The following is a 137,649-nucleotide window of genomic DNA, read 5'->3' as shown; positions in this document are numbered from 1 at the left end:
AGCACGAGTAAAACATATACAGACTACTATATCTTACTTCACTGCAGTCTCAATGAAATGAGCTGTTTTGCACAGACAGCATTTCACCAGCTGCCACTTAGTTGTGCTGATTCCCATATCACAGCAAAAGCCACCTTAATCTACTTGTATCTGTTATGAGTCTCTGCCATTCTTAACTCCACTCTGACTTCCTTAATTATGACAATCCCTTAAGGAAATGGGATTGTTATCTTGGAAGCCAACATGCTTCCCAGGTTGCGTGAGCTGCCAGCACTGTCTGAGACCTGTTTAGATCAGTAGTGATGAAGGTCCTAGTAACGATATTTCAGTTAAAATTGGTCAGTTACAGAATAGATCGCTTTTAAAGCATAAAGTGTGTGGTCTGAAAGGAATGCACACAACCGCTACATGAATTTAAAAAGAACAGTCTTACTCACACCACAGAAACAGTGTGAAAGCTCTGCTTCCCTCTATAATGACGTCTTCTTTCTCTAACAAACATCTTATTTAGTACTGTAATGCAAAATTCTATTCAAAAGCTTTACTTGATCATCCTGAGCTTTCATCACTGCAAGTAAAGCAGTGATTTGTGTACAGTACCAGCAATGCAAAGTTCTACAGACCGAGTGCATATAATACTGCATCGATTGCTTGTTCCTTGCACGCTGTGCAGAGCAGTATATGGGAAGTTAAAATCACAGTGGATTCTGAGGGTTTTTCTTCTTTTTTTTGCCTATCTATCTAAATATCCTTTTAACGGTAGGATGTAGAACACATCTCTGCACCTTCTCTAGTGGAAGAGAAACTACCTGAATAACTCTAAGATACTTATTGTTTCTAGTCCAAATCTATTGTGATTTGCAGGTATAAACAAAGCATCATTCTTTTCTGTTATCCATCCCAACTAGAAGAAGCAAATCTACTCTAGAAGGGAGTCACACCATCTTTGGTTGTGAGTGGCAAAAAACCTCTAAAATAGCTTTCTTTTTTTGGTGCAAGAGATCACAGCAGAGGTTTCAGACTGGACAAGATATTTATTGGCCTATTTCTGCTTTCCTTCCTAATAGAATAGTAGTTACTCAAGGTGATAAAAAACAAGCAGTTCTAAATCTAATACCAGTAGTATTTTTTCCTCTGCTTGCAGGTTCAGGCAGTTAGCCTGCAACCTTCTCAAATGCTTTTTATACCCAGAAAGAAGAGCAGACATCAGATCTCTCCTATCACAGACTAGCTGGAAAAGGACAAAAAGGATCGACGACAGAACACATCACAGAAGCCACAGGCTTTGTAAATAGTGTCTGACTAAAGAACTATCTATCAATACTGGAACATAGTTTAATTTACCTTGGAAATCCAAGTGTTTATTCCATATATAAAATAGCCAATATCCTCATAGACCTTCAGAGAATACCAAGTAAATTGCTATTCATTTGTTCTGTTTCACACACAGTGCAAGGCTAGATGACAGCTGCCTTGCAGCAGTCAGCATGGCAGTTTGCTCAAAAGAGCCCTGCTTTTTCAATTTCTTAGCTTTCTGTTCACATCTATACAAAGGATGACAGAAGCTGCTCTCTCACAGGCTTTGGTCAGGCTATACTAAAACTGTTCTCTTCTGCCTCTGTGCAGGTGTTTCTTGAGTCAAGGTGAGTAGTGACTGCAAACAAGAAATTGTCAGTCATTAGCCTTTGCCTGTTTCGGACTTGCCCTACAGCTTTGGTTAGCAACTGCCCAGAAGCACAGACTGATTACTGGCATTTGCATGTGAAAAAGTGCAACATCCGCAACTGCTCTTTTGCTTCTCTGTTTACAGTGAAGAGGGTCCACAGCATTAGAAATTATCATCTAATAGTTGCAGCTTGCGAGGGACACTGATGGGAAAGCAGCGCTTGTGTATGCAGGGAAGTGCTGATAAAAATGGAAATTGCAGCAATTGCTAAAGAGTATTTTGGACATCGTTATTGACAGTGACCCTGTCAAATTTAATTTAACAAGCCCAGTTGTATAGCACAAGGGATTTGTCACTAAATCGTATACAGGCATCTGAATAGGTAGCCTGAGTTTCAGAGGCAGGATGAAATTTGGTTATAATGTAACATCATTGAAGTTCTTGGTAAGGTCTTCATGAGTTTCAACAAGTTCATAAACCCACTCCTCTGTCACCTCTGTACTTTTTCTGCTGGAGACAGATCTGAACAAACTTCTAGGTGTGACAGCTGTGCAGTGAAAATTGTGGATAACAGGACAAATTCCTCTGTTATGAGGCTCTTGCCACACAATTTACACCAGCCTGGGGATGCCAAGGGTGCAGTACCTAAGCACAGGGTAATGGCCTAACAGTGCTGCAAGACCAAGGAGATTAATGACAACACTTTGAAATACATCAGGTAGCAATCATGGGTGGTGTAAGCACTGAACGGCTTCTGACTGTGTATATAAAACATCACTGCATTTCGGCAGTGGAATGACAGAAGTGAAAATAACAGACTCAACAGAAGCAAAGGCAGCATTTTGTTCTAAGACATCATTTGCACTAAAGACTGATTAAAGTGGGAGGAAAATGGCATTCTGGGAGCACCCTCAGATTGAACATTTTTGAGAAAGAAAGATTATGAAAATAGTTAAGTCTTCGAAGTATGCACCACAGGCTATTGAAATATGTTAGTTTCAGTTTTAATTAGCTGCCAAGTGTGTTAAATCTTGGAAATCCTTTTGATTCCAAGTGGATGCTGATCAAATAAAACACAGATAACCACAAATTCAAGTATTCTGTATTTTTATCTCATTTTCTTAAATACAATCAATGCGTAGTCTTCTGTTTGGATAGCTGTACACATTTTTCACAGAACATATTTAAAGTTGTTCTAAAGTAGATTCATTTTTTTTCCCTCTCTCCCAGGAAAGTCAGAGAGGGTAAGCAATAATATAGAAAGTCCCCAAGGAGCAAGCTTTTTGAAGATTTTCAGATCTTAAATTGCATGAGAACTAATTGCATGCAAATGTACGATGCAGCTCCAAGGTTTGACTCAACTCTTTACATCCAGAGCTGCAGTTGATTTTTGCCCCCTTCCAGGTAATCAGGAAATTAGTCCAAAGCCTGCTGCTACTACCCCAGTTTGCATCTTAGGATCTGAAGTTAGCAAGTGTGTTTGAGGCTTGATATGATGTTACACAGGGGGCTCAAGTCACTGAAGTGATTAACTGTGTCTATCAAAGTAGCCCTAAGCCTCCACACTGAGCTTTTAAATTTGTGGAATGGAGAATCAAAATAGGATGAAACACTTAATGTGCAGAAATTAATGGTGACATACTGATAGCACAAAATTGAGTCAAGACATCTCCTCATCATTCACGACAGAGGTCTCCAGATTTATTAACTGGGTTAGCAAAGTCAAGTCCTGAGGGTGAAGACTTAAAGAAATCAAGCTGAACATGCTGGTACCTGCAAACAGGTATGCTAGAAAAGCTAGGCAGAGTCTCGTAATGGTGTTGGTTTAGCTGAGAGGCCTGCACATTAGCCACCATACTGCTGCTTAGCTGCTCTGAGCTTCTAAGAGGAAACTCCAAGGGGAAAGGGTAGCAAAGAGGATAAGGAGGATTAATTTGAAACACGCATTTTTATCTTTTTACTTAGAAAACCAGTGCTCAAATAATGTCTATGCTCAAAAGATAAAGGTAAAGCAGTAGAGGAGAGCCAAAATCCATTAGTACAATGAGTACTTCCAATTTTAGTAGTAACAAGCAGAGCCCGTTCACACAGAGGTTAGCTAAACAGTTATTTTAAGGACTCACTGTCCTTAGTGGAAAATTAATAGAGCAAGTGTCAAAAGCCTTTCATGATTTTAAAAATTAGAACAGTGTCTCCACTGGGTATCTGTCCTGCATAGAGAGATTTTACCTGCTGAAACGTGAAGTGTGAAGTTTATTCAGCTCACAGAACTTAGCAAAGCTCTCCTGAAATCATACTATCTACTTGTTTCAATCAAACACAGTATTTGGTAAGTATAGTGGATACTTGGAGCAACGCAGTTGCTTCGCCTAAGTCATCTATGTCAATCACAGCAGTGGAAAATTTAGAATATGGTCACTTAGAAACAGGATCACAGCATACTTCAAAAATGTATCTTTCTGGAGGGAAGGACAGGGGGTAGAAGAAGGTATTAAAGTCGCAGGAGAAAACACCAAGGAGAAAGAACAAACTGCGAACATTTGCTAGGGCTGAACTTAAAAGGCAAAAAGACAAACCTGAAATTCTGCACTAGATCACACGCCAAGTTTTGGGAATCATAGGTATATTTGAAGATAGAACTGAGTTCACAGAATCCATGGTTCAGATAATCACTCGATGCTTGCTTCTGCATGTGTCATTTAACTTTCACAAGAAGCTAAACATACCAACATCCTTGTCAATCAATCCCCTGAACAGCAGTGGCAGTTTTCACTCGCTATTCAGCTCAGCACGCAGATTTATTTTTGGACTGCAACTACCATCAACTCCCACTAGAGCTGTAAACTAACAGTGCCACCTATTGCACGTATGCTCTGCTGCAGACATAGGATTTGACTCTGTGTAGGGCCTGCTTGGGTTCAGTGTTAAAAGAGGTACAGTGCTGTACAGACCAAGTACTTTGCTTCCAAAGCTGGCATAGGCTTTGACGTGGCCCTGAAGTGGATCTAGAAAAGATGTTTGCTCGCTCCAGTTTTAATCAATTCCAGTAGTCTTGCATAGCTTCTGGAAGAAACCATTCAATCCCTTCACACTGCTCTCTCCAGCATGTTCTCTCCATCATTGCCTCTTCTGAGCACAACTTTAATTATTCCAGTCCATTGCAGAAAGCCACAGCCTCATATCCAGGCACTTGTTCCTTTCAGGTCTGGGCTCTTATGCATATGCATATGATAAAGGTAATGGAAAGGAGAAGAAAGGCTATTCACTTATGACATTAATGACATTGAAAGTGCATCCACTATCTTACATAAAGAAATCAATTTTCAGTCAAATGTACTGGAATTGTATTTCACATCTTAAGCTCCTCTAGCAGAATTAAAGTTATATTGAATCTTTCTCTTGCCCATTCTTACCTCTCAGCCATGACAGTAGTCAAGATTAACTGGAGAGTGACCTGAAATTATTTATTAAAAGTTTAGTCTAATATCTTATTTTTACAAGTCAATACTTGCCAAAATTATTTACAACAGGTTCCACATTGTTTCCCAAACTCATACAGGCTTTGAGTAAAGCTGAACATAAAGAGAACAAGTAATGTTACAACAGTATACAACTTTGCCCTGATGACTGTGTCTTTACAGGTAGTCAGCTGATCTCTATAACCAAATGCAAGCAGATGGATATGCTAATGATGAGTCTGTCTCTTCTTCCAGTGCTGTGGAAAAAGCCCCTTTCTCTTTTCCTCTACTTGAATCCATACATATTCATCACTCAGTTTCTGATCATCAACTGTGTTTCATTTTAAGCCCTGATCAGATGTAAGGACAAGACTTCAGGTTTGTCCACTACTGAACATTCAAATTTTATTCTTTTGCATTAGTTTAGCAATAACCTAAACATAGTTTAGATACTCTAATAGCAATCTAATTCAGCTTTAATGTTGTTGGTAGAAGTCTGTTTTACAACAAAGGGACTTTTCAGGTATCACAGGTATTTGGATATTCATGTTCAAATGCCAGTGCTTTCCACAGCTGCACTTCAAACCAACTTAGATTGGACTACTCAATATAATTCAAAGACAGCACAAACAGTAAGGATTTTTTAAAGCAAGTCTCAAGACCTCTGGCTGACAATTAGCCTTGAACATTAGTTTGAATTAATTATAAAATTGTTTGTATTTAGCAGCTAAAATAATTTGCCATAAATGATATTACAGAAAATTTCATTTTGATTGCCTTTGCAGTGGCAGATAATTCCTGACTAACATAAGTGAGAGAACCAAGGGCTGTAGTGCACTGCAAAGGGGATCTGGAGAGAACAGTAGCTACTGAGAAACAGGAAATGAGAATACCTTTTCTGTTTTCCTCTTTCCTTGGAGAAGAGCAGTAACTGTACATCAGTGACCCTGCACTTGTTAGTACTGAATTTAAGAAACAACAAAACAGGCTGGATGGGTACATGGTGAAACTGTACAGTGCTACAGAGCATCGCCTACATTCCTTGGGATCTTAAAATAATCTCCTAGGGGAACAGTGCAGTTCTTCTTTGAAACTGGAGACTGCGTGAATGCCAAATAAAGTTTTCGTGTACTGACTATTCCACTACTCTGCCGGCTTGCTTCCACTTTGTCTTTTCCTTGGCCTGACTGAGCCAGTCATTGTCCTTTGGAGTTGCTACATACAGAACAATTGCAATAGCTTTTACTTGTGGAGTTTCCCCCTCTAGAAGACATTGTGCAGAGGCCCTTCTGCTTTTAACGTGCACAAAACAACCTTGTCCCCACTATCTTCAGTATGAGCTTTCTATGCATTTAGATCTAATTCTGTACTGTATTTTTCCTTGTGTATCTGAATAAAATAACCTTCGTGAGGCATAGGAGACATTGGAAGGAGTACTTCCTATCTGTTAATCGCATACATTGAATCAAACCTCTCCTATTCCTGGGTAAGGCATTCCTGCACTAGAACTGCAGCTGTAGTGGCTTAAGGAGTTAAAAAAATCCACATTGTATCATAAAAACATACAGCATCAAATAGTCTTACTGTTCAGAAGGAATAGATCTGCTATGACTCATGAGCTGGCAGAAAATTTATCAGAAGGTTAATTTTTCAAGGGAAAGCCAGACCTTTAAAATCTTTCATAGACTTTTTTTTTGACAGAAATGTCAGTTTCTGAATAAACACCGGATGCCTGAAACATGGTAAATAGTAGAGCAAATGGATACACAAGAGGAAATAACACCACTCAGATTCAAATATATGAAAGATCAGAGAGAAATGATTTAGAAGCACTTTGATGACAATTTGCAGTTGAAGTATATCGTTTAGGGATTAAAAGCTTCTATCAAACCTCAAGCTCACTTGTGAAGATAGTCCTAGTTTGCTTACCATCCAAGCACTGATTTAAATCACTATATTGCCTTTCACATTTTCTATGGAGTTATTTTTTAAACTTAAAAAAAAAAAAATTAATCATCTCTACACCAACAAAAAACATTAAGAAACTCGCTCAGACAAGCTTCACACAGTTTCATATTAACCAGAATCCTTTTCTTTTTTCTCTTTCTTTCTTTCTTTCTTTGTTCATAGAAACAGAAACAGGAATAAAAGATAGAATATCTTTCATTCATAAAAAAATAATGTTCTGAACTTTGAATGTCATCTTGCCCACAGTATTCATCCAAAGTTGAGGAGTCTGATGGAAATTTGTTGTTTCCATTGGTTTCAATCAGCTCTGAACTGGATCTTAAGTACACTTCAAAGCAAAGAAAACTGAAAATAGAGGCAGAAGGCAGTAAGCAAAATGCTAAGTGTGCTAATCTATTTCTACTTTGATTATCTATATTTGGAGCTTGTGGCAAAGTGCATGAAACAGTTTCATGGTTCATATACTTGTTTTAGACTTAAAAAATCCAATTGTCAGAGCCCAGGGTTACATTCCCCATCTAAGGCTGTTATCTGGGTGGGACTGAGTAGTTTAGCTGGCTGAGTCCAAGGTCAGTTCTTTAAGTGATAAGACCTCCTGTAAAGAAAGCACCTCATTTCCTTGGTAAATGATTTTAAGCTGAGGTTTTGCTGCCAGCTCCTGCCTCTGTGCTAATACAACTGCACATCTGCATCCAGGCTCACATCTCTGTGAATCAGACACTGCCTGGGCTTCTGGGCTCGGACTCAGATTTTTCTCATCCCTGCTGATGATCACTGATCTCTGACCCTAATTCCTCATGGTCACCCCTCCTGCCTGCATTACTTTCTTGCTCCACTCCTGGCTTCTTTTCTTGCAGAGCAGCCAGCCCATGCTGTTGAGCCTTGCCAGAGTATTTATTCACTTCAGTCTGACAATGGTTAATACCTTGATATTCCCATTTGTATGGGAAAATAATGCTTTGAGCAAATAAATTAATAAAAGTTAGAAGAGTAACTCCAAAGAACATGTGATTTATTAAACTACTATTGTTTCTGCAGGAAGACCTATGACAGGACAGATTTTCATTGCTGACTTTTATTTCTCTTCAAATGTTCAAAGGCAATACCCCTCCCCTTTCCGCCCCTTATTCATTTCTAAGTATCTCTCAAATGTGTCATACAGGAACTTGTGTACATCAGCAAAATGAGTAGAACTGATAACAGTAAATCTTCAAGGAAACAGATCAAAAGGAAAAGATTCGCATTTTCAGCATGCCTCTCATTTCAACATCTGCATACAGCGTTTTAGGAGAGCAAATAATTTCGGTCAATTTGCTTTGACTATCAGCCCCACATTGCTCATGTGAGAATGTGAACTAAGAAACTTGTGATTATTTGTCTTCACTTAATAGCAAAGGAAATCAGATAGGATGGGATGAATATATAGGTATCTTAGGATGTAAATGTAGTTACTCCGTACTGAGGCTTTTTCAGCAAGTTTCTCATGAAGGTATTTTGAGATTAATCAGAGTTAAACTAGGATGCTGCCCACAGATGATCACACTACTTGCTTAAAGAATATATTGTCCACCTACTTAAAACTCTTAGTGACTTCATCATTGCTAGTTAACTAATCTAACTCTTAAATGAATATTTTATTTAAATACAAAGGCAGTGAAACCTTCTGGAGTGCATCATTTTTCTACTATGCATTTTTACAAAGAGCTTGTAATCTGTGATCCTCAGACCATTTGCAGCCAGGGAAACAAATGCATCTAGAGGTGGGGTAAATTGCACTGAGTGGCAGAGAAGAGTCCTGAACCCATCCTTCTCATACCAACAGGGGCTTGATCCCCTGCTCCACACTTGAGGAGATGCAGGCTCAAAGTGAGAGTCTGTTCAACACATCTCACAAGTGGAAATGGGGTAAATTTATCAGTTCTCTTTTTTTTAGTGTATATACTATTGTTTTAAAATAGGTTCTATTGTGTGATCTGTCACTCAAAGCTGACTAAATTATATAGTGATGTTCAGATATTTTTAGTAACATTTATTTTACACCTGGAACATGCCTCACAAGTAGTCTGCAGATGTTTCTCAGCTCAGATTCTACTGCGTGAGCATCCAACCTTTTGGCTTGCCTGGGCCACGCTGGGTAAGGAGGAGCTGTCTAGGGCTGCAGCTACAAAGGTTGCTCTGAGAGTAATGCTCCCATTATTTCCATGGAGACTACAATCAATACAAAGAGCACAATAACACATCTAATAGAGCAAATTCCCAGCTACAAAACACTTTTTTTCAGCAGTCACCACCATTAGATATGTATTTTCACCAGCAATGAACAAGAGCCTGCATGCTGTGCTCCTAACAAACTGCACTAGCGGAGGTAACTGCCATCACTGTTGCCACTGTTGAAATACATAACCCACTGCGTCACTGTGCTCACATCCACTGTTTGGTGTTCACAAGCTCTCAGCAAGCTTTGATGAATGCCTGTGAGTGTCATTTTTTCCACACAGAGGAATTTAATTCCAACCCTTTGCTCCATATGCTCTTCCATGCCAGATGCCATTGTGTCTGACAGGAACAAAATGGAACAGAGTATTGGTGGGAATGTCCACCCTCTACTGCCACCCCTCAGACATCTGCCTCTAATGTTGTGGGCCAATACAATAAAATAGGAGGCATTACCTTTGGAGCAGCCCTCATAAAATATACAATATAGTTAATGTATTTGAGTAATAAAACTTTTTTTTTTTTTTTTAATATTGTTTACTAAAACAAATCTAAAAAGAGCAAGAAAAACATAAAACCAATGGGATATTTAACTATTTTTGCAACACTAATGCATCATTCAGGTTCAGTGTCAGTGGTTGCAATTCTTGATGAGGTCTCAGGTGTTCTGCAGAGACTTCTGATGAGATTTTGCTATTCCTGTGCTTTCTCATTGCAAACAGTTGTTCCTAAATGTATGCTCTGCCAGGAAGCAATGACGTGAATATGGTGCAACTGCAGAGTGAGAGATATTTCTCTCTGGTTAGACAGGGCTTATAAAGATCTGGTGAAAAGACATGGTCAAATTTTTGATTGCAACACTATACATTCCACCTGAAATTTCACAAGTAATGTATTTATGTTGACTGTAAATTTTTTTGTTTTTCTTGTGATCTTGAAGAAATCAGTTCTCAAATTTCTTATCAAAATGGAAAGCACAGCAGCATATTTTTTGCTGTTCACCAGATTGTGTTCAGGCAGTATAACAAACTGCGCAGAATTATTTGCCATGACCTGAGTTAGCACTTCAAAGTGCCCTCCCAGTGCCCTGGTTTCAGCTCAGATAGGGTTAATGGTGCTTGGTTACCAGGCTGGGCTACTCTGAGAGTTAGAGCCACTGTATGAAGTTGGTAGTGGGCAGGGGGCTGCCACAGTGCAAGCTGTGCCAGGCTGCATATGGCCCTTGGGCTATGGGTTGAGCATGCCTGCTCTACTGCATTCCTCAGTAGTTTTTTGGCTCTTCTTGCCCTTTTTGTCCTTGAGTAGCATTAAAGAGTCAAATGTGATTTCCAAAGACATGGCAAAAAGAAGTTCTCGCATGAAAACATTTCTAATGCTCAGCCTCTTTAGACCTGGCAAAGAGCCTAATTTCCATTGCCTTTTAATAAGATACAGGATGCAGAGTGCTCAGTATTCAGTGAGCTTTTAAGAAACTGCTCACCCATAAGAGCTTCCTGGTTGTTCACCCACTCTTAGGACAGAGAATGGGAGTGGAAGTTGAAGGTCTGCCTATTACTGCTACCTTTCTGCTTCTGTCAAGGGAAAAGAAATAGATTTACTTCATACAATACTTCCATGCATATTGTGCAAGAAGCTGGTGGCGGAGAGTGAAGGTGCATTTTCAGTCTTTATAAGAATGCACAACAATCCAAGTTTCAATCTTTCACAATGGCTTGCATAATTTTAAAATTGCTTTTATTTGCTTTTTTTTTTCTTTTCCTTCAATTTCTTGTAATGAAGTAATGCACTAAGAAGCAGTGTTTTGACAAGAAAATCAAAGATAACACTATGAAACTGTTCTTTATAAACTTATCAGCAAAATCTAAATTCATTTCACTAGGAAACATGAGCTTTTGCCTGGTAATTAACTGAGATGATTCCAGAAAGAAAACTCATTTTTCATGTGGCATAATGGCATGCTTTGTTTCCCATTAAAATGTTGAGAAAGCACGTGAGTGTTCTGCTAGATCTCAGCCAATGTGGACTTCTAATACCAAGGCCTCCAAGAAGTAATTTTATTTCTTATCTTTATGTGCAGCTGTATTTTCCCCAGGGCAGAGAAAATAGGGTGGCAGAAGCTGAGAATCGTGAAATCTAGACATAGTCCATTGTGCCATATTCAATTTATCTTCCTTGTTTTAAAAAAAATAAGAGAAAATGTTGTTAAAGATACAAGCAGATAGTTTGTTTAGTGTGTTATTAGCTTTATTTTTAATTGGGAGAGTCATTCATAATGCGTACAAAGTCACAAGGTGAAACAATTTCATTTCTTCTGTAGAGGCAGCAGACTTTACTAAACATACAGTGGAGTGGCAGCCATTATGAGTCCAGTAATGTGATCACATGTCCCAAGAACATAGTGAGTTATTTTTACACTATTTAATTTTAACCAGGATTTCTTACATTCATGTTTATAGTTGAAGTTAATCAAGTCTAACTGCATTGTAAGACTCACAAGGAACTTCCCCCTACAGCCTTGCAGAGTTGTATGTGCAGAGGTAGAACAATGGGCGTGAAGAGGCATTCTGGGCAACTTATTCTTGGAAGCCTTCTGAACTCTGAAACCACCCTACGGGTTGCAGTGCTGCTCAGAACTGACACAGTTCAGCATGCTGCCTTCACCTTATGACACTTAACAACACACTGAAATACTCTGGGGTGCAGGGGGGTCTTCACAAGCAGCCTTCCAGTCCTACAGTAAGCACAAAAATTGAACTTTCAGGAGTTTGTGATTGTTTATCCTCAAAGTGCTTTATACCTTCATATGTCTCTTATAAGCTCAGGAAATACATAATTAATTGTCTAGTACCTATTCCTTGGAAACAATTGATTTTGTAACTATACACTCTAAAGTGCTACAAATAAATGAAAGATGCCAAAACAGCTTGGGCACATCAGAATATAAAATAGCAAAAGATACATGTGTGCAAAACAGAAGATAAAGGAAAATTAAAGGGTCTTTAGTAATATGGATATTTTGAAACAGATTCATGACTGAGCAAGAAAAAGCCAGTCATTCTTCTTGCTGATATAGACATGTCTCAAGTGCATCTTGAAAGATAGCAGAGCCATGGTGGAGATGACATCCAGAGGAAGTAGAAGTACTCAAAACTACAGTTGTGCTAAAGAGAAGGCAGGTACACCACTATGTATAAACCCACACCACACAAGAAAGTTTAAGTCAAGATCAAAATAGCCATTTCACCTTTTGTGAAACAAAATATTTTTCCACCCTGTCTTACAGCAACAGAAGGGTTGACTTGCTGCTAGGAAATTTCAGGGGCAGTTACTTCCCTGACATCATGAAAAAAACTGATAAAACCTCAGAAAGTACAACAAAACTGCTCTAAACATTGCAGCTCAATGCAGCAAGAGAGGGCAGCAGAACTGGCAAGGAAACTAAGCTCAGCCTGGTAACTGAACATTATTACCAAGGTGCCGATATCTTAAGAGAAGCAAAATCTACTTAGCAGGAGGTGCTATCTTAATTTTTATGTCGTATAATCCACTGCTGACAAACCGTTAATTGACTGAGCACAGCAACCACCAACACAGCAAGTGCTGAAGAAGACATGGGTTGTCTAGCTAGAATCATTCCCGATCTGTCATCACATTTTCACAGGATAAGTACACAACTGGTTTATCACAGAAATGGAAATCACACCTGCCCCAAGCTGTCATTAGCATGCTACAGTGCCAAGTAGCTAGGAGAGAGGTAGATGTGAGCAGAATTTGCATCAACAGTAGGCATTTGCTTTCCCTTCATAAATCAACAGCCCACATTCCGCTGCTGCCAGTGGACTAACAGTGTAAGGAATTGTAAAAAGGACAGGGAAGCAAACTATTGCTCTCTGCTTCTTACTAAGAGGCAACCCATTGGTTTTGAAGCCACAGATCTTAAAGAAAGAAACAATTTTTGCAAAATGAAACATGACCAAACTTCTCTGCTACAGGATCTAGGAGCTATGAACAGGTTCAAAGAGGAGATAAAGAAATACACAGAAGTCCATTACTGATGATTAAATTAAATAAAAAACAAGACAAAAAGCTTCTCTTCCAGAAATGTTTTGAAGTATTAAGTAGCAGGCATTTCCAAGATTGAGAAGATTGCATACACAGTCTGAGCTCATACTCTTGCACTCCTTCCCTAAGAATTTGTTGCTGTTCAGTATTGCGCAAAAGCTTTGGTTTGGTAGAAATACATCTAATCAAGCCCTGCAATTTTTATTTTCAGGATGACTTTAGTCCCTGAGGCTTAGTTAGTTGAGAGAGAGGAGCCAAGTTTCAGAAACAGCAAACAGGGAGCTAAGGGAAATTCCATAAATTCACTTAATCTGGGCATTTTTTCCCTTTCAACTCCACAGCTTCAGTACGATTTTGCACTCCATTTCCCATGACATACAATTTTTAGGGAAGCAGAGCATTTCTCACTGGGGTATTCTCATATGGATTTTTAAAGGTGTTCCACCTGTGCAGATCTGTAGTGATGCAATAACAGTAGGAGTGAAGGGGAGATATTGAAAAGAAAATCCTAGTATGCTTTTAATATCATGCAGTTTGTCAAATAAATCTGAACACAGAAGTAGAATTGCTTGCCCAAAATGCCAGTGAGGTTAAAACCTGACTCCTACACAAGTCAGAAGAATCTTTCATGAAAACAAAAAATGTCTGCAAAAATCTTATTATCATATAACAGTAAAAACAATTGTGTGTAAAATGGGTATCTGGGAGATCAGACTATGTCCTGAGATGACATACAGAAATGGTGACTGAGTTGGTAAAGCGATTCAATGAAGGAAGCACATCTCACTTGGCTCAACTGAGCTTAGTGGCCTTGGGCTATGTGAGTTATTCCTTGTCTGTATCAGCTTCACTAACCTTACTGAAATATTATGGATTAAAAACAAAACAAAACATGTGTAGGTTGTACACAAAGCATTATGGATAAGAGTGCTTACACAGACCTCTTTGCAAGCCTCTTAAAACAAGAAGAGACTGGTTTGACGCCTTTATCTCCATTAATACCCAGCTCCTCACAATGTACTCTCACCTTGATGTCCTGGGAAACGGACAACTGAGCAGAGACTACAGAGCAACTCAAAAATATCAAGAATTACTGCAAACTGCTACAAAACAGCTCAAGACGTGCTGTAAAATGTGCTGGCAAAGGCGTAAGTGTTTCTTCTAAGTCAGAGAGGAGGGAAACTTTGATCCAAAACGACATTTTGCTGGGCAGTCATCCTTATGAAGTAGGATACATACTCCACTGTTTCCTCATGCCCCGGGAAAGCTCAGAAGTCCAACACTTCTAACTTCCAATAGATTTAATTTTAACAAACAGCCATTGCATTTCTTCAGAATGAAAGTAAGTTGAGAGTTAAAGCTGTGAAATCAGCATGGAAACATTATCAAGCATGCCAGATTTGCTATGCTACCCTGCAGAAAAATACAGTGATTCTAATTAAAATCCAGCCATAAGAAGCCGGGTTAATCCAATTCAGTGAGTGCTGAAACTGAAACTTTCAAAAGCTTTAACTTAATCTGGCCAAGGTATAGCAGTACATATACATCCCTTATCTGATTTCTCCAAGGTTCTGCTTGCCATTCATAAAAACTCAGTACTTTGTAAACAAGTATTAAATCAAAACATTATACACTCTGGTCAAGCATACAAGATATACAAAAAGCTCTGGCTATAGATTGGTCTCTCAACAAACGGACAGCAGTTTCCATTCATCTTCAGGTTGAAATTAAGAAGGTTCTTCCAGAAGATTAGCTTAGCAGCCAGTAATCTGTTTCTCTAAACAGCCTGTTCTGAAGTACAGAAGCAAATCCTACTTCTGTAATCCTGTTGGTTCCATCGGCAGACAGGAGTTTGTGACAAGCATATATCCTATTATAACAAAACTTGATACAGCATGTACCATCTGAGAAGTACTATTCTCTTTCCTCGCTTAGGCCAATTAAAGATTAAATTTTTTAATGAGGAAAATACTGAATTGCCCATTTCTAGAATTTTTCAGAGAAAGAATACATATTTCTCACTGTTAGTAAAATCCCAGAATATAACCTTAACTTTTAAGAATAGTACTGATGTTTGCCCTCAGCAATTTCTTTCCAGCCCTAGTCTACATGTTTTCCCTCTTCATATATCAGGGAGATGCAAAAGCAGGGCTGGCCCATAAGTAAAAAGCCAAGCCAAGATTGCAGGGTGATTCCAGTGTGGACCAGTCCCACTAACCCGGACACTTTTCTACAGAATCTGAACAGGGAAGGCAGTACAAGGTGCAGATAACATAATCCATCAACAGCCCCAGGCACAGCAAGGTAATGAACCAGGTACCATCGCCATCCAGACAGAAAATGGTGTTGTTATATATGCATCAAGCACGTCTGTGAGACATAGCTGAAAACAAAAAATCCTGCAATAAAGATCAAACCAGAGCACACTGCCCTGCTCATTACATAAATGGGATCCACTCTCCAGTGGGGAGAAATATAATGATATTATAGCATAGATTGGCTCAGACTGGAAGGGACCATAAACAACAGCCAGTTCAACTTCCCTGCCATAGGCAGTGTTGCCACCTAGTGAATCAGGCTGCCCAGAACTCCATCCAACCTGGCCTTGAATGCCTCCAGGATGGGGCATCCACAACTGCTCTGGGCAACCTGTTCCAGTGCCTCACCACTCTCTGAGTGAAAAATTTCCAAATAACATCTAACTTCTTCTCATCATTCCCTCTTGTCCTATAACTATCTGCCCATGTAAAAAGGTGGTCTCCATCCTGATTATTAGCTCCCCTCAAATACTGGAAGGCCACAATGAGGTCTCCTCAGAGACTTCTCCAGGCTGAGCAACCCCAGCTCCAGCTCCTTTAGCCTTTCTTTGTAGGATATGTGCTCCAGCCCTCTGATCTCTTTGTGGCCCTCCACTGAACCTGCTCTAATGGCTCCACACCTTCCTCATGCTGGGGACCCCAGACCTGGACACAGTACTCCAGACAGGGCTTCATCAAGCACACAGTAGAAGAGGATAATCCCTCTCCTCTCCCTACTGGCCACTCTTCTTTTGATGCAGCCCAGAATACAGCTGGTCTTCTGGGTTGCAAGCACTTGCTGCTGGCTCATGTCTTTTTTGTCTTCCAGAACCTCTGAGTCCTTTTCAGCAGGGCTGCTGTCAGTGAGTTCTTGTCCTAATCTGTACATGTATGCAAGTATGAAGTGGAGGTCCTATTAGCAGCTGATCAGGGCCACTAAAGCACAATTGTAATTGCTCACTGAGAACAGCCCTGTTGAGAATCATAAAGCCAAATAAGAAAGTAATTTTCTCATTATTATGGTCATGTCTCTGTCAGGGTTACTGGTATAAATGTTTTCTCAGCCATTTAATATAACTGTTTTGAGATACCTTTGGTTTTGGCTTCAGTTATCCTCAGGTTTACAGTCCTAGTTATTTTCTTACATCTATATATCTCTGACTGAGAGTGTAGCAAAATGCCTCTCTGTCAGCTTTAAGCTATAAATCAAGATGTTGTATTAGGAGGCCATCATTATCTTACACTTTCTCTCTTCAGCTTTTCATTTCATCGTGGAGAAGTTCACAGAAAATAATAGAACAGAATGTAAAACATCAGCTTACAAAATTTCCATCATTTGTGCTACAGAAGCACTTGAATCAAGAACTGTTCTGCTGGGTGAGGCACAGAAATACAAATTCTACCCTTTCTCTGTGTTTTGAGCAGTGAGACAGTTGCATTCCCACTGGGTAAGAGACTTGTGACATAAGCTGTTTAGGGTCAAGCATGCCAAATGGTATATTTGTTTCAGGAGTGACCAGCATTACCGGACTGGAATGAAGTACTTTGATATACAGTCCTGTTGGTGAGAGAGGGTCTGAAGCCAAAGAGGGCTTGCTTGGGCAGCCACTGCTTTGCAGTTGTTTACTTTGAAAACTGCCTTATTTATCTGTTCTTAAGTGTATGCCAAAAGTAGTTCATTATAGGGTCAGGTCAGGATCCCTGAAAATTAGTCTTCAGTAACACTGATATAATATATACTATGTGCCACTCACAGGGCAAGATAGTTTTTCTTAATCAGCTGGTATAGATGAAAAAAGAAAAGATATTTGGAGATATGTAAACCTTTGCAAGTGCACAGAAAGAATTCAGGAAGTCTGGTTTAAAAGCATATGGATGAAGATGAAAGAACAAAATGCTTTCCAGGAAACCACTGCTTCACAGAAAGATGGAAAGTAGGAATATTTTGGAAATCAATAGCGAAGATGGAATGAGTCGTTTAAGACAATGTACCTATACCTTTAAACGTGCTTTGGATTCTACTTTTGTAACACACTTCTTGTCTACTTGTGGAGCTGAGCAGCTCTTAATTGGCAAATAAGGCTCTGAGCACTTACCAACTTTAACTTCCATATTCCTTACAAAGCGTGCTATTTCCAGATATCTGCTAATGCAGCCTTTGGCAAGAGTGGCTCTGCAAGAAAGATTAAAATAATCCCTGTCATTAGCCCACACTTCAGACAAGTGCACACCTCCTCTACTTATTCTTCTTTCTGTCAAAAGCAAAATATTAACCTGGCTTTGTCTGCTTGATACCCTTGTATTCTAGGACTAGATCTCACAGATGTTCTGCACAGGATACCCTCACAGAAAAATCAATTTCCTTTATATTGGTCACCTTCACTGTCAAATGACATGTCTGAAAGTTGCAATAGGCTCAAATATTTATGGGCACTTTGGATGTTGCTTTTAATCACGGTATGATAATTAGTCACTGATCGTATATTTGAAGATTTTTGTGTCCTTGGCAAATAAAAGACTAGGACTTCAGCTTCCTGGAAGCTTGATTATAGTCTTTCTCTCTCCAAAAATTTGCATATAAATAGACTTCTGCTTTCATAAGTCCCAGCAACAAAATATGATTTCTCAATCTAAGAATTCATAGTCTAATCCAATAGCAACTCTTCAAGCAGAACTTCTACTAACAGTCTCTATTCTATATAGGGACTATACAGCAGACAGATCACTGTCTCAGGTAAACGAGAGGTAGTTGTAACGTCCAGATGACAAATTGACTAGCAGAGACTTTCACCAGCGGCAGCATATAGGTCTCCGGCAAGTGTCACATTCAAGCAGCTTCAGTGTGTGCTCTGGAGTTGCTTTGTGCTGAATGGAAACTTACCCTGGAAGCAGTTATCTGGGTGGACCACATTCTCTGGCACCCAGAAGAGCATTTAGTCACCACCAGTAAAGTCACATTCATAAATACATCCTTGCAGAGGCCTACTGATCTATAATCTACCTCTGAGCAGCAGAGAGAAATATTTTTATGGCCACATAAATTATAATGAAACATAAGCAACCTTCTCATTCCACTTTGCAGCAATTCTGAAGAGGTGATCCAGCCCATCTATTACAATAAAATCCCCTTGCCTTGGTAGGCTCTTCATTCATCTGTGCTTTGTTTATTAGAAAGACAGTGTCGGAACCAGTAATTTTGAACTCAGCCTGTTTTACATTTCAATACAGAAAACTTTTTTTATCAAATCCAGATTTCACACAAGAAACCTCTCCAGAATCAGTGGAGTCATTTTATGACTATGACTGAAAGCGTCTGATCTTGTTCCCAATACTCCAGGAACAATCTGAGGTCATTTTCTAAAAGATAAATGGCTCAAAATGCCTTTTGGACACTAGTGATACAAGATGAATGGTGAGATAAACTCAGATAATATTGCAATGTAATTCTTCTTTCAAGTGACTTATTTTAACTTAGAAAGAAGGTAGAATTACCAGGAGAATAACACTGGCAAAGCTATGGCAGAATATTGAGGGTTACGCAGATACATTTCTCACATTCTTTTTGCACTTCAGTAAGTTTCTCTGTATGGGCAGTTTTTCTAGCGTCTCACATTGTCTTTGCTGTCATTTACATTCTCTAAAGGTTTACTGGGGAGTGCAGTGGGGGACTGACAGCATTACTTGTCTGTTTTCCTTCATCTATATAGCGCACAAGTCAATGGGACGGAGAGGAGGGAAATATGCCCAGAGATGCCAGCTAAATAAGAGGTCCAGGATAAGTGTTTGATACTTGTTTTTGTCATATTGAAGAATAGATGAATATTACTTTCCTAAAATTTGGAAATGATTAGAGAACATCTGGAATAAAATATTATAAAATATTGGCACACATATAAGCCTACCTACCAAATAATCATGCAGCTGGGGGGCAGATTATTTTTCATTGCATTTCAATGAAGACATATTTTCTTACTGTGAGAGACTGATTACGTTCTCTGAAAAGGTAGTGTGGATATAGCAGTACTTTGTATTTATCAGTTTTCTCCTGTTACCTCTGTTTTTTTCCTGTTTCCATTAGAAATTACTTATCCCTAGCTCTGAATTCACATTAATATTTACAGATTGTCACAAAAGTTGAAATTGGTGGCCATTTGCCTTTAGAACTGTGTGCATGAATATCTGCATTTTTGCTCTGCTGCAACTCTCATCCTCATCCAAAAACTGACTGCAAGCAAGAACTCAGCTTTTCATTTCCCAAACACACCACCTTGTCAGGTGAGTTTTATTCTTATTGCTCAGAGTTTTGAAGGTATTGTGACCTTTAAAAAAGCATCATAAATGTTTATGGCACGTGGAAGATATGCCGATGTGGAATATCTGTCAGCTTAGCCTAAGCCTACGTCTGTGCCTTTGGGCAGCCTGCTTCAATACTTCATTTCTGCAGCATTCAGGGCAGGTTTGAAATGAGTATGATGTACTGCAAAGAGGGCTGCCTACTATTAGCAAGACCATCACTGGAACAGAATAAGTACTTCTAGTGCTTGGAGTACCCAGTGTCGCTTTTGAATATGCAATTCTTGTGTGGTCCCTGCTTGAGTCAACGGATGATCTCCATATCTATCTGACTTCAACACAGTTTGATTCATACTTTTAACACAACACTTAGCCACCATAAGGGAGCAGAAGAAGGAATACATTTGAAATAAGAAGTCACTGATGGTAAAAAGATATATCCAACAAATGTTGCCAGATGAAGGCCTGAATTTTGGATTCCTGTATTGTGCAAAGAAGAACAGCTTCTTTGCCTCTCATATAATTATTTCTGATTTAATTCAGTGGTACAATCAGAATAATTCCACATCAGTAACTGTTTATGGGGGCTGCTTTGAAAGCACTGGCTCCTATTTTATTGCACTGGGCCATGATGTCAGAGGTGGATGTTGGTGGTATGGCAGCAGGGGTCGAACCTCTCTGACAGTATTCAATTAAACTGTGTTGTTGAGTGACAGATGGCAGCAAAGGGGCAGTTTGACACAATAGTGTCTGACATGGAAATGCTTATAGAGCAAAGGGATATCACTGAATTCCTCTATGAAGAAAAATTTGCTCCCAATAACACTTGCTGAGCATTTGAGGAGGCCAAGCAGTGAATGTTAGCACAGTGAGATGGTAGTTGGTGTGTTTCAGCAGATGTGACAGTGACATAAAAGACAAAACACGCTCCCAATAGCCATGCAGACTGAGCACAGTATGCAGGCTCTTGTTCAATGCTGATGAAAATGCATAGCTAATGGTGGTGACTGTATTGAAAACTAGCTACGTAGCTGAGAATTTGCTCTATCAAATAGTGTTATTGTGCTCTTTGTATTGGTTGTAGTTCCCATATAAATAAATAGGAGGCATTACTTTTGGAGCAAAAGGTGTACAATTTAAATATGTTTCAACTCTTGTTCTAAGTAGACCTGTGCCATTCTGACAACTGTTAGAAGGGAATACTGACTGTGGACAAACAGCAACATGTATGAGAACGGACATAGATGTTTGCACTAGCTGTACTGTGCGATGAGCCTTGCTAGCTTGAGCTTGCATCACAGTCTAATAAAAGCCTAATCATTCCTTTTCATCTTGCTCACTCAGCCACATATATCAGCCTTTGGAGGTGTCAGATCTAAAAGGAGAACTGTTCTTCTGCCTTGGAGATTTTTGATTGCTGGAGAACAACATATTGCAAGAAACGATTCCTTATTCAGCAGAATTCAGTTTTAGAAAAATATAAAAGAAAGAAAAAGAAGCCAGGCAATAAAAAAACACATTTCTTATCAGATCTGCCTTGATCTGATGCACACAAACTTGAAAGCTTGCTCTCCTATCTCTGGCAACTTCTTTTAAATTCTGAACGTCCTTGACAGGCAGATAAAGAACAGATGCATATTAGAGGTGGGTGATGATCTTGTAGGAGGTCTGAGCTTGAATTATGCAAAGATAAGGATGTGGAGGCATAAATGCATGGTGGAGTGCTATGTGGGTAGAGCAATCCCCCAGCATGTAACTCTTTGTAGGACTGGATATTACATAAGGCTTGTAAATTACTTCCTGTCTATCTATTTTGTAGCTTGGTGGATAGATGAAGATAGGAAGAGACATTTCACCAGAAACAGGCTGCCCTTCAGTTCTAGATCTCATTCTGTCTGTCCAGTTCCCCCCCTCTGGGCAGCTGTCTTTTCTAAGCCAGCAAGACAGCAGTTTCTCTAGTTCCCACATAGGCATCATATGCTTGTTAAATCACTTTCTCTCTGGCATCTCTGCTTGCTGGGGGTTATGAATGTCTCTAGCTAGGGAAAGTGTACTGAACACTACAGTACGCTGGCACAGTTTCAGTCAAAGACTGAAACAACAAATAAACATAAACAACAAATGAGTGGTCAGGTTTCTTTGTTCATTTGTGTATATATATATATACATATATTTATTTCTATTTTTTTGTAATAAGAAAACATTTTCATTGCTGAGTACTTTCAATAACCTGTCTTTGAACCAGAGTGCTTAAAAGAACAATTCTTCACACTTATGCAGGACAGCGAGCCTCAAAGTCAGTCAGAAATGTTCTTGGAATCTACATTTAACTGGAAGCATTATGGTTTCACTATCTTCCCTGGCTTTCTGTAAGAAGGTGTAAAATATGATTTCATGCTCTCATTGTGTACTTACCTTCTGGTGGGAGGCATTAGATAAGGTTCTGTCAGACTTGACTCACAAAATGAAGAAAATTCTTTATATATTTTTTAATATTTCAGGGAATTTTGTAGTGTGGTTTATGAAGGACAGATGTGGACGTTTCTGGTCAAAAAGTCAAATAGATATAAAAGCTTTGAATCACTTTAAATAGATAACAGAAGCAGAGCCCCTGTGAGTTTCCAAGAGTTAGTTAATTGTGGCAACGTGCTGTATTTGCTGATCTACGTATTTCAAACTAAAACTTTCTCTATCAACACAGTATGCCTTAGGGTTAAGAAATCCCTCTTAAAACATGTATGGAATGTTTATTTCTGGCTGTGTATTTTTTATTATCTGTTAAGTTAGTTGCCTTAAATTGGGAAAAACATTTCAAACTCTTTTACTGTTCAGATAGTGAAAAATTTACTGCAACTATTATTTCATTATGCACAGGGACTGATTATGATAAAATTGGAAGTACCAATTCCTGTTGCTTGTATGATAATAACTTCATATTTAATTGTTTAACAAACATCTTTCAAAAGCAAATCCTAAGAGTTCAGAAATATAGTCCTGGAACTTTAATATGGAACAGAAAAAAATTATGTGGATATTAAAATGGAACATATTTTGGGAAAGATGAATATAATAATAATTTATTGTGCTTTAGGCAGTGTCATGAGTCTATTGTGGCACACAGTAGAAGAAAGCACATCAACAATTCTAGAATACATTCATTTGAAAAGATGCCCACCTGAATTAATAATTGTACAGTATTCAATAAAGTAGAACATAAAGCTAACAGAAACAAATGTACAAGGAAAAGTCTTCTACAAGGAAAGTCTGTTATACTGCACACCTAAGACCAAAGAGTTTTAAATTCCCTTCTTCTTCTAGAGGAAAGCCCCACAACCAGAAGATTCTAAATCACAGTTCAGTGAACATAAGTAAAAATTATACAGAAGCAAAATATTTGAGAAGTGCAAAGCACAAACTTTCTAGTGACCATCAAAAGAAACTCAGAAATTACTGTTGGGGAGGACTGGGGAACTGCTGGTGTTTCTCCTGGTTAGATTATGGACTGACTGGTCACGAAAGTACCTCCTCATATACCTCCTCATATATTTGGAGCCACTTCATGGAGACTTGTTTTGCCATCTTTTTCATTCTCTTTGAGGGCTGACATTCAAAAGCTGATCCAATACAATACAACATTCCTTAGCCCTTCCTTCCAAACATCAGTTATTTGTCACATAAATTTACCTAATTTGGTTCCAGCATGTGAATCCTTTCACCAAGTATAAAAATCCTTTTGGTTTTGGCCAATCATTTCCTCCTTTCTTTCCTTCTTACCTTCACTTTCCTTTTTCCTTTTCCTGTCCTTTCCTTTCTCTCAGAGGATCTCTATAAAAACTAGTGTATTTCCCTCAGGCTTCCCTGGTTCTCACAGAGCAGCAATGTAAAGCCCCTTCTTACTACCTCCTCACAAAAGAGATGTAACTAAGTATATGTCTTCTCAAACAGTTTCTACTGCTGTATTTTTTTCTTTTTCTCTTCACTGCACAATTCGGGTCTAAATATTTCTAGGTCTAAATATTGCTAAAATGCCACACTCAATATTCAGTCTACTTATTCGAGTAGAAAGGGGACTGATGAATTACGATGAATGTTTTCTTTTACAAACCACAAAAATAGCCAAATGATTAGGGGGGAGAACCAATAAAAGGAAGATAGAGCCTGAGTTCAGTCTCTGTGTATTGCATACGAAAGAGCAGAAAGTATGTGCCGCATGAGACTCTTACTTCATTCTCAGCTGGCGTTAATCCCAGTGGCAGGAAGCTCAAAGCTCAGATAGGCAAGGATCTCAGCAATTCTGGGAAGCGATCGACAAAAAATCTTCTTTGGTAATAGCAGGTGCTTTCTGAAAACCTAGCAAATAGAGAATGTAAGTCACCAGTGAGTCAGTGGGAGATGTGGCCTATCCTTGTGCAGCAGCAGATGAGGAAAACTGCTATTGTTTTACTTCTGCATAGTGTGTGTAGTGCTACGGGTGGGTCTGTCTCCCTACACAGATAGTTTTGTGGGGACTGTGAAAGCCCAGTGCTGCTTCTTCTCCTGATTATGGGCTGTCTTATGCTTCTGTGTCTGAAAGCTAATGCTGAATTCACTAGAGCTTCAACAAATACTAGCCAGACCTATACTGGGGCACTAAGGAGTGGTTTGATCAAGGAGAAGGTTTGATTCCCAGGGAGAAGAATAATGTGTAAGAGCCTCATTAGACGAACAGCTAGAGGTATTAAGTCCTAGTGTTTCCCCAAGCAGGGAAAAACTAAACACACTGACTGACATATGTAAATGTTTTCTCAACACAGCTAGTTAACTTCTGGAGAACCTCTTAGGGAGTTCCTCACAAGCCAAAACAGTCAGACTTCAGCCAAGATTTTAGGAAGTTCTGCAATCCGTATCTGGCAGGAGGGAGACCAAACCTTAAGAATGATCTCCTCAGCTTTATTCTGGTCAGTTTAGCAGGCTGAGGAAGCTGGCAGTTGGGAGCACTGGGGCTGCAGCTGTTATGTGTTAGGGGAGGGCAGCCACCCGGGGTGAGCTAAAGGAACGGGGCTGACAAGAACCTCAGTTTAGTCCGTAAAGAAATGTGAATACCTGGCACGTATTGAAGTAGGGCCGGGATCGGCCGGCTGGGAGCAGCCAACGGCCCCGGGCCCCCGACCGAGAGCGGTCAGTCAGCGCTGGCGGCCAACAGCATCCCAAGCCGCGCTAACACCAAGCGGTTATTGCCCTCAGTGCTCGTAATGCGGCATCTTGAAGACGACATCCCATTTCGGGTAACCTGGACACAGGAAACACTCGCGAACCCGCTCGAGTACAGCAGAGCATCTCGCGGGCAGGGCTGGACGCCTCACGATGAGGCAGTTTTCCTACAGGAACGGAGGGAATCGCAGCCCGCGCTGCCGCCTCGGGACGGCCGACAGCCGCGCCGCGCGCCCTTCGCGCTCCCTCTACGGCCCCGCCCCCGCGGCGGCTGTTGGGCGGGGGCCGCCCTCACTTCCTGGTCCGGGCGGGGGCAACATGGCGGCTAGCGGCGGTGTGGTCTTGCTTTTGGTGTTCGTGTTCGGCCCTCTCGCCGCTTCGGTTTTCTCCTCGTCGCCCGTGGGCAGCCCCGGCGAGCCGCGGAGCCGCGTGCAGGTGCTGAGCGGCTCCAACTGGAGCCTGGTGCTGCAGGGCCAGTGGATGGTGGAGTTGTGAGTAACGGCCGCTCTCCTGCCTGGGGATGGGGTGGTGTGAGGAGGTTCAATACTTGAGGGACGGCCGCAGGATCCGGCCTCATCTCGGCCCTGTGCTGCCCGGCGCGGAGTGGAGCCGGGGAGGCCTCTGCCCGTCTGCAGGCAGCCGCGGCCTGGGGCCTGGGTTCCGGGGGTTCCCCCTGCCCCTCATCTGCCGTGCTCTCTACTAAGTCCACTTGGTGGCCTCGAACTGATGGGCGCGTTGTGTCCGGGTGTTGGGGTCTGCTGAGGGTGTTTTTCCTCCAGGTTTTCGTTCTACACGGATGCAACGTTAGGCAGTACACGTTGTGCTGCTTGTTTGGGGCGGGCTTTCACTGAGATTTATGTGAGCTAGGAAGGCTGAATTGGGCAGGCAGTGCTTAGCAGGAGTGGTGTTATGTAAATAATGCGGTGTGCTATGGCTCTCGCGTTCTGCTCTTTAAGGGTTGTGCATTATGCTTCATTAATTTTTCAACGCTGAAGATGCTTTATCCTGTTGGCAGCCGGAGAGGTTTGCTGGTTGTGGCTGGAGCTTTAAGTGCTGCTGGATAACTTCAGTGATGTCCTGACTTTGCTAGTGGTGTAAAACTTGCTGAAGAGCAAATGACGTTTTGTGCTTGGAGGGAAGCTCACCTTTTTGTATTTAGAAGGGAAAAAAAAAAGGGGGAGGAATAGTTTAAGCTGTGGATGTGCATCATGGCTGCGTGCTGTGCAAATATGAAGTGGGGCTTTATTATGGCACGTATGCTATTTATTTTTCTGTGGAGGTTCTTTAACAGTTTTGAACAGACTAAGTAGCCTTTGAAAGAGGATATGACCCACCAACAACTGAACTTGTGCTCCTTCATAAATGCTTCCACAGCTGCTTAAAGTTTTATTCTTCTTCAGTATTGAATTTGAGTTATCCCGATCTTTTTAGAGGGCAGGAATGTCACTTCCCCATGAGCTTTGGTGCTCTGGATCTCACTGGAGACCTCAGGTTATTAATGAATGGATGGAGGTGATCCTGAAATGGCTGATCAGAGGCCTAGGGATACTCACTGTGGCAGCAGGGGACAGGGGTTGGCTGGATTAATTTTGAGTCATCTTATTTTAATTTTTTGGTCCAGTAGTATTTATTTATTTCTCTGGTCTAATGTTCTGGTCCTAGGTGGAGGTTCTATGAACTTGCTGTTAATACATAGCTCATTGAGTCTTAGGGAGGAAATAGACTACTTAAGGTGACTCAACCTTTCTTGTATTTCTGAGAAAGCATTTAAGTAACTACTGGTGCGTGCCCCTGGGGAAGGAAGAAGACAGGAACTGACTGAAATCAGAAGTGGTTGGGATGATGAACGGTTCAAATTGCTTTGTATGTATTTACTCCACTTGAAATGCTGATCCATTGGCTAAATTACCTTTAGGTTAGTTGTTTTTTTTATGTATTGTGCTTCATGTGGGAAAGAAACTCGGTCCTTCATGCTGCTTTCTGCTACACACTTCTAATACTTCCTCCTTCTGAGAAGGAATCTTTGCATGTCACGAGGGTGCTAACTTAACGCTGCTGTTTCTGAACGAAGTTTGAGATTCTTGGTTGAGTCTAAACAGTAGTTTGAGATTCAGAATTAGTTTCTTATGATTCTTACAGGTGTTCTTATATCAGCAATTTTGCCTTCTGCTGATTTTTATGTGGCTTAGATCTGGTGGTGTAGACAGGAGTTCTGCGCTTCACTGATTCATTTCTGTACTTTGTGGGGCTGGCAAGGTTGCAGCGCTGTTCATCAGACTTCATTTGATCAGAGAACCTGCTCTTTCTTTATAAGACTTCTTTAATGCAAAAGCTGTCAGGAAAGAAAAGTTGTTTGTTTTTTTCCATTTGTGGATGTAGCGTAGGCTAACTACCATGTGTTGCCACTATTTTTATTATTTGTTCCTGGGTGTACAAATGGAGAGACTTAAGCCAGAAATAACTTGTATGCAGGATTCGTGGGAGTAATAGGATTTTTCTTCCTTCATCCCTCCTAGCTGAAGTGTATGTACTTGACTGACTACTTAAAAATAATCAGTTATTTGTAGCTGGCAAAACTGCAGGTCCTGGAAGCACTGCTGCATTTTGATGATAATGTTCTGGATAACTTTGTGTCTGTAATAGACATCACAACAGTTCTTGCTTGCTGTTACTATCACAGCATGCAGACCTTTGCTGAAGTGCTGAAAGTATGATGCTGGAATAAACCGTTGCAAAAAGCTTCGTTATTTCTAGTTTGCAGCTGCATGATAATGTTTTGCAACCATGAGGAGCTTTTTGTCTTTGTGTCTGTTGGGGATATAGCATACTAATTCCTGGTCTCTATCCTTGAGTGTGTTTCAGCCTTGTGCATTTTGCATTTGTAAACTTAGCTCATTCCACACTTGATTGATCTCAATTTAACTTCCTCTTCTTCTTGAAGTAGGTAAATGTTAGTAGTCTTTATGCCTCTGACTACAGTTTAACTCCTGTTGATCCTACAGCACTCCAGGTTTTTGCCACTGGGAAAATCTCTCCTTCAGTTCCCATGCAGGGCATAAAGCATTTTGGTTCCCTTCAGTGAAACTTTCAGTGAAGTATTGGTGCTACATGTATCCTACACATGTGTGCTACATGGTCCTGAAAATGGGTGTTACGGATTCTTAATTCTTGTTAAGGCTTTGGGGTGTGGAGGGGGGGAAGTAAGGATACCCATAGTAGTAAAAAGTACGCAATAATCATGTTTTCAAATCTACCTTATCATGTAGCATACAGCATAGGCCTGTTACTTATTTCCTTATAGTTCATAGTTAAAGTGAGTATGCTGTAAGTCTAGATGAATATGTTGCCGTTTGCATGGTTTAATGCTTTTAAACTGCTCAAAAGACTGTAAAAACTTTAGAATTCAATGAATTATTGAACAATTAACTTAGATTCAGAGCTCAGTAAGACTGGGGAACTTTCTGTCACTTGTGAGAGTGTAGTCTTGTATTTGTCTTGCTAGACTTCTCTTTGTCCTAATAATTAGAAAGAAAAACCTAAACAGCCCACACCAAATACTAGAGCTTCTGTTTGGTTGTGAAGCTTCTTCTGCAGACCACCTGACTGAGTTGAGAGGAAGCAACCAAACGATCTGTGAATTCTTGTTTAATAACTGAACATTGGTTTGCCCTTTGCCAGACAGTGGCTGAACAGAAACTGATAAAATGTGAATCTGAAATATCCTTGGTAGCAGATGCTTTACTATTGCCAGAAGGACAAAACCATACTGAATGATGGAACTTAGCTTGCTGAAATACTTGAAGATTTTGCATCCTTTTTTGGGGGGATTGTTTGGCATTCTGTTTCCAAAATGAATGCTCTGTCCCTTTGAAAAATAAAATAAAACCTTCTGAATGGAACGTTTGTTTAGTCTTTTGTTTGCGGATGGCATTCTTACAGTTTTCTTGTTCTTGAATCTAGAAAGCTAAATAATCACAATATATATGGCCTTGCTCCCATCTTGTTCTTGAAAGGTTAAAGTATGCTTCATTAGTCTGTAGATTGAGCGGTGGGTGGCACTTCAGATGTTATCTTAGAGAACCCAGTTTCATCGGCTTTGTGGTCAGCAGTTGCTTTTCCCCTTGATTAGGATATTCCTGGAAAAGATCTGCATGTCAGGCTGCTGAGGGAAATATTGCAAAATGGGAGCTTGTAAGGTTGAGCTCTAGCTCTCAAACAAAGTTCCCAGAACAACACCTTAGTGCATTGCCATTCTGGTCAGTCAGCTGTAGTGTCTGGCTTCAGCTTAGCCCTTGGCTTGGGCTGCATGAAATAGTCCAGATACCCTGCTTGTGGCTCTGAAATAATCTCTTAAGCTTTTGTGAGCTCTTATTCAAGTTCAAACGTAGCACAGCTATACCTTTAGAAATGCTGCTGGTCCTCAGAAATTGGGTTATAGAAAGAATCTGAGATATTTGTTTCCTCTCAAATGCTGTAATGAATGCTGCAAGCATGTTTGCTAGGGTTTTAGCAGTTTGCAGAGACTGGCTTAACTGTTGTGAAGCATCTGTTTTGGGACTCTGAGGACAGGAAATTCACTGCACTGCATAGCACTTAGTAGCCCTTCCTGAAGATGAGAAGAGGAACACTGCTATGATTTCAATTAGAGTTGTCAATAATAAAAGCAGAATACCACATATTAACACAGTTAGTTGGAAATAATGGAGATGAGGAGAGTGCACAGAATGTAGAGGAATTAAAGATGTGAAGGAGGAATAGCTAGCCTAAATGTGTTGTTTCTTTACTCATTAAACTTTTGGCACGTTTCTGTGTTTAATTTGAAGGGAAAAAAAATGTGTGTCATCGAGAAGAACAGTAGTTCTGCTGCTTTCCCTTATCTTGGCAGTCTGCAATATCTATAGGAGCTCTTTCCTCTTGCTCACTTGCAGGTAGTGTACTCCCTTTAGTTTCTTGAGGAAATACTGATTGATTGACTTATGGCATAGTTGACTACCTTCCTTCCTCACTTCCTTCTTTGTTTTTCTTTTTTTTTAATGTTAGATCCTAGTAAGAAAGATGTCTTAGGCTGCAGCATTTCATGATAGGATTTTCATGTGTGAAGGCTGTAGAAACCCAGTTCAAAGGAGAAAGCAATCCTCAAGTACTGCAGTTTTACTTTATAGTACTCATTATCTTAAAAACAGATGCAAATTTTCACCCTTTTTTGGTGAGTACTTCAATGAAAAAAGTCTAAGAGCTACTGTTCTACATGCTTCCAGGGTGCTTGCACTTAAATTAGTTTAAACGAAGCCTTACCATGGGACTAATTGGCTGTCTGCTTTACTCACCTGTTTAAGGTTTGAGAGAAGCTTGGACTTCCACTTTCAGTTGTTTTATTGCTTTATAGTATTTTCTTACTGGACATCTGAATTGTCAGTCAGCTGCATCAGCTGTGGATGGCTGAGCACTTATTAAGTTCTTGTGTTTCAATGTTACACAATCTCTACTTTTTCTAAATATTGGTTTGTTTTAGTGCTCAGAATTTTTGTTAGACAAGTGAGAAAACTACTTGACAAAATAAAAACAATATCTTTTTTGTTGTCGTTAGTACCATTCTATGAGGGGCTGTCTCAACAATTGTGCCTCTAGTTCTTATAGTACTTCTGATCTGAAATCAGGCTAATTGCTTAGTTTGTTTTAAATGATGCCTTTCATGGAAGAAACAGATAAGTTGTGTTTTGAGAGGAGATAAGCTTGACTGAACAGGAGATCTCCATCTTTGCTGTTTTGCTGTTTTTCTCTCTGCCCATTGCTGTAAGCTGTTTTATCTTTGTTTGTAGATTCTTGCAACTTCCTGAAAGCATCACAGCAAGGTGAAGAACAGCATGCAGGGTTGCATCTGTTCAGTGTCCATAGTCGCTAATAATGATACTAAACAGGCAGATAGTGAATCGTTTACTTACGTCTGAAGATGGGTGAGTTGGTCAATTCCCTAGCCAAGCAGTTAAGAGTGGAAATGATTAGTGGTGTGGTCTATCACATTGTGTGTCAGAAAATCTAGGTCAAATCCTTCTGTGTTTACTAATTGCCTCTAGTGATACAACTGAATGGCATGCTTATTCAAACAGATTTTACCTCAAGTTTTTTGTTGTTGTTGTTGCAGCCATCAATGCAGTTGCTGATATTTGAAAGCCAAGACTTGTTCATATCTGCCCGTGTAATGCGCAAATTGCTGCAAGCGTGAGCTAATCCAGTTGTAGATCAGATGGAAATGGGCTTTGCTTTTCTTGACTTAAAGAGCTTAATATTTTGCTTCCAGATTTTCTTATGCTCTCTGTAGAAAAATTCTAGTGCTGTAAGGGATTGGGCTGGGAAGACACCTGGCTTCTTTGAAACAATGATTTTAATCAACTTACATCTATTGCTGTTGCAATGGCCCAGAGCATTAGATAGTCATTTGCCTTATTTACAGCAGTGAGGTGATGGGTGAGGATGTTTAAACTGTAAAGCTCTATGCTGTGTAAGAAGCCTGGTAAGGCCACAGGTGAGGTATCATGGATATGTATGTGCGTATGATAACGAACTTGGCAATGTGTAATTGATAGACGTGGAGTGTTTTCAGTCAGATTTATTTTAAACTTCTTTGTAATATGCAGCAACCTACAGGCAACTTTCTTTTGTCAACCAAGAGTCCAGGTCTTGGCTTTAATTCCAGTAGACTTTGATTTAAGCTGAGAAGACCTGAGTACTGTTTTCTTGGAACACCATTATGGCCACAGAACACGGTGCAAACATGTTAAGAGTTAAATGTACCCACTAGTGCAGAAGGGAGAGCTTGAGGAGCAACAGCCCAAACACTGGTTGTACTGAAGTGCTAATGGTCCTTGTCTGTTTGTGGAGTATAACTGGAGAAGTTCAGGTTGAATCTGCTTTTGTAAATGACCTGTGCTTGGGTCATATGAATGGATAGACTATAATAAAGACTACTTAGCACATGCATGGATCTGCTTTTCTACTGCTATATATATATATATATATATATTTATTTATTTTTTTTGTGTGTGTGTGTGTGTGTATATATGCATATACAAAAGTATGTATTTCAAGTATACCTTAAGCAGGCTGAGGATCAATATATCTTGAAAATCTCATGGCATGAATTTGATTCATCCAGAGAATCTGTATTCAGAAAACGTTCCAACTTCTGTCTTTAATTTTAGAGCAGCATCGGTAGCATTATCTGACACGTGGTTTCTTACCTGTCACTCAAACTATTGTAATAAAATGTAGCCTGTTTTTAAAGTATGGTATCTGTCAAACTATTAGTAAGAGCTCTCCACAGGGCAGCAGCTCCATGTGTTGAGATTTTTTCCAGCATCCCTTTAAACAATAGTGACAAGCTGTTTCTTGGCACAATTAGATATGTGAACTTTTTTCAGATGTACTCATAAAAAATGCTGTTTCATGAACGCTACAATACTAGCTTTAATACTTAAAAATGCACATTGTATTTTAATGTAATAGAAACTTCTGGTTTTAACTAGTGTTCTTTTAACATCAAAATTACAAGATTTCCTTCCCCCCAAAATATATATATATATTTTGTAGTGGTTTTGAAACCTAATAATTGCTCAGGAAGCTTGATTCTATCTCATCCATGAGAAATCATTTCAGGGTTATTTATTCATGTGAAACATTTTGGCTTCAGAGTGTAAGCGTTCCTGGTTAGAAGACCTTGAGGCAATAGGAGGTGTATCTGTTTGAGCTGGACAGCAGTTCGGGCAGTCAGACCAAAGGGGTGAGGCAGTCCCTGGTAGAGGTCCCCGGTCAGAGTACAGTTGGGTATGTGGGCTATTACAGATATTGGGCTCAGTCCATGAAGAAATTTCCTCTTTATTTTAAGAGTGAATGAGAAATGTGGTTGTGTTGTAGGAGATGGAGAGGTCAGCTTGGTCTCATTGAATGTTGACTTGCTGATGATAATGAGGCTCTGGAAAGGGGACAGAGGGTCTGAATAAAAAGGGGTGTCTTGTACCTAGTCATAAGATGAGTTCTCTGTTAGGGAATTTGCTTGCTTTCTGGCCAGTGTGTTGTTGGTGGGAATGTACTGAACTTGTATGTTAGAATATAAAAAGGCTTGCTTAGAAGAATAAGTAGAGATACATAGCATTATGATCATGATCATCACAGTGATCAAGAAATCTTCCTGACATGAGAACCCTGTGTCGTGTTGCTAATTCGCAACAATGTGTATTGAGTACTGTGACAAATAGTGTCTCTAGGCGAACTGATTTTGCTTCCTTACCTTCTAAAATATTAGAAACATATACATTCTGGCCACTAGTCAATTGAAGTGAGCTGTGGCTCACAGAAAAACTAAGTTTAGCACATATATATATATATATATGCTTAATATGCCTATATAACTAAACATTGCAAACTGCAGAAGCTTGACACAGGCTTTATCAATCTTGTTAAGGCAAAGTACACGAAGATGGCAAATGGGTTTCTATCAAAACAGAAATGTTTTCTGACTTAGACTTTCAAATCAGCTGTTCTATCTCTGTATTGATAATATCAGTCAGTGTCAAACTTGATTTTAATGGTTAAAGCATAGAAAACTCAACTCTTCAAACGTGTTCTTATCTTACATTAAATTAATCCTGAGGAAAGGCAAAACAGTGCAAACAGTAGGCATTTAGTGTGAACTTTCTTTAAATCTCTAAAGAGCACTATTGAAAAGGGCATGCTCTGATGTATTGACTAGCAGGCTGTGAGGCAAATGCAATTTCTAGAGGTACAGAGGTGTGGGTAATCAATACAGCATGCTAAATTGAATGATACCATTTCAGAGGGCAGCCTGGTTTTAATAATTCAGAGGGCTGCCATGAAAATAGATTTATTTTTCTATGCAAATAGAATAAATAATGTCTGATATACATTTCCCTGAGTATGAGAAAAATTGTTTGCTCTAGTAACATTAAGAAGTGCATTGTTTGATGCAAAACTACTTGATTATCTTATTCAATAGACTTCATTATGAAAAACTGTATTATTTTTTTTCCTGTGATTGATTTGTTTGTATTTTCTTTGCATGGTAAATCAATTTGAATGTATACATATGAAAATATTTTAATATTGCAACTGTTTCCCTGCCCTCTTCAGCTATGCTCCTTGGTGTCCAGCTTGTCAACAGATGGAATTGATATGGGAGAGCTTTGCCAAAGAAAGTGAGCAGTTGGATGTCACTGTGGGAAAGGTGGATGTTACTCAAGAGCCAGGTATGGTATATAAACATTTTTTTAATAAGAAGATTAAGTATCAGTATCTGAATGCACATTTTATTTTAATAGAGTACCTGGGTTAGCAGACCAGTAAGGAATAGGGGCTTCTAAACCAAAATAACATTATTCACATTTTGCATCTCCCCATAGCTCACGTAAGTGTTTATATGGCTGATTTGAAGAAATTAAAACTAGGGCAGTCAGTGATCGGGCTTTATATTGTACTAACATAGGCTTATACCCTATTTTAATCTTCTTCATTGGAAGCTGTTGCCTGTGTCATTCCTCTCCAAACTCTGCAGAGGAATCCAATTCTGTAGCTTCCAATTTCTGTGTTCCAGAGCACAGTACCACTACCACAGTGCAAGCTGGCTTGAATAAACTTGTAATGATTTGCATTATGATGCTGTTTGTTTGTTTTGTTTAATTGTATTAATGATTTTAAAGTGCAGCGTTTTTCCTGTTTTGATGCACGTATGCAAATGTTGATAAAAACAGTTTCCTACCAGTCCACTGAAGCATAAATACGATCTTGTTCCTGCTTTAGTGATTCCTTTCAAAGTTTTGAATGTTTTTGTGTAAACTGTGTACTGACACACTGACCTCTTGGTGTTGGGCTTGCCTGTAGTGTGTATAAAAATTAATAATGGGTCAATAAAGGTGAGTTTGGATATGAACAGTTTTTACGTACGTAACATTTATAGCCTATTTCTGCTTCTTCACATTAACAAAGCAGTGCTTACTCTGGAGTTAAGACTGTGAGTGAGGTTACATTATAATCCCAAATCCCATCTTCTAATTGTCTCCCAATTAGAGGTTCTTTGCTTAGGTGTTATTCATGTTTGGGATTTCAGTCTTGGTTATGACATTTCACTGTGATCAGCTTAGAAATGCAGTGCCAAAATGAGGCTTTGACAATAAAAGATTTGTGATTTGAAGACATTATTCTTCCCAGTAAAGAACTGGAATGGTTATGTTGTGAACTGGAGGGCCTGTGTATTTGAAGTTTGCTTTGGGTCTGAATTTATCTGACTTTTGAGTGATGTGAAATACTGAAGGTCTTAGGTGTGACTTCTAATTAAAAGTTCCTCAAATATTTGAATTTTTAATAGTGCTCAGAGTCTTGTCCTCTGAAGGTGTTTGATTTTTGTGAGTCAAAGAACTGGCCAAAATGATGCATTCATGCCAGCACGTGCATAATATACCTGCAATATCCTGTTCAGCACAGAGTAGGAAGGCTGTAGATACTTAAATTGAAAAACAAAGACTTATTACAGATTTAACCTTTTTGTGTTGATGTATTTTTGGAGGTGTGCAAGTTCCTTTGGAATCTCTCTGAAGTAACTGAGGCATTTTTACTATAGCCTTGTGCTTTGGTCTAATTTCAGTTCTTGTGCTTAAGTGCCCAGCTCCTATTTTTCACTTGCCGGAAGAAAGTAGTTGGAAATACGCAAAATAAGGGAAAAAACACTACCTGTACGTAGGTTTGCTTTAAGTAACACTTCAGAACTCTGTAGGGTAAAGTAACCATTCATGGTGCTTAATTACAGTTGCTACACAAAGAAGCAATGGATTTACAACATGTTTCAGTCACTTGACACACCGATCTCAAAGTACTTAAGTCCTTTGCTTCTATTCAAACATTCATTATTTTAAGAGCAAGTAATGGAGATGCTCCTGGATTTCAGAGCTCTCTGTATTTGTAGTGCCTTTGAGTTCTCAGTCTGAGTGTTTACCACCAGTTTCTAAAACAAGATTTCTTGGATCTCCGGTACCTAATCTTCTTGGAATACTTGCTTGTTGAAAGCATTGGTATTTTCAGATGGCTTCTCCATACTCTTTGTATTTTTTGGGGGTGGTGAATACCAAAGCTGTTAGTTTTTTTTCTCCTGTTCTTACTTTTCTGCTGACAATGTAATGGCATATGCTGGTTTTAGATTTGTAAATACATGCTTAACTTCCAGTTAAAACTATTAGCCAGTTAAAGTTTGCATTAGGCATGTGCCAAAACAATTTGCAGTGTCATTTGTAGCTCACTGAAGCGACTCGCATCTGATTTTGCTAATTTGAGGCAGTGTATTAAATATGCAAAAAAAACTTCCGAGTGTAGTTTTAGGATGCTTCAGTACATTTTGGCAACAGACTGTGGTTTATATACTTAATTGTTCTTTGTAAGACCATTGATGCTTGCTCAGGGATAGGTTACAGATAAAAGGGGGATTTAAGCTAGCTATTTCATTTGCCTGACTATTCCTCATGAGAATATTGGAGTTTTTCAGTATTTCCTTAACTTTCTTTGCTCTTAAGCTTGTTATGGTCTTCATGGCTTTTTTGTTTTTTCTTGCGCTGCTTTGCTTTCTGCTTGACTAATTCTACTGTTATGCTTGCATTTTTTGTTTACTTTATCTTTCTTTTTGCTGCCACGGCTTAAACTGTTTTATAAGATTTCCCACCATCCTGCTCCCCACAGCAATAAAAGATGGATGTAGAAAAATTGAGATGAAGATAACTTCTTGGAATGCTAAAGAAGTTTGTGCTTGGTTTGATTTTAAAAAGTTAGGTTTTTTTTTTTTTTTTTTTTTGTTGTTGTTCTATAGAGGGGTTTACAGTAGAAGAGTAATTAGTACTGAAATTTAATAATACCTGACTTAGTTCAGTCTGGTTCCCCTTTGTTTCTATAGGCAGAAATTCTTGCTGAAATACCTTGCCATTACCAACTTCCTGGTGCAGAAAACTAACTAATGACTCAGTTTCTCAGAAAATAGTTCAGAGCTTTACAAAAGGGAAAGTTAAATAAGTGATTTGTCCTGTCTTCCTTACATTGGAACTTTGTATGGAGGTGTTCAGTATGTTAGCATAGCACTTCTATTTATGTAGGTAAGAGTAACGTTTGGGAAGGAAGGATAAGAACCTGGAAACATCCAAAATACATTCTTGCTACAGTCATGTTCATGAGATAAATTGTCTTCCACAGATACCAGAACAAATAGGTTGTGCACAAGGATTATTTGGAAGAAACAAACAAGCAAATGAGATTACTTTATTTAATGACTTAAGTACAGGCAGTCTTAAATGTGCAGCTCTAAATCATTTAAAATAACTAGAGGATGAAATGAAATTGGGGCCAGAGTTAGTAAGGTACTTTTCTCATTGATACAGTCATTAGTGGTTCAACTTTCTAGAGGTCATCTGGATCAGACTGGACACGCACATAAGCACTTGTGATCCTGAAATAGAGGTGCATATTTTTGGTGGCTCTTTTCCCTTTTGATTGGAAGCCTGTGTTACTGCTCTGTCTGGTCAAAACATTCAGCAGTGTGCAAATATTCATGAGTGGATTCTGTGTAGGAAAATGTAGCAAACGTTCTTCTTCAAGGTAAATATTTTTACTTGATTTGGCAACAGTATTTTGTATGTGTTAGTTTGTAGCAGTTCTGAAGATTCAACTGTAAACTTGTTTATACAAAGCAGTGGTAAAAGCTGTGCAGTCTGCTTTCTAGTGTGCAAATACAGATCTGTAGGTATTTATAGGTAAGTCAGAATGCTGGGAAATTTTCAGTTTCACATAACTGTGTTTTTCTTCATTTGTAGGATTGAGTGGTCGTTTCTTTGTCACAACACTTCCTACAATTTACCAGTAAGTATCATACAGGAAAAAATTGTCTGCTTCTACACGCAGTCTCGTTTCTGTCCCATTTGTACAGTGGTATGGAAGGTGTAATGGCTGACTGGATTACAGAATTTTGAGGTTTTATTAAAAAAAGAACATTTCTCATGGTCTCAGTGCATTTACTGGTCATCAAATATGTATTTTTAACTTACGGTGGGAGGTTTTTTCTGCAGACGATTTTGTACCTAAATAAGCAATGCTTTTTCAGTCAGAAAACGTTGTGTAATAACGTATAAGAACTGATGCCAGTTGGCATTTATTGACATCTAGAAACCTCATTATCTGTAAACAGAAATACTTGACCTTGTAGAAGTGTATCACTACAGTTTCTCATTTTAATAATTGACTGTCCAGGCCTCATTTAAAATAGTACAGAAACTTTTTTACTAATTGTGTAGTACTGCTTCTGTTACTACTGAATTCTTAATCTGATGACTTGGTCCCAGTATGTTGCAGTTGTATCCTTCTGGCCACTTGTTTTACACTGGAATGCTGGAATGCTGGGGGGGGAAGGGGAACTTAGGAATAGATTGTATTTTTAACATAGAGCTAAAGTGATGTTTATGTTAATTTGTATTTATGATTTTTAGTGCGAATGATGGAGTATTTCGCAGATACCGAGGCTCACGGACATTGGAAGATCTTCAAAGTTATGTTTTGGAGAAAAAATGGGAAGCTGTGGAGCCCGTCGCAGGATGGAAGTCTCCATCTTCTATAATGTAATACTTTGTTTATATTAACGAATATCATTAAGGGTGATATGTTGACTGTTGAAAGACAAAAAGTCTTTATAGCCACCTAAACACGTAGGCTTTGCAGAAGCAGTCTGTATCAACAGCCTCCTTTTGCAGTTTCTCACCTTCAGAAGAAGGTTTCTTTTGTGCATTTGATTTTTTTCATTCCTGCTGAGGTTTGTATATACTGACTCTGAAAATGTATAAAGGGAGGAAGAAAGTACAGCCACTGAGCATTACGTAAGTGCCAGTTCTATTTCCTAAGTAATAAAAGCAAATGCATGTTTATACAAATGATTATTTGATTTCTGTCTGCTTGTGGCAGTAGCATTTAGCTGCAACCCTTTCTTATTTATTTGTTTGAAAGGAAGTTTTGTGTCTTTCTTTAGAATAGGAGATAGCATAATACTTATGTAATATCCATTATCTCTGGGGTACTTGATTTCCTTTGAAATTGTGTAGACTGCTTGCATGTTGTAAAAGATGAAACAAAAGTATGTGAGTGCCCTGCATTTCATTTTGATTGAACCTATTGTCTAAACTCAAATGAAAAATCCAGTGGGTATACAATATTTAGTAAGAGGGTGAGGAGCTACAGTGCTGCATGCTGCTGTGAGGTGTGGGAAAGGTGCTCAAACCTGAACTGTGGGAACTTTTGTGATTAAATTTGAGTGCTCTCTCAAATCATTGTTTCGGTGCTTTGTACTGAGTCAGCTTAAATGAATGTAATGTAGGGAAAACATAATTTACGTTAGCTTCCTTCTGACAGTTATCAGAAATCTATAGGAAGAATATTTTTTTTCTAGTTTCTGCACAGTTTTTTGTATATCTTAACTTTTACTTATCCTAGAACCTCTTCTTCCCTTTTCATTGTGTTTTAGGATGCATGGTATGGCAGGGCTATTTCATCTCTCTGGGTGTATCAGGGTAAGTAACTATGTGGTAATATATTCTGTACCACACACACCTTCACACTTAAAATAATACTCTGTTTAGAAGTCAAAATGTAGTTGAATGTTTTTTGTATCTTTTTATGAGACTTAGATTTTCCTTATGCTTAAAATACAGTTGATATGTACTATTTTTGTGCTAGAAGTTCTGCAGTACCAACAGGCTCTGCACCAAAAAGTAGCAGTTTGATTATAAAGGTTATCATCAATACGGAAAATGCTTACTTTGCATCTGTATTTCGAACTACCAACGAAATTACGTTGGAGAAAGACTGGACAGTAGAAAAGTGATTGAGAGAGAAACATTTAATGTACACTGGAGTATGTTTTGAGTTTATAAAACTTATTTGGAGGTGCTTCATTTGGATGATGTTTTTCCCTGCAGTACATACATACGGAAGAGTTTTAGTCCTTTCTGATTCTGACCAGGAAACACGCTCTTTCTCACAATCATCAAGTGTAGCTAAGATTGAAAGACTATCTGTAGCAAAAGTCTTGCTATTGTAGTACTTGGTACAAAAAAATAAGCATAGTGGGGAGTCTGCATAGTAAATGTTTGTCTCAGCATCAAGTAAAACTTTCAGTTAGGTTTTCTGGGCAAGTTATCTTCTTTCTTTCATTGGATAACAATAGCTTTTTATAACCTTCTCTTATTTCTCTTATGTGTAATGTTGTCCTTGTCTAGTTTCCTTCCTGAAAGATTAAATACTCTGAGAAGGAACTTTTTCTAATTTACTTTATACTTGGGTGGATATTTCAACTGTCCATTTCCTTACTCTTTTTGCTGTGCTATCCTTGCATATGCTTCAGTAAATGTTGGATGGACTTCTGATATTAAGGGGAAGAGAGAGAGATGAATCTTGGACTTGGGAATATTAAAGCTTCTGTAAATGTTTGTGGTTTGTTTTCTAATGGATGTACTCTTGAAAGAGATGTGATGTTATAATTGACTTCCTATTGGGCTGTTCTGTTTGATGTGATGCTTAGTTCAAGCAGATGAATATGAAATTGAACCCTGCTGTTCAAACTTTCGAAGAAATCTTGATGTTGCAGTCTGATTTTTCTCTGGAAAAGAAGAAACAAATTACTTTAGAATAGGTGACTCTTTAGCTCTTAAGAGTTTCAATAAGAAAGAAATTGCTCTGTTTTACTTAATGAATGAATTCGCAAGTTTAAGTGTGTTTTGATCTTTGTACAGTGGCGTCTGCCACTCTGTTTCCCAGGTGTAATTATGAGGACAGAGTTCTGTATGGAGTCTTCGCTTGGTGATGGGCTTGTGCAGTGGATATAAAATAACGACTGCTTTGAATTGTTGCTTTTTTGGTTTGAGAATGTTTAACTTCAAAAGTACCTTTGTTTAAAATTCTTTCATTGATGTTCTGTGACAGTTTGGTGTACAGGTTTATGCCATGGGTACATCTGACCTGTTAATCTCACTTAAGTACTTCCAGAAAAATACAGAACTCTAGAACTCTATAGTACATTCTGTGCTCTGAGTATTTCTCCTGCATCTACGTGTAGTAAGATAACATGTGCTTATCTGCAGCAAAATTAACATGAAAAATTCAGTCAAGCAAAAGGAAGATTTAATCATATACTTAGCTGTCACACTAAACTTTATTTTTAAAGGATGGCTAGGGCTTGTGTGAAAAGTGTTTGGTGTGTGTATATATGAGTACTGTTGTGTAGGGTCTTAATTAGATGCTGATTTGTGTAATGGTCTCAGCAGAATAAAAATCACATGTGGTGCCTGGTATGAAGTTAATAAATACCTTCTCATTTTCAGCAAATTCATAACTACCTCACTGACACTCTTGGAATTCATGTTTGGATTTCTTACGCAGTCTTCGTCTTGGCTACCTTACTGATTGGCCTGTTCCTGGGTTTGGTAAGGAAGTGTATTACTTAGTTACCTAGAAATCTTAGTAACCTGGAGGGGGGTGTGGGGAAGGGCAGTGGTACCAAAAACTTTGCTAATAAGTTATAATGCAGTACCTGGTTGTAAATTGCTTTTTAATTGGTATACAATTAAAATCCTGAAGTATTCAGTACTGCAGATTGACTGGCTGGTATTATTGCCTACTTCTGGTAAAGGTTAGGGCTGTTCACTCAGGTAAGTTTCACAAATAGGCCAAATTATTCTTCAGTTTATGTTTGCTTAGTCCATACACCAAACCAATGTACTTTTTTGTTAAAGACTTCAGGATTGCATGTGTGTGGTCAGAATGATATAGAGGCTCCAGCTCCTTAAAACAGGCTTTTATGGAGGGATTCTTTTATTAGCTGAAATGGGAGTCTATTAGTGGGAGTTAGCAACGCAAGTATGCTGCTGTACTGCTACTCAAAATGAAAGGACAAAAATCTGTAAGGCTTTGAGGATTTAGGGGGTTTTAATTGACTTACTCTATTTTCAGGATGCTAATGTTGTGGTTACAGATCACTCTTTAGTAAACAGACTTCCTTCTCTTCTGTGATCTTTTGCTTTAAGTCTTTGTCAGGAATTGGAAAATCTAACATCTTATTAGCCAGAACTAATGCACTGATATGAATCTTCAAAGCATTGGAAAGGTTTTTCAAAGAAAGCTCTGTGTTAAATTCAGAGCTGTATCCTGAACCCTGGGGGTTACGATGGTGGGGAAGAAACTCAAAAGTTGCTTTACCTGCGTAGTTGAAATGAATTTCTTTTGGAATACTTGAACGCTGTGACTCTCTAATCTCAACATTAAAAGAGAGAGTGAGCTGGAAAAGGAGATATAGATAGGAACATGAATTTTGTACAGATTAGTGGTTTGGTGCATATCCTGCAACTGCCAAGCCTGTTAAACCAGCAATGAGCCTAACTGTTCTTAACTAGCTGCTAAATTGCTATTCCATGCAGTTGTTTGGGGCACTTGGATTGTCACCCTTCAGCCCTGATGAACTGATGAAATAAACAGAAGCTGTGTAACGGATGTTTATAAACTGTTATTTCAATACAGCGTTTGTGTCTTTAGGCAAAGACACTTTATTATATGTAATATATGCAGTACTGATGTATGTTTTATTGTACAGTTAAAACAGCTGCATCTTTCTACATTTTAATTCATTAACAAAAGAACACAAATCAAGGTAACAAGAAGCAAATGGCTGTGTTGAGTTTTTAATTGTTTTCCCACTTACCTAAAACCCAAATGAAAACACAAGAAAGGCTCCCACTCCACAAAAGAAAGCCCCATACTGTAAAATAAACCAAGCGAACAATAACCTAACTCTCCCAGACTGAAAAAAGTTGGGGAAAAAAAAAAATCTATATTGCAACCTCTTCTAACACCTTTTGTGATGGATATATATAATTCTAACACTGTATCATTTGTTTCTTCTATTTCGTTTGTACTATTCTTAATGTATGGCAATGAGAGAAAGGTCTTTCTTTGTGTTTTGGTTGTATGTAGGCTGCTCTAGCGAAGAGACAAATCCATAAGATAGAATCGAATGTGGAAGATTAAAGTACTTCTTGTATACTGGGGAGACAGTGAGTCAGATCTACATAACATGCCAAAGCATAGAAAATCTTGGCCACGAAGATTTCTGGAGTATGAAATACAATAAATATCCTCAACTGGTTCTGAACATCTTTTCTGAAGATGCTAAGCATTTCATTTCTGAATAAATTCGGGGAGATAGGAGGCAGGAACTATGGAGTGGGAAACAGAATGTTTGTTTAGATACAGAGCTTGCACTTTTTCCCTCAGATTATTAATTAAGCTCCTCCAGACGGCTCTTGCCTTGAGCCAGATAATACAACTTTCTAGATTTTATTTTATCTAAAAGGATGTGTAGTAAAATAGGAATTTCTTCGTTAAAGCTATGAAGACGACTAGAAAAAATATTTAGACAGAGTATTTGTCAAGAGCTTTCTGACCACTGAATTTCTTGTTTCCCATGACACTTTCAGAAAGGAGATCTGTTGGTGTTCTTGCAGTTGGAACTTGAAGTTGAATGAGACAGTAATGTTACTTTCAATTTTAAAAGCCAAAGCTACAAAGCAGTTAATGTTTATTGTATAAAGTGTTAAAGCGCTCAGTGTAGATCCAGCTAGGGATGGGTATATGTTGCATATTTCTTCTGAAGTTGTTCTTGAGATCCTGTCAAATTCAATTAACTTTTTTTAGCATAAAGAAAAAAATCCAGACTTGGTGAGTGAATTATTATATCTGTAATGGTGGTAAGACTCATCATTTATCATTTGTTCTCTCAGCAACATCTTGCTGTTCAGCAGGTTTCTGCGCATTTCAAGTTATGGAAAAGCACTCATCTTTGTTCATCTGAGTATCTAAAATTACATGCTGTTAAGAATACTTTGCTATTCAAATTATAGCACACTAATCTTTTCTGTCAAGTTCCCTTTTTAAGAGCTCCTGCCAGTGAAGATAGTCTGAAGTGAAAGTATATTGAAAGTCTCTGAAGTAGAGAAAATAAATGAATCCAGAATCAGTGCAGTAATAAGGTGATGGAAGATGAGTAACGATGTATCCCAAGTCACACTATTTCTTCTTATCACCAGCTTGCCGATTATATTTTTACATCAGGTACAAATAAAACAGTGTAGGGGCTGCTGGAATGAAATGCATGTTTGTTAACCGAGGCTTTTTTTCTCCACCCTTTACCCAGATGCTGGTTTTGATTTCAGATTGCCTTTGTCCATCGAAGTCAAATTACAGAAACGAAACATCTGGTAAGAATAAATGTATGCTTGTAGGAGGGAGGGCAATATGTTGTCAGGCCCTTAAGTCTCAGTCAGTAAATCCAAGTATGCATTTTAATCACTCAGTGACAAGAATTTGTATGTCTGAAATATCAATAAGAGCATCTGCTTGGAGGAAAGTTTAGCGAATAACAACAAAAAAACCCAACACAACCTAAAAACAGCGTTGTTTCTTTCTTACACTACTGTCAAGTGGCTAAAGGCTTTCAAAATGACAGGTTCCTTAATAAATCTACGGGGTTTTGTTTATTTTTTGTAGCTACATCTTTGCTAGATCTGTTGCTTAAATGTAAAAGTGATTTGCTTTGGTAGGATACTTGCATGTCCTGTTGTATACTCTCTGTTGCCTTAGGAATATTCTGGATCTATACAATTCCCTATCTGTGTTGTGGAAAGAAGGGTAAAGAAGGAAAGAGAATCAAATAAAACTAGATCGTGCAGGAAATAATAAACTGACAATTGGAGGAACTTGGACTGCAACTTATCATTAGCCACGGATCAGACTTTGTTGCAGTATTGAGACTTTGAGACTCCCTGTATGAGCTTCATATGGGTAAAGATTAAAACAAGTGTTTCTGGGTCCAAATCTTGTACTCAAGACTGTTTCTTAGTGCATGGAGGAAAGGGAGGAAAGTTAGGCTTCTGGTGATTAGATGGTGTCTTTTTTTTAACCCCTCCCTCACCACATATAAAACTAAATTTCCCACTGAAATTTTAATGTTACTCACTAATCTAAAGGAAATAATATGTGGTGTGGGGTGTTGCATCTCCTTCAAATAAAAAGAAGGGGTGCATCTTGCTGATGCCCACTGAGAGGGCTTCAGACCAGTATTCTGCTCTGTAGGGAGTGGGAGGCAAACGCGTGCACACAAAACTGAGCCTGTTGTCAAGATGTCTGTGAAGTTCTAGAACTCCTTGTGGCACAGTTGTGCAATCAGGTGGTGTCAAAATGGAACTGTAATTAACAGTTTATTTTCTAGTTATGTACATCTGTGTTCACTGTGTAAGAAGATGCATCTGTGACACTTGCCAGTAAGACTTTAGACAGATTTAGGATTCTTTAATATGCAAAATTACTCTTTTCAGAATCACCATATCGATAGAAAAAGTGTACTGCTGCAGTCTGCTATTCCGTTGGCTTACTGACCCAGCAGCTGTTGTTACCTGACAGAGCTGACTGCTATCATTTTCTCACTGATCTGTTTAGAAATGAAGTATCTTCATGGAACCAAGCAACCTGTCCTGTCTTTAGTTTGTAACTTTGTGGAACCGTTTGAAAGCTTTCGTCCTGATAAGCAAGTAAAATGAATGATAATGGAAGGGAAAGACTACGGAAAGTTTATTTGAAAGAACTGGAAAATGAGGGGAAAAAAACAGTTTTATACAAAAATTTTCAGTGAAGTTCGTGAATATTTTGGAGTTGTAATACACTGTAATGTACCTGATGTATTTCACATGTGTAATAGTGAACCTTTAAAAGAAAGTGTTCTGAATATCAGTCTAACTTCATTCGAAACTCTTTTGTTTAGAGGTAATTACAAAGGAGAATGTGGAGAATGCAGAGAATGCAGTGTTAGAAGAACCGGAGGAGGCCACAGAGCTTTCTGCAGATGATGCAGAAGAGGTTGCAGAGGTAAAAGATCTCTCAGAAGGAGAAGATGCACCAAATTCGAGTGTTGATGACTCTGAAGAGGACTTGGCACTTGGAAAAGAATCAGGTGAAGAAGAAGAAATGGAAGACTTGAACGAGCAGCCTTTGGCTGATTCAGAGACTGAAAGCTCAGTAAGACAGCGTCGAAGTCAGGTGGCTGATCATGGACTGTAGTTTCTGGGGCATATTTTATACACTTGGACCAAAGAAGTATCAGACCCTGGGTCTGAAGCTGAAGCTTACACTTGATTTATCACTTGTGTTTACGGAAAACCTCTGCTCTTTCAGCAGGCTTTTCTTTTTCTTTTAAACTAGTAATTATTCACTGAGGTTTTTTTTATAAGCATATATGCTGTGTATTGTATAACTCCAGCCATGACAATCAAAGTGAGCGTTATTATGTTTTTGAAGACTTGTAAGGGAAAAGGGGGTGTGATGGAGTCTCAGCACTGACCTAAACAAGGCAAGGACTTTGAGTTCTTAAGTAGCTTGGCAGGCCTGTGACTTGTCTGTCTGAATGTTAATTTTTTCCTAAAGCCACACAAGCACTGGATCAGCAATAGAGCAGTGGAAGGAGGTACTTTTACTAGTCTTCTGTTTAAAGACATTGTATGCAATGGATTTATTTTTATTGCTTTCAATTGAAGCACCTTTCTATCTTTCTTCAGTGTTTGTTTTGAAAGTGTATCATGCAGTTTCCTTTGCTTTGTGCCCTGGTTTGTGTAGCCCCAGATTTTTCAGACTGTGGTAATTCAGAGGCTTGCTGCACAGCTTAGGCTTGTCAGCTGTTGTTTTTTGTTGGGTTGGTTTTTTCTGACCCAAGGAGTGTGAATAATCAAAAGCTTCAGGCCCATGAAGAATGACAGCTAGATGCTTAAAATATCTTTATAACTAAGAGATTTAAAAGAAATTAGTTTGGTCAGGGAAAACTTCTGCCAAAGCATGACTCTTTTCTTTGGAGACTGCATCAAGAAGTGCTCATTTTGCAGCCATAGAATTGTGTATTTTCTCCCCAGCACAGGCTTGACACATGCAGTGCATTTCTGCTGTTTCCACCTCAGAGTGGCTTTGGCAGAGCTCAAAGTGCTGTGGTGGTGGTATTAATTGAGGGCGCACTTACGGGTTCACCTTTGTCACTTTTCTACTTTGTTACTAGATTCAGCACATTAGGAAAAAGGAGGGGCAGGGGTGAAAAGCAAGGAGAAGCTTTTGGTTTTGCTACTTTCATCAAGGTAAATGTATATCAAACTATATAAAGTGAAAATGGCTTGCCAGGTAGACAACATTAGATATGATTAGCAAACTAAGTCATTAATGGTATCTGTATTTTCCTCCTTTGGTTGACTTGGTTAATGGCTTTTTAGGTAAAGAATATTAACAGTGAGATCATGAATGTTCCTAATTTGATGTATAATCTCATGTGCGTAAGATGTATCTTAAGATTAACTTTTTTTTATATTGCATAAAACTTGCTAATGTGCATGAATTTCATCTAGAATAAAGAGTAATCAGATGAAATCATTTCTCTTACTAGAAGAGAAGTTGCAAGTGCAAAAAGATAGTTTCCTTTGAGACTGATATTATTAGGGCCAATTTGTCTTGAAATTTGACTTTTAATGCTCATAAGAGAGCATATTTACTCAACTTTACAAAGAAAGCTGAGCTTAAGTATTGCATATAGTAAATGTTGCATATAGTGTCTTGGAACCATATAGTAGAAAGTTTAAACTTTTCTTTATACAACTGTAACAGATAATATTACTCTGCATATATTAAATACAATTTTTTATGGACCGTGCTGAGTTGGGCTTGAATCTCATTCTCCAGTAGTGGAGATATGTAAATATGCTTTCGCATATGTGGAGGCAATACAGTTGCACTATAAAGAGAGCAGTTGTTTTGTGTTATGTGTGTATTCTTCCATGTAGTTAAGAAGCTGTAGAATCTCACAGGCTGCAGGACTCCATATCAGTTCAGATATATTTAATTTTATTTTTTTTTTGAAGGTCAAACTAAGCATGTATTTGCAAAACTTAAATATTGTGGCTGCTGTAGAGGGAGTAACTGTGCATGTAAGAGCACAGAGCACAGTTTTGTCATTTCTAGGATGTATTTGCTTTTTTCATCATCTAAAATGCAAATGAGACTTGAGTATATTTTAGTGAGATGAGTAGGAACCGGTGTTACGTGGACTTGTGTAAGATAAGAATTGATATATCCTTTCAATCATGGGTCCAAAGCTTCTGCACGCTGAGGAATATGGAAGAACCGCATCCAACATAGGTTGATGACAGTGATGCCTTTGTGTACCGAAGAGAACATTTTAAACTGTGTAGGGCATTGTGACATTTGCAATGTGTCAGAACGAATATGTAAGTATTAAACTTCATTCAGTTTCTTTCTACTTCTTTAATAATGTAGAGCCAGTCATCTAAATTTTTCTGCAGCTGTTTAGAGATGTTCCAAATTTTGAAAAATACAGAACATTCTTATTCCTCACAGTGGCTTTGTCTTACACTGCTGAGAATATGGCATATTAAAGAAGTATTAAGTGTTACGTCCTGTGTGTGCTCAGGATCAGGTATTTGGGCTTTTTGAATGTTGATATGAATGAGATGTTCTCACAAGTGTTGTATTCCATTGTGCTGTCCTTGATATATTTTTTTTTTCTTTTTAAGAACAAACAAAACCCCACAGAAGTGACACCTTGTCTGAGCAGGTGTACAGTTTCTGAGATGATGTCAGAAAGATCGGAAGCTGTTGTTCGGTTATCTGGAGTCTCTATTTACAGTTCTTGTTTTTGCGTATCTCTGTTATGTATGGATTATTTAAAATGAAGTTTGTATTTTCCATCGTAATGAACCAAACTACCAGATCACTCTGATGTGAAGGGATGAAGTAAGCAGGCAGCAAGTGACAGCAGTACATCTCTTTCTAGTTCTTTCTTGTGAATCTGGAAGTCACTAATTGGAAGCTACTAAGGCTTCTCAAACAATAGAACCTGCGTGTCATTGGTCCTGTGTTTTTTATGAATAAAGTAGGAAGTATGCTAACTTGGGTTTGACTGTATTTGACATGCATAGCACTATCTTATTCCAGAGTTCAGCAAGTTATGCTTAAATGGTTGCATAGCAATTGCTATTCTAAACTCTAATCTTCAACTTGGCTTAACATTTGCAAGAAAATGTTGTAGCGGTATTATAGACCATTGCTGAATTGTAATATTGTGCAGACAACTAAGAAGTAGCATGCTCTGTAAAGGTCTTTCTGTTAAGCCAAAGTGTAGCCACTCTGTACAGTAAGCGTGCAGTGTCAGTGTATGTTCCAGAGTCAGTTGCTCTCCACTAAGATGCATTTCAGCTGAATCATACAGATATGGTGATTATTAGATATTACTGTAGTATTTGATCATTGTTTCCCTTAAAGTCGGTGTGAACATCTCGTGCAAGATGAGTGTTCTGTCATCTGTCCTCTGTTAAGATTGATGTGTGTTTTTTTTAGTGGAACTTCCTGCAATCACAGTATAGACAAAATGTCCATGGAGAAGCTGCTGTGAGCGCTGTTCAGAACATTTTGGTTAAGGGTAAAGCTGTTAAATGTGAGGCTTGAAAACTAGAGCTATATGTAAAACATGACTGAAGATTTTTGAGAACCAATGTAAATTTTGGATGCGCCACTTTAAAAACCAGTCTTTGATGGATCTGAATATGAATGCATGAAGTCAAGTCACTCAAAAAAACCCAGTGGGTTCCTTTTTAAAGAGGCTAGAAACACAGCCTTTCACAACTGCTGTCCTCGAGGTTTGTGTGAAATGTGTGTACAAGTCTTGGAATGCTGTATATGCTGCGCCTGTTCTGGGCAACACTTGCTCTGTGGGCTGTCTTCACTAAAATGTTATACAGAATATTTTATATTAAAGTTTTGCAGATTTATTCTGTGGATACTTTTACTGAAATTTCATATGAATTTATATTTATGATCCTACTGCAGTTCTCAGTTTTTAGTCGGGAGATCAGTATTAATAAAAGCTTGTAGCTTGCTTGTGAAGACTTCTCAAACTCTTGAGAAAATGGACCTTTACATTCTCTGTTTGGAGAAGCACCTGGATTGATCTGTTCGTGGCAGTAACTGTGAGCTGAGCGGTGAACTTGTGTAAGTACAAAATGCAGCGGGGTCAGTGGAGACTGCTGACCAAAACAGTGTAGCTTTGAACCATTGGTGACTGTAACCTCTGTGTCAGGTTTGTTTTGCCCCTTTTGAGTAATCCAGTCTTCTAACTGTCAAACAGTGTACTGGCTCCCTCTGGAACTTGGAGGATATGTCCCTGCTAACGTGGTGAAGAAGCTTACAAGTCGAAATGGTTTCTCAGAGCACACATGGAGCAGTCATTGCTGAAGAAATAGGGCTCAAGGCCAAGTGTGCTGGAGGCTGAAGTGGTGTTTTGTGACTACCAGGAGCCATTGCATCAGTGTATATGGACAATGTGAACAACTACAGGATCCAGTATGCGCTCAAATTCGTTCTCAAAACATGAGTTTCCTGAACTGCTTTTTGGCATGGAGTTGAACTGCAGCTCAGATTGGGTGATCTGCAGGTCAGTTTTTATTTGCCACTGCATCAATTTCTTGATGTAAATTCCAAGAGGGAGTGGTATCAAATATCAAATATCAAACATAGTTCTATTACTTAATTAGCTGCTCCTGTGCCATTATGTGAGAGTTTGAAATTGTTCCTATGCAAACGAACAGGTGGAATACCACAGGAGGAAATCCAGTCAAGTAGTGGAAACATGACACTAACTTCCTTATAGTGTAACTGTGGCTGTCTCGATTTCTGTACTTGATTTGTCAGTCCCCCACTCTTTGCAGCCAGTGAACAGCACTGAATCGGGTGGCCCCCAGGTCTGGAAGTAGTGATGCTGGGTAGTACATTTTTCTTCTGAGGGTCTGAGTGCACATTCAGAATGAAAGGCTGAATGGCTGTAGCCAACATCTTTGCAGGTGGACTCTTGGCTGCAGAATGCTAGTGGGAAGGAAATGGGTTTCCTCCCTTTCTCAAGCATTAAATACCCCCACACACAAAGCATATGCATGCATAGAACACCAGCATATTTGGCTGTAAAGAGCTGCCCAGGAAGAAGTGGTATGTCCTTTGTGATGCTTTTGCAACTCTTCTCAGGAATAAGCTGCCTTTTATTTGATTTGGAAATGTAAGATGTAAATGAAGTTTGGTCCCTGATTCTTTTCCTGAGTAGTAAATAACTGTTGTGTTGGTGTACTGAGTTTTCAGCTGAAAGGAGATCTTTATAGCCTGTACCAGGCTTTGCTGTACAAGATGCACAATGGAAATCAAAGTGATGGAAGGTCAAGTCTCTGTTTTAGAGATGTCTAATAATACTGGTGTCTAATTCAAGGTTTACATTTGTCCCTCCCTATATTGCATAGAGCATGAGCTCTGTGCCAGGGGAAATGGCTGCAAACTGAAGCATATGAAGTTCAGCATCAATATGCATAAGAACTTCTTCATGGTGGTGGTGACGGAGCACAGGAACAGGTTGTTCAGGATGGTTGTGGATTCTCCTCTGGGGATGTTCAACCCATTGAATCTGCCTGTTTTGGTATGGGGGCTGGACTTACATGATCTGTAGAGGTCCCTTCCAGCCCCCACAATTCTGTGATTCTTTGGTCAAGCCTGTGAGTTTTATATAATGTTGAAAAGCACCCCTTCTAGCCCTATAAGGATTTCTTAGGACTGAGTTTTGCTGTGCAGCCGTAAGGCCAAAAATGGTGCTGCATACCGTTTTGTAGATCTCCCCTTGATTGCTTCCTTATTACCCAGTTTTATGGTTCCTCCAAGGAGAACTGTTTGTGTAATTGATGGTTCAATTACACCTTCCACCCCAGCAGTCCTAGACTTCCCAAGTGACTTTGCAAAACAGGTGTTCCTTGGTGCTCTCTAGGGCCACTTACCTGCTGCTATGCCAATTGGCAAGAAACTGTCCTCATTCATGCAATAAATCCACTGCCTTTGATTCAGTCTCTTGCTGAAGTCATAGATCGCTGGAGAAAAATATTTTCTATTGAATCTTGTGAGTGACATGGAGGGGGCCAAGATCAGTTCCTGTAGCTCTGATTGAGGAGATACCAAACATCATTCATGTTGCATGGTCAAAGTCCATCAAGACATGCTTTCTGCTTTTGTTTGGATCAAATTCAGGAATGTTCACGGGGAATTTGAAAGTCAAAACAGCCTTTTACTTATGTAAGAATTTACTTCGTAGAACAGCTTTCCACTGCGCTCTTGAGAAACACTTCAGTAGTCACTGGTACCTTGAAATAGCTTAATTATACACTGCAGTTGACTTTTCCAGTTAAACTTTTGTGAAGAGAGAAAATCCCAGTTGATTCATTCTCGGTGGAGTTTTTGCTGCTTCACAAGAGATAACTAACATTGTTTCTCCAATCCTGCAATAGCAACACAGCGATTCTGGCTGAAATGTCACATTGTTCTGTTCTTCTCTCTGTTTGTTTGTCAAATATCATACATAAACACTAATGTGTAGTGATATTTTGTAAAGCACTCTTTTGGCTTCTATGTCCTATCCCTGTCTTTTGCAACCCTCTCTGGGCTTTCCTTCCTGGGTTTATGGTAGATGGATATATTTAACTTGAGTGAAAAGAGATTCTGGCATAGAGTGTGCGATGCCATTTTCCTTCAGTAATTCTCTAGTGACCTGCTAAGGGAACAAATGAGAAAAAGTCATTGTGCTTTAGCATGCTTGGTATTTTTTGGGGGGGATCCAAAAGGCATGATATGTGAGCAACTTAGTGATAAGGGAGGGAAGAGGAACTTTTAGCATGATTTATAAGTAATGACCAGTAAAGGCATGGCAGGTTTTTGTCATGTGAATGTGGCATATTGATGTAAATTGAGAGAAAGAATGATGTGGGAAGTGTTATGAAGAACTTCACTTGTTTTGAAGTAAATATAGATGTAAAAGTGTAAGGGGAAGATCAACAGCAAAATGGTCGTTGTCAATAATTTTTGTGCTACTGGATTCAGCAATATATTAGTACATTTAGCTGTTGTGCGGTGCTTACTGTTTTATGCTCTAGAACAAATAGTTTTCAGCATAGATAATGCAAACTGTAAGAAAAGCAGATGTATCCCCAGGTTTTGTGCTGGGAGTGCAGTGAAATGCCAATGTAAGCCAGTTTGTGTTTAAATTCTATTCATTGTGGGTGTGTGATGAATGCCTGATGATGTAACTATGCATATTGATAATCGTTCCCAGTAATTCCTTCCATGCATATTCTAACAGACTAGGAAAAAGAACCCCTTACATGCCCTGAATGTTTTAAGCCAAGATGCCCTGAGGTCTACAAAAGCACTTTGAAGTAGCTGCAAATTTCTTAGGCGATAATCTCATTCTCTTTAGACAGTTCTTGAGCCTGACCTTCCAGTTGGCACCATCACTCCTGCTTCAGTCCCTGAAATATTCCTCTAAAGATGCTTGGTAGTCTCGTTTGAATCTTAAGCACTTTTCTCTCTTTGCAGAATATTGTGTTCCTAGCTGCTATTTATAAACCAGCAGCAGAGGTTGTGGTTTAGCAGAAGTTTATCTACGTTTAACTAGATGCCTTCAGCAAGACTGAAGAATTCTGCTAACATCAAGTCACTTAAATCCACGTGTTGTTGGACGAAGTAAGGTGCAGATGTACTTCTGTTGCACTGCATTTCTTTGTTGTGTTGCACTGTAAGTAACTAATAAGGAACAAATGGCAGCCCCCTGCTTTGTTTGCTCTGCATGTGGTGACAAGAGGTGCATGCTGGGCTGTGGTGACTGCAGTGCACACAGCAAAGTTCTGTCACATCTTACACTGTGCACTGGAGAGTGTTTCCATTTTAAGAGATTGATTTGTCTGTTCTTTCCAGAACCTGTTCTCTACCTAAAGAAAAAAGAGATTAATGGCTGAAGAGTGCAAAACTGCATTATATGTACACATGATCAACTGTAAGCTTTTCCTGGCAAACAACTACTTTATACTTGTTGCAAATGAAGTATGTATGCATATTTGTTAAATCAAGATCTTAATCTGTTGCATTTTGGATGAGTATAAGCTCATGTGGTAAGATAACTTTATCTTGAGCTGGTAAGTGTGTCTGACTTCATAATGTTCTAAGAATAACTACAGCTTTCTGGGCTATGGAGGTGGAATTACATTAAAAAGCAGCAGTCATTTGCATGAGGATGCAGTAGCCATCCTAGCTGGTTGGCAGCTGTGTCCCTGCAACTTGATTCCCAATCCACAGCTTTTTACTTTAAAACTGGGAACAGTCTTAACGGTTATAAATGCCAGCCCAGGCCTGGACTTGCTTTCATAAGCCAACTAAAGCAGAATTTTGCTTTTTGGATGTATGTGATACCTTTTTTTTCCTCTGTCACCACAGTATTTTTGATGGAAAATTGGGATGGTACATTCCCTACTTGAGGTCTAAGTCATATGTATCACACCCGTATGTTTTGTTATTCATTTATATTCTTTTCACCATAGCCTATTCCAGTGTATTCTGCATTTGCTTTGGCCACGTGAAATGAAACATGGTGTTGAAGTCCAGAGTGACACAAGAAGTTGGTGTATATTTTTTGTGCATAGATAAGAAAGTCAAATCTTGATGAGATCCCACATTAATGATTTACAGACAGAAATGCAGAGTTTAAAAGAGAGGTAAGTTGGAATAAACATATCCTTTGAGATCTGCAGACATGTCTGGAAAACCGATTTGTGTTGCTGATTTTGAACATTATGCTAGAACGTTTCTTCCCAAATCAGTGTATGATTATTACCGATCTGGAGCAGATGACGAAGAAACCTTAGCAGATAATGTAGCAGCATTTTCAAGGTAGGAGGATGGTTTAAGGTGTGTGTATCTATTTGCTTTGTTAGTAGATGTGGTACAATGTTAGATTTTGTGCTGATAAAACTTAAGTTTTCTGAAACTTCAGTAAATTCTAGGAAAAAACTTCAACAAAATCCTTCTCAGAACATCAGTTCCTCCCTTTCTTTGCCCCAGCTAAAATTCTCTATCCGAGCAGTCCCTAAGATTCATTAACATGCTTTTAGCTTTAAGTGCATTTTGTTTGTTTTTTTTTTGGGGGGGAAGCAAAATTTTGGGGTGGAACAACTGTGTAATAATTTGATGAAATTGGTGTTGTTTCTATATTTTAAGTTCTTGTACAGACGAAGATTTCTTCTTTTATTGTACCTTTTAGGTACAATAAAAGGTCACTTTTAGGTCACTTTTGACCGAACTGTTCCATTTCTTTTGTGGCCTCCCCTGCTAAACATCTGTGCAGTATTGCTATGTTGGAGCTGTGTGTCCTAGCAGTGTGCTCAGGAGCAAGGTGTGAAGGCCAGCCCTCAGTACCGTGTGCCCGAGCTGTGTTCAGGTTTCAGACACGGTCAGCACTTAAACATGAAATATTGTAAATGATGGGAACGATTATGAACTGGTTTTGGCTTGCAGACTGTAGCTCTGTTCCCTCTCTTGTTGTCAAAACCCAAACTCCCTCAGCTCCTTTGTTCTGTAAATGTTGGGTTCAACATGTAGTAAAGCGACGTTTGGTGGAGGAGTGTCAAAACTGATACCAAATTGCTTTGTGTTACGCTGGTTCCCCAATCCCTGAATCTGCTGCTCTGCTACCAGACCATCAGTTCAAGCATGGCTGGATGAAAGGAAGGCAGACAGAACTGTTGAAGGTCACTCAATAAAGCAGTGGGAGAGCTGGGATCAGAGTCCAAAACCCAGTCCCTGGCATAAGATATGCTGTCCTCTGGTTTTTGACACCTACAACACTAGCACAGAGCTAGAGCTAGAAAACACCATTGTAACTGGGGTTGTTTGGTAGGTTATCCTTCCCCTTTGCAAAGGGGAACCCTCCCACCTATTCTAATGGGATGTTGAATTTCCGAATCATTTGAGCACATGTTTCCAGGGCCTTGGTCTTGATTCTTAAGTGCTCCCCACTTGTAGCTGCTGAGGCACCTCCTGTGGTGGTGGGATTTTCATTTATTAGCCCTTGGGTCTAAAACTATTGAGTGTAACATCTGTGTGTCAGATGGCTTCCTGGCAGCACATCTAGAAATGCAAACCTCATATGTGGGTTTGTGAGTTTTCTTGTTCTGGGACTTCACTTTGGCACAAGCAACTTCAAAACACCTTTATTTTTATTATGATGCTGTTGAGAGGGGCAAGAATGTAGGACTGCTATTATGGGGCCAGCCCTTGAATCTCTGTCTTTATGTTTTTGAACGTGTTACTCATTATCTTCCTATTCCCAAATGCAGCGGATGGGTAAGTATTAAGTAAGATGGACTTTACACCCACAACGATCACAAAGTCAGACAACTTTGTGAAAGAAGTGTGTACATGGAGCTTTGCTAGCAACAATCAGGGAACTCTCATTGATTTCTCCAGTCAAAAGCTTAATCATGTGCTGTTTCAGGCCTTAGAGTCCACCCAATTAAAGATGTTTGCAATGTCCTTAAATATTTATATGTATACATATTTGTATTTAAATGGAAAAGAAAAAGGAATAGAACCCAGAGTGTGAATTTTTGTAGCCCAGGCATCTGTGGTGTGCACTGCAAGGTTATTGAGTTGGCTGGCATATCTAGAAAAATGATCTGTTAAGTTTGAGCTCTTAATTTTTTGGCAACATAATGGTTGCACTTACAATGGAAATAGATTATCATTCTGGAGCGATGTAGCAGATGAACGGTTGTGTGGATAGATAATGCAGTGCCTTTGGAATGGCTCATGCGATATTTGGAACAGTGCGGGTCATATCCATTTGCTGATAAAATCAAATGTCCCATCCTCTTGACAGCACAGGAGCTTAAAGTACTTTGGACCCGTAATCAGATACTGCAGTATAAAGTGCCCCCAAAAGACCAAGGCTTAAGATGAGACTGATGATAATTACAGCGACTCTCCTCTGGCTTTCAGTTTATCTGCGATTGATGTTGATGTGAAGAACCAGTGCTTGCATCTCAACATCAGCATTTTTCTGCTAAATCCTGATCAGTTTTTCTTTCAGTTTTCAAATGAAGTAAAGACGGCAGTTGCATAAATGAGGCACTAAGGCCAGTAACAATTATTTAGGATGTGGGAGCATACATTTTTCCCTATGGCATCTGACTTTATTCACCTTGCGCTTGTTGTGTGTTCCAAAACACCACGCGTCCTTCCAACACTGCTCTGTCTGGTGATTTAATTCACTCTCAAGTTGTCAAGAAACCAATGGGCCCGAATAAAGAGTACGTTTCGAGACAAGGGTGAGTTGCCTTTGGCTTGATGGCATTCAAGAAATCAATCTGAAATCTCTCAGCATTTTAATGAAAATAAGTGTGCGTGTTTAGGAATACGTTTCCAATAATCTGCTGTGACAGGTTCTGCCACTGACTTCCCAGTGGCATTTGAAGAAGATGCATTTTGTTGTCATGTACACGGAACATTGCTTCTTGTTTATCAGTGATAGCATTGATGCATATTGTTAGCAAATGTGTCATTGTGTGGCTGGGTGTTAAGGGCATCAAAATGACTGGGCACGGGCCTTTAAAAAAGTAAAAAGGCTGCAAATCTGAGTAGGATCAAACAGGCATGTCAGGTCACTGGGAGAAGAGAAGAAATGAATGCTTTTAATAATGAGTTGGGTATGTTTCTGCCATGGCTTCCACCTCAGATTCAGAGTGCCCTGATGAGAGGGCACTTTTCCTTGAGTGAAAGCAACTGTTTATGACTTGGCCCTGTGCAGCAATAGCACGTGCCTGTTATGATGGGAAGTTGGGAAGTAGGAGCTGGAGGAGAGGTTAAAGGCTATCAAAGCAGGTAGGGGCTGTGATGGGGCCTTAGCCTGAGCAGCGTGTCCTTCCTGAAGCACGCTGCTGGTGAAGGGATTTAGTATGAATTTGGAAAAGTGAGAGATGCTGCTTGAAAATGTTGCGTATTGAAAATTTCAGTGGTTCTTCACAGCAAGGAATGAGTGTGAGAAGTGAGTGCTCCTCTGTCTTGTCCAACTGCAAGGTAATTTACATTCCTGTGTTTCTGAACAGGGGAGAAAATGGAGAAAGCCCACTAATGCGCCTTCACCTTCATCCTTCTTTCAAAACAGCTTTTAAATGAAGCTGTGTGGATCAGGAGCGCTCCCCAGCTACTGGCTGGGAGGAAAGATACAGTAACTTGCAGTTGCTGATTATAGTGCAGGAGCATCAGCTTGGCTTGGAGAAGTTGTGGGTGACAAGAAGATGATGAATGAAAAGTACATGAGGTCTTAACAAAAGTGCTGGAAACACTTTTGCTGAAAGAGTAGGAGGAAGCAGTTTTTGTGTGCAGTCTAATGAATGCCTGCACTGATTTCTGGGAAACACTGTGCTTGGTTTTTGCTCACTGTAGTTAAGGGAATATCCCCATGGCTTGTCTAGAAAATAGGTCACTCTGGGTGCCTGCTAAACTTGCAGCTGAAAAAAATCCACGTTAAGTAAAATCCAATGCTGCTTCTGTCCAAGACTGTAATGCAAAGGTGGTGATCCTGACAGTATTTTTATGAGGGCCAGTCAGTGCTCAGTTAGGACTTATCTGGTCTAGAGCATACAACCTAGTGAGATGCAAAGAGAAAAGCTGTGTTTTTCTTTGTTTGTTTTTAAGGGATCAGAAGAGAAATTTGTTTAAATGCTGAGGCTAAGAAATCTGACACCAAAAAGCTTGTGGACAATTATTTGATGGCACATAAGAGTGAGTGGGAAAGGAGGGTGTTCGCTGCTTCTTTACAGCATCGTAATTCTTGTCTATTCTGTTTGGGGGAGATAGAATTTGGCTGTTTCTGCTTCTCTGAGCTAGAAGCACTGAAGGGATTTTGCTGCTTCAGAACTGATACTCAAATGTGTGCTTGGAAGTGGCAATCATTTGCACCAGGTGAAAATCCTGTGCATCAGGAACAGCTGAGAACTAGGAGACTGCAGAAGAAGTCACTCTGCATCCCATGCTTCTAAGCTAGCCTGTAAATATGAGCAAAGTTATGAAAGGATTTGTGTTTTCATTGTATTTGCTGGGGAAAGATGTCTCAGAGCTGGGAGAAAGCCTTTGGAATGAGGATTAGGGAGAAGGGATAAAAGTCATGTTTTCTTTGTCCCACCCTCAGCTCATCTTCCCCTGAAAAATAACAGTCTGACACAATAGTATGAAAACGAGTCCAAGGAGACATACTTACAGTGTGTGTCTTGGCATCAAATGTTACAGCCGAGTCCCACAACTACATCCCTTCCAAGCATCATAACCATCTTTTTTCTCCCCAGGGAGTGCTTTCTGGAGAACTGGCATGGCCTGGTGCTTCACGGCTTAAGAAATTTGGGTCTCATCCTAACTCTGTCCCAGGTTTCTTATGGAAATGTCTCTTTTTCTTCCAATAAAATGGAAATATTTTCTATTTTCCTCTCTCCCCCCACCCCAATCAGTCTGTTTAGTATGCAAGCTCAAGCTGACTGCTACTCACAGAGCTTAGTCTAAGGATAATGAAGGCTCTGGTTGCCATTTTCTTGCTAACGACAGTAGTCGGTTTCCCTCAGGCATTTTAGTGCCGATCAGGTAGCCAGGTTCAGCAGTACTAGTGACTAAGCTTTTAATTATTTTCTTTAATTAAAGCTCGAAGCTTGATAGCTGTGATCTACATTTGCAGTCCTCTCAGAGTTCCCTCTGCATCAGTGAGATACTGAGAGGGTGAGCCTATTGCTGCTTGCACCTTGCACAAAGCACTCCTCTGAGAGACAGTGCTTGCAGATAGGCACCTTCTTGTGGACTATACTAAAATGCCTTTGCTGCAGTGTTATCTCATGGCAGAGAGAAAGTCTGATTTTGTGGCTACTCCCATGAGCGCATCCATATTGAGATGGCTTTGGATACCGAAGTGCTGTCCAGCTGATGCTCTGAGAGGGATTGTTGTCCTGTTGTGATCCAGTTGGTGGCAGAAGGCACATATAAATTTGTGTTTAAGCATATGATGGTTCAGCCTAACTGCAATTTCAGGTGGGTGCTTTTTAGTTCTTATTTGGAGTCAGCTTCTGCCTGTAGCTCAGCTGAAGACCCCAGTGGAGATTATGGCTATGGCACTGGGTTGGTGTTTTTTATGGTGGGTACACTGAAAACAAAGCGAGGTCAGGAACAGTTGAGTGGGTTCTGAGCCAAGTCATTCAAGGAGTAGATTATAATTTACTCTCTTGGGAAAGCAATTGTGCTACTCACTCTTTTTCTGTAACAAATTACAGTGGCTGCATTTGGTCTTTTCCTGGAAGTCTCAATTCCTTGTGGGCTGTCCTTGGGCCTGCAGTTACTTTTCAGTGAAGTATGTGTCACACAGCAGCTTGTGACTGCTAAGGGATGGGGCCTCCTGGGGGCTACTAGATTGCAAAAGGTGCCAATAGAGATGCAGTGCAGCCGATTTCCTCAACTATCTCATCAGAAAACAGCTAAGGCATGCTCCTGCCCATCTGTTTTCTGCAGGAAGAGGCGTGGTAAATCGTTTCTGTGTGCTCCCAATGCAGACACCCATAGTATAGGGACAAGGAGGTGTAAGAGCGCTGGTCTGGCTGGTTTTATCCAAAAAATTCTGTATCCTTTGTCTCCCTGGTCCATTAAGGGAAAGGCTGAGGGAGGTGAGAGCGGAAGTGGTGACTTCTGTTATAGAATCATGTAGTCATTCATTAAGGCTGGAAAATACCTCTAGGATCACCATGTCCAACCATCACCACCATGCCTGCTAACCCGTGTCTTTCAGTGCCACATCTCCATGGTTCTTGAACACCTCCAGGGACAGTGACATCTCCACCTCCCTGGGAGCCTGTTTCATTGCATTGTCACTCTTTCTGAGAATAAGTTTTTCCTTATATCTAACCTGGCTCCTGCACATCCTCCATAATCTGGTTCTCTGCCACAGGGCTTTCAGAGAAGCTAAGAATCACTCTAAACATAGTTTTGCTGCTGTCTTTTCTTTCAAGTGATACCAACCAACGCTTTTCAAAGGATCTCTGCTTCCTTTCACCCTCCGTTGTTTTGGGTCTTTTTTGATCCCTTCTAACCTGTTTCTTCTTGGCTTTGTGCATTTTGCAGCTCCCTTTACATGTCTGGATCAGATGGTGAAGCTCTGCTCTAGGTCCAACACCCTGCCACCTGGTGATTTCTGCTGCTTCCTCCCTTCCAGCTCTCATATTTTTTCACCCGCTAACAGGAAAATCTGCTCTTGGACATTCGGAGCTATAACCTCAATGATGCAGATATTTTATTCTGTTTCTCTGTGTCAGATGGAAGCTGTACCCCCGGGTGCTCAGGGACGTGTCTGTAATGGACCTGTCAACCTCGGTCTTAGGGCAGAAAATCAGCATGCCGGTCTGTGTTGCAGCGACTGCTATGCAGCGCTTGGCTCACCCTGATGGAGAGACAGCGACCGCTAAAGGTAAATTGTGCAGAGTCCCTGCAGTCCACTTGTTCCTATCTCTGAATACAAAGTGAAGTCTTAGTGGGAAGGGGGACAGGTGAGTGCTTCTTTTTTCTCACTGTCTTCAATGGAGAAGAAAGATGCTCAGGACATCAGAAAAAGAGGTGATCTATCTGCGTCCCACATTTAAGGCATGTGGTTTTTGCCAGTATGTCCTCAGTTGTTTCTGCAGTCTGCTAACATATCAGCATAGTAACTCCTGATTTTCAAGAGTGAAAAGGGAGGGGAAAAAAGGTGCTGTCCACTTTAAGCCAGGTCACCCAACAAATACATGCTGCAATGTGGGGATCTGGGTTTGGGGGAGACAGGAGTGCAGTGAGTGCAACATCCCTGTATTGGGGATCTGGGGCTGTCATGACCATAGGAGTCCTCCTTTCAAACCTGGTCTCTAGTAAAGGCCTTCAGATTAAAGAGCAATGTCATTTTGGGGAACTGGCCAAGAGGTTTTTGTAATCTTCTGTAATACAGTTAGATTCCCTAATTGTAGGGCCAGAAGAGGCTACAGTACTCACCTAATATGACTGCATAACAATAGCTGTTGATGGGTTATTTTTGCACTGCTTTGGCCTTTGTGGGTAGTCCCTTGATCTTGTTCTGGGAATTGAGTGGTAGAGAGAAGTCACCAGAAATAGCAATTAAAACATAAAAATCATCTGATTTCTGGCTGAAGTCTCTGTCTTGGCAGCTTTGGGCACTTCTTGCTTGGCTGAAGTGTTGCCTGGTGTCAGAAATTTCCCCTTGGTGTCTTCCTTGCCCTCTTTGCACCATGACAGCTGCACTGCTTTCCTGTAACAAAATGCATTGCACTGGCCTGTAGGAATCCTAGTTATTGTTTGTAATGTTAAAAATGAAAACAACAGCTAGATGCTTTATATCCATTCTATAAATATAAGTGTATGTGTGTTGCCATGACAAGAAAAGCTTCCTGTCACAAAGCCTTTTATGAACCCCAGTGGCCATCCATGTCTTTGCTTCCAGAAATGCAGAAGCTTTTGCCCATCTCAGAATGATTTTTTTCTTAATGTTTTTTTTACTTTGTGCACATCCCAGGGAGCCAGCCAGGTAAGGGTCCTCTGGGCTAAATTTGACACAAAGATGCTTTCAAAGTGGAGCCTACAGCCAAAAAGTATGTGAGAAATGGGGTATAATAAGATGTGAAACTTTCTCACTCGTTTAACTCAAGCTGCAAAACGACTTTAAGAAGAGGTCATGCCGTTTGTATGCAGCAGGCACGGAGTGGCAGGGTGTGCATTTCAATGCTCTGGTGCTAGCAGAATGATAAAGGTTACAAAACGTATAGTCCTGTGAGCTATTAATTCAGCAACATTTCCATGATCAATGCAGCAAATGCCAGCGTGAAGTGAGTCTAATTGTAAACCTTGCAGTGAGCTGGTCTTGATCCTTGTTAACAACCAGCATGGCTGGGACGTGCCCTGAGATGAGCTGCAGCCCTTCTATGTTGCTGTCCCAGGGCTCCAGCAAACACAGCCCTGTCACAAGGTTTATACTTTGCTCATCAGCAAGGAGCAGCCTGAACCTTACTTTCTGTCAAATGTTTCTTTGATTTACAGCGTATTTGAGCGTGCTTCTCTATTTATTTTTTTTAAGAGATTTATTAGAAAGTCGGGTTGTATGTGCAGGCACGCACCACAAGATGGAGCTCGAATACCTTGAACTGGTTTGAAAAGCTGCGTTCTGTCAGCTGCGTTAGTGCTGTCCTGTCCTTTGGCAACACTCGTAGATTATTTCTGGCCCAGGTTATGCTGAAAGAAAACCCTGAAGCACGGTGCTGTTAAGTGCAAACACATTAATGCTGTGTTAAGAGCGAGATTAGAAATGCACAAAACCCAGGATGTTCCTTAGCAAAACCTCCCACTGGCATTGTTGCCTGGCCACATCTTAAGTCATAAATCTGTTACTGCGTATACAATCAAGTGATAAAATAAGGCTAACTACCAGGGCTGAGTTATGGTTGTGGTAGATAACTTAATTTTGGAATTTCCTGACTCTTTTGCATTTAGTTTCAAATTTTAACATATGATTATTGCATTTAACATTCTTGGATCTTCAAGCCCAGCGAGCTTGGTGCACTGGCGGTGGTTTGAATATGTGGCCAAATAAACATATCCTTGGAGTTGGTAAAAGTTTCATCACTTTCAAAGGAGAGTGCAATTAAAATCACACCCTCTGTATTGCATTAGCATTTCTTGTAGAAAAAAGTCCTTGGTTTTTGGCTCTGTTAGAGGTGGAGCAGGGCATTCAGTGCCAAGTTTTTGGCTTGACCTTATAAGATGACAGGAGTTAGCTGTAAAGTACACGTTTGGCTTAAAGCTTTCCTTAGAATTGGGACGTTTGGGATCAAGGATTTTGCTACATCCAAATTCTCTTTAACCTAGCAATACTTCAGAAATGAAGTGGCCAGATTGTTGGTTGCTTTAAATTGGTTTTTGCTTTAGCTGCACCACAGTTCATGCAAGCCAAGGATGTTTGATCATAGTCTTGTGGCTTTTGGAAAGCCCCATGTACTTGTGTGCTTGAATTTTGTCTCAGGTATGTAGGAAGCAACTCATGCATTGGTGTCTCTGCTGTTGTGATGCCCTTGAAAAGCATGGTGTGGTCAGTCTCGTCCCTTCTTGGTCTGAGTGACTGCCTGAGCAGGCATAGTGAACCTTTACTCACACTCAGGAGTGTAGCAGCTGCCCTGTGGAGCATCGACAGTGCCCACGCGTGTGTGTGCACTCAGGCAGTGTGCAGCAGGTGCCACAAACGACAGAGCTGCCTGGTTGGGATTAAACCTCAAGATATGGTTTCAGATTCACATTATTTTCACCTGCAGGACAGGGTGGTGCAGGTAGAAATAACAAGTTTTTTCCATGCTTCAAGAGCAATGTCTAGTCCTCCCAGCTATTTCTATTAAGCAACGACATTTTGCTTTGGAATGCAGTACTCTTTCAGTGCCTTAATTCACAGAGAGGGGCATCTATGTCATGATCTTCATTAGATAAAACTCCCTTTCCTTGCAGACCCCTTGCTTCAGGGCTTGTTGGGTTTTTGGGAACTGCTTCTGCTCAAGTGACACTCCCACACAAGTGACCAGGCTGGTGGGAAAGAGCACATATCTGATCTGAAATAGCTCTAAGTCAGGCTGATTCCCTTAAACACACCTTCACCAACAATCCTGTTTCCTTAGTAAAGGTTATTTCTTTAGGAAAAAAAGTTGAATCATGATATTAAAAGTTCCTGATGATATAAGACTGAACACAACTTTTGTAAGTCACTCTACAGCTTGAGTCTATTCTGTAAGTATGATCAGAACTTGTATGATTTCAAATACTAGAGAGTAGATTATTATACTTCAGTTAACTAGATTATGTAGGCATAAATACATAGGCAGCAATGTGTTTCCTCCTTAGCTTTCCTTGATATGTCTAAATGGACTTGAAGGTCCTCCCTATAGAGAATGCATTCTTGTCCTTTGAACAATTCCATGGGTCTTGGCAGACGTTAATCCATTTTTTTTTCAGGGCTTTCTTTGAGTATATCCCCTGGATTTTAGTTACAGTTAATTGGTGTACATGGAAATGTTGCAAATAATGGATTTTCTTTTCAGGAGAAACTGAAAAATCGGGTGGAAAATGGTTTTGGATTAATTGAACTGTTTAATTTGATCTAAAAGACAATGTTTTATTGGATTTTCCTACCAGGCAATGTTTTAACCATAGCTTACTTTTGAAACAGAATTGTTAGCTTGGAAAAAAAAAGAAAGCATTTCCATTTTGAAAATATCAACGCGTGACATTTTGACTTTGGGTGACTTTTTTTTTTTTCTTGTCCTTCTCACTCACATTTCAACTCAGTTAACTAAAAATATTTGCCAAATTTGATGAATAATTTTAGCCACCGTTAGAGAGCAAAAGGCTTTTCTCTAAGCACCTTTTAGCAGAAATTTTCTAATTTCACACAGTGTTTTTTCTGCCTGTCCAAAAAATGTTCACTATTCCTTCATGCAAAGATGTGAATTTCCCCCCCCCAGCTTCACACTGTGCTTACAAACCAATGTGATTTTCACGTAGTCTCTAGTCTGTACTCCCTTGAAATAGAGTAGTAAATGGGACCCACCTTCCTGTATACCTAAGCTGGGTGCTGCTTAAGATTTTATTTCTTAACAAGAAATAGCAGTTTCTTAACAACTCAGTTCATTGTGAACAGGTAAGTCAATTATTCTTATCAAGACTTCTACTCTGTTGTATACTGATGCTACTTACATAATCCTGACTTAATTCTTACTGACCTATTTCCTAGTATCTGTAGTATACTCAGAAGCAGTACTGCAGTGTCTGACTTCTCTGAGACTTGCTTAAAATCAGACTGAACAGCTTGACTGTTTTCTTGGTCAGATCTTTTGAAAACTTAGAACGTTAGTTGTTCAGATCTGACGATTTTATTTACTCTCTGCAATTGCTCTCAAACAGCTTTCTGAGTTACTTCTGACTCAAGGAGGATTTCACCACCACCTGAGATGCATCTGCACAGCCTACTTTGCCAAACAGAGAATAGGAATATTGACTGAAATGCTTTTTCCAACTCTGTTTAGTTACTGTCAGCTCTATCATTTTCACCTAGGCTGGGAGCAATACCTTATTCCTTTGGCTTTAACAGACTTATGAAATGTTTTTCATTTGCTTTAATGCTGCTGGCCATCTGAATTCATGTTCCTTGTGCCCATACATGACACCGAGTGAGGGATTTTGCTGTCTGTCGCTCTCTGTGCTCAGCCACAGTGACTACAATAGGACTTTGGTATATACTATGGCTGGGGGGCTTTCTGGTATAACTATACACGGGCTCTCTGGTGTGATAGACCTTCCAGACAGGCTAGATCCATTTTGGCCCTGCTGCCTCCAGCTTTCCTGCACAGCTGACAAAATGTTGTGTCAACAAACTGCAGGCCCAGCTTGCACAGAAAGTTTTGAAAGGGGTAAGTGAGGTAAGGCTGGGCAGGAGATCTCTCAGCCAAGTGTGTTTCATCAAGAGAGTAATGTTAAGTAATTTAAACAACTCTGTTTCTTAGGAGATGTGGCTCAAAGAACATAGTCACTTCTGAGAAATACCACCGAGACAAAAGGACACCATCTTGATCCCAAATGTGTCCTTTGCCCTCTAATTCAGGGGATGGTGGGCAAAGCGAGAAGTGACAAAAGTGGGGCATTTTGACTGCCATGAGATGCCCCTGAAAGAAACACAAAGGGAATTTGCACAAGAAAAAATGAGCAAAATTTACCATGCTCATATAAGGTAAACACGACAAAATATATAAGCTCCAACTTGACTCTCCTCCAGCATCCTCTGCTGAAGTATAGGCTCTGGGTTGCCTGCAGGAGAAAACTCTATTATAAATTTCCATACCAGTTATGGAGTGATATTCCATCAGAGGTGGAAAGGAGATACGATTTCAGGATGAAAAATTGGGTTGAGGTACGTTTTTATAGAATCATGGAATGCTTTGAGTTGGAAGGAGCCTTAAAAACCATCTGGTTCCAACCCACTGCTGTGGGCAAGGACACTTCCCACTAGATCAGGCTGCCCAAGGCTACATCCAACCTGGCCTTGAGTGCCTCCATGGTTGGGGAACCCACAGCTTCTCCAGGCAGCTGTGCCAGTGCCTCACCAATATTGCTCTAAGTCCTGTTCCACTGTCAACCTTGATTTTTTTGTTGTGTGAAATATTTCAGTGGAAGAACCTAATACTGAAGAAAATTCCTTTTTATTGAAGTTTATCTTACCTGATGAGAAGAAATGTCTTTGAGGCTCCATTCATGTATGTCCAGTATCTCTGGGCTTTCCTGGGTGCAGTGCAGGCAGATAGCAATGCAGCTGAGGCACCTGTGCAGCCAAGTCAGTGGAGCTTCCCCTCACCTAAGCACCCCATAATATCCCTATTAGTGGTGCATTGGGCCTTGTGGTTATGCAAAGCACAAAGAGCTTAAAGCTTCACCATCCTGATTATGACAACATCCCCCAAACTCTCTTGTGTGCCCATGTGTGCCTGCTGCCACGCTTTAAGTGCTATCATTGACCTCAGTGGGAACCTGCAATGTGTTGTAAGGTAAATGGATCCTTCAGGGAATGTTCAGGATTTGGGCTTAAAAGATGGCCTTTTTTAAAGAGAAGTAATTTGCTTGACATGAAGAAAGGCTGGTTTAAAAATAATAATAATTAAAAATATATGGTATTTAAACTCTGGCAAATGTTGGATGTTGCTGAAAGAGTTTGCCATGAGAATGTGGATCCTGTACTGACTTGTAAGAGTAAATAGGAATATCTGCGGTCTCCCAGATCTGAAATGTAAAATATAGTTGTTAAAGGAATTGAATTGTTTCTATTTTCTTCAACTGCTGTTAGACTTGCAGGAAAAGGGAGTATATTTTTAACAAATCCTGATGTGAGGTAGGAAAAAAACCTGTCAATACTTGGAGGCTGTGCATCATCTTTTTGAAGGTCTACAGAACTGTCAAAATGAGCTTCAAGGGATGGATGTGATGCACAGGTCAACCCGGGATCTCTAAAACTTCAAGGGTTTTTTTGTACAGAGACTTTGGATTTTACCATGGAAATCCAAAATACGCGTGTTGAGCTGCTGCTTTACCAGAGGGTGGTTAACTTCATAGGTCAGACAACGGAAGAATTTTGTGATTGTTTTCCGCTTTTGCAACAATTCTCATGTTCTTAAGGCCGTATATGTTGAGTTGAGAATAAAAGATTATAGATAAATGGATAGTTAAAAACAGATTGAACCATAACATTTACATTTTTTTCCCTTATCTGATCTGAGGGTTTTGCAATGGTTGGATTAATAACCCTCTCTCTCATTCGCAAACTCATATTTGATGGAGCAACGGGAATGTTGATCCTTTGTTTCTTAGCATCACATAATGGACTTGACTGAGCAAATCACTTTGAACTGGAGTTGTGACATCCCATTCAATATACATTTTTTTGGTTATTAGAAGAAATTTATTTCTGGGTACCTCTCTGAGAATGAACTGTTTCTAGTAATTTTAAGGGGACTGATCAAAGAATTACAATGTAGAGGGTCTTGGTTCTTTGCTAGGTCAGTGCTTGTTCCACCACTCGAACCTTGTTTTCTCCAGCACATCCTTCTACGTACCTCAGAGGGGCTCTTTTGATTAGCTACTAGTATGAGGTTGGCTTAGGATTTAATTAAGATGAATGGAGTCATTTCTTTTCCTCCGCTGAATAATATTTTGAGTCAATTAATATTTATACTTTATTTCAGCCCAGATTCTTGTTCCTGTGTATTGTAGTCAAGCAAGAACAACAGCAGCAGGAATAACTGAAACTGAATTTAAAACTGCAGTGATTGAAGTGGATGGCTGCAGCGTAATTCAGTTCACCTACCTTTAATCTTTTACACTCATCTGTTTACCTGAGCCTGCCTTTATTGTATTGTATTTTGTCTTTTGTGATGTATGCTGGTTTTTGGAAGCAGAAGGTAAATATAAGTGGGCAGCACTTTCTGAAGCCTTTAAGATGTCTCTTTAGGCTACTCCTTAAGGTCTGTTGGTTCTGCAGTTCTTCACGGGGTAGCAAAATCTGCAAGACAAAAGAGTGAAGCATGGCTGTTTGCAGTGATTGGGCAGCCTTGTGGCTGTAGGAGGGTGTATCCGATTTGACTGGGCAAGTTCTTTGTGAATTTCTGTTCTGAGATTTGTAATTCTTATCTAATAAAATGCTGTCATAAAGACTGCTTCTGAATGCCTCCCACAGGCTGGAGATGAGGTTTTGAAACAGAAGTCTATTTACATTAAAAATATGTGTACTGTAGTAGACCAAGAATAATAAGGCTTTATGTAATATTTGAGTTTTACAGTGTTTTCCTTTACATAAAGTAATACATTACTCCTTGAAGAAGCAATAATATATTCTCAAAAATATAGTTGTATGAGGTTAGCTGGTTTGTCATTCAGCCCAGGTTGGAAATCAGCCTCATAGAGGTAGCCAGGACAGAATCTCGAGCTGCTTGATCCCATCTGGGATTGTTTGGTGATGTTTAACCTTTGGCTGCCCACTCCTTTTGATCGCCGTGGTTCGCTGCTTCGGAGCTGCCCCTGGCAGAGCTGAGGCTGTTTATCGCGGGGTGTCCAGGGGATTCGCTCTGCTTTTCCCTCATCCATCCGAGGTAGGAGCAGCCCGGCAGCTCAAGAGAGAGAGGCCCACGTGGAGGGGGCGTTCCCAGGCTACACGTGGAGGGGGCGTTGCCAAGGCAACAGCGGGATATTTAAACGGGTGCAAACCCGGCAGAGACCCTTTTGATCGCCGTGGTTCGCTGCTTCGGAGCTGCCCCTGGCAGAGCTGAGGCTGTTTATCGCGGGGTGTCCAGGGGATTCGCTCGGCTTTTCCCTCATCCATCCGAGGTAGGAGCAGCCCGGCAGCTCAAGAGAGAGAGGCCCACGTGGAGGGGGCGTTCCCAGGCTACACGTGGAGGGGGCGTTGCCAAGGCAACGGTTCTCCACCCTCGCCCTCTTCTTCTTTAAAAGGCCTTGAGGAGGGCAGGGGCTTCGCCCCTGCCCACACGGAAGAAGAGAAGCAACCTAGTCTCTGTGAAGGGTAAAGGTAAGTGCAGGTCTACCTGTCAGCATTCTAATACCAGGTCGTGGGCAGCACCGCCACTAACAGGGTCCAGACAGAGCTACTTGTCAAAACTTGGTAAAACTTTTCTGATTTTGCTAGTGGGGTCTTCTGGGTTGCTATGGCTCCCTCCCGGAGGAAGGTAACTGCCAGGAAAGATGTGGAAACCCAGACAGAGGTCCCCAGCACAGGTAGGAGGAAGGCCGCTGCCAGAAGGAGTGTGAAGACCCAGACCGAGGTCCACAAGCGGCACGCTAGCGTGCAAGTCACAGGCTGCAGTGAGTGTCACAGCCTGGCCCTTGAAGTGCCAGTCGATGGCAGCTGTGCCTGTTTCAGGTGTGACCAGATAAATGATCTGCTTAGTATGGTGGTCTGCCTGAAGGAAGAGGTCGAGAGGTTGAGGTCCATTAAAGATAGTGAAAATGAAATCGACTGGTGGTGCCAGGCCCTATTGGCCTCAGGATCCCGGAACATAGCTGAGGCTCCCCAAGGAGCATGTCCCCCCCGGTTGCCTCACAAACAGGTTATAGAAAGGAGTATGCAGACAGATGGTGCTCCTGCCACAGTGCGCCCTCAGCCTTCCCCTACACCTAGCAATTCAAATGAAGAGCTAAGGGGTGTGGGACTGTTGGCGGAGCCTCTGTCCTACAGTAGCCGATCGGACCAAAATAGTTTGAGAGAAAAGGATGGGTGGAAACAAATACCAGCTAGGCGTGCTGGGTATCCCCGCCCACGACCATGCTCGGTTCCCCAGGTGCCTCTGCAAAATAGGTTTGAGGCCCTGGAACCCGTGGAAGAGGTGAGCGTGGATGTTGAGGCAGGCCCATCTGTGAGGGAGCCTCGGGGTAAGCGGTCACACCCACGCCTCAAGACTTCCTCCACGAGGAAGGATAGAAGGGTAGTTGTCATAGGTGACTCCCTTCTGCGAGGAACAGAAGGCCCTATATGCCGACCCGACCCTACACACAGAGAAGTGTGCTGCCTCCCTGGGGCGCGAGTCAGGGACATTGCTGGGAGACTTCCCAATCTGATCCGGCCTACTGACTACTATCCCCTGCTGATAATTCAGGCTGGCAGTGAGGAAGTCAGTAGGAAAAGCCTGAAGGTCATAAAAGATGACTTCAGGAGACTGGGGAGGGTAGTTGACAGTACAGGTGTACAAGTGGTTATTACATCTGTACCTTCAGTGACAGGGAGGGATACTGAGTTGGGCCTAAAAACCCACCTCTTAAACAAATGGATAAGGAGTTGGTGCCGACATAGGAGTTTTGGGTTTTTTGATCATGGGAGAATTTACTCGGCTCCTGGCATGACAGCTGCAGATGGAAGCGGCCTGTCTCCAAGAGGTAGGAGGGTTCTAGCCGAGGAACTGTCAGGACTAATTGACAGGTGTTTAAACTAGGTACGAAGGGGGAAGGGGACAAAATGAGGGCCGCTGCGTCTGAGGTGGCAGTTCAAGGCTTAAAGCAGAGCGTGTTGGGTGCTGACAAAGGGGTTCAAAGGCATGGAGAGAGGTGGGGAGATGCTCCTTCTCTCAAGTGCCTGTATACTAATGCGCGAAGCATGGGGAATAAACAGGAAGAATTGGAGTTTTGTGTGCAATCGCATGGCTATGATCTCATTGCGATCACAGAGACGTGGTGGGACAGCTCGCATGACTGGAATGTTGTCATGGAGGGCTATGTCCTTTTTAGGAAAGATCGGCTAGCAAGGCGGGGTGGTGGAGTTGCTCTTTATGTGAGAGAGCAGCTAGAATGTATTGAACTCCACCTGGGGGAGAGTGATGTAGCAGTCGAGAGCTTGTGGGTGAGAATCAAGGGCCAGGCTGGTAAGGGGGACACTGTAGTGGGTGTGTACTACAGGCCTCCTGATCAGGAAGAGGAGGTTGATGAGGCCTTCCGTAGCCAACTGGAAGTAGCATCACGCTCCCGGGCGTTGGTACTTTTGGGGGATTTCAATTATCCAGATATTTGCTGGACGACCAATATGGCCAAGCATGCGCGGTCCAGACAATTCTTGCAGTGTATTGAAGATAACTTTCTAATGCAGATGGTCGAGGTACCGACGCGGGGCGGGGTGCTGCTGGACCTTATTCTCACCAACAAGGAAGGACTCGTTAAGGAAGTAAAAGTCGGGGGTAACTTGGGTTGTAGCGACCATGAGATGGTGGAGTTCGAGATCCTGAGCGGAGGAAGCAAAACAAAAAGTAGGATTGCTACCCTGGACTTCAGGAGAGCCAACTTTGATCTCCTCCGGGACTTACTTGGGGCCATCCCGTGGGCCAGGGTGCTAGAAGGCAAGGGGGCCTGTGAGAGCTGGTTAGCATTCAAACGGCTCCTCTTCCAGGCTCAGGATCGGTGCGTCCCTGTAACTAAGAAGTCAGGAAAAGGTGCCAGGAGACCTGCGTGGATGAGTAAGGAACTCATGTGCAAGCTCCGCAGAAAGAAGAAAGTACACGATATGTGGAAAAAGGGTCTGGCCACTTGGGAACAATATAAGAATGTAGTCAGGGACTGCCGAGATGCGACCAGGAAGGCTAAAGCCCACCTGGAGCTGAATCTAGCTAAGGAGATAAAGGATAATAAAAAAGGGTTTTTTAAGTACGTTAACAGCAAAAGGAAGGCTAGGGAGAATGTGGGCCCCATACTAAGTGAGGGGGGTGTTCTGGTAACGGGGGATGCTGAGAAGGCGGAAATACTGAACGCCTTCTTTGCCTCTGTCTTTAGTGAAAGGGCTCTCCCCCAGGAATCCCAGTCCCCGGTGGTTGATGAGAGAATCTGGGGAATGGGAGATTTCCCTTTAGTCAGGGAAGAGGTGGTCCGTGAGTGCTTAGGAAACATTAATGTCCATAAATCCATGGGACCTGATGGGGTGCACCCGCGGGTGCTGAGAGAGCTGGCGGAGGTTATTGCTAAGCCGCTCTCTGTAATTTTTCAAAGGTCTTGGAGAACTGGGGAGGTGCCTGAAGACTGGAGGATGGCCAATGTCACCCCAGTCTTCAAAAAGGGCAAGAAGGATGACCCGGGTAATTATAGGCCAGTCAGCCTCACCTCTGTCCCAGGGAAGGTGATGGAACAGCTTGTGCTGGATGCCATCTCCAGACAACTGGGAGAAAAGGAGGTTATCAGGAGTACTCAGCATGGGTTCACCAAGGGGAGGTCGTGCTCGACCAACCTGGTGGCCTTTTATGAAGATGTCACTAGCTGGGTGGACGGGGGGAGAGCGGTAGATGTAGTCTACCTTGATTTCAGTAAGGCTTTTGATACGGTCCCCCATGACATCCTTATAACAAAGCTGAGGAAGTATGGGATAGATGAGTGGACGGTGAAGTGGATCGAGAATTGGCTGACTGGCAGAGTGCAGAGGGTTGTCGTTGGCGGTGCGGTGTCTGGCTGGAGGCCTGTGACTAGTGGTGTCCCCCAGGGGTCTGTGCTGGGTCCAGTCTTGTTCAACATCTTCATCAGCGACCTTGATGAGGGGATAGTGGCCACCCTCAGCAAGTTTGCTGATGACACGAAGCTGGGAGGATTGGCTGACACGCCTGAAGGCTGTGCGGCCATTCAGAGAGACCTGGACAGGCTGGAGAGCTGGGCACTAAGAAACCGGATGAGGTTTAACATAAGCAAGTGTAGAGTCTTGCATCTCGGTAGAAATAATTGCATACACCAGTACAGGTTGGGGGAAGACCTGCTGGAAAGGAGCTCTGCTGAGAGGGACCTGGGCGTCCTGGTGGACGACAGGTTGGCCATGAGCCAGCAGTGTGCCCTTGTAGCCAAAAAGGCCAATGGCATTCTGGGGTGCATTAAAAAGAGCGTAGCCAGCAGGTCAAGGGAGGTGATCCTCCCCCTCTACTCTGCCCTGGTGAGGCCTCATCTGGAATACTGTGTCCAGTTCTGGGCTCCCCAGTACAAAAAAGACAGGGATCTCTTGGAAAGAGTCCAGCGGAGGGCCACAAAGATGGTGAAGGGCCTGGACCATCTCCCCTACGAGGAGAGACTTAGGGAACTGGGTCTGTTTAGCCTTGAGAAAAGAAGGCTGAGAGGGGACTTGATCCAGGTTTATAAATACCTGGGGTGTGGGAGCTATAGTGGCGAGGCTGGTCTCTTTTCAGTAGTGCGTGGGGACAGGACTAGGGGCAACGGGCTGAAACTCCAGCATAGGAAGTTCCGCACGAATGTGCGCAAGAACTTCTTTACGGTGAGGGTGACGGAGCACTGGAACAGGCTGCCCAGGGAGGTGGTGGAGTCTCCTTCTCTGGAGATATTCAAGACACGCCTGGACGCCTACCTGTGCGACGTGGTGTAGGCAGCCTGCTTTGGCAGGGGGGTTGGACTCGATGATCTCTAGAGGTCCCTTCCAACCCCTATAATTCTGTGATTCTGTGATTCTGTGATTTCACCACAATGCTTTTGAAGGAAGTAGGGGGAGGAGAGCCCAACATTCAACATGAACTCTCATCCTTTTGGCCTTAGTGAAGCTTTTTGGAGACTACTTAGCTGGTGTATTCTCTTTTAGGAACTGCTGGGTGGAGACTGTAAAGAGAGTGAAGCTTTATGTGTGGGGTCACATGATGGATGCAGGGTTCCCCTCCTTCAGTTGATGAGGCAGAGTTATCAAAAGAAAGAATGGTGGAGGCTCCCCATCAAGTCTTCAATCAGCATCATAGAATCACGAGGTTGGAAAGGACCTACAAGATCATCTGGTCTAACTGTTCACCCATTACTGTTGATACCACAAGCTCAGAGAAGTGGTGGGAGAGGCCTTCAGTAAAAACGTGCTTAATGCAAGTGAATGTTCTGGAAGTGGAAAAGAGTTGCACTTAGCAAAGCAGCAAGTGCTTAAGGGAGTGTATGTGACAATGGTGAGGAGGACTGAGGTACATTAATTGACCTATAAACATAGAAAATAAACCAGAGAGCTCTCACAGCAGCCCACTGTCAGGAGCTATGAACATAGTATTTACTAGAGGGCTGAAAACACGTGAAAATTGAAGAAAGGCAGTGTGAAATTACATGCACTGACACTTGTGATTTGGATAGTCTTGAGAGTGACCTTGTATTCCTCCAGCATGCCAGGCAATGGGGACAGGAATGATGCTGAGCTCCTGGGCCACCTCCTCCATTGAAGAAGTTGCTGAAGCAGCTCCTGGTGGCCTTCACTGGCTGCAGCTTTATGTGTACAAGGACCGAGAAGTTACCAAGTCCCTCGTGAAGCGTGCAGAGAGAGCAGGTTACAAAGGAATCTTTGTGACTGTGGACACACCATACCTCGGTAGGCGTATTGATGATGTGCGCAACAAGTTCCAGCTTCCCCCCCACCTCAGGTAGGTGCCTCCAGGGGGGGTGTGGGGTGAGCATGCTGCAGTGCAACCTGTCTTCCAGATGACAGACACCACACTGGGTGTTATCACTGGGTACTGAACTTCTGTACTTTGCTGTGGCTTAGGGGCAGAAGTAAGCAGCTGTTTTCACACAATGTGAAAGGTGTTTGTCAGGCTGCATGAGGCTGCAGACTGACAAAGTTAGTGATGAGGCATTTATTTGTATGTCTGGCAATCAATCTTTGGACACCTTCAAATCTCAGCTGGACACAATCCCCTGGAATCCGCTGTGGCTTTGAAGCTGGATCCAGATGTGGAGCTGACCATGCTCTGAGCAAGAACCTGGACTAGGTGACCATACAAGACCTCTCCTAACCAGTGACACTGCAGTGTGTCTAGGCCCATGTCAGTACTGAATGTGGAGTCCCTTTCCAAGCAACTTCAACTAGCCTTTTAGCCAAGTGCAGAAATGCAGGGGATCAGCTTTCTTAAATATTGCACCCATGTTCTATGGGTGCTAATTTCACTGCATTCTGCAAACAGGAACTGATACAGTGTAAGACCACCCTGAATAATGTTTGCTGAAGTGCTGGCATGGTGCTTAGCACCCAGTTCAGCTGGAACAGTAGAAGAGTGAATGGGATACAAAGGGTTTTTGAATTTGCAAAATGGAGCTAAGAATCTTGTACTTGCAAGGACCTGATATTGGCCCTGGGGAACACCACTTGTGAGTGGTTGCCAGTTGGATTTAGCTCCATTCACCACCATTCTCTGGGCCCGGCCCTCCAGTCAGTTCCTTACCCAGCCAAGAGTGTACCCATCCAAGCCACGGGCTGCCAGCCCGTGGAGAATACTGTGGGAGACAGTGTCAAAGGCTTTGCTGAAGTCTAGGTAGACCACATCAACAGCCTCATCCACCAGATGGGTCACTAGATCATAAAAGGAGATCAGGTTGGTCAAGCAGAACCTGCCCTTCATGAATCCATGTTTGCTAGGCCTGATCCCCCTATTATCCTGCACATGCTGCGTGATCTCCCTCAAGGCAATCTGCTCCATAACCTTCCCTGGCAGCGAGGTCAGGCTGACAGGTCTGTAGTTCCCTGGGTCCTCCTTACAACCCTTTATGTAGATGAGAGTCACATTGGCAAGTCTGCAGTCTTCTGGGACCTCACCAGTCAACAAGGAGCGCTGATAGATGATGGAAAATGTCTTGGCTATCAACTCTGTCAGTTCCCTCAGCACTCTTGGGTGAATCTCATCTGGCCCCAGGGACTTAGAATCATAGAATAGAATCATAGAATCACCAAGGTTGGAAAAGACCTAAAAGATCATCCAGTCCAACTGTTCACCTATTACCAATAGCTCCCACTAAACCATGTCCCTCAATACAACATCCAATCGTTCCTTGAATACTTCCAGGGTCGGTGATTCCACCACCTCCCTGGGCAGCCCATTCCATTGTCTGACCACCGTTTCTGAGAGCTATATTTCATAGTGTCCAGCCTGAGTCTCCCTTACCACAGCTTGAAAACATTCCCTCTGGTCCTATCACTAATGACACAATACCACAAACCTGGTATTAAAAAGTAATACGCTGGTATGCATACGTCCCATATATTAGTCCTGCAATAGATCTGTTACTAACAAAGCATTATTGATTCACATTGTCATTTCTCCCCAGGAGAACAGGAGAATTGCTTTAAATTGCTTTTTTTTTTTTTTTTAAATTTATTTATTTTTATTTTTATTTTAGGAGCAGTGTCATTTTAAGACCCGAGGTTATACAGTTTCTGGATGAGAGTCAAATAACACAAAAATATTTGAGAGAAGCAATAGTGCATTTCTGAAACACTTTGACCCCACTTGACCTAACAGTAACAAGGTTTTGTTTGAGTGAACCATATGGAATAATATAAAGTTGGAGCGATCTTTTAAGGTTCAAATTCCTCCAGATTTCAGAATGACACTCAGTGTTTTGTTGCAGAGTCAGTGGTGAAGCTGGGTAGTGTGGGGCTCTCCGCTCAGTTACTTGATAACTTTTTCTTGGCTTCAGATTTTCAACAAAGTTTCAAAGTAACAACAAGGTGCCATTGTGCTCCAAAACGTATGTAAGGCAACATTCATTCAAGTGTTGACCTGCATTTCGCAGTCCAAGAAAAACAACGGTTATTTATATAATCTTATCCATGGTTCTGTTTTTCTCTGGGTACCCCACCCTCCACAAACCAACAGCTGAAAAGCTGGATCTTGCTGAGAGCCTGCTCCTTTCTCATTTTCTTCTTTGCTTGGAGCTGAACAGAAACCCCAAGTGAAATGTTGCTTGTTACAGGCATGAAATCAGCAGTGAAACTAGCCAGTTTCTGTGCAAAAATACTGTGTGTTCCCAAAATGTGGAGTATGAGCATAAAATAGCACAATGTGAATGGACACACAATTTCCAAAGTATGGAGTGATCAACACGGTGTGGGACGTTGGTGTCCTGGGTCGTGCTGGTGTCACCCATGGAGATCTGGGGCTTGAGAGCACTTGGGCTCCTTCTGTTTCTAATATAAACGCAGCCTCAGTTTTTCTGTATGCCCTCTTTTTCCCCTTTTCTACCAAGACTGAACTCTAATTCAGGGGCTGGTGTTTGCCATTCAGTTCCGAGAACTTGTGAGATTGGTTATAATAAACAAATAATAGCGACTGTTTTCATACAAACATTTTCCTGTACGTTTTGTAGACAAATGTACCAAAAAGATGAGCTGCACACAAGAACTATTGCCTGGATGTTGGTCTTGTCAGTTAGATGAAAATTCTGGTTTCTTTGCAAGAGCTCATGCAGACCCATCTAATTAATAGAGCTTTAAAAAAATTTCCCTCTTTTCCTCTTCCCATCTTGATAGTCCCCTATTTACTACAATAACTGAATTCCCTACATGAAAAACAAAAGCAAGGAAAATATGTGCTGCAAGAAAGCCAAGGGGATTTTTGCTGTAGATAGTGGATAGTAGAGGTGCACCTTTTGACTTCAGTCGGATGTGAATTATGTTATGAAAGACTGATATTCCTTCAGCACACACATCCTCTGCTCCTCAAGGGTATGAATGGCCCACAGCCTCTGCTGTGTTTATCCTCACAGTGCTCCTGAAAATGTGGTTGTTCCTATTTTATGATGATAAACAGGCAAAAGGAGTGACCAGATGTTCTGCCCAAAGTCACAGAGGATGTCTGTGGCAGGATGAATGGTTGAACCCAAACCTTAAGTTTCTTCTTGGCTTTTTCCTTTTGGTTGTAGATTTGATGCCAAACCTTTAGATTTTGGACTTTATCTTATTTCCTTTGAAAGCATTAGGAGGGTTGCCTTGGGCCAAGGGAATTTGCAACAGAGTTATCAAATATTTCTAAAGGAGAAGGTTTTGATTTAAAAGGGTTCAGAAATAAAATACTGGGTAGGCTTTTTTGCTTCTGCCCTGTATAATACAATGCATGTTCAGTACAGACATGTTGAATGCTGATGCTAGGGGCTGATACTTAATGGCTCCAATAAATATTTCACAGGCTATTTTATATGCTTTTTGTCTCTTTAGATTAAAAAATTTTTCAAGCAACAACTTGGCCTTCTCATCAGGGAAAGACTTTGGGGAAAACAGTGGACTGGCTGTCTATGTAGCCAAGGAAATTGATGCAAGTATCAACTGGGAGGACATCAGGTGGCTTCGGGGGCTGACATCGCTGCCCATTGTTGCAAAAGGAATCCTAAGAGGTGTGTAGCTCTACTGCTTTCATAGAGAGGGCAAGGCATCCCTTCCTGCAGAGGAAATGGGGTGGGGGGAAGTGCTTGTGCTGTTGAGTTTTCTGTAGAATTTCACTACATTTCAATGGCAAGCATCTGTTTTGCTTACATGAAACATGATGAGTTGTACATTCATCTTCGTATGCTGTGCTAAGCAGGGAAAATTTTTAGATTTCAAAATAAAGGAAAAAGTCATCTTCCTTGTGCATGATTAGCATGTGGAAGATCTCAGACATCACCAAGTGTCCATTTGTTTTCGTTAGGTTCAGTGCAATGTGAACCGGTGAGGGTGATTATTGTGTTGCCTCTGTATCTAAGCTTCTCCTCATGGAAAGCAGTCTGAATCAGACAAGCTATTCTTCCAGCAGAAAATGAACATTATTATTTTCCTATCTGGGGAAAAATTAAAAAAATGGGGGTTTGTGTTTTGGCAGTCAAAGGTACAGGTCAAGGTTTGTGGTTTATCAGGCCTGGATGTACTTTTTACTGGTTTTGATGGAACTGCAGAGAATGCAGGAATGTATATGAGCCAAACAGCCAAGACAGTGAAGGCACTGCTATAATGGAGTTTTCAGATGGTTTGTATGGCTGGGCTGTAGAACATGTTTACCTTGAAGTTCACTAGGCAGGGATTGGAGTCCTGTAGTCTGTACACTTTGCCATGCAGTGGTGTTTGCTGGGCTAAGCAGCAGTTGGTGTCCCTGTTCCCTTGTCCTGTTCTGTGAGTTCTTCCTTAGCACATAGTCTTATCTGGGAGATCTATGAAAAGGACCATTTCACTTTGCTGCTGTCTATGAAAATGCAAGTGTTTGAAGATAAAAACAGCAGGAGTGTTGGGCCCTTAGATTCTGCAGAAATGAAAAAATAGCAACACAAAGGCAAAACTCAAACAACAACCACAAAAAACCCATCCCAACCAACACTTTACATTTTCGGGTTGAGATGTTGGTGTAACATCAGTTATATCTAAATTCAGGTACAGTCAGGAAGGGACAGCTCATTGCCCTTGTAAACCCAAATGCTAATCTAATCTGAGCTTTGTGCTACTTGAAGGAAATAGATTTCCATTCTGTTAAATGAACACTGGCACAGCAAAGTGTCTTCATTAACTGTGGTTTATTACCACAATCTTATTGTTAACTGGCATTGAGGGGGGAAAAATCAGCAAAAGAATTTAGTATAGTGTTGCAGGATGACAGTGGGGGCAGTGGGAAGGTTAGTCACGCAAGTTGCTGTTAGTCCAAGGTGAAAAAATGTTCTGTTCCAACATCTCAAGTGACCTTCCTAGTCTTATTGCTTCAAGGTAGAACTGTTGATCTGGGTTGAGATGCGTCTTTGGAAGGATGAAGCCATAAGTGGCTTCCCAGTAGCTTGCAGTGATTGTTTTCTATTATTTTATTTTTTTAAACTGATGTCATAATTTCCTTCATCATGAACTTCAGATCCCAGTTCTGGAAAGAAATTCTTTTTAATGTATTTTCAGCTGATGATGCTAAAGAAGCTGTAAAGCTTGGGTTGGATGGTATACTGGTGTCAAATCATGGAGCACGTCAGCTTGATGGAGTTCCTGCAACGGTAAGTAGTGGTGCCAATAAATACCAAGTTTCTGCCTTTGGCTTCTTGCTTCCTTCCACTGCATACATGGTAGCTAGAGGGAAAACCTGTAAGTACATGTTGTGTGCCTAATCCATGAGAAGCAATCTCTTTTACTGCAGTTGTTTTCACTTTTAATATTCTCCAGAGACTTCTGAAAAATTGGAGTTACATAGTAACTAAAGGCAGAAGGAAATTCTCCCTTTTTCTCCTTTTAAACCTTTTCAGTTTTGGAAAAGGTTCAGAGTGATTAAATTAGAATTTTTTCCTTTTCCTTGTCATGCTGCCCTGTGCCTTTCCAAAGGTGGAAAGGGATTTGAGAAGTTCTCATCTGGTGGGGAAAAAAAGAAAAGAAGGAAAGGCAAATGAAAAAGTACGTGTTCAGACTGAAGTAAAGCCCCCCAGACTCAAGTCATCACTCATCCTTCATTTGGAATAATACAAGTTCACAAGTAAAAAGAACGAAAGGGAGGAGAATCAAAGACCAGCTGTGACTGTTTCAATATCCTTAATGCACTGTTGTTGAAAAACCCCTGGTTTTCCATGAGAATTTTCTGGACTGAGAAGGAGGCAGGTAAGCCCTTTTCCACTGCAGGATGTTTTGCATATGCAAAGATTTAGCAACTCATATCAGTCTGCAGTCAGCTAGGCAGGCCCACTACTGTGTCAGCCCTTCCTGTAGAGCTCTTCTGCTCTCCGATTCTTTCCTTGGGGACAACTGAGGGTTTCCCCAGTCAGTTCCATTCATTTGCTGATTTTTGTTTGAAAGTCTTCAAGTGGACCCACTGATTATTTTTATGGAGTGTGGGTGCCTAAAGCTTCCGAAATCAATTTTCTTCATCGTCTGTCCTCTTCTCGTCCTCTGCAGATAATACATGCTTCGTTTTCACCAAGAGTATTGGAAAATCTTGTGCAAGTATTTGTGAGGTAACCCAGCAGGGAAATGTATATGAGGATATTAGAAACAAAAAAGCAACATTTTGAAGAATGAGAACCCAAAAACTGGGAATTATTATGTTCTACTGAAGTAGAACTGAAAATAAACCTGTGAATTACTTTTCTGAGTTATTTTTCTTTGTGGCATCACTGTATAGAGAGGACAACACTGTCAAAGCCAGCGTGCTCACTGAATTTCATCTTACAGATAAAACTGTATTTCAAAATGCAGTTTCCATGAGAATATCTGTATTGAATCATGCAAAGCGTTTCTGGTTTTGAAGCATAATTTCATGGCTTTTCAGAACATGAGCTGAACTCAAGCTGGTTAATATTTCTAGTGTCTAGTTACACATTGAGGAAATCTATGTTTTAATTATGGCTTGCATCATACCTTAGTTATTATGGCACTTTAATGTTGATACAGTTTGTCAGGATGTAGAAAGTAGTCTCTGTATATGGAAATAGATCCAAAATATGTTTGGCAAGAGAGCAAAACCAAAGGGAGGGGAAAAAATCACAACCAGTGCCAAACTTGAAGAAAATTTTAATCCAAATCTAAAAACAAAGTGTGCTTTCAAGTTTTTTCCCCAATCTCCCAGTCACTTTTTATCCATTAGAGAGGAAATGAATTGCATCCGTGTTTGAAAGACTTGAATTGGTGTGCCTTTTGTTTTACTACCACACACTCCTTAGTACTTGGCTTCTAGTCTTGTGTCTTTCCTGATATTCATGAATAGGAACTGTATGCATGTTGTAGGAACAGTTGCTATGCAATTAATGCTTGAGCTTTGAATTCAGGGGGCTCATCTCTTCTTGAGACTTCTTGCATGGTGTTGACATTTCAGCTAATTCCCTAGTTACTCTCCTGTACCTTGGGGACATCAAATGTCCATTTGTCTCTGCTCTTACCACTTGAGCAGGGAGCAAGTGGAAGTCAGTGAGAGCACTATATGCGAACGCATATAGTTCAGAAGAAGAAAATGTTTTTCTCCTTGTTCAAATCTCATAGAATGTTGAATTTTTCTTAGATAAGTTCCCCGTGCAACTGTTCCTGAGCTTAGGATGTGTTTTCAAATGAAAAAAAAATGTTCTTTTATTTTTCTGTCAACTCTGAGAGCAAGTTCCTCATGTCAGATCTCTTACTCAATATCTTCAGATACAATGCCTACCTTTGTGCTCCTTAATGCTAGCCAGTCCTTTTTATTAATGAATGGTGAATTTAAGCAAGAAAGTGAAGATGGCTGTTCAAGAAGTCAGTGATTGAGTTTCATTCCCAAACTACTGAACACTGACTGCTTGGGGAATAATATCAAGGAATAGGGTCTCCTCTGTGCCTGCTATTTCTTATGTTCTTCCTAATAGCTTGTACAGGCTCATGTTGGATGCACGTCATGAGATTAGATGGACATTTTATGTGACCCTGCTGATTCTCATTTTATTTAAGTGGCTGTCCAAATAAATTTGACCTGTGTATATATATCTGCTAACATGCCAAGTCACTTCAGTTTTTGAACACAAAGCTGTATTTATGCACACAATTAGGCAAGTAATTGCTCGCATAGCTTTTTTTTTTAAGCTTGAATCCTGTACATTCATTCAGAAAAATAAATAAGGCTACAGAAACTGTATTTCTGATTTCACTCTTCTAGATTGATATGTTGCCTGAAATTGTTGAAGCTGTGGAGGGGAAGGTGGAGGTATTCCTAGATGGTGGCATAAGAAAAGGCACAGACATACTCAAAGCGTTAGCTCTGGGTGCCAAAGCTGTATTCATCGGCAGGCCTCTCATCTGGGGCTTGGCTTATCACGTAAGTAAAGAAAAAATTCTTAAAAATATGTTCTTAGATGCCTGTACTATCTTTTTATGCTTTGTACATTCACATGTAAGTGTGAGACAGAGCGAATCTCTTACGTGAATCTGTATCCAGATCATGTAATAATCTAAAATTTGCTATCAAATACTTAGGAGTCAAAGTTGTCCATGAAACCTTCCTGATACGTATTTGTAGCTTGCCTATAGATACAAGTATACGTAACAATGCACATTGCGTCCTAATTGCTTAGGGTGAAGAAGGAGCAAAAGAAGTTCTCCGGATGCTAAAGGAAGAATTTCAACTGGCAATGGCACTGACAGGTGAGACATCAGTGTTGCCTCTTTTAGTAACAACCACCTCTGCCTCACAGAAAGAAGACAGAAATATTTGCATTATAAACAGGTTAAGCTGCAGAGAGATGAAAATAGAAACTGATGTTAACCTCAACTTTTATATAGGATATCTATATATTTAGACAGAAAGAGTAAGTAAAAAATGAAAAAAACATATTAGGCAAGAAGAGCCATAAATCTATAGAAGAGTGAAGGCAAATCCTCAATCACTAAGGGATGGATTACATCTGACTGAATATAGTTTTCTATGGAAAAGAAAATGAAGCAGCTTAGTATGGGGTAGGCAGCTGGAAATTTTGACTGATATAAGGAAAGTCTTTTACACTGAAGGTGGTGTGTCACTGGAACAGGTTGTTCAGAGATATGGTGGAAGCTCCATCCCTGGGAGCATTCAAGGCCAGGCTGGATGGTGCTCTGAGCAACCGATGGAGCTGTGCATGTCCCTGTTTGTTGCAAGCAAGTTGGACTAGATGGTGCTTAAAGGTCCCTTCCAACTCTGAAGATTCTGTAATTCTGTGATTCTTTGTTACTTGTTCTGTAGGATGCCGGACTGTAAAAGAGATTGGCAAGACACTGATACGAAGACATGAAGTACAGCTTTCCAAGATTTAGGTCTGAAGATGATCCCCTCTTCTGTTGCCTGTTGTACAGAAAGTATGCTAGATAAAAAGCATCTCTATTTGCTCTTTGGGCCTCGTGCTGCAATCCTGACTGAGAAGGAGTCTTCTGTGAGCAGCCGCTTGTTGAAGAAGTTAATTGCTTCAAGTTTTACAGCCTATTCTGCTAGGCCCTTATGGAAAGCTGCTATGCTGTTAGTTGTAATTACAGATGAGTCTTTATACAAGACCAACACAGAAACTTGAAGGTGTTTTGCAATAAATGCTGATATTAGCTTGAAAACCTGTAAGTAAATTTAGTGCTAAAATGAAACCATAAAAGAAAATGTTCTGATGGCAAACAGCTATCAAAATGTAGAAATTTAAAATGTAAAAGCACTTTTCTCACTGGTTAGAGAAACTACACTGTAGATCAGAAATTAAATCTTGCTTTCTTATGAATATCATTTCTTCTCCCTAATAATGATGTGCTATTCCTTTCTAAGTATGTGGACTTATATCATGTAGGCTGTAGAGGCTCAGATTTCTAAAGAACTGAACTGCAGAGTGAAGTTGGAGAAGTGACTCAAAGCCCTTTGCAGTCGCAATTGTTGTGCTTGTGATCAGACACACATCAGATCTTTGGCTTGTGCAAATCCTGGTAGTTCTGTTGCCTTCACCAAACCGCGCTGACTATACCCAGCTGGATCCCTAAGTCATGTTTTCAAACTGCACTCAGTTGTTTACAGTTTTTTTAGATTACTGGATAAATCTGCAGCATCCTGCATCAGTATTGCAGAAAGGTTTTGAAAATCTTGTTCTGGAATTTTTTTTAAAGCCACCATTACGCTGTTCCACTGTCACTGATATCACTGTCTGTACCATTTGTTTCCCATCAGTGTCAGGAGAACTTGTGCATTCTAATTCTCCCTTTTTGCTCTACTTGAAATACGCCGTATTGAGTTTTAGAGGCAGTTTTGTCATAAATGATGGAATAGTACAATATGAACTAAAGCAGGGGCTGGAACTCAAAACGGGGAGAAAACCCAAAAGGCCACATGCTTGCCCTTCAGTTGTAAAATCTGTACTCTTATTTACTGTGGATTGTAGTGTGTTGTGTGAGGGTTGCATAGCAACAAAATAAAGTTTATCTGTGTAAGGAAATATGAATGTTTCTCAGAGCATAGAGAAGCATAATTCCTGCTGTTTACTGCACTTATCATATCTGTTGCAATGTGGACTGTGTCAGATGTCAATTACAGACTAACTTCAGGAAGACTGTTTGTTTTAGATAATATAAATGTTACTTAAAAGATAGGGGATAATATCTTATGTTTACATGTTTAAGATCCATTTCTAAAGTTTAGAAGATGCAGTTTCCTGTCCTAGCCCCAACAAAATTGAAGGCAAGTTCTGTAACTCTGTGGTCCAGGATAAATTCTGCTGGTGAAGAAACTGATTTTGTTCTTTGTGCATAATTAACTGTTTCTAGTTGCTTTGGGCAGATGGGCTTATATTTGTTCTTTCCTCATTATCTGAGAATTGCCTGACTGTCCTCCCTTTCAACCCTAGTAAGAATATACGTGCATTGAAAAACAAAAACCAGAGTCAAATACTGAAAGGTTGTGGGACAAAGTTGACAGAAATGAAATTAGTTCCTGTTCAAAAATGTATATATTTCACAGTCAAGAAGAGTATTTTACTAGATTTGGAGACAACCAAATACAGTTGCTTCTTTTTTTGTTTGCTTTAATTATTTTTGTCATGATAGAATCTGGGGAAGACCACTGAGACTCAGCCATTCTGAACAGTGCTCAACCTAAGTAAAACTCCAGCTCACGGTGCCTTCACCTAGAGCTGAGAAGAAAGCACACTGTGCATTATATAGTGGTGGCAGAACTTTCTGGAGGTAGAGAATGTTCTTGAGGATAACTTAAGCAATATAACTAAAGAAAATAATAAGCCTCTAGGAGGCACAGAAGTAGAACAGTTTGTATATTTTGCATTTATGATGCTCTAGTATGTCTGACTATCTCTGTGTCAGATAACCACCACACCACCTTGTTTAACTGTAGAATTATTTTCTGACTTTACCTTTGCTCCAAGCCATAGGTGTCAAAAGAAAATGTCTTCATAGAAAAATACATAGTGAGAGAAGTACGTTGAGTCATACTTATCTACACAGGAAGCCAGCAGTCAATTGATGTGCTGGGTGACTAAAAAAAATCAGCCCACTTGATACCTGAATGGAGTTTTCTAACCACTTTTCAAGAAGGCCAGGAATATTCTATGGAAAAAGAGGATTATAACGCTTAGTGAGAGAAGATTTCTCGAAGATCCAAAAACAACACCAGAGAGTGTACAAGATGAGGATCCTGGACTTTTGAGGAGAAAGTGGGATCTCACGGGAGCCAAAGATGTAAGACAGGTTTTTATATCCTGTGTGTTGTTTGGTTTGGTTTGGTTTTTTTTGCTGCTGTCAGTTTGGAAGATCTTCTGAAAATGTCGCCATAAAGTTATGTCCTTGGCCTCTGTGAGCCCATAGAGGATTAAGCCCACTAAAGAGAGTACAGAAGAGCACAGCTCTCTAGCAAGGGTATGGAGATACAAGTGTGAAGATACAGAGAGACTTCAGCTCTGGTGTGGACTCCAGAGACCCATTCCTAGCAACATGTACTATCAAAGACAGTCTGTGTCAAAGTGGCAAGGTCAGTGAAAGAGCCTGTGACGCTGCCTGAACACCTGGTAGAGCATATCAAAACTTGACATGCAAGGAGCAGGGCCCTCCTAAGAGGGGGAAAAAAACCAACATGCTTCTGCAGGAGATCATGGGTTGCAACAAACAGGTAGGTGCATATTTGGAGGAAAGATTTGGCTGTATTGGGAACTTGTTTGCCATGAGAGATGGGCAGTTATGTACAGCAGAGTGCTGAAGCATAGAAGTTCAGGTCTGAGGCATGAAATGTGGCACAGAAGATGGCAGAAGTCAGCTGAGGATTGTGAGACCATCTCACTTTTCAGATCTAAAGGGAAGGAGATTAGGGTAGCTTTGGAATGGGTCTTACACCCTCGCTTAGCCTGTCAGTTCTTTGAAGTAGAGACCTGCTGCTTTTTGAACATTCGGAGCCTGCGCGCAGGGTGGGGAATCCACTAAGTAAATAATAGGAGTCATAATTCAGTTCACTTGAGCTGAAGAGCTGTGAAAGACATGATCTGTTTTCTTGTGACCTCCGCCTCTTGCTGTAACTCTGGGACACATTATTGTATTTTGCTTTTTACCTATGGCCAAGTCAAACAAATATCTCTGGGACTGGTAAGAACACCTCCATCCCCGGTTTTTCAGGTGAAGGATGAAACTTGTCTGTCTTACTGAGGATTTCTGAGCATAAACAGATACTTAGAGTAACTTGGTTTGATAAACGGGCAGTGTAGGTCAGGGCCTGCTGGATGTGCGGGCGACTCAAAGATGAAGCAGAGCTGGGGAAGTAGGCAGGAATGGTTCTGCTTTTCTTGGCTTCTCGAGTGGTTTTCAGGCTGAAATCAAATACTGAGAGCATGAGGAAAGCTGCCTTCTTAAGTCATGATTTTGCACTGAACCTCACTGTAAGGATATCTCTTATAAAGCTACTTTTGATGTGGAAATTTGGCTCCAAACCACACTGAAGACCATTATAAATAACCACTTCATCACAGGACACACAGAAGTTGGCTTCCTTGAACACTCCTAGAAAGCAAGTCTAATGTTATTGAGCCATAACCTCAGCTAGTGTAAATCAGAGGAGCTCCACTGACTTCATTAGCTCACACTGATTTACACCAGCTGTGACTGTGGCCTACAATATAGCAAGATATGTCAGCTTTTAAATTCTATCACTGAGTGTTGAAGAAAACTGTTTTTAAAACAAGACTGCCAATCCCAAATTTAGATACTAATGAGACACAGTACTGTAATTGTTTCACGATGCCTATATGCTCCATTTTGTTTTAATTTTGCCTTGCTTCTGTTTTTCTTATCTCTTGCCAAACAGAGGGAGAGTACCACATATGTTACATTCATAAGAAAGATGTTTTGCTGCTTTGAGAACATGTCCTCCAGATGCAAAATACTTTTGTGTTGTCAATCAGCTTCTTCATTTAGATAGGTATGTTGTTTATGTGTCAGTATAAGACTGCTCTGGAGAGTCAGCCTCATGCTTCTCTAAGGCTCTGGAGTTCTTGAAGGGGCACTGAGAGGCTGTCCCAGCCAAACCTCAAAGATCTGATTTCCTCTTAGCGGTTTTCAGCTCCAAAGTCATTATTGCGGATGAGCAGAGTGAATTGTGCCTAGCAGCACCCTGAAAGGAGCAATCCTGAGACCATCAATACATCTCTGTAACAGTTCTGCTGGGTGTTCATAGGGTTAACTTTATTAAGTAATCCATTGTACTTGCACCATTATGGTATGCAAGGCTGGTAGATACATAAAGATAGTTTGTTCAGGAAAGGAGAAAATATATAATCTTGACAATGATTAATATTTGTTATTATTTCATTATAACAGCAGCTGTAAGTTCTAGTCAAGGTCAAGGTCTTACTGTGCACTGCAAAAATGATTTTATGCCATCAGCAGTCTCTGCACAACAGTGTCTGAAGTGTGAATTAACAGACACAGGAAAATAATGCTTTTATTTCTATTTTATAAAGTGACTAACCAGTTTCACCAGCACTTGGTCAGAGGATAGAACCAAGTTCCTTTAATACCATTTTCACTGCCTTAATTATAAACCATGCTTTTCTCTCTAAGGCAGATGACTCTGAGGTGAACATGACGTATTGCAAATACCCAGCAACCATGGCAAAGGTCCATAAAGATGTACTCTGGAGCAGTGAATAGACATGGGTCACGGAAGAGCTCTTAACCTCCATCTTTCACTGTGAGAGGAGGACTCCTGATGCAAGTGGGACAGTATCTAATACTCTGCCAGTTAGCCACACTCTGGCTGTGGTGGCTTTGAAGTAGACTTAATATTTCTTCCTTGTTATCTATAAATCAATCGAACACTGATTTTCACAGATTCTCCCCTGGCCCCTGAGTATGCTAACACCTTTAGTTCTGTGTACTGCACACTGAAGTTTCCTGTTAGGAAGAATCATAATGGATGTAGAACATGTTTTGCTCATCACGAGGGTTCCACAGACAAGGTATTTGTGGTTAAGCTGAGTTTACATGAGATTTGTCCAGTTTTTGAGATTGGCCGTGAAGTCTAGAAAGACAGGTGCAAGAATCCTACAATAAGCCAGTGCGGTAGAAAGTTAACTTTTGTACAAATTCAGAATATGTGTGCTTTTCTATTTTCTATTTTATTATTTTCTAGCAAATTAATTCAGCATGTATTTTTACTGGACTCAGAATTCTGCCATGGATATAAAATAATCTTCATAACAGATAAGATCTGAATGATATTTATTGATGGGTATGTGAGCAGCAGCATCATCTCACATACCCAAGCTCTCCTCAGAATCTGTAGTGTAAGTGGAGTCTAAGTTATTGCTGACTCCAGAGCTATACAGCCATCAGGTGATTAAGAATAGCAAAAATACTGAATTTGGTATGGCCAAAGCCTTTCGACAAGCATACATTTTCAACCAGAGACCTGCAAAAAAAAATTTTTAAGCGCAGTTCTTACATAAACTCCATTGATTATGTCATAGAGTTACAAAGAAAGAAGTTTATATTGTGAAAAGAGAACTTGGACACAGTTTTAAAATGACACAATATATCTGGTAAGAAAGATATCTGCAAATGAAGAATGGGAGTAACTCACCTCTTTTTCTTCCTGCTTGATGGCTGTAACTTTTCAAAGTTCAGGGGTTTCAGCTCTGCATTGTGACTTTACATCTTGTTGTGTTCTGCCCAATGCTGCCATGTCTGCACTTTGCTGTAAAGTCCTTGGTTTTGATCTTGCAAGGAAGCAGTAATAAAAAAGATGCTTAGGACTTTTGGGTAGAGTCTTTGCCATTTGCATATACTTCCAAATGAGGCGTGGATACATGCGAGTGGTGGCGAATGGCATTTGGCCAGAAGGTAAGAGATCCTTTCAGTTTTCAAGAGTCCCCTGCCCAGGATTAAAGTTGAAGTAAGTTGTCATACAGCACAAAGGAATCTGCATAGATGGGAATTTGGCATGAGCTATAGGTTGCATGTGGTGCTTCAGCAACACTTTGCATAAGTAGACAAAGCACATCTTGGCAAAGAATCCCAGTCACTGGTTCCCAGGCTACATACAACCTGAAGATGTTAAGCAGGAGGCCAGCAAAGAACTTGAAGTACTGCTGCCTACATCATAGTAATATTGTCCTGTGGCCAGGGAAGATGGGGACTGCTGTTTGGAAGTTTTGCTGCAAGGGTCATGCATTTGGGTAAATAAAGAAGCCCACCACCATTACAACATTTATTTCACTTAATCTGTTTAGATGCTGATATGTCTAAAAGTTTAGGGCTGTATCTTGAACTAGTGTACCTCTGTCATGATCTGCAGAGTTCTTCTGGTCTCTGTCAGCCGAGAATCAGAACCTATGGGCTTCTCTTCCCCTGTCCTCCAAAGAAGCATCAGTTTTCATTTGTTTAATTGAAAGTTTGTTACTAGCTTTAGGTCCATAATATCAGATACTTGAAGTTATCATACAAGGTGCCTAATTGTCACCTTTTATCAGGAATTCTGAGATGGCTGGAGGAAAGCAGCAAGTTCGGTTCTGAGGCCAAGATGGTGGTAAGGCAGTTGAAGTTGAACCTTCCTGCCAATATTCTGTTTCATTGCTGTGAGACAGATGGACTTGGAGGGACAGTCTGACAAAATGGCACTTAACATGGAAGTGCATATGAAGCAAAGGTGTATCATTGCCTTCCGCCATGTGGAAAAAATGACACCCACTGACATTTGTCAACACTTCTGAATGTTTATGGAGATGAAACAGAGGACGAGAGCAGAGTGAGGTGGTGGGTGGTGAAAGACAAGACGTTTCCAGATGGCAATGTGTAGTTGTCACACCACAAAATGAAGAGCATCTTGATCTGCTCATCTGTGGAGAATTACTAGGAAACTGTGTACAGTGCTGAATATTGGCTTCAGTGCTCTGGAAATGATGGTGTCAACAGTGGAATATCACTGTGTTGTGCCAGGTGGATCCTGTGAATGTTCACGCAGGAGCAGAGTTTGTGTGCAGTTTTGTCAGGACCTATTGAACCAATATGAGGCTGAAGGTGACAATATCCTGTATTGCATCATTACCGGTGACAAGATATAGTGTCACCACTATGAACTAGAGTCAAAATGGCAGACCATGGAATGGCAACCTGTACATCCCCCAGGAAAAAAAAATGTCAAGACACAGCCCTCAGCAGGTAATATATTTGGGGATAGGAAGGGAGTGATCCTTTTGGATTTCCTGGAACCCAGACAGACCATCAGGTCTGACCTGATGATCATGATGATGACCAGAGTCAGGCCAGAGAAGACAACAACCTTTCTCTTGTAACATGATAATGTGAGATCCTATAGCAGTTTGAATATTGTGGGGTGTATTGCCAGACTTGGCTGGACTGTTCTACCACACCCATAACATAGTCTGGATTTGGCAACTCCTGTCTCTCATCTGTTCAGGCTGATGAAAGATGGACTGCATAGGCAACATTTTCCTAGCAACGATACCATCATAGCAGATGTGAAACAGTAGGTCACTTCTGCTTGTGCAGATTGTTACAAGTGCAGTATGCAGACTCTTGTTCATTGCTAGTAAAAATGCATATCTAATGGTAGTGACTGTGTCAAAAAGCTGTTTCCACAGAAATAAATCAAAGGCGTTACCTTTGGATCAACCTATGTAGTTATGCATAGATTTGTAACTGCTGCATAGCAGACTACAAAACTACACATAACCTAAATAATTTGCTTGCATGCTAATGAACAGTAAATCCAGAGGGTTTCACCATCTGCATATTCTACTTTTTATTAGTTTGAAGCGTGTTGTTCTTGGCCATTGTCATTCTCTCAACATAAATGCATGCTTTTGGCCTATCGCAGAAAAGCCCCTTTACCATAAAGATAAAAACTATTCCTTTTGATTTTCAATCCTTTTTCCATTCTTACTCCCAGTATGTATGGAACTCATCAGTTATTACAACAGATATAGAGTACCTACAAAGAACAAGGAACTGTAGAGGACATCCAGCCCACAATTCTGTATTAGCTTGTGTTACATGCTTATTGGTGTGATTGAAAATCTTTGCTCCTATAATAATTTTGGCTGCTAAGTAAACTTCTCTAAGCCAAGAGTGCATTCGCTCTCCATGCAGACTCATGAAGAAAGCCTTCATTCTGTCTGAATCTTCCCTGTAATGTGCTGAGCAATCAACCTTGGAGAATTTTTACTGCCCCTGTCAGAAGCCTCTTAGCTATGAGTACAAAAAGAGTCATACGTATCTGGAAACATGCTCTTTTGTGGGTCCTCACATAGCATCAAGGTAAATTTGTTTTGGGTTTTGTTGTTGTTTGTTTGTTTTAATTCAGGTGACAGCTCCTGTAAGTTGTATTCTTCTCTCCACAGCTAGCTTTTTTCCAGTCTCACCTTCCTACTGCCTTGAGAAAATGACTACGGGAGAAGTTTCTTTCTTTTTTTTTTACTTGGAGTTGGTGAACACCTTCTTCACCACTTCCTTGTCAATTGTAGAGAGATGTTGCTCTGATTAATTTTATTCATTGTTGTTTTCTTAGTTTTTGTTTCCAGTGCTGGCAATAGGTAGGCTGTCTTCTGGTGCAGCTCCACAGTAAATGCCAGAAGCAGCTCATCTCTGTTTTGATATGTTGTCAATTAATTACTGTTCAATTATGCAATCGCAGACACCGTAGTTATCCCAGCAAAATGCTCCTAAGCAGTATGTTAGCAATAGCTATCAGCTATAGCAATAGCAATAGCTCATAGCAATGAAGTCATCAACCTAGTAAGGACTCTGGATTTTCAAATACAGTAATTTGCTGCAAGAAAATAGCATGTAGCTTTAGTGGAGCACTTAGTGTCAAAAGTAAAAAAAATTCTGATACATTTGCATGCAAATAGATGTGTATGTGGCTGATCATTAAGGAGACTGAGAGATATGGCTTAGGAGGCAGCAAAGAGATAATGTTGAGGATGTTTCGTCTCAAAGCAAAGACATACAGACTGAAATCTGGAAGCATTAAAAACAATGTGAGGGATTATTATTTTTTTAGCAGTGAGGGTTATTAGTGTTGGAACGTTCCCAAGGGTTGTGGTAAACTGTCCATCCCTTGTAGTATTTAAATGAAACATAAATAAATGTGTTTCTAGAAGATATGCTTTGGCTTGGCCACAAACTGTCGGAGACTTGTTGGATGAAATGTTCTGGGTTTTTCATGGTAGAAATCAAATTAGATGATCACAAACCTCTACTACAACCTGCCAAGACTTTCACTTTCCTTCTTATTTTATTATTGCTTTTTTGTGTTTGTGTGTGTGTCTTATTTTTGGAAAAATCAGGATGTAACAGGCAAGAGAGATAAATTTGCATCATTGGTTTGACCTAAGCTACAAAGCCTCATTATCAGAATTATGCTATTACAGTAGAGATTTATGATTTTAAAGCTGCTAAGATCTAGTGCTGCTTTGGATAAGATCTTCTGGGTCTATTGGTACAACTTATTTTGGCTGGATTTGCACCTTGCTCAATTAGACTCAAAAAATATCTGCGCTGTTTCTTTGCTTCTCTGACATTTCTGCTTTTGACTTTGCTAGTGTGAGCATGTCAGATACCCACTGTCATACTGACCCACGGTAGGTCCGAGAGCATAATTCCAGTCTTTGTGACAAGGGAACATTTGTAAAGCAGCAGCCCCTTGCTAATCTGCAAAGGGAAAGCATGTGACAGGCAGTGGGGATTCCATTTTTCAGGATCCAGAGTTCAAGACAGGCTTATAAGAGTCTTATTAAAAGTGTTTTCCAGTGCATATGGCTCCTTCTGACAGCACCCAGGTGGTTCAGAAACCAGCATAAAGAATAAAAGCTGTTTCTCTTTTCTACACAACAAATGGTTCAAATGTCTGGTATTTGATTCAGAAAGGAAACCTGCAGCAGTCATGTCCCCTGAAATAAACCAACCAACATTTTGAGCTGCCAACACTTCTGTCTATTACGTCAAGGCATCGCAAAGTTAAAAGTACAGTGAAGTAATATATATATATTTCTCTGTAATCCCTGGGTAAATATTAGGTAGACAGTATTTCTGCTTTGTGCATTAAAAACCCGACTGAATTTGAAAAGCCTGCTAGTGCACTTTGGGGATTTTGGAAAGTGTTGTTTGGCCATGAGCTAAGACCAGAAGCTGCCATTTTGCAGATGGGGCAGGAGGGAAAGGCGTTTGGCCTCATTCATAACTTTGCAGCTACTGCAAATATCAGCTGATGAATATTTATGTTATGCCTGGCAGAGGCCCTAGAGTCTGATGGGGGGAGGAACAGAGAGAGAAGCTTAAGTTAGGAAAATGGTCGTTTGAACTCTGTGGGATTTCTTTACCAACACTTTCCATGCTTGAACAGTAGATGCTGAATGAAATCATTATGTACGGAGCCCCTGCACAGGAAAACAATGTTTGTCAAGGCTCTGTTCGTTAGCACCTTGTACTTTGTTTGAACCTTAGAGGTTTGTTGGGTCCTATAAATGGAAGCTTTTCTTCCACAAATCAAACACACTATGGAGCTAGAGAGATTTCCTTTGTTTAGTCATTCCTACATTGGTGGTGGGACTAAGTGTAAGCACGATAAGAGGGGGTCAGACAGAATACAAAGCGATGCAGGGTGGTGTGGGGGTATTGAAGAGGTGCTGCTCCAAATCCAGCTAGGACAGTAGATACAAAAAGGGTTAATTCAGAGATGACACTGAACAGACCTGTAGCTTTTGGCTGCGTTCAGCTGTTGGTGCCTGCAGGCTCATCCCCCTCACCAGGAATCTACATGAAGCAGCACCTTTCACTAACGCTGGTGAACGGAGCGGCACCGGCAGGTGGTGCTGCAGGACGCCGAGTAACGCGGCGCGAGTCTCGCCGCGCGGCCCTGAGGCACGCGGTGCTGCCCGCGCCCCCTGGGCCGCAGCTGCGGCACCCTGAGGTGTGGGGGCCTGCGGGTGCTGAGGGCGCTTGGCGGGGCGGTGCGGGCCTCTCCTCGGAGGCGGTGTGTGATGGCGCTCCGCGGGGCTCGCAGCCCTCACCGTGCCGAGGGGTTGGCCCGGCAGCACGTGTTTCAATTTGGATGTGCCCCTCCGGGAGGGCAGCCTCAAGCCCAGCTCGCCTCCATCCCGGTGGTGTTGCTCCTGGTGGGTTTGTGCCCAAGGCTTGGAATGGAGGTGAGTCCTGACTGTAGTGTTGAGGGTACTGAGTGAGGGCAATTTTTCCTTGATAATATAACGCAATAAATGATGGTTTGGTGCTCAGCTCTGCAGCCATGCTGCCAGCCCAGCCCACAGCCCCTCTAGAACCTTCTGGAACCTTCTGGTGCTTCATGGAGATTCCACTCTCTCTGGCAGCTGGGGCTGCACCGCTGCAGCCTCCACCTCCTGTTTGCACCAAAAACTGTAAGAATCCCCCAAAAAAAGGAGCAGCTGAGGAAGAGGAGCCCACAGTGAGATACAGAAACACCTTCAATGTGTTGTGAGCAGGGTGTGTGTGGGAACTCTGTAAGACATGGTGATGTTAGCTGGTAGCAGCCTGGATCCGATATGTTTTTTTCCTTCACGGTGCAAAATCCTCAAAATGTTTGCTTTTTTTTTATGTGTGTGAGGCTGTCCCTGCCTACCAGCCCGGGGCCTGGCATCTCTCAGGCTGACCATACCACCAAGGAGCTGCAGGCGGGCAGGCAGCAGCAAAATGTGCTCAGGGAGGGGACCCGGCAGTGCTGTGCAGCTGTTTTTGTTATACCGCTGAGCTGTAAAGTTGAAAAATGAATTGAAAAGCAAGGGATGTGCTGGGAGTACTGGCATGTCCCACTTATAGGCGCTTGGGGCATTCTGTGTAAATTGAACTTCTTCCCCTCCCTCCCCCCCCCCCCTTTCCTCCCCTATTTTTTTGGATGGCTTAATATCACAGTGGTGGAAGAGAAGAGCATCAACACTTCTGGAGCGCAGAGCCTCTTCTCTGATCCCTCTGGCACAGAACTGCACCAGAGTGAGCTGAGGACAGAGGCAAAGCCAAGCTGCTCCCTAACTTGACTTATTTCAGTATGGAGGTTGCACATGAGAAGGCCCCTAGAGGTAGTTATTTTTCTCAATCAAATAAAATAAACCCTGCCCCCTCGGAGAATTTGTTTATTTTAGTGAGAGAAAAGTGATTGAAAGGCAATTACTTTGTGTTCTTCTGGCTAACGCAACATGTGACTCAAAGCATTAAGCAAGAACACTGGCATGATAAACTCTCCACTGCATCTTCAATTAAGTGTGAAGTGTCAGGTTGAGATGTGAAGTAATGCTCCTGAAGCCAGGTTCCTTTGACTTTGCATCCAAACAATCTGCAGTTGGAAGTTAATCTGTAATTCAGATAAGATGGAACCTATTAGAAATGTGATCTAGAAGTCTTTGTTGTAGTCCTTGTGCTTTGATTTAGCAGGTAGAAAGTATGTTTCCCGCAGGAATGCAAGAGGATGTAGAGGTGAAGCAGCCTTGTGTTGGGGCTTGCAGCTGTACTGCAGGCTCCTATGGCTTAGGAAAGTATCCTCATCTTTTCTCCTTGCCAAGCTTTCCTCTGTCCCTCTTGAATTTGTTTTATACTGCAGTTTGGGGTTTTATCCTGGTGTGGGAAGTGGGTGCTGGCACTCCTTTTGCAGGGTAAGGATTGTGAACTGCCTTTCTCCATCATGGCTGTCCGTGCCTCTTCTCTAAGGAGTTTGAGAGGCTTTGACTCAGACAGGGAAAGGATGGATCTTTGCAGGGGCTCCGCTTGTGCAAGGGATGGAGAGATGAGCTCTGAGCAGAGAACAAATAATTTATTTCAGCTGTCACTTCCAGATTTCAGAACATGACTTCAGGCTGCTGATGAGGGACAATAAAAGTAATGATTCCATAAAAAGTGGATAGTTAGGAGAAATTCCGTAAGTCTCCCAGAAAGCTGAAGATTGTTTTGAGAAAATGTGAGGAGGAAAAAAAAAAAAAAAAAAAAAAAAGGAATTGGACCTGTTTGCCTTTGAGTTGAAATTTTAAAGAATTTATGTAACTTTTTGCTTTAAATGCATTTTCCTTTCTCTGTTCCAGTCCTGCTGCCCACTAAGCAGGGGCCTGTTAGAGCATGAATGCAATGCTGTCAGTTGTTCATGGTAAGAGGATGTGCACTGAGAAAAGAAAACTCACTGTCGCTATCAACATCTCAAGTCTGTGTTCTTATTCAGAAGTAGGCTTGCTGTCCCAGTCTGTATTGGGAAGTTACTGTTGGTGTGTGCTGAGGTGATCTTGGTCCTGGGATAGTCCATGAGTACTTGGTTTCTCTCTATTGTAGGCAATCACATGCTTGTCTGGAATGATGTATCGTGGTGCCGTATATTTATATAACCAGAGCAGCTGTAGCAAACACCTTCTGCAACATACATGGTTTTTGAAAATTATAGGTTGCAAGCATTAGTTTAAAAGAGGCAAGGAAATTTATATGCATTAAGAATGTGAGTTACGGAAGTGTCACTCTGTGTCATTAAACTCTTCCCTACCCTTTCCTCTTTCTTTCTTCAAACCCCATGTTTGTGTTTTTGGACTCTGAGCTTGAGCACAGAGCTATCTTAAGGTAGCACATATGGAAGGAAGCGAAGCTTTATAGGTAGGTAAACATTCTTTTTTTAGTGGAAACCATAGGCTGCCTTGTGGCATCTCACTGCAGAAAGTGTCTTCAAAGTGTTGGTTAGGTACTCCTGCTTGTGGGATTTCTGCCAATAGGCTGAGCTTCTCAGCGTGGGGGATAAAGGGAGTGGTGAGTGAGTCAGGGCAAGATAGAGGTGAGCAGGCCTGGCTGTGAGCTGGTGTCCAAAAAAGATGAGCTTCCTCCTGCCCCACGGTGTTTTGTGACTGTATCCACGTTTCTCACAGAGCCAGTCACAGGATGTAGCACGTTCATGCGATTCCTGTTGCATTGTATTGCTCTAGATGATGTTTTTTAATGAAGAATCTTTTCCCAAAACATGTTGTACTGTATTTTGCAATAGAGTGGTAAAATGCTGCTTTGTTTATCAACCGTGGGATGTACTGTGGACGGCAAATTATTTGTTGTCTAAGAGACAGAAATTTCACATGTAAGAAATGTTTTTAATTTGGCTTTAAGAAATCTGTTTGTTGTTGTTTGGTTTTATTTTTCAGAAGTCTTTTGAGAATAGAAGGAAGTCAGCGAAATGCTCATAGAGGTAGTTAATGCAAGAGGGAAGCATCTAAAGCCATGGTAGACTTGGCCTTAATTTTGTGTAGTTGCTGTAAACATGTTTTTTAGCTCTGATTTTATTTTTGACTTCAAGGAAACTAACTTAATTTTTTTGTGTTGGGCTGTGACTTGCAGTCATTATCCCCGAAACTGGACAAAACCAGAAAGGATAACTCACGTCTGGAGGTCTGCTTTGGAAGGGATTTCAGTTTTCTTCTGGAAATCCACAAACTTAGATCACAATATACCTCCCATCCAGGAAGGTGTTGTGTGGTTTGAGGTTTTATTATAGACATTTTCTACAGCTCTACTTGTTCTAGATTTGTACTTAAATGGAAGCCCGGCCAGGCAAAAGCCAGGTGTTTAGGATGTGGCATTGGTGACTCAGTAGGTGGTACATTTCCTTCTCCGTCAACATTAAACAAGTGCCCTTGTGTGGTAACAGGGATGGGTTGCTTCTTGGCTGACATGAAAAGAAAACAAGGTCACTACTAAGATTTTGGGAACTGGACAGGAAGGTCTTCTGTTCTCCGTAGTGAAAGGGAATTAGCCTCTGGATTGCTGCAGCTGAAAAACCAACTCCTTTTACAAAAGAAAACTGTAAGGGGTTGTACTGCAATAGAAATCCTGGCTGAAACCAGGATCCCACTGTGCCTCGTGTTCCCACAGATAGTAAAATGCACCATTCTTTCTCTTTAGCTACATCGGGACCTAGAACATGAAATTAAACAGCAAAATTTGGAGTCCTTACAAAAGGAAAACCTCTTCTGAGCTCAGTTCACATTTAAAATGCTTTATTGCAACCAGAGGAACAAAAAATCCTTGTTTCCATAAAAAGAAACTCAGATTCCCCGTTATAGTTATGGAACGAGTAGCACCTTTTGCATTTCCCAGGTTGCAGTTAGTTTAGGGTATTCCTCTTGGAGTGGCAGTTATGTCCTTAACCTTCCTAGAGACCCCTGAAAACCCTGTTTAGCAGTAGTCTGCTTACACTGGAGAAGCTGGCCTGCAGTCCCTCAATTGTTATTCCCTAAATTTGTGCTATTCGGTGATAACAAAAAGAAGTATCTGAGATAATACTGTTCTGCTCATATAGACATAGCCACCTTCTTGACTTCTGTCATATTCCTCACTGAGTATTTGCTGCTCACTGGATATAAACCTTGTGCTTTCCCCTGTGTGTTTTATAAGCGAAATCAAATGCAGCAGTTGCAGCCAGCTCAAAAGCAACAGTCTAGGAACACACTGAAGATATCATGTGGTTCTCTTTATGAATGAGGAGAGGAAAATTACTAATTTGTTGTTGTTTTTGCTGTTTTGTTGTTGTTCATTTATTTCATTGTTATCCAGGATGGTGGGAGTTGAAAGGTGATGCTTTTTTTGGGACACGCAAGTCAATGTCCTGATTTGTGCACACAGAAACATTTGAAAGGCAGACCAGTAAGAATAACCATTTTTCCTAATACAGCAATAGGGAACAATGGTTGTGAAGGTAATTTTGTCTGTCATTGATTCAGGGGTAGGTCCAACTCAGCTGCAAGTACAAGGTGATCCATGGCACCTGCTAGTACAAGTTTGCTCAGAAGAAATAGGAAGAAAGGAGCAATGCATGCAGTTAATGGTAACAGTAGCTGCTGGAGTAATTTTTGCTCTATATTATAATCATGTGTACTGCCTGCTTTCCAGAAAGGTTGGAAAGATACCTGATCTTGTATCCTGGTTAGTCATTGACAAAGGAACATAAGGAAACTTGTCACTGCTTACTCATGGCAAGTGATGTGTTATCCCAGCCAGGGGTTAGTACTGCAGTGAGACACCCAAGGAGTGAGTAGAGTTACGATGACCTGCATTCTCTACTAGTGGTGTTTTGAAGGTAGCATGCAGGCTTTCACTCACTTTCAGATGATTCCCAAATTTCCAGCGGAATCATTTCTTTACATTGAAGTACAGATAAAGACACAGCTCTTCAAACTTTACAGGGTCTGGGTAGTTTGAGCAGCTTTTGAATCTTCTTTCAGCATAGAAAGAGAAAGGTGAGCTCCACTGGATGTGAAAGTAATATAAGATACTGGCATGCAGTACACAGCAGGAAAAAATTTCTCATAGGTTGATCTGGCTGTCTTGGGAAGTGTTGGAGTACAAATGCTGAGAGATGTGAAGATTGAGTTCTGCTGGAAAAAGTAGAGGCTGAAAGTTGAGAGGTAAGGAAAAAGCCAGCCTGTCAGGGAACCCAGACTGTCCTAATCATGCCTATCTGTATACATGCCTTGTACTCTTTCCTTGCTGCCTCTCAAAGTAGATATGTCTTTGTCTCCTGGTGTACTGTTTCTTCTCTAGAAAATGAGGGTCTTTTCTCTTGAAAACTAGGGTCACCATGGAAGTGCTCTTCCAGGCACAGCTGCTACTCAGAATGCACTCTCTGAACTGGGCTCTAATCCCAGCTACTACTGATCACAAGGTGCCCCATGGCAATCACAGTTATGTTAGCATCAATGGAGCAAGCAGAGGTCAAATGAATGTCTGGAGTAACCTGAAAGGATCTCACAGGGAAGCACAAGACTTGTGTTCTGATATGCTGGTTTCTCTGCCATTATATTTGTATGTTGAGAAGAGGCGGAGAAGGAATGGAAGGGAGCCAGAGCTGTCAAGATCCCCGGTAGTTGCAGGTTTTTGAATCTTTCTCTTCATCATGTGGTGGTAATTCCCATGACCTTGGGGTTTTGCTATGAAAGGAAAGTTTTAAAAAATAATCTCATTTATTTATAATAATTATAAACAGTAAAAAAACGGAGGGATCATTAAATCCCTCACAGCAGAATTCCCCCTTGACACTGATCTCTGTTCCAAAACACCCTCCAGACCTTTTCCAGCACTGAACTCTCCCTCCTCCAAACAGCAACTGTGTGTGTTTCAGTAGCAGCATAATGAATAGTCCATGGTGTTGATCTCACAGACTCCCCATTCCACACCTACCTATGCTGTTGCTCAGATCTTACAAAGAAGGATTTTTTAAAATGAAAAATGCCATAATATCAAAATTAATCTCTAAATTAGCTTCAAATAAATTATACCAAGCATGCCATTTCTGTATGTTTCCAAACAAAGTGTGCATTTTCTTGGAATTTAAAGGCAAGTAATGCAGTCTGAGTATGGCAGAACTTAACAGAATCAGCAATTACTGACCTTTATGATAGATCACTATATTAGCATGAGTAATTGTGGCCAAGATCTGGTGATCTAGATCTGGAAGGAAGATAAAGATAATTCACTTCTTAATGTGATCTGTTATTTCTTAACATCTGACCTCTAGGAATAAGTCTCATGTCATAAAACCACGATGTTATGATGAGAAAAATAGCATGGGGGTTCTACAAGGAGTTATTTTCTCTTTTTTTTTCCTTTCCTCTCCATGCCAAAATCTTCTGATAAATTTTTATATTACAAAATATTATTTTAAGCATTAGCAATATGGATCTAATGCTTGCCTGGAAAATCATTTCCTGCTTTATTTGATGGGGTGGGGGGGATAGGAGTTGGTTCTTATATGCCTTGTACCAGAGTTATTGTTATTTTAGCAAATGTACTGCTACATATGTTTAAGCTATACTGATTCACACCAGGAGAGAATCTGTCCATTTAGTGGTGATTTGGTGTTTTTGGATGAGTTTTATTAATAAGAGTGTGGAAGTAAAATAATGGTATTGACACAGTCAAACCTTTGTGTAAGCATTTCCCTTTACTCCATGTCTCCAGATTTGTTAATACCTGGAGTGTTTACACCATTGTCACGTGAAGAAAATGTACCAGAAAAGGTACCAGAAAGAAAATAGATTTACCTAAAATAGAAAGAATGAGGAGGACACTCCTCCCTGGAATTTATATATTTTGAGTTTATCAGCTTTCATTTTTTCACTGTTTTTCTTTAATCCAAACACTCTGAGTATTAATTTAAATTAATATCCTTTTAAACATCGGCCGACTCTCTGAGCCAGCACAGGAGCCTGCCCTTAGATAGATTTTGGTCTCATGCACATCATCAAGTTACCAGTCATCAGCTGAGTTGTAGCAACCGATCACACATGTTTTCTTAGACTGATGTCTACAATTAATATGAATGGAACTGTATGTACAGCCTCCCTAGTGAGAATTGGACTGTTTGACCAATTTAAAAATACTTTTTATTTTGTTCATTGCACTCTGGAGACACGTTTGCTTTTATTCCAATGGAAACGAAAGAGCTAAGCTTGGTCAAAGTTTAAAATTGCTATTAATGTTAGAATATATTTTCAGAACTTTAATCAAGCCTAAGTTCACTCAAGGAATTCAGCTTGTCTTAATAGCCTAGCAGTCAGTGAGCCTAGCCTCACTGACAAATTGTGTCGCTTTTTAGTCGGCAGAACAAATTAACCTCCTGTTCATCAGAGTCCAGACTTATACTGAGTTAAGGCAACACAACCTCATACAGTCTTTGAACTGGCTTTGGGAAAGCACATTTCTAAGCCATTTTATTTCTTGTCTCTTAGTATTTAACAGAGATAGAATCTCGCTCTTAGATGTGAAGTTCAAATTTTAACAAGTCTTCTCCCCTTTTTTCCTTCCCCCATCAAGAATATGGAAAGTGTTGGATTGGGTTGGATTAATTTTAATGTGACTGAAATCCTTTGCCTTTTTAGATTGCCAGCTCCTGGATGTTACTAGAATAGTAGTGGAAAAGGGCTGTTTCTATGGCTTGCAGACTGATTTTAATAGAGCACTGAGCAGGACTGTCTAACGTTCTACCTTCAGGGCCTTCCAGAAATTCTGTAGAATTGTCTAGGTGTTTAGACATGCTCAGTATTATAGCAACATCCATGGAATAATGAGTATTGTTCTTTGAAATCAAGGAAGTCAGTCGGTCAGTGGAGTCTGTGAATGAAAGAAGGGGAATTCGCTCCATATAGCTGTGTAAACACAGATCCCGCTGTATATAACTCAAAGGAGGACTTTGCTGCTTACCATGTGCACCTCTGAAATCTTACATCATAGATCTTCAGTGTTTCCTCTATAAAAGGGTCAGAAAGTTTTGTGAGAGCTGTTTGCTTGAAATAAGTTATTCAGTACTGCATCCATCTAATCCAAAACTTTTCCATCAACACTAGACCAAAAGTTTCCTGTTCTTTGGTTTTCTGTGGTCTACCTTGTTACTCACCATAACCTCTTGACTGCCAGGTCACATGTGACTTGTAAGTTCAGACCTGAGTTTGATCATAAGATGAGCTTCTGAAACCCTTAATTTAGATACTAATTCCTTTGGGAAAGACTGAAATATAAGTTTAAAAACAAAATTTTAAATAATTGGAAAGCTCATTTGACTAGTATTTTAAAAATGTCTAGTTTTATCTAAAAAAAAAACTCAGCTTTTTCATCTTATAACATTCCAGTGACGTCAGAGACACACTTACTGTATTATTTTTGGCCTGTTCACAATGGCTTTAACTTTGTCTTATCTCAGCCAAATTTGTGTCAAAAGGGGTCAAAGAGAAGGATATAGTAGCCACACTAAGAAGGTCGTTTTTGCCTAATAGGTTGGGTGTGCTCACTTAAACCCTGGGGCTTAGTATCTAAAGAACATTTGATTAGCTTGGATCGAGTACAAGTGCTTCTATACTGGAAACTAATCCTGATAGATTTTACAGGATGTTTCAAGTTACTAAAACATAAAACTCTGGATGATGACAAGTTAGAGGGAAGGAGGACCCTGCTGTGCTTGCCTCTGGAAGAAATGTCAGGCTCATAACGACTCATTTACTTTAAGGAGGATGAGTGAGAGGGCTTTGGGACACTGACTAAGGCTGACAGACCCTTGATGGCTGGGGAGATGGGAGTTGCACATTGTTTCCATTATGTTAATGTCAACTTAAAAACACAAATGTCATTTTTATTTCATGTTTTTTAACTCTCTCTACTCCATGTAACCTTCTAGGAGCTACATCCAAGTAATAGCCTTGCTGCCATGTTCTTCCTCCCTGAACTCATGCAGCACTCATCCTCAAAATGAAACATTTGTAGAGGCTATGAAAATAATTTCTCTGACTTCCACTGAGAGTTACTTGTAAACTGGGAGTGATTGTTTTAAGGGTGATGTCAGAAGCAATGTGATAACCGAGGGAGAGTAGGTCATCAGAGGCAAAAGAGAAGTGGCTGAAGTACAGGTGGTCAAACAGCTTCAGGGGTAGAGTGAGAAAAAGACAGGTGTAGACCAGGATCAAACTGCATTTTGTCCAGATGGTTCTTTCTGGGGAACCTGCATGTAAGTCTTTTCCTTTGGGGAATTGAGAAGAACTTTCTGTTTTCAAATGTCATCAGCAATGATGTCCTGATACAAACTAGCTATTGGATAATGAGTTTCAGTCTTGCTTTATATATCATTTTAAGTCTTTGAAGAATTGATTTTTGTTGTGTGTGTGTGTGTTTTTTTTTTTGTTTTTGTTTTTTTTTTGTTTGTTTGTTTTTTGTTTTTTCCTACCATTTTATTTGTAATAATTCAACATTAAATAACTTTTCTGGAGATAGTGAGCCAAATGCTTGCTCAGAGAATTTTCTGCACAGGCACTTCTTCTGTTTTCTCTGTGTTGGTATCTCAGCTGAACAGATAGAATGATAAAAGTCATATAGAAGAAAATACAGGCAGATTCCTAATTCTGTTTATCCCAGATCTGGAAAGAGCAGAGTTCTATCAGATGTGGGATTTGTGAAGCTGTTTTCAGTGGAACAAAAGTCATGTGAAAGTCAATGTTCACATAATGCTTGAGTGGAACTTTAGCAACCTGCTCCTTGAAAATTCAGATCTGATTTCTGCTTTCTGCATTAAAATAGCTTTTAAGACCTTACACAGAATTCATTAAGTTGGTTGCAAGTCTTGCACTGATGTCAGTTCAAGGCCTTAGTGAGATTAACAACATAAACAACGTATCTAAGAATAAATGCCAAGGAAAAAGAAATTGTGGAGTACATTTCTGTCTTAGGTCAGGAAGAAAGAGAACAGCAGGGGTACTGTTCTTTTCACAGGAAAGTGGATAGGAAGCACAAAGTGTGAAATCTGTTGTGTATTTCTTCTCCTGTTTGCTGGAAAGTACTGAGAACTTTTTCACTCTTTCACCATGAGTAGGGAAGAGCTGACCCCCCCCCCAAAAAAAAAACCACTGAGTTTTAACTCCTAGCTTTCTGATAAACCTTTTATGTGACCCTGAGCAAATGATTCTGTTTTTAGCCTCATTTGTCTTTACTGGCAAGTAGAGGATGGGAAGTTTTGTTTTCTGTTGTTATTAGCCTTGGACTTGTTGTTTTTTTCTTATCTAGTTGTTGTCACCAGTAAAACAGTGAACTGTTTTTTTTTAATTTACTTTCCAGAGAACAAAGAGAGATGGATATCTGCAGAGACATCCTATACCATCTCATGAATGGGATGAGTTGTCATTTGAATGCACCTGTCACCACTGAGAGTACTTGTAGTCTTTATGACCAGCTTTTAGTCAGTGCCTGGTTTTCACATGGCAATTTCTAGGCATGGGCTGTCTCTGTATAACACCTAGCATGTCTGAGGTCCTACTTTACTTGTTTTTATTTCTACTGTGGAATATGACCTGGAAGCAATGATATCATGGGAAGGTAAGAAGACTCTGGCTGTCTGGCTCCTGAAACTCCACAGGTTCAGTATTTGTATGAATCCCTCATTAAAAATTTATTTTGAATTTTCACTCATAGCATTTGCAGAAACTTAGAAAAAAAATGGCTAAGCTGTGTTGGATGGGACCCTGGGCAACCTGTTGTAGTGCCTGGTTTAGTGATTGGCTATTCAGTCTCTAAATTTGGAACTAGATGGTTTGGAAGGAAAGCATTGGAGCTAGATTATCTTTGAGGTTCCTTTCAATGCAAGCCATCTTACGATAATAAAAAACCAAAAACCAAAACAAAACCCGGTAAAACCAACCCAGCACTGGAAATGGGTAATTTGCAACACTTTTAGGGTGTATGTACAGTGTGACGTGTTTCAACTAAGCCCAGATCTGTTTCCGTTTCTGTGTAGAAATCATGTGAAAAAATGGTTTGGCACAAATTGAAGTGAAAGCATGAAATGGGCAACCAATTGGCATTTGCTTTTATTCAAGTAGGCATGAACAGACTTGCTGTTTTCAGGACTGCTTTTCTGAAGAGGTGAAAGAGGAAAACGTTTCAGTGAAAAAATAGGAATTAGGTCATACGGTGACTACCAGAAACTTTATTGACCGAAGATGCTGAATGACGCGGTGTGGCTGTAGAACTGCAAATGCCTTGTGTTCAGTGGTCTGGGATTTCACCCATCTCAGCCCATGTAGCTACCGTGTTGTATCAGTTTTTGTTTTGAGAATATTTATGATTGTGAGAGTGAAAATCATAAAAACAAATAAACAAAACGGCAGAAATTCTAAGCTGGGATATTCTTTTGTATGTATGTATGTGTATCACTTCTGGCTACCGTGGAGTTGTTCCTATTAAATTTGGCTTAGTTAGATGATAGTATTGCTTTGGTCAAACCAACGACATTTCCAGACCTGGGCTGCACAGACCATTACTGAGGTGAACGGAGGGGTTTTTAACAAATAACCTCATTAAGCTGTTACGCATTTTTTCTCGGGAAGAAACTATTCAGTGTGCAGTTTTGCAGTTCTCTGAGTCCCTCAAACAGCGTAATTTGCCCAGCTTTTCACAAGCTACTTTTCTTGTCATGCGTTCTGTGCTGTTTATCACTCATACGTTACAGATGGTGCTTTTAATTTAGAAAACCAAATGTAATAAATTCAGTAGATTAGTATTTGGCCAGGATTGAGTGCTGAAATTGTTCGATTGACTATTATGGAAAACACATCAGCCAACCTCATCTCTGACCAGAGAGCAGTGGTTCCATCCCCTTACAAACAAAGCCTTTGTTATGTTTTTTCTAGCTCTATGACTCTGGTCTCTGCTGTGCATTTGTTTCCAAAGCAAAACAATGAATTTATAATCTTTGGCAGATTGAATATTTCAACTTGGATTTTCCTGTTATACAATTTACTGTCTAGATGACTGAATTTAAGATATTACCTTGCTGCAAGGAACAGTGTGTTTTCAGTTACATTCAGCCCTTTTTGTTTCTGATGAGGCTTTAGACAAGAGTGAACTCTAAAGTATGGTCTGAGAATCAGGAGTTTGGTGTGCTACACTGTACTTTATGCTAGAGAACTCACACCTGCTCATTTGGAGTTAAAGGTTGGGTTGTATCATCATTTTATATTGAAGGAAAAAACAGTGCCTTTTAAAATGGTAGTTTTGGAAAAAATACTGTTTTTATTTGACATTTTCAAACATAAATAAGATAATATGTGCATATATATAATCCTGTATGTATATATATATGTATGACGCTGTGTATATACAGAAGCTGTTCCAAAAGTAATGCCTCTTATTTTATTATGATGGGCCACAGCATCAGAGGTGGATGTTGATGGAATGGCAGTTGAGGGTGAATCTTCCCATCAGTATCCAATATTTTGTCATATTCTGCTGCTTTGCAACAAATGGCAGCAGAAGGGTAATCTGACAAAATGGTATCTGACGTGGAGGTGTGTAATTGAATTCCTCCATGTGGAAGATATCACACTCACTGACATTCACTGACAGTTTTTGAATGTTCATAGAGACCAAACAGTGGATGTGAGCACAATGAGGTGCTGGGTGGTGCATTTTAGTAGTGGCAACAGTGACAGCAGTTCACCTCCACTACTGCAGATTTTTACGAGTGCCAGTATGCAGACTCCTGTGAAAATGCATAGCTTAATGATAGTGACTATGTGGAAAAATAGTGTTTTGTAGCTGAGAGTTTGCTCCATCAAATTGAGTTACTTTGCTCTTTGAATCTGTTGTGGTTTATGCAGAAATAAATAGGAGACAGTTTTGGAGCAGCCTATACCTATGTATGTATATATGTGTGTATATATATGTATATACACGCAAATATGCAAATATTTTTCCTATCTAAATCACAATCCCTTTTATTGTAGAAAATATCTTCCTCTCTTAAAAACATAAGCATTCACAAATGTATGATTTATATTGGCTGTGAGGAAGCCGCAGAGAGGTATGGATAATCAGCATCTCATACAGGCTTTGAATGTTTTAAGTGCATTTTGTTATTGCTTTCCTCCTGGTTATTTGTAATACGTCTAGATCTCAATTTAATGAAAAAACAAAACAAAAAAAAACAAAAAAAAACACATAAGGGCAACAAAAACTTCATTTATCCATCCTGTTTTTTCCCCAAGCTGACATTGACTCAGAGCGCAGGATGGTCACCTTCATGCTGTAGAGACAGTCTGGAAGTCCCATCGTATTTCAGAGTGTGTATGTACTAGGGAGATATTTTAGCTTTGCAGTATAGCCCTTGTGCCACTTACTTTTCCAATGAATCATGTGATATTTTAATTGTTTCATTTTTAAAAATTATTTTTAAATTTTTTTTTAATATATATTTCTTTTTTTTTAGTTACCAGAAATTGAAGGCAAAATTCAAAGAAGCATAACAGAGAAATGTAGGAGAGGATTAAGTGAACGACTCTAAGGTAACAGGCTGTTTTCTGTTTGCTTTTTGTCTTTTACTGCATTTTCATTCAAACTGCATGATCTATTAACTGCATTATCATTGACCATGATCGAGCCTTCAGAAAATCAGCTTTAATTTAAGAAGTGGGTACACTGCCCAGGTGAGAACTGCACCAGTATTAGGTCTGAAAAACTAAGTGGCTTTTAGTTTTTTATGAATATTCATAGGATTAATATATAAAGTTGAATGTTGAACTAGCAAGAGGAAGTGAAAGTGGAAAAAGTGACACTTCTTTACAGGTTTCTCTGCCAACAAATTTTCCTCTCTGAGGGAGCACTGTTCAGACATTTTGTAATCATTATTTGTTTTATCTCAGTATTTGAGGATGTCAAGACCCTGACCACGACAGGGGATTTGTTATACTTTACAATCTGCGTATGTAGGGACAGTTATGCTCATGCAAGGTGTGAAGTGTAGGAACAGAAATAAAGATACCTAAAGGTGTTATTTGTTTCCACAGAATGATAGAAAGGGTTAAGCAGTAGGTCAATAGCATAGCCAAGAGAAAAGCCAAGGTGTGTTGACTCTTGGTCTTGTGTCCTGCTTACTTAACTTTGCCTTCTTTAGCAAGAAAATAGAAGCAGAAATGCTGCAATCATCTGTGTGGGGAATGGATGGGAAAGAGGCAGAGGCATACGTATCTTCCATAATCATAATTTATCTCTAGAAGGGAAAAAATGGCCTATGCAATGTTTGTTTATTGAATTTTACTGTTCACCCAAATTTATTACTGAGTCCTAACTGCAAATTCTCTCTCTATTTCATCATTTCTCTCTGCATAATCCTGATGCTTCTTTTGATCGTTTTGTAACTTTCCAGTGATGAGTTGTATGTATTTCTAATAAGAATCTGTCAAATTAGACAAATTCAGCATCTTGTGCATTGTTAAGCAGTAAAGTGGTGGAAATTTAAAGCAAGGTAGACTGACTTTTCAAGAGGGGTTGTAGAAATGTTCTGTCCATTCTCCTGAAGCCTTTACACACTGATACATACGCAGTGGTTGCAATAACTTTTTATTAGAACTCTTTTTCTGCTTCTGACAGTGGACAGTGCAATGGCATCCACAGTATTCTTTGGGTTCACTGTAGGAAATGTGTAGAGTGTAGTATGCCTATGGAAATAAAGCTAAGTGCCCGCCACTTACAAAGGTACTTCTGGCAACTACTGCATGGGTAAGAACATGTTTAGAGTATGATGCGAGTGTTGGTCTCTGAGTCATTCTCCTGAATAGAGAGCTGATTTAACTTCTACAAGTTACTACTGAGACATAGATTTATGCGTTTCTAGTAATTTCTGTGTTAATATGTAAGTGCTTAATGCAGATTGGTTTCCTCTGAATGAGACAGGAATGGTCAGATTTCCTCTTTACTGATGATTGAACTGGAGCCACTGAAATGTTTCTTGATTTCTTCACTCAGACAGCCAAGACAAAATAAGGGATTCACAATTTCCAGTTTGTTGTTCTAGTGATTGGTGGAGGCTGTTTCCATTCCTAAACAGTAATGTCTGTCGTAAACCATTAAAGAACACTGCTTCCTATTTCATATTCCAAACTAGAACAAATACTGCTTATCTAAACCTAACTGTAAAGCTATAAATTTAATATACAAGGTCATTTATAGGGGAGGAGAATTAGTGTCAAAATATGAGAATCTACACAAGGAGAAAACAGAGGAAGCATAGATAACGTAATCCCTATGACTTGTTGTCATATGTGATTTGTGTGGAAGCAGTTGCACCAAGATCAGAAAGAAATCTGTTGCTTTTGGCAAAACTGGTAACTACAGCTCAGTAGTTGTTAGGGCCTCTGTGTGATGCTTTCTGAGCTATGGACTTATCTTAAAGACTTCCTGTTTTACAGCTTTCAGTCCTGTCAAACATATGCCTTAGTATGGTTCAGTTCCATTATAATGATTTTAAGATTTATAGTGAACAGCTAAAAGACTAAAAGGTAGTATAACTGCAAACACGAAGATGAACGTAATCTAGAAAGGGAATTAGAAGACTACAGAAGCAAATTTCCGATTGGTTGTTGATTTGGCAGTATTTTAGGTACTCTTTGTTTTCTATAGCTGTCTGTCTAGTGAGCCTTTTCTCCCTAGTTAGAGTTAAAACCTCCTACTGTCAGCTAGCTGCTGTAATGCAGCATGTTTTAAAACAATTACTGGAGAAGAGAGAAATTGCCAAATTGAATTTGTCAGATTTGAAAAATCTCACAGAAGTAATTCTTACAGAAGTAACTAGAATATGTGACGTACGAAGCTCCTCTGTACTAGGTGTTGTACAAAAAAAGAGATGGTCTGCTTTTTTGGTGGCTACTGTAAGTGACACTAATCAAAAAAGGTAACAACTATCTGGTTTTAGTCATGAACACATAGAGGTCAGTTTGAAGATAGCAAGGAAAATTACAGCTGTGTTCCTGAGGAACTATGTGAGGGGAGAAACTTGAAAATAAACTATTCTTTTCAAAAATGGGTAACAGGCAAAAAATCGCAACACAGGAATTTCCATACAAATATGAGGGAGAACTTACTGTGAGGTTGACAGAGCTCTGGAATGTGCTGCCCTGAGAGGTTGTGGGGTCTCCCTCTCTGAGGAAATTCAAGACCGTTTGTATGCTTTCCTCTGCAAAGTGCTACAGGGAACTTCCTTTGATGGGGAGCTGGAGTTGGTGAACCCCAGGGGTTGCTTTCAATCCCTACAATTCTGTGATTCTGTGGAAAGGATTTGACAATATAAGGTCTTCCAGAGACAACAAAGAGTCTGACCATCACCGGTAAACACTATAAAATCTTCCTCTTTATTGATTGTTTCAGTACTGACAGTGTCCTTCTATCTCAAGACTCTCCAATCCCATGAAACCCAGCTTGCATCATACCAAATAAGAATAAAAAGCTGTGAAATAAGTTGACCTGAAAATCGTGGATCAATGCACTTGATAAGAAACAACGCCAAAGCAGAATTCTTATTTCCAAAGACAAGGCAGGTAGAAACAGAATTTTCTATGGATACTGTGAGTGTTCTCAATTTTCTGTAATTTCCATGCGTCAGTGTCCTCATGTGCTACTGAAGTGTGGCACCATAAAATAGAAAGATAAAGTAAATAAGATAAAGTACCAAAGAATCAGTTTTCTTCAGCAGTTCTTGAGGTGTGGGGGCCACTCATTGTCTACAGGGCCAGTTTTCTTTCCTGAGTAACATAATAACAATCTGAAAGAAACAGATACAGACATGGATACAGTTCTTTATACTTGAAAGAAAATACTAACAAGACAGACTGAGAGTGGGCAAAGCAAACCAGCACAGATATGTCATGCTTGTGCAAGCACTGTGCTTGAACTAATAGAAATGTGAAAACATGAGAATTTCTGGTGAAATACAAGGTGAAAAGAGCACTCAAAACAAGAAAACTGGAAAAGATCTGCCCTTCCATGCAGCATTGTTCTCCTTTATTAATTCACAATGCAACACAACTCTAGCACTGACTTAAGCAGCATTTGGACAACTCTTTTCCCCCTAAGCCACAAGTGATGACTGGTGTAGTTGATTTAAATTCATGACTTATGTTCCTTGTTAGGATACAGCTTCCAACCTTCCAGGCAATATTTTTGGTAAAAGAGCAGGCTCCAAAATTATGACTTATAACTCCTCTATGTGATGATAGTTACACTATCTTACTGGATGTTAGAAAGAAAAAAACAACTCAGAATTGTTGTTTTTCTTAGTTACCTGGTCTTAACTAGGACATATGAGGAAGGAAACCTTGGTTCTAATTGAATGAGTGGGAATGTTGCTATTGTCTTGCAAAAGGCCAAGAGTTTACTCAGTCTTCAACAACAGATAAGTCTGAAAGGGAAAGTAGAGTGCCTCCTGTTCAGCTTTGAGGGCATGGTAAGCCAGGCATACTTTAGAGTTTCTTCATCAGCCACTGGAAAGATGAAAGAGCTTCAGACTGTTTTGGAAAGTGGAATTATGACTTAAATGTCCTAAAATAAAGTGTGAATGGATGAATGAAATAATGGACTAGTTCATAAACTTGCAATTATTCATGCGATCTCCTTTAGTGTAATGTCACCTTTCCCCTTTCTCTGGCAGGTTTTGTTGTTACATGTTGTTAATAGTTTAATTAAGGAAGCATAAATTTAATGTGAAATTTTTACTAGCCTCCCTCTCACATTCATGGGATAAGTGAAAAGATACCTATCTGACCTGGCCCTATGACATGTGCAGCCAGTCAGTCAAAGATCTTGCTCTATAGAACTGTTGTTTAGATAGTAATTCACAAGATTTACACAGGAAAGAGATTAGATTGGACACTAAACCACACAGTCTCCCTTATTTGTCTTGAGATTGGAGGGGGAAAAAAAACATTTACTAACAGATACAGGACTGGACAGGAGCTGAGTTGACAGTCTTCCACAGAAATAATTGCCTGTGTAGCTATTTGCCTTTACTTGTATGGCAAAAAGGTACTTCGGACTGTGCTGCTGAATTTGATGCAAGCATGGGCTCTCGAAGGTGCTGGTTTAATAACTTTTGAACTCTGTTAAGGCTCTTCAAGGGATGCTGAAGTAGCTTTGGAAAAAACAGCTTATTTCTGTTATTTTTGGGAGAAGAGAGCTTCAGTGGCAGCACACGTACTGCAATAGGCTGGAGCACTTTTGAATTGTGTTTAAAAAAAAAAAAAAGAGAAGAAATCTGTTTTGAACTGTTATTAGTTGTCACTGTGCAGTTGAAAGGTCAAATCTGATGTTCTTGCTCAAGCAAAAATCTTTCTCAAAGCCAATGGAGTTTTGCCTGAGAAAACACTGAAGAGAAGGATGCGCAAATGTCAGCAATTGGACTGTATTTGAACTGTATTCAGACACTAGCTCAGAGAGTTCCAGAGTAAGCTCTAAATGTAGAAAGAAAGCTACTTTTTAAAAGGGTACTTTTATATAGGAAATACGGAGTGATATCCTCCATTTACAAATTCATCAGAATGAGAAGCATGTGTCTGTAATTCATGGCTCTGCTCCCGTGGTTACAGAGATGCCAGTTATCAAAGTGTTTCCAAATAAATCTGAAGTCAGTCTAAATGCTACTCTAGTATGAGCCAGCTGGCTGTCCACATCCTGACCCTGTTCTCTACTCCTAAGCAGGTGGTAGAAAGCTGACTTTCAATTCAGACCTGTTGATAATACCTATGTAGCCGTATTTCTTGAATGTGCATGAAGCAGCATGAATAATTATAGTTCAATTAATAATGTACCATGCAGCAACCAAGAATTGCTGATAGAAACAGGATTTCATTTGTGTATCAGCCACATATGCATCCCTATTGCATGTCTCTTCTCATCCTGGTGTAAGTCTCACATCAAAACTTGCCTCCTGCATTCTGATCTCTTCTTTTTGGTACTTTCTTATAACATTCATAAAAAGAATATTTTATGCGTGAGTGCTCAAGCACAGACTGAAACACTTACTGTTTTTGTGTAATGTTCTTAATTCAACCTTTGTAGCTTTGGTTTAGGTATCTAATCACTGGATAGAAATAGTAGTGACTGTTTTTTGTTGACAACAAAAACAATGTAGTGTACTAAATGAAGTAGTAAAATTTGAACAAAAACTTCTCATAAGTATCGAAGTTCACAAGTCCTCTCAAATGAATCTGAGAATATCTCAAGCTACTCACAAACAAAAGAAAAGAAATAGAGATTTTCTGAGCAATTTACTTTGTTGTTCAGCTCTATTCCTGGGAAAGTGAAAAGTCACTTCTTGCTTTTCCAGTTTTAATTTATAAACAGGGACATACATAGACTAATGCGTTGCTTGTGGATATTCTGTCTCAGATCAATGTCTCTGTGAGGTAGGATCAAACATTCACAAGTCCATGGAGGTCTTTTGGTAACAATGAGACTCGTATGTTGACTGCTCATATTGGTATTTTATCTGCTCCAGTTACCCTGGCAAGTGCTAGGAATGGAGGTGAAAGTATATGGAGGGGTTCTTAACTCTTAAAATAATGTTAACAGTGATGATAATTTTAAATACTGGAGAGATTAAACCAGGTATCAGCAATTTTTGCAGTAAGTCATGACATATTCTTTTTACACAGACTATTTCAATTTACTGATTATTTAAAAGGCAAGATAAAGTAAATAAATAGTTCTCCTTTACATCAAAAGACGGACACTGTTCAGGCTCTTCGCTTTATTGACAAGGGCTTGATCAAGGCATACAGTTTTCTATGCTGTCAAAAGGGTGCGCTGTGCAGTTTTATCTGCTTGGCAGATGAAGGTGTAACAAGACCCAACCACCAGAAAAAGGAGGATCCAGTGAGATCAGGGATAAGGCTGCATTTGTAACAATGAGGGCATTTAACAACTTCGGAAAAATTTGTCCGGGAACATGGACTGAAAGTCTTTAAATCAAGAATGGATGTCTTTCTGATGACTGTGCTTGTTGCTGTAGCAGGAGTTATAGGCTTGATGCAGGAATTACTGGGTGAAATTCCATGGCTTGTGTCATCCAGAAAGCCAGTGGATGATTACATTTGGTCTCTAGAGGCCAGCTAGTCCCTGCAAAGCATCCAGCTGTATTTCTTCTTTTGGGGTGTATGGAAGAGGAAAAGTAACATTTCTTATATCTGGACAATAGATGACAAGTGGTTTCCACTGGAGCTACAGATCAGATTTATTTTAATTTTCCAGGCAGTGTACTGGTTTGTCAGGGAATAAAGAAATTGCCCAAGGACTTCTTAAAAAAAATAAAATAAAAAAATGTGTAGCTTTCCCCCTTCTCCCACTTCTCCTTCCCACCAAATCAAGCACTGAGGTACACAATGCATAAAAGCAGTGTGCTGGTCCAAACATGAAGGCATTGGCACTGTGTAAGTGTGTTTGCATTGGGCATCCTTTAAATTATATTAATAAAAAGTTGACTGGAGTTTTCTGAAATGAGTTTTGAAAGAAAAGAGCTTTTAGTAATTTGAAAAAAATAATACACGTATTTCATTTGCAAATGACATATATTGACTGAGGTTGGCCATAATATTTATGAATTACCATAGAAACATGACGAACAGGATCTACACAGTTACTTCCAAACTTCACTGCCAGAATCAGTGTATTCGTACAACACTCCTAATCTGATATACCAGGTAATGGCAAATATTACATACACAAAGGAGAAAAAACAAACAGACACATTCCTTAGTGGAGTTCTTCTGCAAATAGACCAACGCTATGTACACACTTTGAGGAGACCGTAGCCAGTTAATTAAAACACAGAATATCTGTAAATATTTGCTCCAGTTTGAAAAAGCTATAAAATTACATAAAACAGACTAGCTTTACATTTCAGCAGAATTTTTGATGAGAATAAATGATAGAAGAAAATGAGAAACAAATGAGGAAAAAATGAAAACAAATAAATTGTTTCCAGGATCCTACTGAACATGTGATCTGCTGAAATTATCAGACTGTTAACTGCTAGTAAATCTGCCTGGACTGGAGCTGTGAAATTATTTTTAGGAAGACAGCAGAAATATTCCTAATGCTACCACTGTGGCACCATGTCAGCTGAATAAGAGGCCGTGAGAGTGGCATAAGAGTCAACTGAGAAACCTGAGAACAAGGCAGTTGAGCAATACAAAATTTTATTTCTGAATAGAGGAAGAAGTACACTGATGTAATTATGTTTATAGCCTGTGAACTTCTGAAATCCAAGGGAGAGTACATATGAGGATAGTGCCATCACCTTACATAGTCCTTCAGGCAGTTACATTATTTTTGAAGAAGATCCAGAAGCCTGAGAAATCTTGCTCAGCTGCTAAATAACTGTCTAAAATGAAAGAGCTTCGAGTAAGTGATTGTTCAGTTATTTTTACTTGCTGTCTGGTTAGAGACTTTGATTTTGGTAGGGAATTAATTTTCTGTGGTCCCACAAAGTGCTCATTCTCCTGTAGGAGAAAGTGGGTTTTGCATTGCCCACGTGTCAGGTTGGGTTATGGTGTCAGCAAGGAGAACTTCTGTTTGGAAACAGAAGCTGGAAGGAGATGCTGTTGTGGAGGTGTTCAGGAGATGAGGTCTGTTGCTCTCTGCCCCTTATGGTGTTGGTTCTAATTGTGCTAATAGGTTTCTGAACTACTGTACTGCTTCAGACAAGTTGTACAGGTGGATGCTGGACTGATGGCAGAGTTTCAGATTTTTCTTATGGCAGTGAAAAAAAGGGGTAGATTGCAGAAGTTCAGGTGATTATTTCTGCCGTCATCTTTAGCAGTGGAAGAGTAAACATTCAGAGACAGTCATCTTTTGGATTTAGATCTACTCTACTAGAATGAAAAAGACAGGAGTTCACATCCCTCAGACATTGTTTGAAGCTATCTACAGAATAGAGAAGATAACAACACAGCAGACTATGCTTTAGTATGTTATTTTTCTTGTTATCACAAGAAAGGAAGATTGAGTTTCTTAGTGTAGATTTCAGTGGGAGCAGAAATGCAAAGCCACTTTTGACAGCCATATTTGCATTTTATTTTAACAATCAAACTTTGGATTTTTAGTCTCAGTTATGTGAAAAATGTCAAAGATGGGAAAAACAGTCTGCCATTCATATTCTACTTAATTCTAAAGCAAACAGACTTAGGTTTGTGTGAATTAAATTGATCAGAAAGCCTGAAAAATTAAACTAGTAGAAGTGAAACCTGGTGTGTGAGCAATAAAGTAATATTAATTTTTACTGAACATTTTATATCATAAAAATTTCATTTCTCCAAGTTACTCAGACAAATGTATTATTCAATACTGTATGCAATGTAAAATTACTTCAACTACTTTCTGGAAAGGGAAGATGTTCACAGGCTTTTTGTTCCCTATCTGGTTTAATTTCAAGTCTTATGCTCAGTTTCACTTTCAGAATACCCTAAGAGAAAATGTAATTTAGACTTGAGCTGCATTTGCAGGTTAATGGCAATGTCTGTAATCCTTCAATATGATGGATACTGGAATTTTCTCTCCTTTACAGGAGGAATTGCATTTCTCAGTGTCATGTAAGGAAAAGAAACAAACATGCAAAAACAGTAGCTGCCCCTCAAAGCTTTGAAGATATAAGCTTAAGCTGAAACAATTTTCCTGCTAGAAATCTGTGTGAAATTAAGTTAGAACCATCCGGATTTGTGTCCCTTGTACAGTACTGATATTTTTAATGATACCTTTATATGTGTATAGGAGAAACCAGAATTGGAGGGGGAAGGAGAGAGGTACTCAAGCAGAGTAGAGTTTGTCAAGGTTAACTGAGCAGCTTAGACACGAAAACTGGCTTCTGTTGTCTTTTGTGTTCTGCAAGCTGCTACCTAATGCAAAATGTTTAAATGCTCATATTTACTATTGCTAAATATGTGAGGAGGTCCTTGCTGAATGCCATTACCTTCAAAATGTTGTACTTCAAAAAGCTTCAAAGTTATGAAATTGATGCCTCAAACACTGATGGTTAGAAGGATGATACAGAGATTTTCAGATCTCTTCTTCCAGTAGTGCAAACACTAGGAGCAAGAAAGGGCCCCTGAGAGGGATCTGCTGTCCATAGTTAATGTGTGTAAGGTTATTTCACTGAGGATAATTAAATTCCAAACACAATATTTTTACCAAACTCTCTCCATCACCTTTTGGTGCTAGATTGGAAAGGTAGTTCCGTCAATTTCAGGCTGCTGTATGCTCACAGTCCTCATACTTCAAGTTCTGAACCTTCGAACAGCAAAAGTCAGAAAATCCTGAAAACCCTGTTTCTCTTGACTCATCTGTGCTAATAGAAGTACTCACTGTCTCCTTCAAATAGGATACTTGATAAGTGTAAGAGTTTAGGTTATTTCTCTTTCAATGAAATCTGCACGTTCAGTATTAATGGAAGAAGCACACACACACTATGCAGTGTTTTGTGGTCACAGAGCTGAAACCTCCATGCTTGCATTGCTGGAGTTTGTTGCCACTTAATCAGAGTGAAATACATGGCATTGTACAAAAGGGGCAGTATCTCCAGGAATTTGTATGATTATATTGTGTGGAATAATATTAGTAGCTTCTCTTGTCCCTTAATATACTGGAATATCTAGAGTGAATCATACCCCATTTATACTAATTCAGCATGAGGTGGAGGTCTGTTACTGTCCATACCTTTCCTTCATATTTGATTGCTGTGCTGTAGAGAGAAGAGGGGTAATGCATTTAGTTCACATGGAAAGTGATTTTATAATCACTTAAAACAGATATATCTGGATCTTGTAAATATTTTTTTTTCTCTTGTCAGTCTTTGCTCATGTGCTCTCCTCCAGGAATCTAGTAATGCATTGAGCTTTCTGCCTTTAAACAGCTAGGAATACCAGATAACCAAACTAAAGAGAAACAAAAACCAACCAAATAAGAAACATAATAAAAGAAAGGTTGCTTCTCTGTTGGTGTTTTGTGGAACAGTTTTGTGTATTTAACATTCATTTTTGAAAAAAGATATTTACCTGCTTGGTGACGTTTGGTGTCATGACTCCATTAATCAAAAATATTTTTGGAGGAAATTCTTCGTGGTTCATTCATCCACAAATAATTTACGCTTGGAGCAGTGGGTCTAAACCTCTTTGGCAGACTGAAATCAAGGAGCATGATGAACAGCTAGCTTGGCTCCTGACTGACCAGACACCCAATGCTTACCAGGGGTCTCATTTCTTTCAGGCATGCAGTTAGTCTGTTGTGCCTGGAGGGAGCTCACAGTAGATATTTGTGAATGATAAAATAAAAAGGGGCTGAGGGCCCAAGGACTCAACGCAGACTTTTAGGTGAAAGAAAGAACAGTTGTTAACCTTCCTGTGCCCGGTATGTGGTTTGTCAATTAGGCAGCAGAAGCTGGGTTGGTTGTATATTGACCTACAAGCATTAAACAACTGGCTGGAAGCCATATCCTGTGAAGACTGTGCTGTCTTTTTGATTTGAAAACCAGCACTACAGTTGTGGTTCTACTTAAGGTCGTGTTTTTTCTTTTTTCAATTTTAACTCCTTTTTGAAACATAGTCTTTAATTAAAAAAAAAAAAAAAAAAAAGAAAAGAAAGAAAGAAAGAGAGAGAGAGAAAAGTGTATTTCACCAGGTGTGCTTTGACAATTTTTTGGAAAAAATAAAAAGGATTTTGCATGGAAGTATCCAGAGTTTTCCAAAGGTTATTAACATGCACAGCCATGCCTGGCTTGACCGTGCAGTGTGCTTTTAGACAGAATGACAAAGCTGGAAAAATGAAGTCAAGGAAATATGAACTGATTTATTTTTTATGTGTAACAAGCTAAACCTTGATCCACTGCATCTGTGGAGCAAAAGAATATTTATTTGGTTTCACCATCAAGAACGCTGAAAAACACATGAGGTGAATGTGAATTGTCTCAGCAGAACTCATGTATTCTCCAGACATTATTAAATGCTGGTCCAGTTTTTAATGTGGGCTACTCGATTGGATGTCAGAAATTTTGCATTTGGAGGTTCCGTTTGACCTTCAGTTACATAAAAAGAGTGTTTAAGAGCCTCCAATGAGTTTCAGTGTTTGAATACAGATGCCGTATTTGAAAACTGTGCTCCACTACAGTGATGCATTCCAGGCATAGAAAGCCCTGATCCTGCAAACAGTTTGAAGCAGGCCTCAACTTGCTGCCGTTGACTCTAGCCTGCTCATTTCAGGCAATTCTCTCATTCCAGGCAATGGTACACTACTGAGGACAAGCACATATAGGAAACAGGTCAGTTTTAAATTAGCATGAGATTTTTCACTCATCCAAGTACACTATGAATTTCAAAGTGGAGATTAAAAATGAAATAGTGCTCAAATACCCATTTTTCTCAATTGCTAGGAGATTTGTAGAGAAAAAATTGAATTGGTTGCCACAAGACTGTCAGTAAGTGGTAGAGTTTGTTAAAACTAGTGTGACCAAGTTTAAATCAGACTCTGACCTACACAGAAGATGGTTTTTAGCCCAGTCAATATGAAGGAGATAAATAGCAGTATTCTTGCTCATAGCTTTTGGAGAAGTCAGTAATCCCTGGTGAAGGGACATGAAGGAAGACTTATGGAACAGTGAAATCTCACAGCATCTGAAGCTGTTTGCTCAGTAACACTTTATCAGTGCCCCATAACCTGGGGAGACACTTGCAGTTCTTGGTATTTCAAACTTGTATTCTGCTGTTAAGTTGCTCTGTGAGGTTAAAGCTAAGTGAAGTAAATCTTTACAGATGAAGTGAGATTCTCCAGATCCAGCTTTTATTTCTAATAGCACTTGGATCTGCATGTACAGGTTCCCATTTACTGTAACAATATGGTGAAACTTGCAAGTTCATGTTCCAATATCGTTTTGTTTTGGTCAATTACAGTAACAAGAATGTAGATGAATGCTAAAGATGTCATTAGTAAAAGGCATTGCTCTCTGAAGTGTGCTGCACAGTTGCCAACTGCTACTTGGCAGGAGAGAACAGAGAAGGTCATTAGTTTGGTGATTTCTGGAGAATGATGCAGCACGCATCATACAAGCCACAGAATGCAAGAGGATACCAGAATATCAGCACAGAGTTATTTTGTTTGCTGTGCCACAAAGGATCTTAAAAATCTGAATAATTTTTCTACTTTTAACTACTCTTCTTACTGTGTATGGCTTGCAATTCACATAAGGCAGATGGTCATGAAAAAGCAAAACTAGGTGAAAATTCAGTAGTCTGTCCATCAACTTGAATTATACCCACAGTACTTACTACTGCAGCTATCTACATTTAAGCCAGTTTGAATTGGCTGGTGTGAGTGTATGAAGTACAATAGCAAACAGGGAATTCCCCAGAAGGATTAAGTTTGTCTCTAAAAGCAGTCTTATTTAAAGCAAACAAGAAGTTTCACAGATAAAGGAATGGAAGCTCTTTCCAGGCAGGAAAATTACTGAATAATAAATAACATGTGAATTAGATAATTCTAGTGGTTTGGATTGCAACCTATGGAATATGCAGGAGAGCTGATCTGCAGCCTTGTTATTTCTAATGGTTCTTCAATCACAAGGCAATAACTGCAATATTATGACCAAGACTTAAAAGTAAAGACAGTTTTAAAATAATTTATTTTTTGCTTAAAAATATTGATTGTAGGGCTCGTGTTTTCAGTTTTTTTTTTTTTTTTTTTTTTTTTTTTTTTTTTTTTTTCCTCTGTAATTCAGTGAAGTAAAACCAAATAGAAAAGAACACTGAAATTCTCAAGATTCCAAGAGATGGAGCTTTCTCTTCTTTTTATTTTTATTGTTTTGTCTTCTCAGAAAAAGCCCTCTCAGTATCAGAATAAGAAGCAAAGTTGTGACTGACAGTCCTCTTGTTGCACTGAGTTTCCTGCATTTTTTTTTTAACAGATGATGGCCCTGGTGTGAGGGTGAGACTGTGTACAAATATTTGTGGTTTAGAGCCCAGTTTTCCAAAGAGAAGTCCAGAATACACAATACGTCACCTGTTTGTACTCCAGCTCCATGAGGCAACTAAGACAGAATTATACAGCATTTCCAGATCAGCTCTCCCAGGGGGCTTCAAAGCTGAGTTTTGGTTTCTGCAGCACACAGAATGTTTCCCCACATGAATTCAAATATTGCTTTTTGGCTGTACAGCATGCTACAGGCTTTATCCACTGGTGTTACACTTTTATACTGCTTTAACCATTCCCAAACTAAGGTGGGGAGTGTGACTTTGCCAATGTAGTATTAGTCTGCCCTTGGCTAAAGAAGTATTTGCATTTCTGCCTCTACTGCTACGAAGATTATTCACTGCTTATGTGAAGCAAATTTATAATATCTTGCAAGTTTACAATATACATGATGAGGGACACAGGGGATTTTACCAGGTGGGATTCCCGTACCTCCAGTTTTATCCATTTTAATGACGAATTTAGGAGCAGCAGAAATCACACCTAGTGTGCGTATTTTTACTTGATATTTTGTGAGTTTAGAGCCCAAGTGAATACCTGGGCATCTCAAGAAAGGCTGCCATTGTCTCTAGTAGCTTTGAAGGATATCCCTAAGTTCATTGTGGAACATCAACAAAGACTTTACTGAAATTAGGGTAGATGCTGTCATGCAGGTCTTCCTCCAATCCTTTCTTGTAGAACCTAGTGTCAGTCTGTGAAGGGCACAACTTGCCCTGTAAGATTGAACAGTTTTATAATAATATACAGATGCTTTGTTCTGATGGTCAGTCGGAGGATCAACTTGTGTCAAAAGTCTCATCGGACGTGTATGTTTTGTCCTATGGTTATCCATATCAAGGCATCCACTGGCTCCTTTCCTACTCATGCTCCCTTGTTCCTGATCTAAAAACATGACATATAAGCCATGTTCTTCTTCACAAGACATGGATCAAGTCCAACAAAAGTGAAACTGAGCCCATTTTTTCTTGCCTCAGATTTCTGACTACAAACATAAAAGTAGCACAGAACATGGCTATTGCATACAAAAATGGAGAAGCTGGATATAGGTGGTTTGTTTCTTTTTAATTAAATTTTTTACCCACTCATACACCAAACAGATCCATTGATTATTATCACAGTCTTTAGTTTTTACATCTATTTCTAGCTGTTTAGTTGTAAAAGGTCTTTGCCAGGTGGCTTTCAGCTCTCAAGTGACACTGTTATTAGAGACAAGCTGTGGTGTATTTTCAGACTTGTTGTGGTCATATTTTCTGTCAGGAATTAGGGCAAGAATAAGACCATTCTTCTTCTCTCTCTAGTTAGAAATATTGGACAGAGGCATCTTTCTGGTGTTGTTTCATGTTTGTTCATTCTGATGTGGACAATGGACAGTGTCAATCATGCTGCAGTGTCAGTAGAGCAGAAAGACTAGACAAGGAGGGGAACTGATGTGCATGCTTAGACTCAAGGGAATATATACTGCGTAAGTAAGTGGAGGAGGCAAGCTTCTAAGCCACTGAGTGTTCCCTTTGTATATCAGATTGTGATTTTTGGCTTTTGAAGGCAGTGTTGTGGGCAAAGTACAGCAAAGTGTAGATTTTTCACTAGCCAGTTCTAAACTCTCTTTTGCCAAGAAGTGCAAAAGAAAACCCAATCATATACAGATGCACAATGAATTTCAAAGAATGGAAAAGTCATATGAGAGTCAGAGTCCAAGTTTGCTTTCTTGACGTGTAGTTGTTTGGGTTTTTTTTGTCCTATCTCCAAGAGGAAAATTGAATTTGGAGTGGGTAAAAATGGGGAAAGAAAAAGCTGGCTGAATTGATAAAGGAAAACACGTTGACAGTCTTGAATAAACACGTATTTAACTGCCAACAAAGGGAATGCTAAATAAATATCAAGGTCTAACCAGGCACCACTGGTTAGATTTATTTATTTTTGTGTGTTGTTTTTTTCTTCTTCCCTCGGTGTTTTTGTTAATTATAAGCTGTGGCATCAGGAATATTTGATTTGTTAAAAAGATGCATGGTTTTCTTGGTGGTGGGTGTAAAGTAACTGGGCATTCTACAGAGGTGAAGTGTCCTAAAACAAAGATTTTAAAGCATTCCTGGTCTATCTGAGCAAGTGCCTCATGTTGCTGGGACATTATGTATAGCTTTACCACTGAAGCCAACTTTATGGTGTTTTCTGCATATGCCATTCTAGATTCAGTGATATAACTCCTAGTTCAGCAGAGTGGGTTCAGTTTCATCACAGTGGAGGCAGGATCTGTGTGAATATCTGTTAAAAATACCTGGAGTAATGCATCCAGATGTGGAGTCCTCAGTACAGAAGAGGCATGGACATGGAGACATCACAGTGCATTCAGAGGGGGGGCCACAAAGATGGTCCAAGGAATTGATCACCTTCATTATGAGAACAGGCTGATACAGCTGGGTCAGTTTGACCTGGAGAAGAGAAGGTTCCAGGAAGGCCTGATAGCAGCCTTTCAGAATCTAATGAAGGACTATGAGAAGGAAGTGGACAAACTCTTAAACACTGTCTGATGTAATAGGACAAAGGCATGTGGTTTAAAACTAGAAGAAGGGAAATTTAGGTTGGCCATAAGAAAGAAGATTTTACAGTAAGATAAGTTTAGTGCAGCACTGGACCTTGCTGCCCAGAGATTTGGTGGATGCCCCGTCTTTGGAGACATTCAAGGTCAGGCTGGATGGGGCTCGGTGCAACCTGATCTTCCTGTAGGTGTCCCTGTTCATTGCAGGGGGGGTTGAACAAATGGTCTTTAAGGAGCTTTTGCAACTCAAATGATTCTATAATATTTTCTCTATTGTTCTATGCTGTTAGCTATGCTTATCTGCTTATGGAGGCATGTACTGTAATCTAGAGGCACTTACTGCTGTAAATGGGAGGGATCTGCTTTTCTGTCAGCCTCTCTGGGAACCCAATGTTTTTTTGTTAGAACAGAGAGTGAAGGAGAAAGCTGTGGTGGTGCTGATGAGTTTTCAGGCAGCTGATTTGTTTTCACATCTTTTATACTCCCCTTAAGGCTAATGTTGATACTGGATGGTCTAGAAACCTGAACTCACCTTCTTTCTTCCCTTATCTGCCTGGTGCACTGGCTGAGAATGTTCTTAAAATCATCTAGAAAAATAAGTCAATCTTATTTCACTTGGTGCATTCCACTACAGCTAGTGACATCATTGTGAAAGGATGACTTGAAACGAGTTATGTGGGTACAGATTTCTTGTAAAGTGCAGAGAGACAAGGCCCGGAATTTTATAACCTTTCTTTTCGTACCCAGAAACCCCTCTAAATTCTCAACTTCTGAGGCAAACTCTTATTCTATTCAAAGTTTGGAAAAATCTACTTATGACTCCTTAGAGAATGCATAGAATTAATCAGTTGGCAGGAACCGTGTCAGAAAGTTCTCAGTCTAGTTATTTTAATTCCCTTCTTATTTGTCCAGCATGTCAGTCCCGGAGAGGATCCACGGCATACAGGGAACACAGTACTCTGTGTGTCAATAGAGCTGATGCAAGGTTAATTTTTTACAAAATCCTTCTTTGGATTTGCCATGTAATTCTTGCAGGCTTTGGAACCACTGGAAATATAGAGTAAATTAGAGAAATGTTTTAAATGTAAAGAAAAGTAAAATAATTTTAAAAGGAAAAAAAAAGGGGGGGGGGGGGGGGGGGGGAAGAGAGGGGGAAGAGCATGTTTACAAATAGTGGCCAAATTATAATAGCATTTTCCTCTTTCTCTTACTACCATTCGTGTGCCTCCGGTGGCGCAGCGGTAGAATTCCCGTTTGCAACACCAGGGGGCCCGGGTTCGAATCCCCCCCCGTGGAGCAGGGGGTAGAAGTGCCGCTCTGCTACACAGAGGGCTTGAGTTGGACTCGATGATCTCTAAGGTCACAGAATCACAGAATCACAGAATTATAGGGGTTGGAAGGGACCTCTAGAGATCATCGAGTCCAACCCCCCTGCCAAAGCAGGCTCCCTACACGACGTCGCACAGGTAGGCGTCCAGGCGGGTCTTGAATATCTCCAGAGAAGGAGACTCCACCACCTCCCTGGGCAGCCTGTTCCAGTGCTCCGTCACCCTCACCGTAAAGAAGTTCTTGCGCACATTCGTGCGGAACTTCCTATGCTGGAGTTTCAGCCCATTGCCCCTAGTCCTGTCCCCACGCACTACTGAAAAGAGACCAGCCTCGCCACTATAGCTCCCACACCTCAGGTATTTATAAACCTGGATCAAGTCCCCTCTCAGCCTTCTTTTCTCAAGGCTAAACAGACCCAGTTCCCTAAGTCTCTCCTCGTAGGGGAGATGGTCCAGGCCCTTCACCATCTTTGTGGCCCTCCGCTGGACTCTTTCCAAGAGGTCCCTGTCTTTTTTGTACTGGGGAGCCCAGAACTGGACACAGTATTCCAGATGAGGCCTCTTCCAACTCGCACGATACTATGATACTATGATGATGATTATCCATGAAGAATAAGACAGTTTTTCTTGGAACACTGAGTGTAAAGCTGAAACAACCATATTAAATTTAGAGTTACTGACGCTGGAAGACAAGAACCAAATTAGTACTGGCATTTGAGGTTCAGGTTTGGGGGTAAACGTGATTACCGTAGTAACAGCTGCAGCTTTTCAGACTCACAGCCACGTGCTTTGAGGGTCACGTTTGCTCAAATGATCTTCAATAAGAGGGATAATAGTGATGCCATTTTTATCTTCCAAGTAGACTGCATTTTTCTTTATCTGTAGCTATCTGCTCAGGAAAAAAGAGCCTTGTATCACAGCGTATTTGGTGAGTTTTCTTTGAGATGGCCAAAACAAAACCAACTTAAAAGGTGCAAGTTCAGGTCTTGCATAAGTCTATACCAAACCAACTCTGAGAGAGGTATTCATATGTATCCTGATATCTCTGAAAAGTGGCACAAAAGTGCTGAATATCTCACATGCAGCAAGCCAGTGAGTCTGTTGTATCTAGCTAGGTTTTAATAAGATTGGCCAGCTCCATGGCGTCTTCGTGCCTGTTCACTTCCCATAGGCTTGCTTAAAGTAAGGCTGATGTTTTAAAAATACCACAGATACTAATCTGTCACAGCACAGTGTGTTTATTCTGTCAGTGTTTTGTCAACATAAAAGTCTCCCAAAACAGTAGGCCTGGAAATAGATGTTTCTTTGGTCTTCGCAGCAGCTGGGTGGTCTGACTGCTCAACATTTGTTATCCATTATTGAAGACTACTCTATAAAGGTGAGCGTCCACAGAAGTGGAATATTGGAGGTTGCACTTCCCTAAATAAAAATATACTCATTTGTGTATTTTTTATCCTCTCTGCATAGTTATTAGTAGTTTCCATATATAATGAGACACAGTTTATTTCTCTACATATTTTCTCCCAGTGAATTAGTTCTGTATCCCTAATTCCTTCAGGAACACATATCTATGTTCTGTTTTCCACTTTTGTACTTCTTGTATTATGGAAGTAACTGCCTAAATGGTTTGCCATAGTTTTTTCAAGAATTGAAATAATGTACTTCATTTCATATCCTAGGAGAGAGTTTCAAGCAAATCTGGCCTATGTTATACACTGTGAAAACTGAAAGTTGTTAAGAATTTAATATTTTGAGATGCGATAATGTCACTGAAACCTGGTCTTCAAGTTTGAAGCAAAGAGCAAAAAAAGAGCTGATATATTGTTGTTATTAGGTCAGCACTAAAGGATGACAGTTAGTACTTTTCTAGCTGAAAACTGTGTTATGTGTGCCTACAAAGTTTGCCCAGGTAGCCAATCAGAGAAGCAGGACAATAAGATTGGAAAGTACTTATAAATAGAGAAGTGAAGTAGTGGTGGCTTTTTTTTTCACAGGAACTTAAGTAGATAACTTGCTATTCCCTCTTGCTATTCCCTCTCTGCTTTCAATCTCCAGCAAATTTGGTGCCTAACAGAAGTTACACAAGCAGTTTATAGATTTTAAAATTTCAGTAATCATAAAACTGGGAAATATTAGATATATTTCAGTTGAAAATGTGGGCTTATACTCATAAAAAAATGGCTAATTCTATATTTATTTGCTTGGATAAATACAGATAGTGTGTTTGGACTTACACTGATGCATACAGGTATACCTGGGACCTTATTGGTAGTCCTAGTAATAAGAATAGCAGACCAACTTTGAGAGTCATGTCTGAAAAGATATCTGTAATGACAAAGGCTATTATTATCATGCTCAGCAGCATTGGGACACAGTGGAAGAAGTAGCAGTTATGTGTGCATTCTGTTTATGTTACACAAAAACATGATCTTGTCAAAATGATCTAAAAAAGGAATGAATAGGGCAATCTTTGGAAGAAATCTGTTGAAGATTTTCTCACATCAGTTGTCATGACAATAGGTGGCACCCTTGTGCCAATAAATACCGACTTGTTTAGCCTGTCTGTGATTCCTTGGACTTTTCTAGCACAGTTCCTTTAATCACAATTATTGAGCTTAAAAGCAAAAGCAAGACGTCAAAGCAGAGTACTTAGTAGGAAAATAGCTGATATGCCTAGAAAATGAAAACATAGACTCCATTCTGACTGAAGTTTAGTACATGACAGGTATCACTGCTGCTCTGCTGAGGAGGAATTCAAGAATTTGAGTATGAGCATGTACTGAGTAATGCATACAAAGTGAAAAAGTGCATACTTTATAATTGATTATCTTTTTCCCCACCCCTTTGGGACTACTTAATTATGCAATAGAAACAAGACGTCCTGTTACCTTTTACCCAATCACTGGAGTGCACTGGATAGCCAGGCTATCTGAAACTCACACCTGAGGTAAATCAGAAAGGAATTCTAACAATAATGCATCTCTCTCAGGAGAGTTTTTGTCACTTTTAGTTCCAATACGAGCCAAAACCTGGAAAAAAATGTTAACCAAACTTTGTCAAACCACAAGCATTTTGGCTTGTGGTTTGGATAAAGGTTGAGGTCACTTCTTACTGCACCCTGAAAGGACTTTATTCACAGCTCCTCTGCTGAGATTGAAAGGAGATCAGGAAAAGGCAGAAAACATTAAAAATGCTTTGCAGAACTGTGAAAGAACACTGCATATTAGGAAGTGTGAAAAGACAATAGCAAAAGCTTTTTTTTTGCACATTGATAGAATGTGATATAGGAAAAAAAGTTATGCTAAGCAGAAATGTTATACATTTTTTATTTTTAATGAAAACAGGTCTTAAAGATCTGATATAATACTGAAGACATACATTGTCTTAGGCCTGCAGACAGCCCACAGAATTTGTGAAGCCTTGACCATGTATAAGCTTGAACTGGATCAGACAAATCTACAGGATTCATTGAAATTTACTAATCTTGACAGTGTCTCTGTTACACTTCTTCTTGCATTCTATTTCATCCTTCCATTGCAAAAATATCATTTTATGGTGGTAATACAAAGCTGGAAGGGGAAAATAATTTCTGTTCTCTTGGCTGAAATTTTGAGGTAGCTGAGATGTTACAGGTAACATTGAAATTTGCAGTATTCCACAAAATGAGGTGTAGTTTGAAATTAAGACTTTAGTAAGTGGACAGTGGCATCTGATTTTGGATCAGTCATTTGAAGGAGATCCCTGAGGCTGTTAATGAGACATAGCTTTTCTCTTTTTGGAATGGTGTGATGGTTGGACTTTGGAACTGAACAATATTTCAACTTGCTTAGCTCCCAAGCTTTATTGATATAATTACTTTGTGTGATATCTCCTAAGTTAGAGAGTAGTTAGAGGTTCTAACTCATGCTTCATGTCTCATAATTCTATAGTCAGTTCCTAAGGGTACAGTAAGTGTCTTGAAAAATCAAAAGAAGCTGGACTTTTTTGCCTATCATTATGCAAGTATTAGATTGTTGTTATGGTTTTGCAATTTGGTTCATGTTGCTATTCCACATCAGAACATCATGTGGGATAATGGGAGCCAAGGAGACAAGTTTTTTCTATTTTTCCTTCTTTTCTGTGGACTGCCTAAAATGGATATAAGGGGAGGGGGCGGCACCGGAGGGGAGGTCGGGAAGGGGGTTTTCGCCCGGTTCCCTGCGAGGAGACAGCGTGATAGGAACTTTCCGCCTCCCACAACCCGTCGGTGAGATTCGGACTTGGTTTTCTCCTTGTTGAAACTCTCGTTGTTGTTTAGTGTCACTGGGTTCATTCTTTTTAATTTTTTCGCTCCTAGACCCATTCGCAATCTCCCTTCCCCTCTCCCGAAGCGCACGTGGCCGGGCCGCGCCGCACCGTGCAGTTAAGAGAGGGGAGGTACTGTCTCACTAGGCATGAGGAGGAGAGTTCTGATTCATTATGTGCTTTCTCTGTCCTGGAGTGTTAAAAAGTTGTGTAGAATGCCTTCAGTCTTCTTCCAGCAAGCAAACAAGGAGCTTCCTATGGAATTCAGGGACAAGTTTAATTTTTAGAGGGTAGAGGCAACACTCACTCCTAATCTTGTCCTCCTCTAGTGTAAAGGTCAAGTTATATGATGAAACTTCTGTGCTCCTAAAATGCTCTCACTGTTAGCTTCAAGCAAAATAGACTTAGAGGTTGGACTGGATGATGACTGCTCTTTCCAGCCCTTACAATTCTGTGATTCTCTGATTATTGGGAAACTCATCTGTTATAATAATGGGCTCAGACAGCTTACATGGTGTGCATGTGTTCAACTTATTTCTCTTGCCACCTACAGTAGCAAGTCTGGGTAGAAAACACTCTTGATTTAATCTAGCTATCAGTTGATTAAGTAGAATATCTGTATTTCCTCACTTTCACTTTTACAAGTAAGTGTATTATCAGTTGTGGATAATACCATTACTTGCACTTTACTTCATCTTGTCTTTAATTGAGTGTTTTCAAGACTGCTAGACACTGACGTGTCCTTCAGCACAGCAATGTCAAATCTGAAAATTAAGCTGCCTTAACAAATTCCAACCACATCTGCAAGAATTTCCACAGGATAACCTTTATTATATGATTATATGAACCCTGTTGAACACATTATTAAATACATTATATACTTGATATGTCAAATATATACCATACCATCTGATAAATGTATCTTGGGGTAACTCCCTTAGGTCTGATCTCCGGAGCACATCACTCTGGGCTAAGTGCATGTTTACATCACACAGCATGTGATCCTGAGCTTCATATTGTATCTCTGTGGCCCAAAACTTGTTAGAATGTTTATAGCTCAAAGTGTCTTAAAAATATATGTAGAGGCTGTGCTGCAAACTAAGAGTGAAATTTTTGAAACATGAAGTTGTGACAAGAACTGGTACATGTGTGTCCAAACATAGACAACTTTCTGTGTTAGTGAAGTCCTACATAGGGAAGATAAGAACAAGGGTGGTTGAATCTCATTGACTGTGTTTCTCGACAGCATTCTGTGAACTGTAGCCAGAGACATACCTGGATTTTGTTTTAGAAGGAATTCATCAGGTGACTCCAAGAGACAGTCTGGAAGGAAATTAATAATAGTTATATAATATATATGGCCAAGGAACAGGAACTGGGAAGAGATGCTCCTTCAAGCAATGGAGTGCTGATATTTCAAGGAACAGTAGAAAGGAAGAAATGTATTCCCTTTACAAGCAATAAGGAAAAAAAATGTCTTTTGCTTAGAAAAAATGATTTTAGAATAGAAAATCAAAGACTTTTAAAGTCTGAACTCTCCATATGGCTATAGAAGTGTTCTTTGTATTCCTCCTAATTTTAAGAGTTTAAAATGGAGTCCACTAGGAGTAGAATATAGAAATACATGATTGTTCTAGGGTTCAGGTGTCAGAGGGATAAACATACTACTTTGTACAGGCTTGGAAAAGTCAGTTGGTTCTGATGGACTGTGTATTTTAATGATCCAGACACAGGAGGATTGCTGGATTCTGTCTTTCCATATAGCAGCTCCTCTACAGCTTGTTTTTCCAAATCTCCCAAAGTATGTAAATGTCAAACAGTTTACTGGGGATATGTTGCATGAGCATTGTTTCATAAATGTTTCAGAATTCTAAAATTAAGATCCTGCCTAATCAAGTGGACTCAGTATTGTAACTACTGATGGTTCTAAATACCACTTTCAACTTTGGTCTTGATGAGACGGAATTTAAGACTTTCTAGGACATACTGCATACTGGCATTGGTGCTGGCATTGTCCTCTGTCACCTTTATGGTTTTATTTCAAGATAAGTTGTTTAAATTTTTTCACATTGCAGTCACTTTTGATTTTATTTATTTATTTATTTATTGCACATGTAATAAGTAATTTCATGTTATTTTTACTTTCAGAATATTGTCCTAAATTAGTTTCAAAAGTCTATGAGTTAAAAATACTTGCAGAAGAAAATTCCATGATGTATCAAACACTGGTACAGCCCTCCTTCCCAAGAAAGGAAGGGGCTACTTATGGCTCATTTGTACATACACAATGCATGAAGTATTATGTCTTAGTGATCATCTGGCTAAATTTTGTGTAAAGGATTCCTCAGAAAATAAGATTACAGATTGTGTGGCTTGCAGGGAGTTGCAAAACTAAATGAAGCTCATTAAAAATACATTTTTGGTCTAATTCTGTTTTCCAAATCCACATGTTAAACATGAATGTAATAGCCCAGATTTCAAAACCAACAGTGATCTCCTTAGAACTCAGCATCTTTGTTTTCAGCATGTTGGGAGTTTCTGTGAGTGGTACTGTACTTGCAGCATGCAGACCTGGATGTGGGTAGTAGGAAACCAGCCTTCATGAAGCACTGCAGAGAGCTCAGCAATCTGAAATTTAACATCCATGTTTGCGAGCTTCACTAGAAGTTTCTTAAGGTTTTGAGTTTCTCAACTGTGGACTCAGATTTTATTCCTAAATGATGTTTCGAGGATGTACGTTCTTTGTACTGTTTTGAGTGAGTTTTGCTTTTCAGAGCAGGACAATCTGCTGAGGTCTGAAGTGTTGTAATTATATGAGCAAGTAGTTGGAGGAGATGCCTAGGTCCAGTGAAGTAGCTGTGGGAGTGAAATATTCTTAGACTTTAATGAGAGCTCTCTCTGGAAAACTTTTGGTTTTCCTGAAATGCACAGCAGAGATGTAAAGTGGTTTCTTGGTGCTGCAGAGCAGGTCATTTCTCAGTAGCCCTACTCTGTTACTTCCATGGTTACTGTCAAGATAAGGCATAAGACTTGCTAATCCTCAGGCAGTTCAACTGCTTTCATGCTTCAGACATTTCCACAGGACCTGTGGGGGAGACAGCAGTACAGCTGACCACTAAAATGTGTTATTTTATTGTACATGAGTAAACAAATAAGGCTTTGGTCAGAGTGGTCAACGAAGACCAAAACGTTCATTTTTCTGAAGGTTTTGCGTACTAGGGTACTTTGGGCCTGACTGGAAACCTTGAATACTGTTAATGAGTCACTGTGCTTTACTTATGAGTCTTCAGTATGAAGTTAGAAAGAAAGAAATTCCGGATCTGTGCACCATGCTGCAGAAAACAGGTATTTATCATGCAAAGATCTCTGGAGAAATCTCCCACCAAGCTGACAGTAACACCAACAGCCAGATGTGGAACTCAGATCAGAGCAACAGCGAAAATAGGCTGAGATTTACAGATACTTACAACAATAAACAAAGCATATCAAACGATCCCCTCTAAACACATTTTCTCTGTGAAAACCTCCATGGTTTTATTTTTCCAGTCTCTAGCCTTAAAGCATTTTTGTCATTTTTTAGAGGAAGAATTGAATAGCTGCGGGTTCCTACCACGGTCAATTGTCAGAGACTGGACTGAGCTTGCTGGTCAGCCACATCCATCCCAAAGTGACTATGTGCATAGTTTGCAAAAACTCTCTCAGAAAGATTTTCCTTACTAAATTCTGTTTTCTTAATTTATGATGCATTTTAACAAGGACATTACTTATATGGGGCTCTTCTGTCTGCCCCAAACAAAATTGTTAGAAATGTCAACCTTTGTAGCTTTGGTTGGACTGTGTGGCTGGTGTTCAGCCCTTTGATTAACTCATGATGAATAAACTGATCTGGTTAATGGTGAAACAAGAGTGTCCATCTCTTCTAAACATGTGGGATTTTCATGTGTAGGCACAAGTACTACAATAAGATATGACAAAATATAAGAAGAATCCTTTGAAACACATTTCAATGTGTAAGCATGTAAAGCGTATGTCAGGAGTATTATTCTGTAGAAAAAAAACATTGTAAGCAAGCTTCCCTGTAACCTGTAAACAGGAAAGTGACAGAACTATCTTTAGTTTAAAAACAAGTAAAGCCTCAGTTTCAGCTTAGGGTTTATTTATTTATTTATTTAAATTGGATCTTGAATCTATTTTTAATCTTTAGTATTCTTACGGCTTCCATATTTCAATGAAGTTGAAAGATGCCTTGTTCTCCAGGGCTTGTATCTTCTTACTCAGAAAGCCAGGGAGGTGGACTCATAATGTCTTCCAGTTAGAGCTGTACCTTTACTTAAAATTGATACGGAGTTCTTTACTGAAGTTCTGGCAACAAAGCTGGAGAAACCTAATGCCTAAATTGTTTTAGCTGATCAAGCAACATTTGGAATTCACTCTGAATCCTAAAACTTTGGAAAGTTGTTAGTTTGTGTTATCCCGAATCAGTCAAACTCTTTTCCCTTTCCTGGAATCTCTGTAGGCCGAACTACTTGAATATTTTTACAGACATCTGCATTCTGCCACGGAGATAAATGTGAGAAAATTTTATTTGTATTTTATTGCTTCAGAATAGTTCACTGTAAGTCACTCTAGAACAGACAAAGTAATTGTTTTGAGGTGAATTTCTTCCATTCTGCTCCTCCCCTTTTTTACCTTGATGTCTTTACTCCTGGAGGTTCTGTATTTTCCTGAATCAAGTAGGGATTCCCGGAAATATTAAAGTGATAATTTCACCTGTGCGTGTCACGCTGTTAGATTTTAAATGATTGTGCAGAATGCCATTCTTTCCTTGCTTCTCAGAAGTCACAGTTTAGGGAGTCAGTTGTTAAGCATGTCAGGAAAATAAACACTCAAATAAAAACAGGTGAAAGAAGCAACCTGCAAAAATATCAGTGAAGTACAGGAGCATGAAGGGTGGATTTGAGGACAATGGTGAAAAGCTAAATGATGCTCTTTGCAGCAGCTTTTCTCTTAGCTGTCTGGTTAACCTGTGATATCTCACTAGAATGTGTATTGCTCTACTAAGTGTGGGTAGTTGTGACCTCTTGAGTTTTAAGATTAGGTTAAAATGCTCAGAAAATGGAGACGGGGACTCAGTGCCCTCCTTTCCAATCTGTGCAGATTCTTATGCTCAGCTGTCTGAAAGGCTGGAGTTTAACACCCTTTATTTCACAGAAAAATGGCTACATAAAGGAAGGGAGTTAGTCTTGGCTACAAAGTAGGAGTACATGATCAAACATGAGACTGAGCAGGACAAAGAACTTAAGCCTCCTCCTGTCTGGGCATATCCTGTTCCCTGAGTCTCTCTGACTAGGATGGGCAGATAATATTGCCAGGGAGTCTCTAATCACCTCGATATTTATCATAACTACTGTAGATAAGCTAATAGCTGTTCCACTGAGGCCCTGTTTTCCCAGTATTCCTGATGGACTATAGATTAGTCAGTGAGCCAAAGCGGGGTGGAAACAGAAGTTCTTTCCTTACTCACTGTATCAACTTTGCATGTTACAATAGAGAAGCTCTTGTGGTCATGAGGTTAAAATACTACAAGCTTTGTTTCTGAAATTATGATGCAAGAAATGTTCGCAAGGACGCCTTGGGCAGTGGTTTGAGATTTAGCTCATGTCTGGAATCCACAATTTCTGGATTGCAGGACAGCTCATAGGTTAGGCGTTTCCAAAGCAACTTGAATGTTGGTTTATATAACTGTGTCTGTGATTTTAGGGTTTGTCCTCCTACAGGTGGCTGCGGTACTGGTCAAGGAGAGGGAGAATAAAAGAAAATCTACAGTTCATTTTGGGTGGCTGTGGTGGAAATTCAGACTCACCCACCACGTCTGGTATTTATCTATCCAATAAACAAAGTATAATAATAGCAAAACATTTTATTTGCTACATTGAGACGTTTTGTATAGACCCATACAGCTTCTTGTAAAGCCAATGGGAAATCATTTTGTAGGCTTCAGTGGGCATCAGAGCAGACTTAAGCAGACATTGTATGTTTTTCTAGTCTTAAATGGACAGAAGAGTTTCCAATCCAGAGAGTAATGTAGAGGCTCCATCAAGGTGCATGGGCATCTGAAACACTCAAAGCACTCTGAAGTTCTTAAAAACTTGAGATACTAAAGAGGAGGATAAGCTTCCTTGGATCTCTGTGCTTCTTGTACAATTCAGTGTGTTGAGGCCATGC

The 137,649-nt window shown here is 40.2% G+C and overlaps 2 protein-coding genes across 3 annotated transcripts; both read left to right on the top strand.

Moving 5' to 3' along the window:
• The first annotated feature begins 25,187 nt into the window (after positions 1-25,187).
• TMX4 (thioredoxin related transmembrane protein 4) lies at positions 25,188-48,407 on the top strand. The gene is made up of 8 exons (XM_072331030.1): positions 25,188-25,639; positions 34,293-34,408; positions 38,003-38,048; positions 38,672-38,800; positions 39,697-39,742; positions 41,552-41,653; positions 44,416-44,479; positions 46,039-48,407. The coding sequence occupies exons 1-8, from the start codon at positions 25,302-25,304 to the stop codon at positions 46,332-46,334; spliced, it is 1,137 nt and encodes a 378-aa protein (XP_072187131.1). The 5' UTR covers positions 25,188-25,301; the 3' UTR covers positions 46,335-48,407.
• Positions 48,391-86,195, top strand: HAO1 (hydroxyacid oxidase 1). Of its 2 annotated transcripts, none has more exons than XM_072331032.1 (8): positions 48,391-48,532; positions 61,514-61,665; positions 75,424-75,679; positions 79,246-79,421; positions 80,935-81,026; positions 83,633-83,791; positions 84,048-84,117; positions 84,692-86,195. In XM_072331032.1, the coding sequence occupies exons 2-8, from the start codon at positions 61,554-61,556 to the stop codon at positions 84,760-84,762; spliced, it is 936 nt and encodes a 311-aa protein (XP_072187133.1). In that variant the 5' UTR covers positions 48,391-48,532; positions 61,514-61,553; the 3' UTR covers positions 84,763-86,195. The 2 variants fall into 2 exon arrangements, with proteins under 2 accessions (XP_072187133.1, XP_072187132.1); XM_072331031.1 differs by lacking the exon at positions 48,391-48,532 and adding an exon at positions 54,928-55,064.
• The last annotated feature ends 51,454 nt before the right edge of the window (positions 86,196-137,649 follow it).

The sequence above is a fragment of the Excalfactoria chinensis genome, chromosome 3 (genome assembly GCF_039878825.1).
Source record: "Excalfactoria chinensis isolate bCotChi1 chromosome 3, bCotChi1.hap2, whole genome shotgun sequence".
In the NCBI taxonomy this organism is placed as follows: domain Eukaryota; kingdom Metazoa; phylum Chordata; class Aves; order Galliformes; family Phasianidae; genus Excalfactoria; species Excalfactoria chinensis.
This window is presented reverse-complemented; position numbering and strand designations above follow the sequence as displayed.

Coding starts and splice junctions, on each gene's coding strand:
- TMX4 (XM_072331030.1), top strand. CDS start 25,302: ATGAGGCAGTTTTCCTACAGGAACGGAGGGAATCGCAGCCCGCGCTGC. Junction 39,743..41,551: donor ATCTCTCTGGGTGTATCAGG/GTAAGTAACTAT, acceptor TCTCATTTTCAG/CAAATTCATAACTACCTCAC. Junction 44,480..46,038: donor TTACAGAAACGAAACATCTG/GTAAGAATAAAT, acceptor TCTTTTGTTTAG/AGGTAATTACAAAGGAGAAT.
- HAO1 (XM_072331031.1), top strand. CDS start 54,928: ATGTCTGGAAAACCGATTTGTGTTGCTGATTTTGAACATTATGCTAGA. Junction 61,666..75,423: donor AGAGACAGCGACCGCTAAAG/GTAAATTGTGCA, acceptor GTATTCCTCCAG/CATGCCAGGCAATGGGGACA. Junction 79,422..80,934: donor TGCAAAAGGAATCCTAAGAG/GTGTGTAGCTCT, acceptor ATGTATTTTCAG/CTGATGATGCTAAAGAAGCT.